Source organism: Leopardus geoffroyi, chromosome A2 (genome assembly GCF_018350155.1).
Source record: "Leopardus geoffroyi isolate Oge1 chromosome A2, O.geoffroyi_Oge1_pat1.0, whole genome shotgun sequence".
NCBI lineage: Eukaryota > Metazoa > Chordata > Mammalia > Carnivora > Felidae > Leopardus > Leopardus geoffroyi.
In genome coordinates this window covers 162582075-162721904 of record NC_059331.1, presented here as the reverse complement: position 1 = coordinate 162721904, position 139830 = coordinate 162582075, and the positions used below count along the sequence as shown (strand labels likewise).

The window sequence follows — 139830 nt, the reverse complement described above, 5'->3', positions numbered from 1 at the left end:
ACCCCACCTTAGTTCTCCCACAGAGGACCATCCCTTCCTATCCTGGGTGAGCTAAATTTAGCCAGGTGCTGGTCATGGGCGGTACCAAATGAAAATATAATATCGCTCACTGCTAAACCACTATCCTGCTCCCTGGTTCTTGCTCAAACATTTGATGGAAGAAACATTAACATAGATTTCTCATGGCAGGTGTTGACGCTAGACCTGTAGGAGATGCACAGAGGGGCCGGGTGCCCTTTGGCCATTCCCATGGAGATGGCTGGCCACCCTGGGTCCTGGAGCTCTCCCAAAGGGATCTGGAAACAGCAGCCCCACCTGCCACCCTGCCTGGCAGCGTGAGGAAGGACACCAACAGCAGACGAAGGTTGCTTTTCCATTACCATTTCCCCTAAATTCTGTCTCCATGATGGACGCTTGATCCAAACTTCTCTGTAGCTGTGCTTGCGCAACTGGGCAGGCTGGCTGGCGGGGAAGGGAAGGGTAGGATGATGGAGAACGTGCTGGGCATGGTGAAGGCTTGGGTCTGATCCCTCCTGTGCCTCTCGTAGGATTGGGGGCAGAGCATTCATTTTTCTGGGCCTCTGCTTTCTCGTTACAAGATCGTTGGTGTCGATGAGGGCTGAGGCGATTTCCATCACCAAAAACAATCCTAGCAAATACTTATCGGGTGCCTATGACATGTCAAGCACTACACTGGGCACTGGGAAACAATACTAAGCAAGACAGACAAACTTGCAGGAAATGTAAGAAATTCTAGGGTAGGGTGAGCCCAGAGGGCTTTGGGAGCATGTGGTGAGGGCATCCAAGACACCTGGGAAGGTCCAAAATCTAGCAACGGTCAAGGGAGGTTTGCAAGAGGAGGACACCTCTAACGCGAGGCCTGAAGAATGAGCACGAGTTGCCAGATGGAAAGATTGGGAGCGTGCGGTGCCAGAGAGTGGAAAGGGAAGCCCCAAAACAGTGCAGAGGAGCTGAGGAAAGGCAATGTTTCAGGAATAGAGGAAGAACTCAGCAGCTGAAGGTTGTCAAGAGATCAGGTAATAAGAACTTCCAAGTCCTCTGGATTTTGCAGCAAGGAAATGGGTTGGCAGGTGCTTCGGGGGCAGTTGGGACAGAATTCCCATTCCAATGGTGAATCACAAATGCACGGTCCCACAGAAGGTAGAAGAAAATGAGACCAAGATGCAGGTAAACGAGCGAGGTCAGCTAGAAGGCCTCTTTGACCTAAAGGCCAAGGACGGAGGACACAGGGGTTCTGAATGCAGCGAGTCTGACTTCTGTGGCAAGAACGAGTAAGTGATTCCAGGTGACTGTGACAGCCGTGTGGCCATAAATAGGAGCCGCTGAGTTTGGCCTGAGCAGCATTTTAAATGCTTGGAAATTTCACATGCAACTCTGGACTTCCGGGTTCTCTTGTGAAAAGTTGGAAGATCTGGAAACCGGTGGCCAGGGCTGAGCGGCAGATGGCCTCTTCAGACACAGGGATAGGGGGCGCAGCGTCCTGGGCCCTCGGCACGCCCATTGGCCTTGCTCTCTGGAGTTGCTTACCAGGCCTCTTAGGCACCGAACTTGGGATTCCCGCCAAAAAAGTCATCGCACAGACTTTTAAAATCAAACACATGAAAGAGACATTGATGTTGGTTATACCAATGTTTATATTCCTCTAAACATTCCGGAATTCTTGTGTAAGAACAGCTTTTAGATCCTGCGGCATATTTGGCGAGACCTACCATGTGCCAGACATTTACAGGACTTCTCGTTCTCTCGAATCTTCTTGACAAGGTGTATTTTTGTCCTTCGAGTTTGTTTGCAAATAGTCAAGTCACGTAGGGTCAGGCCCGGTGGTAATCAAGACAGATGGTGCTAGAAAATGCTATGTGTCTGCAATGAAGGACTGGGGTTCCTGATGGCTATTCCCCAGGGAGGAGTTCAGGGTCAAACAGTGGCAGTCTCACCAAAACCAATATATACCCCCCACGCCACCCCCGGTGTAAGCCAGCCCAAGTATGACTCTCAGTAAAGCAGCAACCTTTTTACCTTAGAACCACTTCCCAGTATGTGAAAAACAGCACAAATGTACCGTTTCTAGATAGAGAACAAAATGTTTTATTAAGTAATTGAAATTTATTTATTTTCCCCAATCTCGTTCCCAAGATCAACAGTAGCCAGTGGGTATAGAGTACCCCGTCTTTGCTCCCTGGTACGAACCAGCCACAGAGGAACGCGGTGGGGTTTCACCAGCCACATGTCCATCAGGAACTTACGATGAGGTTGGATGTGACAGATGAATGTCAAAGAAATGGTATATAAGTGCTGAATGGCTCTGTGGCTCTGAAGACCAGAGAATACAGCGTGGAAGATGGGGGCCTGAACACAGAGCTGAGCAGAGGTGGGGTCTGGATGTGTGGACTGAGAAGGCAAGGACGGAGGGAGGGAGAGGACAGGGAGAGGACAGGGAGAGGACAGGGAGAGGATGGCTCCAACCCCACCTTCTTCCCACACGCCTCTCTCCCTCGCCCCTCGAAGCCCTGTGGGGTCCCCAGATCCTACATCTCTCACAGCCCGTCTCCCTCCCTTCCTTCCAAACCCCGATCCTTACATGAAATTTACCACTACACGAAACTTACCATTTTAACCATTTTAAAGTACACACTTCAGTAGCATTAAATACATGCGCAATGTTATGTAAACATCACGGCTATTTCCAGAACCTTTTCATCCCAGACAGAAACTCTGTCCCAATCTTTTTTATGTGATGGCCCATGTAAATAAGGTGACTCTTAGGGTCAGTGAGAGAGCAGTACAGGGCTGCGGTGTAGCTGGGCGGGGAGGGGGGAGGCTCTAGAGCCCCACCCACTGTCCTGGTAGCCAGGAGAATGAGCTCCACATCCCTGTAACTGCCAACAGGTTAGAAAACTCTTCCAGCCCACAGATCCGAGTTCTTGCATGTGAGGGAGATGGGGTCCAAATTCACTTACCACCAAAGTGATGAATATCCAGCAAGTTTCCCTGAATTGTAATAGTTCACGGAGATAACAAACACCCTGGAGACCTGAACCCCACCAGGCATCCACCTAGTTTTTCCTGATGGCCTAGACTTTGAGTCCTCAGGCCTCCGTATCCCACCTATGCCCCTTCTCAAATGGATGGGCTGGGGACAGCTATCTTTTTTTTTTTTTTAAATGTTTTTAAATTTATTTTTGAGACAGAGAGAGACAGAGTGTGAGCAGGGGAGGAGCAGAGAGAGAGCGAGACACAGAATCCAAAGCAGGCTCCAGGCTCCGAGCTGTCAGCACAGAGCCCGACGCTGGGCTCGAACTCACAAACCGCGAGATTATGACCTGAGCCGAAGTCGGACGCTTAACTGACTGAGCCACCCAGGCGCCCCGGGGACAGCTGTCTTATTGCTATCATTTTCTAGGATTTTGGTTGGCCATCACCACTCAGGTGATCTGTACATATAAGAGCAAGGGACTCAGTCCTGATTGACAAACACTTCCCCCTCCTCTAGGCCCTTTTCCCGGGCTCCCACCTCCCTCCAACCCCAATCTCCTAACTTCCAACTGATCTCACTGGGAGATCCTAGGTGGAACCCAGCCCCAGGGCCATTCTGGTGATGACCACAGCACTGGGGGAGGCGGAGAAAGACGAAGAACTATGCTGGCCACCTGTATCGGAGCACAGTAGTGAACAGAAGACAGTGCATCTTGCCTGCTGGGGACCTCACGGCCATCCCCCACCGCTCCAGCGCTCCTTCCAGCATGAACACCAATGAATGGGCACCCAGCACACCCACGCACTCCACTCCTGTGTTGTTGCTGCTTTTCGCTTTGAGCAGGAGGGGAGAGGGATCAGTAAGGGGCCAGCCTCGTGTGTTTCAGACAAACACATGGCCAGTGTACTTTGTACAGACTGTTCCCGTTTTCTTTCCAGGCGACAGACACCATGCTTGGGAAACTAAATTGGTGGTAAAGAGGGTGTTTGGCAGCAATGAAAGGAACAAAATGAAGGGGGTAAATTTATGAGATACGTTAAAGACAAAGAAATGTCTGTGTGGCTCGACCTCCTGTTTCTCCCCCTCCCGATCGGTAGGGCTGGACAAGAACTGCTGGTCAGAGCGACCTGCCAGACATCTCTGTGAGTCTCAAGTCAGAAAGATTCTATGTGTCCGCCCCCCACCCCCCCCAGGCCTGGTCCACTCAGCAGACAGGGACACTCCAGCATTTTAATCTTCCACCCGTAAAGACTGGCTAAGCTTTGGGGCGCCTGGGTGGCTCAGTTAGTTGAGCATCTGACTCTTGATTTCGGCTCAGGCCACGATCCCAGGGTCGTGGGATCAGGCCCCACATCAGGCTCTGTGCTGAGTGTGGAGCTTGCTTAAGATTCTCTCTGTCTCTCTCTGCCTCTTTCCCCAGCTTGCTCTCTCTCTAAAATAAAAATTAAATTAAATTAAAAAAAAAAAAAAGAGACTGGCGGAGCTTTAACATCTTTGCAGCCTTCTGCAAACATTATAGGGAATTAAGTGAAAGATCTTGCCCTTGTGGCATTTAGAATCCATATAGAAGACAAGCACCAGGGGCCCTGCAGTCTCCAAAGAAATAAAAGCCAAGGTCTGGGCTCATACACCTAAGCTTTAGGGAGAGAAAGTTTGAGTTTTATGAAACACCCAGACCATCCCATGTGATAGTATATGGCCCACTGTGGGCACGGGGGGAGTCCAGACAAGAGGAGGCTTCAGGCCAGAACATCAGAGAGGGCTTGGTAAGTAGGAGGGTCCTGAGTGAGTCTTGAAGGATGCTAGAATTGGAGCAAAGAGGAGGTGGGAGAATCCAGAACAACACAAGAGAGCGGGTAATTAAGGGCTGACCTGTGCAACCGGGCGCGGTGCCACAGGAGGTCAGGCATTTGTGGCACTGAGTTTGCAAGGAGAACGGGCTGTCTAGCTCTGTGTGTGCAAAGCAAATACTCCTCTCCAGTTCCCCCTGCTGGTGAGGCATGGAATAATCAGGACTCTTTCCTTCCCCTAGCACTTCACAGAGCTGGCTGCCACACCCCACCTCCCGGTGTCAGCCACTCCAAAGAAACTACTGAGGGAAGGGGCAGGCAGTGTGAGAAGGGTTTGCCATTGCTACCGCTAGTAATAATGGCAGCTAATATTTACCTAACACAGCCAATCTTCACAATAACTACCATTATTATCCCCACTTTACAGATGAGGAAGCTGAAGCACAGAGCAATTAAGTCATTTGAATGAGGTTGTTCATTCATTCAACAAACGTGCATTGTCTGGCACTGTTAGATGCTGGGAATAATAATCGTCATAAACTAAAATATCTTGGACACTTACTTCGCGCTAAGTACTCTACAGCACTCTACAAGTGCTGCTCCCCTCTTCTCACTGCCACCCTAGGAGTGAGCATCACCGTCCTTGGTTAAGTTTTTCTGACGAGGTAAAACAGGCTCAGAGAGTCTAAGTAATCTGCATACAATTACACAGCAATGCATGATGAAAGCAACCCAGTGGTTTGGTTCCAGAACCTGTGCTTTAAAAAAAAAAAAAAAAAAAAAAGATTTTTTTTGAGGAGGGTAGAGGTAGGGTAGTCGTCCAAAGTCAGGGTCGATCCCCTTTGAAGTTTCTGAGGGAGAATGTGTTCCAGGCCTCTCTCCCAGATTCCATTGTTACTGGCAGTCCTCACTGGCTGTTCCTTGACTTTGTGAAAATGAATAGAAATATATTCAAAATGGAGCGGGGGGCACCTGGGTGGGTCAGTGGGCTAAGCATCCAACTTGGACGTGGTAGTGATCTCACAGTTGGTGAGTTCCAGCCCCGCCTCGGGCACTCTGCTCTCAGTGCAGAGCCTGCTTCGGATCTTCTGTCTCCTGCTCGCTGCCCCCCTGCGCCCCCCCCCCCCCCCCCCCCGCGCAGGCACTTTCTCTCTCTCTCTCTCTCTCTCTCTCTCTCAAAAATAAAAATAAAACATTTTTTTTTTAATGAAGGTGGAGGGGCGCCTGGGTGTCTTAGTCGGTAGGGCGTCCGACTTTGGCTCAGGTCACGATCTCACGGTCCCTGAGTTTGAGCCCTGCGTCGGGCTCTGGGCTGATGGCCCAGAGCCTGGAGCCTGTTTCCGATTCTGTGTCTCCCTCTCTCTCTGCTCCTCCCCCGTTCATGCTCTGTCTCTCTCTGTCTCAAAAATAAATAAACTTTAAAAAAAATAAAATAAAATAAAATGAAGGTGGAAAGCCATGATGGGATGGCTCTCACACCGCTACCACACGTGGGAGCTTACATAGAGCACCAGCAGGAAGGAAGATTTCCTCTCTGCCTGGCAACCATGGAACCTGCCCTCACTTGCAGCCAATGAGAGGTCAGCACTTCAATCAGCTCAGCCAATGAGAGGCTGCCACCTCTCCGAGATCCCATTTTCCTCCGATGAAATTTTTGTTCAAAACACTCTCCTCCCCAATCCTTCCTTTCCTCTATAAAAGGATGGTCTCCTTTGCTCTCCCAACTTGCCTATGGTTCCCCTTCGTTTGTGCGTTCCGAGTTGCAATTCCTGTGCTATTCCCAAATGAACTCATTTGCTACTGGAAACCCTCTGTTGTTTTAACTTCTGAAGTTAACAACTTGCAGACGCATCACTCCAGTCCCCTCCTCCTCCTCCTCCTCTTCCTCCTCCTCCTCCTCTTCCTCCTCCTCCTCCTCCTCCCCCCTTCCTCCTCCTCACGTGCTCTTCTCTGTGTGTCTGTCTCTGTGTCTCTTCTTATAAGGATCCAGTCATATTGGATTAGCCCACCCTGATGACCTCATTTTAACTTGATGACAGCTTCAAAGAGTCCATTTCCAAATAGGGTCACCGTCATAGGGACAGAGGGTTTGGCCTTCAACCTATGTCTTTAGGGGACACGTTTCAACTCAGAACAGAGCTTCACTGAGATACCGTGTCACAGCTGCAGGAAGAGAGAGGGAAATGCAGGTTCCTAGCGTTGGGCGAAGACTGTGGTGGGGACGGGCCAGCTCGGTCCACCAGGGGAGGGCTGCGGGGGGCGCAGTTCTGATGGGGCGCCGGCAGCAGCGGACCTGGGCTCCCCAGCGGCTGGCATGCCCCAGAGCTTTTGCACTTCCACTGTGATGGGCTGGAAACCTTTGGAGATGGATCAATGCACTCAAAGAAGCTAAAAGATAATACTTTGGCTTTGTGTTCCTTTATTGTAGAAGTGACTTTTAAATTTGTATGTTCTTACTTCTATAGCAGTACAATAGCTTTGACATGACCACAAACACACGAAAAAGCACAGCTGACTCTGAGGTGACTGTAGGAGCAACAGAGAACGGAGAAATCCACCATCAAAGATGACTGCTTTGTACAGCGTTTCTGTGACCCGTGCGTGTAAACCGCGCATGCGCACGCACCTGCCTGCTCGGGGGCTTATTTGTTTTTTGTTTTTTGTTTTTTTTTTTTTTTTTCAACGTTTATTTATTTTTGGGACAGAGAGAGACAGAGCATGAACGGGGGAGGGGCAGAGAGAGAGGGAGACACAGAATCGGAAACAGGCTCCAGGCTCTGAGCCATCAGGCCAGAGCCCGACGCGGGGCTCGAACTCACGGACCGTGAGATCGTGACCTGGCTGAAGTCGGACGCTCAACCGACTGCGCCACCCAGGCGCCCCTCGGGGGCTTATTTGTGATGAGACGGAGGGGAGGAGCCACGCGGGGGAGATGCTGCCCCCAGGGGTGAGTGGGTTTGGAAGGGGACTGGTGGGGCCTGGTGGGGGCTGGCTGGGGCAGAGCTGGGGAGGGCTTCTGGCCTGCATCTTGAGGGAGAGTTGACAGCCTAAAGTGGGGTGGGATGGGGGTGCGGGTGTGTGGGGGGTGGGGAGAGTGAGGTCAGAGGACAGGTTGGTCTCCAATAGCGAAAGTTGTTTTTCCTACCCCTGGTTACTCCAGAATCTTCCTTGGCTTGTGGAACCAAGCCTATGGTCACAACATGGCAGACGCCGTCTGGGAGGAAAGTGAATCCAAGGGCTGGGGGGGGAGGGAGACCCCCGTCCCCCTGCCCAGCATGGGAGAAACAACCACTCTTCAATCCCTATTGATCCTTGGAGTTTCTTACACTTCACACTCGGAGGCGATCACTCTGTTGTAAATAGGTGACATCTTTGGAGAGCTTTTATCTGGGGTAAGGTTGGCACGTGCCGGGCCGTGGCCTTAGAGATTCGAGAAAACAGCCACTGGGGAGGAGGGGGGCACCAGGGGTCCTCGAGAAAAAGCATGGCTGTCACGGCCTGACGGAAAGCTTTTAGGAAACAGACTTTTCCCAGCCACCCAACAGAGGACAGAGCTTTAGGCTGGGATTAGGTCAGCCTCAGGGCAGGGGCATTCTTGGTCAATACGAGGACGTGGACTTATGTCACGGGCTTATGTAACATCATTATGTAACATCATTAGGAGCATTGCAAATTGGATTCTCCTTCGGGCTCTCCAGAAGCCAGACCCTGGGCTCTCCTCCAGCCCATCAAGGCAGTTGCTGCTTAGCCCAGAGCCCCCTTTCCCTCGCTGGGATTTCTCCTCTCAAGGTGGCCCTGGAGGGCTGTATGGGGTCCCTCGGTGACCACCATTGTGCTGTGGCTTCTTCCCAGAAGGCCCTGAGTTTCAAAGGGTTGAGGCTCACTCTTTCCCAGTAGGCGGGGCCATGGGGATCCTTTCCCAAGAAACGATGGGCCTCAAATCCATTAACACACTTGTACCTGCTGATGCACATTCCCCCTGCTGTCCACGGTCCTCACCGCGCTGTCCACACAAGTCCCCTGACAGATCTTCCTCTTGTCTCCAAGCATGCCAAGGCCTTTCCGCCTCCCCCGCTTGCCGCCCTTGGTTTTCCCATCTTGAAGTGACCACCCACCCTGACTTCCTTTGTAAGCCCCGTTGGAGGCCCCTGGGTGGCCTGTCCTGAAGGCCCAGCCACAGGGCTGTCCTTTTTTAAAGGCCTGGACACCTGCTGTTTGCCATTGTATCAGATGCTATTTCCACAGGGTTGTTTCCGTATACTCTATACGGTACTCCGTGCTTATCGTGACCTCGGCTCTTGGTGAATCCCCCAAAGTCCTCTTTGATAGGGAGTTATTATCCTCATTTCACAGGTAAGGAAACAGATTCAGAATGGTTCAGCCACTATGGGTGTGAGGGCCTTGTCTCCCCCAGCCACCAGGGAGTGGCTCCAGGGCACTGTTTCGTCATCTGGATTCCTGGGACCTGAGGCGTTTGCTCGACTACAAGCTTGTTGAACTGGGTAGTGGGAAGAAAAAAGCCTTTGGAAGGCCCGCCTATCTCAAAATCTCTGCCCTGCTAGGGAGCCTTGCGCCCAGAGTCCGGCTTTTCAGAGTGAAAGCTTTGGGCTAAGTTGTGGTAACCGCCAAAGCACAAATCCTGGAGAATGAATAAATATTCAGCAATCTACTCTTTCCCCTCGGCTGCCGGAATGCTTAAAACTAAATGTACTGGGGCGCCTGGGTGGCTTGGTCGGTTAAGCGTCCGACTTCGGCTCAGGTCATGATCTCACGGTCCGTGAGTTCGAGCCCCGCGTCGGGCTCTGTGCTGACAGCTCAGAGCCTGGAGCCTGTTTCAGATTCTGGGTCTCCCTCTCTCTCTGCCCCTCCCCTGTTCATGCTCTGTCTCTCTCTGTCTCAAAAATAAATAAACGTTAAAGATTAAAAAAAAAAAATTTGTTAAAAAAAAAAAACAAACAAAAAACTAAATGTACTGCTCGGATGCACTGTCCAACCCTGACGTCTGGTGTATTTCAGATACTTTACATCTCTCCCAATTTAGCAGCCTTATTGTAATGTACCATCTTTATTGGGGTTCTTCAAGACTCTCTCCACATGCGTTACTAGATGAGAAGCCAGCCATAGAGGCTGAGATGAGCAGAGGACCACACTTGGGGAGGGTACATGAAGGGAAAGCAAGAACCCTGGTGTTGGGGAGGGATGGGGAATTCTCTAGACCAGAGGTCCCCGACCTTCTGTGGACCACCAAGCACATTGTTAGGATGTTTCAAGCTTTCCTCAGAAAAGTGTCAGAGACACGATAGTTTGCATGTCCTTTCAGAGGGAACATAGACACCAGCACAAGCCCGCCCATGGCCCTCATGGTCCCTGAAGCTGGCTCGAGAACTTCTGCTCTCTGTTCAATTGTAACCCCTCATCCTGCACATGTGAGGACAAGAGCTGGAGGAGAGAGCCCCCCCACCCCCCGCCAGGACTGAGGGGTGGGAGGAAAGGAAAGATGGAATCCAAGGGTCTGCCAGGGTGGTCCCTGCCTTCAGATGTCCTTGTGACACCTGGGCTGCCCCTACCACAAGAGGAGCCCGGAGGCAACTTGGGAACCATTGCGGGGCCAGAGGAAACACCCCGGCTCTGCAACCCCCTTCCTGTTGGGCAGGCTTGTGAAGGGGGGTATTCAAACCCACGACTAAGGGGGCTGAGGGGCTGGGACCAGATCAAGGCTCATAATTAGCCGAAGGACCCCTCCCACCCCCACCCTGCCTCCAAACCCAGACGGAAGCGCACCCTCCTGGCGAGGTCTGGAGGCCGGGTGCACCGCAGGACGACTACCAGGGTTGGACCCAGGAAGCTTGGGGCGCCCGGCAGTCACACATTCATGAGGAGCACCCCCCCCCCGCCACCTCCTACCTCCTCCCCACACCCCTCCCCCAGTCCGCGTGGAACAGTCTGATTAGGAGCTCTTCACTCCACAGCCGCCCTCCCCAAGGCCTCTTCCGGCTCTGCCTGCTTTGTTTCAGGAGGCAAACAAAGCGATGAGGGTGTGTCCCACTTGTCTTTCCAGTCCGGACACAGGCCTCGCCTGTCCTCCTGGGGCCGGGGCTGGTCTTTTGAGCTTTCAAGAGCCCAGTGGGGAGATGCCTGGACAACCATTGCTGAGCGGGACAAGGAAGCGGGCCAGAAACTCGAATGATCCATTTGCCGTCGAGTGGGTACTTACGCACCTGAGAACACCTGGGGGAAAACATTGAGGCCCTGTCCGGTATCACCGTGAGAATCTGCCTTCTGCAAACGCAAGTGGCCAATGAAATGAGGTGCGCTGGGTAGGTGGTAAGCAAGAGGCAAGCAAGACATTCTTTTTTCTTCCATCATCACATTCGAATGCATTCTGTCGGATCCGTCTTTCCGGCCGTGCCAGGTTTTACACTGTTGTGCAACAGATCACTCCAAAACGCACTGGCTGGGAGAACCAGCGCTGATTTGCTCACAGCTCTGTGGGTTGCCGCTCTGGATGGGTCTTCGGCCGGTCTCACCCAGGGGTCACGCCCTTGCAGTCACCCTGTGACTTTGGGGCTCGACGGGGCCCGAATGGTCCCCACTGGCCCCATTCACGTGTCTGGGGGTTGGGCCTGCCACCAGGTAGGCCTCTCCTGGTCCAGGAAGCTGCCCCGGGCTTCCTAACGTGGCAACTTTGTATTTCGAGGGGGCGGGGGCAGAACCTGTAAGAACTGGCTCCAGAACATGTCCAGTGTCATTTCTGGCACGTTCTCTTGACCAAATCAAGTCACAAGCCCAGCCCCAGTTCAAGAGGCGGGAAGTCGCCCCAGAGGGGACAGCAGCAAAGTCACGTGGCAGAGCAGGAAGGGCTGCGGCCATCCTTGTGGCCAGTCTAGCGCACCTCTCCTGGACCGTGTAGCAGGTGCGTCCCCCTATGTCTCCCGTGTTTGGATAGTCCCATTTTCAGTCATTAAACAGTCTGGCCTGATCTAACCCCTCCCGGTCAAGGCTGGCCGTGTCTCCGGTAGACTGACCAATGGCTGTCCACCTTGACCTTCCCTCCTCCTCAGTTGCCCCCCGCCAGAAGGTGGCAGTGGGGAAGGGGAGGGTGGAAAGGACGCTGTCATCTGGCACAGTGTCCTCTGAGGGGCAGGATGCTGCTGGAATGCTGACTTTTTCTCTCACGGGTGCTTGCCGAGCTCCTCCAAGTCACTCGCTCCCCGAGGGGACCATGGCAGGCTGTGCTGTTGCCCCCCGAGGGCAGTGCACTCTCTGAACCTCTGCGTGGCAGCTTTCTGCCAGGTAACTCACCAGACAGGTGGTCTTCTCGCTCCCGCTTCTCTGTATCTGTCCCTTCCTTCTTCTCGACGGTCCGGCATTCCTGCCTCTTCATTCTCATGGCATGGTGAAAGCGGCCTGCCCACGGCTTCCACCTGGAAGTGTGGTTACCAGTGTGGTTAAACGCCCCGCTGACCTTCTCACTCCCACATTCCTGGAAGAGAACATCGGCTAAGCGAAAGTCATGTTTATCCCAGCTTTGATCAGCTATGACTGGGGGGGGGATGGGATCGCATGAATCTTAACGAGTAATACTGAATGCTCAGTGGCCAGCACATAGTAAGCACTTAAGAAACATGAGCTACTGGGGGGCCTGGGTGGCTCAGTCGGTTAAGCATCCGACTTCAGCTCAGGTCATGATCTCACGGTTTGTGGGTTCGAGACCCGCGTCGCGCTCTGTGCAGACAGCTCAGAGCCTGGAGCCTGCTTCGGATTCTGTGTCTCCTTCTCTCTCTCTGCCCCTCCCCTGCTCATGCTCTGTCTCTCTTGCTCTCAAAAATAAATAAAGGTAAGAAGACAGTTAAAAAAAAAAAAAAAAGAAACGTGAGATACTGTGAGCTATTTCTGTTTCTTCTTTATACTTTTGCCTTTTCCGTATCTTCTCTAAAGACATGTTTTAAATGATCAGAATGAAGATTCATACACGAAAAGAAGAGGAAGCTGGCATACATAGGTGTATTTGTGATCTGTCGCCGTATGACAGAGAACCATGCACACAGGGGGCGTTGAACAACACACATTATCTGACAGTGTCTATGGGTCGGAAGTCCAGGCACAGACAGCCCGGCTGGGTCATCTGCTCAGCGTCCCTAGGGTGCGGTGATCAGGGTGTCAACCCAGCTGCTTTCTCTTCTGAGGCTCAACTGGGAAGAGTCCGGACCGGATCACTCAGGCTGGCAGATACATTTCCTGTGGCTGCAAAACCAGGGGCTGCGGCTCCCTGCTGCGTGTTGTTTGGAGGTCACCCCAGACCCAAGGTCACCTGTAGTTCTTCCTCAGGTAGCTACGTCCACACGAGCTTCTCAACACGGTGCTTACTTCAGCGGGCCGGCCGAGGGAGTTTCTGCCGGTACAACGGAGACCATGCCAGTGACATCCATGACCTTTCCCATATTCCACTGGTCAGAAGCCAAGTTACAGGTCCTGCCCACACTCAGAGGAAGGGATCATGCCAAGGACTAAACACCAAGAGGTGGGATCATGGGGGCACCTTGGAGTCTGTCCTCCGTGGTCAGTTTACTGGTACTGAGATCAATGCCAGAGTTCTTTTTTTTTTTTTTTTTTTAATGTTTATTTTTGAGAGAGAGAGAGACAGAGTGTGAGCAGGGGAGGGACAGAGAGAGGGAGACACAGACTCCGAAGCGGGCTCCAGGCTCCGAGCCGTCAGTACAGAGCCCGACGCGGGGCTCGAACTCACGAACCATGAGATCATGACCTGAGCTGAAGTCGGATGCTTAACCAACTGGGCCAAACTCATAACTTCTTAATCTAAAATAGAGATCCTCTGGGGCTAGGGGTCTGGGCTTTACAGGGGTCTCACTTAGGGTGCAGGAGCTGGCTGTGGTAGATGGAGCTTGGGCATGCTGGGAGCAGTGAGGGCCACTTGAGTAAACAAGGTGACAGTGCTCCCAGGGGGCAGCCTGGGGAAAAGACAGAATACGACCATAGCACCTGAGAGAGAAAGATAGTGTGTGAGTGTGAGTGCATGTTGGATTATGTGTGAGCGAGTGTGTGGGTGTGCCTGTGTTTCTGAGTGTGCGTGTGTGTGTGTGTGTGTGTGTGTCAGTAAGTCCGGAAGGATAGATCCCCCAGCTAGTCTGAGACTGAGGTGGACAGATCAGAAGTGGCCGCTTTGCTTGGTTTTTTATTTTTTTTAATTTTTTTTTAACGTTTATTTATTTTTGAGACAGAGAGAGACAAAGCATGCATGGGGGAGGGTCAGAGAGAGGGAGACACAGAATCCGAAACAGGCTCCAGGCTCTGAGCTGTCAGCACAGAGCCCGATGCGGGGCTTGAACCCACGGACCACGAGATCATGACCTGAGCCGAAGTCGGGTGCCCAGCCGACTGAGCCACCCAGGCGCCCCTTTGCTTGGTTTTTTAGACACGGATTTTTTTGTTGTTTGTCTCAACCACTAACTCATAGATGCCACCTTTAGTGTTGCCGAGCAGAGGAAAAGCCTCCTTACATGCGTGTTCCAGAATATTCTCTTCCCCTTACCGGGACGGCTCTATAAACAGAAGTCACAGCCAAGGGGGAGAACCCCAAAGTGAAGAACCATGGGAATGAAACAATAAGGTAGCAGGACTGAGAAGGAGTGGGTGGATTTTGGAGAAAAGTTGTCCCTGAGAAATATGTACCGGGGGTGGGGGGAGCGGGGTGCAAGGGGCACGCGAAGGCAGGTCACGCAGTCCAAGGTTCAAGTTCACGTACCCTCTAAGCACTTTGACGCTATGGTTCCTTTCTGATTAGGCTGCATCTCTCTCTCTCAGGTGGTAGTGACAACATAAAGTCTAATCCCCACGGCAGACCTACTGTCCAATGTGTGTGTCAAATGCAGTAGCATTGGGAGAGCTTTGGTTCAGCGACCTCAGAGACGGGTGTCCCCTTCCCTCAGGCCCCAGAAAGGCGAGGACTTAGCTCCCTCTGAGAAGGCAGGGGGGAAGGCGCCGATTCCTGGGGCCTGTCCAGGACCACTGGCGCACGTGGAGTGGGTGTGCAGGGTAACTGCCCTTTGCACGGGGCTGTCGCATTATCCCGAGGTGCAGTCGGGTTTGAGAACCCTGGACGAGTGACCTCTGAAATGCTGTCGAACCCTGAGTCCCCCCTTTCCCTGCTGAGAGATTCCTGTTAATTCGTCCAAAGCGTCCCTCTTCCAGTTTCAAGGTGGGCGTGAAAGGGGGGGCCAGGGGCGGCCCCTTCCAAACCCTAACACGCACGGAGCACTCAGCCCGTGTTGGACACCACGTGCGCGCCATGGGGTCCTCCTGTGACGCGCAGCAGAGTCTGGGGGGGGGGGGGGGGGACCTGCCGCTGCTCTGACAGAAGAGAGACCCAGGGGCACCGGGGCGGCTCTGTCGGTTAAGCTTCGGGCTTCGGCTCAGGTCATGATCTCGCGGTCTGTGAGTTCCAGCCCCGCGTCGGGCTCTGTGCTGATGGCTGGGAGCCTGGAGCTCGCTTCGGATTCTGCGTCTCCCTCTCTCTCTCTGCCCCTCCCCGCTTGCGCGCTCCCCTCTCTCTCAAAAATAAGTAAACATTAAAAAATTAAAAATAAAAATAAAAAAGGAGACGAGGAAACCAGGACCCGGAGAGATTGAACAAGTCGCCCGAGTAAGCAGGGACTGACTGGGGGAGGTCGGCGGGTCGGGTCTCCCGGCTCCAAGCCTGTCTACACCCTGTCTTCGTCTGCAAGAGGGGGAGACTGGCGATGCCAAAGCACCCAGCGCCTAGGCCGGTCGTGAGAGCTTTGAGGGGATCAACACACCCAGAAGCCTCGCCGGGCACGTGGTCAGCCCTGTGTAACGTCAACTCTTATCCGGTTAGCGCGAGCGTCTCCTGTTTGGGGGGAGTGGCACAAGGGGCCCTGTTCGTGTTTTCTATCCTCTCCAAAATTTAAATTCCACCCCCTGTGAGTCATCTTAGGCTGCCAAACAAAATACCGTGGACCGGCCGCTCAAACAGCGGACACGTATTTCTCCCAGTTTTGGACACTGGGAGTCCGAGGTCAAGGTGCCGGTGGCCTGGTTCCTGGGAGGCCTCTCTTCCCGGCTCGCGGTCTTGCCATGTTCTCACATGCGGAGGGAGCAAGCTTTCTGATGCCTTTGTTTTTGTTTTTGTTTTTGTTTTTTAAATAAGGGCACCCTCGTGACCTCCTGTGGCCTCGATTACTTATTCCAAATACAGTCACACTGGGGACTAGGGCTTCTTCAACATGTGAACTGGTGGGGGACACGGGTCGGCCCCCAGCTGGCCCTTTTAGGCTTTCCTCTGTAGAATGGGAGCTGTCTCTCTTTACACCTTCCCAGAGCTGTCCTCCCTCGCGCAGGACTCCCAGCCATGAATACACATTAGATTACGTGACTTGAGTAAAAAAGTGCTCAAAGGTGTTGTTTGAGGCTCCCGTCCTGCCCTGAGGCTGGCTTTGGGCACAGAGGCTGCCATGTGTCCAACTCACCCCACGTGACTGAGGAAGGCCGACTGAGGGGGTCAGGAGGGCTCAGGGAAGACAGTGCCCCTCTTAAGTGACATTGCACAGCACACGGCGTCAGTAACATGAGAGCCAGTAGCAAAGTCACCTCAATCTCCAACAGGGGTCCACGGCCACCTCCTTGCGGGGCCACCGCAGGGCCCCTCGTGAGGGATGCGCCTGTAGGGGAGCCCCTCCCCTGGGCTGCACGCATCTCCCCCTTCCTGAGGGCCAGGCCTTGGATGAAGGCTCAGGACTCCTCACTGGCCCTTCTGCGGGGCTCTCCGTTCTCTTCCCCAGGGCCCGGGAGGAGACCCGATGTCCCACGTCGTGTCTGGCTCCTCTGCCACGTTCCCCCAGCCAGCAGGCCGAGGAGGCCTTTGCAAGCTGGAAACCATCATTCTTGGCAGATGCCTCGCCTTCCCTCATGGCCCCCCCACTCCTGGAGACCCCAGAGCACCGACAGCGTTGCTGAGCTTTGTTTGCTCGGTAGAGGCGCCACAAAGTACGAAATCGGGGCACACGGGAAGGGCGTGCTGCAGGCATGGGAAAGGGGGTGGCGCGGGCACGCCAGGGGGCTTCTCTGTCTCTCTCTCCGGATATTTACATATCTTAGTACAAAACTTCACCATTTTACACGGATCTTTGAGCCGCACACTAATAGTAAGGTGTCCTGGGGTACAGATTCATCGCCCAGGTGACAAAGTCTCCAAGTCTCACCTCACAGACAGCCGATTCGTTACAGCTGACCCCTGAATAAGGTGGGGGTCGAGGCGCTGATATCCTGCACAGCCGCAAGTCCGCATGTAACGTGGCTCCCCCAAAACACAAGAATAGCCCACCGCTGACCAGAAGCCTTACTGACAACGCAGAGTCACATAACGCATATTTTGAAGGTTGTACGTATTATGTACCGTATTCTTACCATAAGCAAGTGAAAGAAAAGAAAATGTTATTAAGGAAACCATAAAAGAAAATACATTCAGAGTACTGTAGTGCATTTATCGGAAAAAAAACAAAAACAAACCCACGTTGGGGCGCCTGGGTGGCTCAGTCGGTTAAGCGTCTGACTTGGGCTCAGGTCATGATCTCATGGCTTGTGGGTTTGGGCCCCGTGTCGGGCTCTGGGCCGACAGCTCAGAGCTTGGAGCCTGCTTCCCATTCTGTGTCTCCCTCTCTCTCTCGGCCTCTTCCCGCTCACGCGGTCTCTCTGTCTCAAAAATAAACATTAAAAACATTTTTTTAAACCCTCATGTAAGTGGGCCACACAGTTCAGACGTGTGTTGTTTGAGGGCCAACCAAAGGGAAGAGGCATCTTCACAGGGAAGAGATCTAGTGGGCTCGGCCATAACCAAGGGATCACATGTATCATCGTCACCGTCACGGAACAGGCTGACAATCTGCACTTCTTGACACGAAATAACGGGAAGCATCCCGCATCACCTATGTGTAGACTGGCTCAGAATGTTGAACCTGAACCCCGTCACGAAGAAACAATTAGGCAAACCCGGATACTGCGACGTTGTGCAAGGCAGACTCTCTGACCCATTCAGAAACGTCAATGTCACGGAAGAAAAGAGTAAGGGGAAAGTTCTTGATGAGAAGAGACAGGCCAATTAAATGCAATGCATGATTCTCAGTTGATTCTGGGACAAAAAGAAATTGTAAAATCATTCTGGGGACAACTGGGGCAATCTGAATATAGACTATGCATTGTATAATGATGTCAGTGCATCGATGTTCAGTTTCTTGGGGGGGCTGCTTAGTGGTAGTATGGTTATTGCAGGAGATTGTTCCTCTTAGGATGTACACGATGGAACATTTTGGAGTGAAACATCATGACGTCTGAAATATACCTACCAATGGTTCAGCCAAAAAGAAAAAAATATCTACATATCTATGGAGAGAAAAAGAGACAGACGGAGACACAGAGGGAGATAATGCAACTGTGGCTAAGAATTAACAACCGGTGAATTCTGGGTGAAGCGTATATGGACATTCATTGTACCCGTCTTTCACATTTTCTGTACGGTTGAAATTAAAGGGGAAAATGTCAGTTCCACTCCGTGATCTATATTTGTAAAGCCGATACAGCTATGTGCTGTTAATGTTAAAGAAAGTGTGCTTTTAGAAACAATTGGACTCTCCCTGCCCAGATCCCTAAGACGCACGCATTCGGTGATCCTATTTCGAGAGATTTCAAAACAGGAAAAAAGCCAGGAGCGCAAAGATGTTCCCTGCAAGCCAACCATCAAGATGTCTAAATAAATGAAGGCGCCTCAGTTGCCGGGAAGACTGTCCCCTGATAGAAATATAATGTGAACCGCTAGGGTCACGTGGAAACGCTGAGGCGACACTAACGAAAGGGGGCAGCAGAGAGCAGCAGTCGCGGGCGGACCCGCGTTGCCGGCGCTCCACTCCCTCCCTCCGAGGTTTGTGATTTAGGACAAGCTACGGAACCCGCTCTGAAGCTCGGAGCTTGAACCTATAAAATGGGGATAACAAACCTTACCTTTTAAGGATTAAACGCCTTGCAAGCCCTTAGCACCACCGTTCCTGGAGATGGGGAGCGCTTACTGTATGTGAGCCGTCACTATTCAGAAGGGGCTTTTCTCACTTCTGACTGCAGGAATCTCAGCGCATGTCCCCAACTATGACCTTTGCTGATAAAGTGGCCTTCGTCAAAACGTGAACATCGGGGACGGATACTTCTGCAGGGGAGCAGCAAGGCACTTGCGTGGGCCCAGGCTGCCCAGGGAGCAGCGGAAAAGTCCAGCCGGTCTGGAACAGAGGTCTGTGGGCAAGCGCAGTGCCCTGAGTGTCCAGTGCCCTGAGTGTCCAGCTGGCCGCGGCCGCTCACGGGAGGCTCTGGATGCCGGCTCACCGCCTAGCACCTGGTTCTGTGCTCTCTTGGGGAGTCTCTGAAGGAGCTGCCACCCCGCCTCCCCCCAGCAGGGTGGCAGCAGGAACCGGGAACACGCAGGATGGCCTCCTGGGTAGGACAGTGGACGCTCCAAAGAGGCCCTTAGAGTTGCTTTTAGGAGCCAAGGGGCCAATCTCCAGTGCTCACCTTTCCTTTCGGGGCCTGCTGTTGAGTGCTCGTCCAGCTGTGAGTGCTCGTCCTTCCCTGCAGGTGACACCGAGGCCCGGGAACCGAGGCCCCTTCGGTCGTCCAGATCCCAGCTGGACCCTAGGAGGCCCGAATTGCCGGGATGCCCCTTCCGGCCGCCCTGCCTGGGTCTGACGGAGCCAGCGGTCCCCTGTGGTTTGATGAACAGTGAAAGGCATCCCAGACTGGAAGAGCTTTCTTTTCTGCTCGCAACCGCCTGAAAGTCAGTAGGTGATAGATTGATGATGACAGGTAGATAGGTGGACAGATAGCAATGCTGGGCCCCACTTCAGACCAGTAGAACTAGAAGGCGTGTAAGTGGGCTCCCACCAGATTGCTTTAAACCTTTCCCAAGTGACCCCAATGTTCACACAGGGATGAGGACAGCTGTTCTAGGGTCTTGCCCTCCATCACCTTAGAGGCCACGTCCAGATCACCACCATGCCGGAAACGTTTTACAGACTGACAGTGGAGAGCTGGCGTGTCTCAGTACCCGCTGGTGGCCGCAGAGTCTCTAGGACTAGGAGGGAGTATCTCTAACTTCTTTCCCGTAGGGAGGCATGACCGTGATCTCGTGGGTTCAAGCCCCGCGTCAGGCTCTGTGCTGACAGTTCGGAACCTGGAGCCTGCCTCGGGTTCTGTGTCTCCCTCGCTCTCTGCCCCTCTCCCTCTCACACTCTGTCTCTCTCTCAAAAATAAATAAATAAATTTCCTTTCTCATCCTAGTTTATTTATAGATGTTGGCTCTTATCAAATGATCTTTCTGCCGCTATAGAGGTGACCGCATGACGTTTTCCTTTATTATTGTGAGTTACCACTAGCGATTTTCAAATGGTAAGACCATCTGCGAATCTCTGTGACAAACCCTACGGGTCATGATATTTTATTCTTTTTATAATTTGCTAGTTTGATAAACTTTTTTTTTTTTTTGAATTTTTGCTTCTATGTACACTTCTCTAGGTTAGCTTGTGATTTTCTCTCGTACTGGGCTCAAGTTTTGGTTTCAAGATTGTTAGTCTCATAAAAGGAGGCAAAAAGCGTGTTCTCTGGAATATTCTGTGTGGCAGTGGACTTGTTTGCACTTAGGTCGGCCAGGAGCCACCTGCCGGCCTACTTCTCATGGTGGGGGGCAGGCAGAACTAGATTCTTCTCTGTCTCCCCCCGCCCCCCGCCCTCGCCAGGTCCCTGGAATCCCTGAGTTCAAAAAGTCCCCTCAGTTCCTTTTGCCAGAGACCACGTTTCCCCGTGCAGTGGGCAAAGGAGACACACACATGCTGAAGTGCACACAGATTTTTCACCAAAGCAGTGATCCTAGGTTTTTGGGGAAACAACTGCAGAAGGGTTTTGCGCTCGCGGGGCGGCGGACCTGTGGGATGAACACACAAATCAGGCAGCTTCCTATCATTCATTTTATTACTCATTTTCCACATTCTTAAAAAAAAAAAAGAAGAAGAAACTTGGGGCGCCTGGGTGGCTCAGTCGGTCGGGCGTCCGACTTCAGCTCAGGTCATGATCTCGAGGCTCGTGAGTTCAAGCCCCGCGTCGGGCTCTGGGATGACGGCTCGGAGCCTGGAGCCTGTTTCAGATTCTGTCTCTCTCTGCACCCTCTCCCACTCACACACTGTCTCTTTCTCTCAAATATAAATAAACATTAAAAAAAAAAAATTAAGGGGCGCCTGGGTGGCGCAGTCGGTTAAGCGTCCGACTTCAGCCAGGTCACGATCTCGCGGTCCGTGAGTTCGAGCCCCGCGTCGGGCTCTGGGCTGATGGCTCAGAGCCTGGAGCCTGTTTCCGATTCTGTGTCTCCCTCTCTCTCTGCCCCTCCCCCGTTCATGCTCTGTCTCTCTCTGTCCCAAAAATAAATAAACGTTGAAAAAAAAAAAATTAAAAAAAAAAATTAAAAAGCCTTGAACTTCCTGTATGGTTGGATTGGATCTGGACCGCGGAGACTGGGCTGGCCCTGAGCATCCTTGTCTGCAGCGCAGGTGAAGGCTGGAACGTGTCCCCCTGCGGTGGAGGGTGCGGGCACCGCCAGGGTGCAGTGCTCTTGCAGGCTCCGCCAAGGACAGGCAGTGCAAATGCAGGTCATTCACGACCTCTGAGCTTGTCTGTTCCTTCGTGCCTGCTACACAGGGTCTGTGTGACGGCTGACACTGGTAGAGTCCACAAAACAAAACCTTAAAACGCCGTACAGAGGTGGGTGCAGACCACCTCCAGGCCGCCGCCGAGAAGGGGGCCAGGGGACTGGAGGCCGGTGGGCAGGACAGAGGGAGGGCCGAGCAGGGGAGCACAGAACTCTCCTCCTCCTGACCGCACCCCCCGACCCTCTCCCCTCATCCCTGTCCTACCGTTTCCATCGGCTCTGAGCCGTGCCCCGCATTGCCCACTGCAGCCCGAAAAAGACTCATCTTCCTGAGGTCTTTGAGTGGAAAGCCTAGAACTTTGCCGTTCCGTGTTCTCTTACCAAGTATGGCTACATGTGAAGAGACTGCCTACTCCAAGCATCCTATTTACATGATCTTACAGACGTTGGCTTCTGAGACAGTCACCTTGGGACTCATTCCCGTCCTGAAAACATTTAACGCTTCCCTGCCTCCCCGCCCGACCCCACCCCACCCCACCAGGGTGTCTGTCAGCCCCAGGCCCTCCCCCTTCGGTCCCACATCAGCAGCCTGCTGCGTCTGTAGGGGCAGCCAAGGGAACAGGCCAGGCCCCGTGTGTGTCCCCAGCGACCCTGACCAGGCACGAGGCATTGCTTGTGCCACCATCGAGCGCCTTGGTCCTGGCAGCAGAGCGAACCATGCCAGGCCACGCTTGGCGGCCCTTCCTGGGCATCAAGTATACACACACGGTTCCCGAAAATTCTTCACCATCTAGTAAGGACTAAAGTGGGAACATAAGGCTAGGGCAAAAGATCTGACCCTGGGGAAGGACAGGAGGCAGGTGACAGGCAAGCCTCCCAGTATACAACCGAGTGCCACCTGAGGAGGGGGGCCCAGAGCAGGAGCTCTCTTCTCCCAACACAAATTCGAGAAGACTCAGTCCGTCATACGTGTTATGGTTTGAACTGTGCCCCCCAAATTGGTGTTGATGTCTTAACTCCCAATACCTAAGAACGTGACCTTATTTGGAGATGGGGTTTTAAAGAGGTGATCAAGCCACAGTGAGGGCACTTGGGTGGCCTGGTCCTGCGCAGCTGCCCCCTCACACGAAGGGGAAATCTGGAGATCTGTGCCCAGGGAGAAAGCCACGTGAACATGAAGATGACCACGGACAGGCCAGGAGAGAGCCCCGAGGCCGACCCTCCCTGCTGCCTCGGTGCCTCGGCCACACCCCGACCTTGGACTCTGGCCTCCACACTCTCAGGGTAAACGTTTGCCGTTTGAGCTGCCTGGTGAACAGGAGCCACTCTTCAAAGGAGTCGTGTGCGAATTCCATCCTGCAGCTGACTTTCCCAGCCTTCTGGGAGATTGCCGACTTCTCTGGAAGCGTGGAGAGGCAGGGGCTGAGCCGACTGGGTACTCGTGCTGGTACCATAACCGATGGCAGGAGCCGAGGGCCTTTCCCTCAGCACCCCACTTCTCTAACGTCAGACTCCACACGGGCAAATCCAGCTGAAACAGTGGGGCTTCTCTCCAAAGGAAACCGATGCCCCTATTTACCAGGAAAGCAAGAGCCAAGCCCTGCTTCGTGCCGAGATCAGGAAGGGCAGGTGCCAGGAAGAGGGGCTCTCGTGGTCCCGCTGCAGCTGCTCAGCCGCCCCGGGCAGGCGCGCCTCCCACCTGCGTGCCAGGACAGATCCAGCGGGTAGGACAAGACGGGGAAGCAACATCTGAATGAACCTGAGCCAAGGAGGCCAGGGGCGCGGCTGAAAACGCACCCCAGACAGCGGCCTCCCCGAGCAAGCAGCATCCCGGAGTCGAGGGCGGTGGGGTCAAGGGCCGAGCCCAGCCCCTTCACGGCCCAGAGGCGGGGAAGGCTGGGCTGGAGCAGGATGAGGGGGCGGGACGGCACCTGGGGGAAGCGGCCAGGGTCGAGCTGCCTTCGGCAGGGCTGAGCTGATGAAGAAGGTGGCTAGGGGCCCCCCACCTCAGGGCCCTACACCCCCCACCCCACAGTTCCTCCCCGAGGGCCCTCTGGACCCCCACCATCAGGCTGCCGGGGTCCTTGGGCCGGCCCCGGGTCCCAGAAGGCAGGGCTGCCACACACGGCGGCTCGGTGTCCACACTGGCGGTAGGACAAGCCACCTGCGGGGGTCCGGCGGGAGGCACTGAGGAGCTGGGGGCACTCTGCGGCCCCCCGGCGTGTCCGAGGGGGGCATGCGCGGTCACCACGGTGTGGCAGCTGCATGCTGAGGACAGGGGCTGCTGGGAAGGGCTGCAGTCGGGGCCAGAAGGTTCTGCTGTGGGGGTGTCTGGAGGCAGCTGAGGAACCGGGCGGAATCTTCTGCAGGAGAGGCCAGAGGCGTCACCAGCCCTGCAGCCTTCCACCTGGCCACGCAGGATCTTTGGTTTCGGCCTGGCGGGGCCCTTCTGTCTCCCGTAGGGCAGGTGTCTGTGAGCAGGGCCACTGGCCCAGCGAGGTCCCCGGGAGAGGGCCCACGGCCAGGAAGCCTGGCACTTTGGCCCAGGGCCCCGAGGGCGCCTCCCTAGCCGATCCACCTGTGTCCTCATAGTGGCTACTTCCTGAGACAGGCCCGCCAGGGCGGTGGCCAGCCGATCCAGCTTCTCCGAGAGGGCGGCACCGAGGCCGCGGAGCTCCTGCTGCAGAGAACTTCCGCAGGGGCACGGCTGTGGGGGCGTCTGCGGCAAAGCCGGAGGGATGGCGGCCACAGGGGGTGGCTCAGGCAGGCCTCTGGGAAGTGGCTTGCCCTGGGTCCTGGCTAAAACCAGAGCAGGGACAGAGAGTTCTCAGGCTGTCAGAACCTTTCTCTCCCCCCAGGGGGCCCCATCAGCTGCCCTATCTGGCATCTTCCCCATCCGCTAAGGCCTGGCTTTAGATGGGACAGAAGTGACTCAGGCTTGAGAATATCAATGCCAGTGCTCATGACATCAAAGATAGCACATCTCCTGGCCGCTCCCCAAATTCACGTACCGGACAAACTACAGACTGGGTCTCCAGCTTTCTTAGGACAGCGGCCTTCCCACCTAGGAAAAGGTTCTTCGTGCCCCATTTGAGAGCAAATGACACCCCAGACCACCTAAACCTGCCCTAGCGCATCAGTGGGCAGGGCCGAGAGAAACCTCAGCAGACAGCATGAGGCCAAGGCCATGGACGGCATCTGGGAGAGGGGCCCAGGAGGACCAGACCAGCCTGGGGCGTGGACGCCTCTAGGGGCGTGGCCAGGGGACCGCGGCAGTACCCGGTGCTGTCGGGTCTCAGCACATGCACCCTGGCCTTCACCATCCCCATTCAGAAGTCAGAGTCATAGGACTTGAGATCTCAAATTACTTAAAAAAAAAAAAAAAAAAATCAGCTAATCCTTCACCCGAAGGCCCCTTGGAACCGGTTTCCACCCCAGGCAAACCTGCTAAGAAAACCCTGTTACCGCCCCAGACTGGTGGGGCAGACGTGCTTTCCTCCACTTATCTGCATCCCAGCCCAGCTCTGCCCAGCAGAGCAACTCCCAGCTCCAAACAGAGGCGGAAGTGACTTGTGGGCTGCCTGGTCAGGTTCTTCTGGAAGGATTTAAGCTGAGGGCTGCCAATGCACAGGCAGGCTTCTAACTTCTGTCCGAGACAGAGGCCATGGGCCTGGCAACCTTAGGCCAGCTCAGTGCTCTTAAAACAGCTGCGCCTCCAGGGGCACCTGGGTGGCTCAGTCGGTTAAGGTTAAGCGTCCGACTTCGGCTCAGGTCATGATCTCCCGGTTCTCGGGTTCAATCCCCGCGTCGGGCTCTGTGCTGACAGCTCAGAACCCAGAGCCTGCTTCGGATTCTGTCTCCCTCTCTCTCTGCCCCTACCCCACTTGTGCTCTGTCTCTCTCTCAAAAATAAATAAACATTTAAAAGACAAAACAAAACCGCTGTGCCTCCAGAGGGGCAGAGCCCACGAGCCTGCGATGGAGCCCCCATCGAGTTGCTGGTGAGAGAGTCTCGGCACATACACTGCAGTGAGGACGCGCGCCAGGCCCTCCCTCACGTGCCTCTAACACGTACAGGGAGGAGTTTCCCCAAGGTCAGGTGTGATGCAGAACCACATCTCTTGGGATGCCCTTGGCCAGATGACTCTGCATTACTGGGCCTCAGTTTCCACGTCTCTCTGTAAAAGTCTCTTCAAACTCCAAGCTTTGACTCTCGGCATTATTTACTCTGGTCTCCTTGCCTCTAAAAAGTATCTGAGTGCTTTTATGAAAGAGCCAGCTATTTCTGTTAGAGAACACTGAAGTGAAATAAGCACCCTGGAGATCAAGGTGAGCCTCTTCCTGCCTATGACCCAAAGAGCCTGGAAGGGCGCTGCGAGAGAGCGTTTCCCAAGCTCCTGGCCGGCCCGCCCCGCGGGAAGGAGCTGAGCGGCAGGGAAGGCGGGTGGCCACTGCAGATGCGGACCCCCTGCCCACCCCTGCCTGCAGGACTCCTGATGCCTTGAGGGGACAGGGAAGCCACCAGTTCACCTGCAACACTTGGTCTTCCATTTGCAGGCCCCAGGCCCCTGGATTCGTCACTGACCCTGGGCTTCCAAGACAGGGGCCCATGGGCCGATCCAAGGGGCTGGCAGGGCCCCGGCCCGGGCCTTTTCTCCAGCTGAGGGGCAGGGCAGGGGTTCACAGCGGCCCCTGTAGAGAGAGCACAGAGCACCTGGGGTGTGGACATATATCATTTTGCAGGAGCCGTCTGGCACGTGGATATTTGGCCCTGGCCCAAAAGCCTAAAAGCCACTGAGCTTGCAACTTTCAAACAATGTTAAATGAGATGCAAGATGGACACACAAGGCCTGTCAGGGAGTCCGGCTCTGCTGAATGGCCCGCTGGGGCACGTGTGATGAGGGCAGACTGGATCAGTTCTGGAGTCTTCTGCAGCCAGGACCTGGCGTCTCCAGCTCTACCACGAGGGAGAGGCCGGAGAGGGCAGATGGAGAGGGCGGTGACTGGCAAGCCCCCTTCCCCCTTCCCGCCCCCTCCAGGAACACGCTGGGGACGCCTTGTGGGCCACAGGAAGCCAGCCCGTGCCCAGGCCCACACTGCTGTTCCCCACTAGGCCCACTGAGCAGTGGGGAATGCGGGTACAGCCTGGCCGGGAGCCAAGGACCGTGTAGAGCCTCTGGCCCGAGTTGGGGGCGGAGGGGGGGGTGGAGTAGAGCTCCCTTCCCTGACTGCTCACCCCACCCCTACCTCCTCCGCCGCTGCTGCCCAGGGGGCCAGGCCGGCCCGGGATTTCCGAGTACACTTCTCTCCAGGGCAACTGGCACCTGCCTCCCGTCTTCTCTTCGGCTCTGCCTGCTGGGGGCAAACACCGGGTCGGGCTTGGACAGAGAGGCGAGGCTGCCCGCAATGGCACACAGCTTTTCCAGCCTTCTTGACGGCACAACCTCAAAGTCCTCCCGGGGGGGAAGAGTCTGACTGTTGACACTGTTTTTGTTTATTATCAAATTTCCCAGTGTACATGACGATCATCATCATACGTGCACACACATATACGGACATGCAGCCCAAGTGCCTGACCCCTGACCTTAAGCGTCCAATCGCCGAGCCGTCCATTCAGAAAACATCCATCTCAGAGAAACACACTGCCCTCTGCACGACACGGCAACTGGCAATCCCGCCCGACCCACGAATGCCCGTCTTTCAGAGGGCCCAGGGTGACTTAGGTTTAGGTAACTGGCCACTTGAGTGTCCCTGCTTCTCCCTTCCTGTGCCCTAATTCCCGCTCCGATGCTTTAAATTCCCCAGTGAAGAGTGAACCGGACAAAGCCTGATGCCCCGCCCTTGAGCCGAATAAAGGCAGAGCCCCAGGTCGGCACACTGTTCTCCTTTCCCTCTCTACCTGCGGCCACACTGTGCGCCCCTCAGGCCTACTGTGCACCCTGCAGGGCCCGTGAGTAATAGATCCCGTCCCTCCAAGTTCCCTGATGGTTTTTGCTGACATGCATCCTATGACAGAAGAACCACAGGGGACAGGCCCGTTGGGTAAACATCCGTGGGGCTGGCTGCCTATGAGTCGGGGCTGGGTGGGCGCCTCAGGCTTCCTTGCTGAGAGCGGCACCGCGGGTAGGCTCGGACCAACACAGCAGTAATGTGTACATAGAGACGTTATCAGTGCGTATACTGTGTATGTATTACACGTATGGAATGTATACGGACTAAGTTCACTGCCAGGCTTCCTAATTAAACACACTCGTTTAACAATCCTAGGCCCTGGGCCCTCCCTCCTCTCTCAGACGCAGCTCAGCTGACGGGGAACTCAAGCATGACAAAAGTAGAGAACTTCCTGGTAAGAGTCAGGCAATATGGGGATCCAGGCCCCTCTCAGGAGACCCCAGGCTCACCTGCATGGAGGCCGTAGGGGGCCCCGGGCTCTGCTCTCCGTGGGCCTTCACCCAGGCTGCCGCCTGTAGGGGCGCCGCCGGGGCGTGGGGACAGGGGGCCAGGACCCCTGCAGCTCGGAAGGCGGTCCCTCTCTGGCAACACAACCAAAGCAGGGGTCAGGGCGGAGGCTGTGCCCGCTGGGCCTGGCTCCCTGGCCTCTCCTTGTCCCCCCCACCAAGCTCACCCTGTGGAAGCAGCTGCCACAGCTCTTCTCCCTCCGAGCTGCTGAGGCTGGAGCTGGAGCCGGAGCCAGGGCTGGGGCTGAGGCCCGGGCTGGAGCCGGAGCCGGAGCCGGGGCCTGCCAAGCAGGCAAAGTGCAAGGGCCTCCCGGGCAAGATCCCCTTCAGGGAGTTCTCCAGGCAATGGAGTGGGGAGGGCTTCGTGGCTGCCCCTGGGCCATGACAACAAAAGAACACTCAGGAGGACCCTCTACCTTAGCGAACAGGCTAAGTCCCCCTCCAGCTCAGCTGACGGCCCCACACGAGCGCGGGTAGACGCTGAACAGCTCCCACTCCTGCTGGCAGGCGGACAGAAGCGAGGCCGAGCCTGGCCGGGCTGCCCCAGAAAGCCAGCGGGGGACCTTCCCGGAGTCTCACGTCCCTGCTTCCAGCCAGGCCTGCACCTACCTGCACCCCACTCAGGACCAGCGGTCCAGAGCAGAGACTCAGTTATGTCCCCAGGAACCTCACCCCCCACCCCAAGCCAGTTCTTTTCTGCTGGGAATATTTAGAAATACCACACTGAGCCAAACAAGTCAGACCCTGCCAGCCCACTCTGGCCGGGCTCGGAGGGAACACTGCTGTAAGTGCAAAGGAGCAGCGGCACCAGAGGAGGGAGACCCGCCCCCCTTGGCCCCAGGCAATCTCTGCAATAAAGGAAATGACCAGTCCTCTCCCAGAGAAACCCAATGGCTGCATAAAAACCATTCTCCTGCCTTCCTTTCAGCGACCTGGGTCACAGTCTTCTTTCAGCACACCTCGGATGCTCCAGCCAACAGCTGGAGGGAGGTTGGGGAAGGCCCACCTGCTCTAGCACGCAGCTTGTGGGGTGGAGCACGCGGCCGGGGCAGTGGCGGGAGATGGAAGGAACAGAGGAGAGGGAAGGGGAAATCTAGTCCCTCGTGGAGGATTTTATCTGGAGGGAAGGGCTGCCACTAAACACAGAGGGAGATGTCAGCTCACCATCTTGGAGCCACCGCCACGGTCCCGGCCTGGTGGCCCCGTGGTCTTTGAGTCCTCGCTGGTAACAGATGGGGACGCTGCTAGAGGTCAGCGCCTGTGGGCTGGCCAGCCGGAAGCTCCTGGTGGGTGTTTCCCCCTGACTCTGTCCCAGATGGGCTGGCTCACAGGCCTCACCCCTCAGCCCTGTTTCAATGAGAAGCCAAAGGGCCTGTCAGCCCCATGGGGCGTTGAGACAAAGAAGTTACTGGACAGAGAATAGTTTCTGCCGCCGTTGGCTTCTCGGGTACACGAGCTCCAGGTGTGGGACACACACCAGGCCTCCAGATGCTCCCAGGAGCCGCCCAAACCTTCCAGGACCTCTTCATCCCCAGACCCAGCCACCTGGACTCCTGAGGGCCCCACAGCTCAGCGAGTGTTCTGGACAGCTGAAGGCGGGCAGGGCCGGCACAGCCAGGATGGAAAGAGCAGGCCTGGACCCAGAGTAGCGCGTGGTGGGGCTGGGTATCCCGCCCTGACTGCGCCCACACTCAGATCCTGGCAGCGCTATTTGGCTTTCTGGCCTCACAGAAGCCCCCGCCAGGGCCATCCCCAGAGCATCTTGTCTCGGGGCTGGAAGTGGGCCTGCCGGCCGCGTGGGGACGCAGGGCGGGGGTTGGCAGTGTGTGAGTCGCCTTGCCCTGCTCTCAGACACCAGGGTGGCCATGCTTTACCTTCCTTGTCTGCCGTCCAGTTCTTGGGCTCCGCTCTCTGTGGCCCCCTGTCCCCCGCTGAGGACCAGGACGAGGCTGACTGTGGCCTGGGCACAGGTATCTCTCTGAGACAGTTCTCCAGGCCCTGGAGCGGGGAGCTTCCCACTGGGCTTCCTGCGAAAACCCAACATTTGCAATCCTGGATGGTCAGAGCTCAGTCTCTGTGAACCCCGGGAGCCTGGCTATGCCCTTGTGTGCGGGGCAGCTGGGGCCCCGGGGAGGCGGCACGGAGCGCTGGACCGGTCGCGCCAGGCACCTGGTCCCAAACACGTGTCAGTCCCAGCTCTGGGCCGGCCTGCTTGGGCTGGCCCTGGAAGAGGCCAAGCTGTCTGAGCCGGAAGATGAGCCACAGGCACAGGCCAGGCTCCCTCACAACACCCTGCTCCACCCTGGCAAGGGAGGCCATCATGCTGCTTCGCCCACAGACAGCCGTGAGGACCGAACGCCATGAGGCCCCCTCCACTACGCGGAGGAAAACGCGTGCCCTCGCCTCCGGACATGACGCAGCAGGTTGACAAGGCCAACACCAGTGCAGTCACAACTTGGGAAAAAACTCAAATACATCGCAAATAACGCATTTGCGTTGGAAGGAAGTGGATGGGCCAAAAGTCCAGAAAAGGAAAGGCCCTTATCTACGGGAGCTGCCGCCATGGCCACGCTCTTTCCTGAAGGCGTCTGCAGACACTGGGCCAGGCCAGGCACAAAGAAAGAGAGGGTACCAGAGCTCTGGGCCGCCGTGTGGTGCTGGAACAGCAAAGTTCAACAACAGCAGCTCCGAATGCGGTTCTCCTGAGTTCCAGAGCCACAGAGGGAGCTGCAGAGCTGGGCTGGGAGCTTCCAAAAGGCAGCACGGCCTCTCCTGCAGTTTCGGTTTCTTAGAAAACAAGGTGCCCCGAGAGAGGCTGCCCAAACAAGCAACGCGCCAAGCCCTGTGACCGACACTGTCCGGTGGTTCAGAGGAACAGGGTGCGGCTAGTGTCCAAGAAACATGCAGAGAAAGTTCAGGAAGGTGCCAAAGGCAAACGGTAAAACAAAAAATGAGGCGGGGGAGCTGTGTAGAGCGGGCTACCACCTGTGTGAGGGAACAAGCAGCTTGGCCACGCACGGGACGCCCCGGAAGGGGAGAACTCACAGCAGTGGTGACCCGGGAGGGTGGGGGGTGGGGAGGCATCATCTCTCCTACACAACCTGTTTTAGCTTTTGAACGAAAACCCTGTGATTACCTATTAAAAACTAAAAGTTGGGGCGCCTGGGTGGCTCAGTCGGTTAAGCGTCCGGCTTCGGCTCAGGTCATGATCTCAGTTTGTGAGTTCAAGCCCCACGTCGGGCTCTGTGCTGACAGCTCGGAGCCTGGAGCCTGCTTTGGATTCTGTGTCTCCCTCTCTCTTTCTCTGCCCCTCCTCTACTCACACTCTGTCTCTCTCTCTCAAAACTAAATAAACATTTAAAAAATAAAATAAATAAATAAATATAAAATAAAATCAATAAAAAATAAAAACTAAACGTTAAAAAGAGAAGTTGGCTGCATTTGGGGAGGAAAAAGCCCCCACACCAGCAGCTGACCGTGGCAGGATGCAGGAATCTGGGCTGCCGTGGACACTGGAGCCCCCAGTGGTGATCTGCGGGCCCCAGCTAGCCTGGCCCAGAGTCCTGGGGCAGCTCTAGGCTTTCCACAGACAACACATGAGGTGAGCAAAGGGGGACCGAGTGCGGACAGGGCAGTGCTTGGACTATTCAAGTGGGTATAAAGGCCAAGAGGGGACCCCACAGAGTCCTGCAAGGTTCCAAAGAGGTGTGACAGCTCACAGTGGATGCCTCCCCGTGCGGGGACCTAGGACAGACACAGGTCACCACAGAAACTCCTTAAGGTGGTTTTACATGAACCTGAACCTCTGAACTTTTTTTTCCTAAGTCAGAGGTCAGTTTGATATCATAGGCATTTCTTTGTGGCTGGGACAAGGGAGAATTTGACACTAAAGGAGACCCTTTTCTATTTTTTAAGAGACCTTAGATATCGTCCTGCCCCTTCTGAGCCTAGTCGTTAAAATGGATACTCCCCTCCCCACCCCTCAACCCCCCATCCCCCATTCTCCTCCTCCCACCCTGTAATAAGTCCTGGGTTTGCTCCTGCCTCAACATCCCCAGCTCTGCTCCAGACACTGGGTAGGGCGGTCGGACTTGGCCGGGTCAGACGATGTGGGCAGGGGAAGAGCCCACCCTTTCCCAGGACTGACGGCCGCAGGCCCGGCGGCTCACCTTTTCCAGGCTGACGCCCCTGGCTGCCCCCTGGGCTCTGGAAATCCAGGTCCCCATCGGTGCTGCTGGATGAGGAGAAGCTGGTAGGGGTGCTGTGGGGACCTGAGGGGAGGGCAGGGCTGCCTCTCACATAGCCCTGCAGACTCAGAGCCAGAAGAGGCCCCATAGCCACCTCTGCAGGAAACAGCACAGCTGACATCATGAGAAAGCCACTGGGCATGAGGTCCCCGGGGCCCTGGGTGGGCACCAGGAGACCTACCCCACAGGATCTCCCAGTAGGCTGGGGGCTCACGGCTCTGGTTAAAAAACCCATGGGAACCCAACTGTTGGTCTCCTGGGACTAGAAGGTAAGCCAGAGCTCTCAGAGGAGGCAGTGTGCAGGAAGAGTTGAACTGGTTTCCCCCACATTCAGGAAGTGCTTGGGGGCAGGCATCAGTAAGGGAGCTAGAGAAGGGCATGCACCTCATGGCCCAGGATGAGGAGTGGGGGACCTAACGACGTCCTCAGTGTCCCCCTATGCCATGCGCAGGGACAAATGCCACCCTGTGCCCAGGGCCCCGTCTACCTTCACTGTGTGATCTTCGGGGCTGCAGCTCGGGCCTCTGAGACCCGGGATCTCCCGGCTGAGGGCTCCGGAACCCAGAGGTGGCCGGCGGCTGGGGAGGTAACGACCCACTCAGGGGAATGCCCTTCAGACAGGCCTCCAGGGCTTCCAGGGGCGAGCTCGAGGCACTGCCGGCTGGGACAGGGGAGACGGCCCTATCACCATCTCGGGCACACTCCCCTGGCCCGGCCCCAGGCTGGCTGCCCCAACCTGCCTTCTGCAGGGGTGACAAGTCCTGCACCAGGCATGGGGGCCTGCCAGGCAGGACACCCTGCGGGGGACTTTGATTTGTTCTCTGTTCCTACACGGGAAGGACACAATCTGTACCCCAGGCCCAGGGGTGGGGTGGAGAGACCCGCTAGTACATAGGGGCCAGCTTCCTGGCAGGCAGGGAACCTCTGCAAAACGAAAGTCCTAACAACGGAAGGCTCCTTACAACGGGAAGGCTCCAGGGCGGGCGCCCGGATTGAGAAGGATGTGGGTTAAGAGAGGGGAGTCACTGCCAGAGAAGGACGGCGTGGTCCCTCCTTCCTCCCCGGTGGCCTGGACCTGCTCCCTCTTCTGTGGGTGGGCAGAACCTTGTTGGTGGGGCTGAGAATCCCACTGGAGAGGATTCGAGCAGATGCCCCCAGGCCTCACCTTGAGCTACGGGGCCCCAGCTGGGCACCTGGACCCCTCTGGTGTCTCCACTGCTCCCCTGGCTGCTGGTGGCAGAGGGGCTGTGGGTCCACTTGCCGGGCTGACAGGACGCAGGCACTGGGGGGCTCTGGGCCCGGCTGTCCTCTGTCTTCACCACAGGGGGCACGCCGCCAGCTCCTGGACCAGGGCCGGGAGGAGGGGTCTGGGGGGGCCTGGGCCCTGTGGGAAGCCCGCACGAGGCCCCTGTAGGGGTGGGACGGGGCTCCCGAGGCCCCTGGCCTCTACAGCAGTCTCTGGCTCCAAAGCGGTCACTGTTCACGGACTGACACGCGCTGACTCGCGCTCCCATCCTGCCCCTGGCCCCTCTGGGGTGCCGCCTCCAGGGGGTTCTACTGAGGAAAGCCACATCAGCCTCCTCCGGCGGCACCAAATCAGGTCTTTACTCCAAGGCCAGCAAGCCCGTCTCAATTCGACTTTCCCAATAGTCTGAGAAGCTCCTGAGTACCAGTGAGCTACAGTGAGTGGAAACGCTACCCCAGCCCACGCGAACACGAGGGCAACGCCCAATTCAAAACTATGCCCCAAGTGTCTACGGGGAGCCAGAGCCGTGTCTTCTGTTCTCAGCCTCCTACCCCTCCCTATGCCCCCTTCCTCCCTTCTGGAGCTTTCAGCCCTACTCTCACAGCCACGCTGGATGGTGATCACGGACCGATGAAGTGCCTCTGACCTGCCGAGCCGACATGACAGGGATCGCCCCCAACGTGCGGTGACCCCCACCTACATGCAGAGGCCGGGGCCTGAGGGCCTGGCTGTGGAACCCTGCTCGGAGTGGGGAAAGGAAATGGACGGCGTCCTGGGGCCCTCCCTGCCCGGCCAGTGGCCTTTACCTCCCGAACTCCTCCTGTAGGCCCCTGGATCCTCCTGCACGCCGGAGGAGCTGGGACGCCCGTGCGGGGTCTCGGGGATCTCCTTCAGGCAGTTCAGCAGACCCTGGAGGGGACAGTCCCCGGAAGCTGCCTCTGACTTCACTACAGGAAAAAGGAACATACTTTCACCCTGGGCCCGGTCACGACGCACAGCCAAAAGCAGCCGACCCAGGTAAGCCGTTAAAAGGGTTCAGGGCCAGGAATCTAGAGATGTGGGTGTTCTCGCGGCTCATTCAGATTTGCACAGGCCGCCATCAGCTCGGTAGCTCGGTGCTCGGTGCTCGGTTTAAAAACGCCTGCCTTCACGCCTCCCTGAACTGGCCGGCTGGAGGGAGGGAAGACGCACGGGCGCGGCACGGAGGCAGGGCACGCGGCGTCACCGCAGGTAGCGGCGGCAGGAAGCGAGCTGACAGGCTGCGACCTGCACGTGGCTCCCTGGGCCCCGAGCCGAGCTGGCATCTCCGGACCCAGCTTCTCACAAGCAAACACCAGTCCGTCACCATACCGGGGCCTCACAACAGCCCCCGAAGGAGGGGACGGTTGTCCCCTTTTACAGATGGGGAAGCCGAGGCTCAAGGGCTTCAGGGGCCGGGCACAGTCTTCACAGCCACCAGGCGTCAGACGCCGGGCCGGCGCTCCCGCCCCCGCCACACCGCCCAATCCCCCAAGCCCCTCCAAACACGCACTTAGTGTCAATGTGAAGTGACAGCCACGGCTCCTCCTCAGGGGTCCCGTATTAAGACGGGTGAAAAAACACACACGGATCTAGGGCCGAGTCTGTTTTTGAGTTTCTGCCTACAAGCTGACCAAATGCCGTTCTCCCAAGAAAGCCGCCTGGCTCCAGAACGAGGACACTGAGGACACTGGAGCAGCCACGTTGGGAACAATCCTTTGGGAAGACATTGCTACTCGGAGAAAGAGCTACCGAAAGGCAATTCGGGGGCTTCCGAAACCTTGACCTGAGGAGACAGGTCCCCGGGGGACTCACCTCCCCAGGGCGGGCTCCCAGGCCCCAGCTCTGCTCTGGTTAGCTGAGAGGTGTCCCGGCCGGGGACAGGAGGCAGTGAGCGTGGGGACACCTCAGGGTGCTGGGGCCCAGGCACAAGGATCTCCTTCAGGCAGTTGATAAGGCCTTGCAAGGGGCTGCTCCCAGGAGAGATTCCCACGGCACCTACAAGACCAGCCAAGGTCAGTGCAGCTCTGATGGTGGCCTTCAGAAGGTCTGTGAGAGCAGGGACAACACCTGCTGTGTAGGGTGGTCAGGGGGCTGAGATGAGAAAGCCACCTGACACGCGTGTGTGAGCCAAACGTGCCTCCATTGCCCTTCCCCACTCAGCTCCGGGGCAGACCCCACTCTCTGCAAAGCCAGCCTCTCACCTGTCCCCATGGGCCCTCTCTCCTGTTTCCGGTGACCCTTCTTCCTGCTGGGGCTACAGGTGGGAGGGCTGGGCTCCCCACCTGGGGCTTCGGAGCCTTCCTTCTCTGTAGATCTTGGTTTGTCAGCAGTGTCTGTAACAGGAGAGACAGAAAGGTCTTTCTAGCCCTGGCTCCTGGTCCTGAGGAACCGACCCAGATTGGTCCCCACAGAACAGACCTCTCAGCACCTCAAATCCCTGGGGAGCGGCCAAGCACTAGAAACTTGGATTTGCAGCAGGGCCAGCTCCTGCGTGCTTGTCCTAGGAGTCTGCCTCTGTTTCCTTCTGGTGTCATTGTAAGCACCAACACGGCTTCCCCTGAATAACCTGGAACCCCCCAATTCCAGCCTCTCACTTTGGCTCAGTAAGTCGCTCCAGCAGCCTTGACACGCAGGACACAATCTTGCCCTCCTGCTTCTCAAGTCTGAGCACATGGACGCCCAGAGCAAATCTGCCAGATGACACCTAAAGTCACAGGCTAAATGGGGTCTGCTTTTCAAGGGTGTCAATTTTAGTCCCTCTTCATTTAAAATACTTTAAAAACCAGCTATTCTGACAAATGCAAAATTGGCAAGAATTTTTGAAAATAGAATGAGACTCCAGAGGAATTCTAGTGGCTACCCTCACCCTCCTCTGCTCTCAGCGGGGGGAAGGTCTGAGACTCTGATCAGGTGCACACAGGTGTCCCCTTACCAATGGGCTTGCATGTTAGACACTGCCCTCAGCTGACTGCGCATGAGCACACAGAGCACCACAAGCAGGGCTGGGACAGAGGCTGCTCAGGGACTGAGAATCACACCTGCTCTTTGGTCTACAGATAGGGAACCTTGTCCCATTCTCTGGGGAGCCTGCCCCCTTTAACAACAAGGGAAATTGAGTCCTAGAGATAACAGAGGGCACAGAGTCCAGTCTCCCTGACTCCAGGGTCAGAGCCCTGCCCCTGCTGGGTCACACTCACTGATGGGGAGGGGACTGCCCTGTCCCCCGGCTCCAGGAAGGCCACTGGACGATGAGCTGCTGCTAGACGTGGTGGCCAGGCTGGGCCAGCCAGTAGACGCGTCTGGAAGGCAGCTGAGCAGGCCTCGGAGAGGGCAAGTCTCCACGGTCACAGCTGCTATTGGGGAGGAAGGACAGGACGCTGGAAGCCAGAATTTAAGCCCAGCAATGGGTAAAGTCCCTGACACTGTCCCATCCGGGCCCTTCCTTGCCATGTCCCAGTACCAAGGCAGTATCCTCTGCATTGTCATTCCTGGGCTCTGAAATACAGATTCCCAGCCACAGTCTTGTTCCCATAAGATCCTCCCACCCCATTTTCCGTTTCATTTACCATCCACCGAGCAGGCTCAAAGGCCAGCACTGGTGGGGACAGACTTCGAGAGAAGGTGCAGTCTGAGCTGACAGCACCGGTGAGCAGGGGGAGGGAGCAAGAGTCTGGGGAGGTGGGAAGAGCACGGGCTGGGGGTACCGAGCCCAGTCTGCGTGGCTTCCTCTTCCTCATCTACAGAACAGGGACTGGCCTCAGCTGCCACGCAGGGCACGACGCGACAGGGCCATGAGGTGTGGCTGAAGCCACGTAGAAACCACCATGAGAAGAGTCGGGAGCCACTGTCTCACCAACCACCCATGCCTTCAAGGGGGCGGACGTGCTCCCGGGGCTCGTGAGCCAGGGACTCCGCCTAGGGTCTGGCAGGGACTGGGCAGGCACACAGCTTGCAGCCTGAACTTCATCTTGTGGAACGCAGTGGCCGCTGTCCGACTTACCCTCGGGGCTGGCCCGCTCCCCGTCCAGGCCGGCTCCCCCGCTCTCGCTCTCGGGGTTGACCTCCCCAAACAGGAACTCTGGAATCTCCTTCACCAGCTGCACCAGGGCCGTGAGGTGCAGGCTGTGCGGGGGTGCTCCTCCTGCCAGAGAGGCCGCAGTGAACCCCCACACCCTCTGTCAGCTCCGCACTCACGCTTCTGTGCACGACATCAAACCACGTCTCATGTCACCCTCCTACCACGTGAGTAGCACGTGGAGTGACTTCTGTCCCAGAAGTAAAAGGATCTGCCCGGGCACAGCCAGGACTCGGGGCTGGGGACTCGAGGTACCGTCGCTCAGCACCTGGTACTTCTCGGAGGGGAGCGCCAAGGAGGGCTGCCTCCCCCGCCCCTCCCGGCAGCCAGGCCCTCTGCCCTTCTTGGCACCTGTAACCTCCCAGCCTCACCCAGGCTGGGCCCGTGGGCCGCGTCCACCATGTGAGGTCTGCAGATGTCAGCCCTGTGGCAGCACCCTCGGGAGCTGCAGGCTGGCTCTGCGTGGTTGGTGGTGGGAAGGGGGCTTGAGTAAGTCTCCAAGGGTGACCCTAGGTTTCTTCCTAGCCCTGCGTACAATGGGCAACTGTGTGCCAGGTTCCCGGCCCAGGGGGGGCAAAGCGTAAAAAGTCGCAGAGGGCTTTGGGCGTAGAGTGTGGCAAGGGCTGAGGTCATAGTGGTCCCTGAGGAGTAGAGCCAGGGGCTGAGGACCACCCAGTGGAAGGGACAAGAGTGAGTCCCCCTGGGCCCAGGGGGCCAGAACACCCAATGAGGCCTGACCCTCATCTGCCAGGATTACTCACCCAGGGGGCCTCCTCCCTGGGGAGGCTCCTGCCCCTCACCAGTGTAGCTCCTGCCTTCCATGGTTCCAGCAGGCTCCGTAGGAGACAGGAAGGCAGAGAGGGGGAGCAGCTCAGCTGTCCCTGGGAAAGAAAAGAGGGAGGGACAGCCCCCTGGGAATGGAAGCTGGCCTCCACCCAACTACACGCAATCACACAGCTGCTTACGTGAGTGTTCAGTGTGACCACCCAACCCCAAGAACCGCAAGGCCGTCGGGTGCTCAGAGACCAGCCTGCTCCGCTCCGGAGCACCGGCCAAATCTCACCCAGAAACAATGGCAAAGAAGACCAGCGAGGCCCCCAGCGAGGCCCGAGGCTCCCGGAACACCACTTCCAACTGTGTCCACTTAGTAGGTAAGACTAAGGCCCACCGGGCCCAGGGCGACTCAGGACATGGTGCTGGCCCGCTGGGGGAGCGGGCTCCTTACCCAGGGACAGCAGCGTCTCGTAGTTCTCCCGCATCACGTCCTGGTACAGCGCCCTCTGCCCCTCCCCCAGCAGCTGCCACTCGTCCTCTGAGAAGCGCACCGCCAGGTCCTGGAAGGCCACGGACACCTGTGGGCACAACCTCAGGGGAGCTGGTGGTTCCCGCCTGGCGACACCAGGGGTACAGCAGGAAGTGGGGAGCAAGGAGGGTGTGGCGGGGGGCTGGCACGTGGGGGCAGGTGAAGGGGTGATGGGCATCTGCTCAAGAGACAGGGATGGGGTTTGGACTGTGTGCACAAAGAGGGGGGCTGCAGCCCTGACCCCGGGCCCCTGCGAATGCGGCCCTATTTGGAAACAGGGTCCCTGCTGATGTGGCTAAGGTAAGGTCATACTAAGGTAGGGTGGGCCCTTAACCCAGTATGACCGACGTCCTCATAAAAAGGAGACACGGTCACACAGGGAGAAGGCCAGGTGACAACGGAGGCAGAGACTGAAGTGACGCAGCCCCAAGCCAAGGAAGGCCTGGAACCACCGGAAGCCGGGAGAGAGGAGGAGGATCCTCCCCTAGAGCCTTCGGAGGGGGGCACGGCCTTGCCCACACCCTGGTTTGAGTCCCGTCGCCTCCAGCACAGTGAGAGAATTCACTTGCTGGGTAAGCTGGTTTGTAATCCTTTGTTACAGGTTCCCAGAGGAGCTGGTACAATCCGTGGCCCTCAGCCTAGGCCTCAGAAAAGGTCAACTCCAGGCTGGGAAGTCCAGCCAGCCCTGAATTCACCATGTTAGAGAACCCCCGGAGGCAACAAGCAAGCTTCACCTTGGGTGTGCAAGGACCTGGGATCCTATCGCTACGGCATATAAAAAAGTTGACACATAAAACGGATAGTAAGGACGACAACGAACGAGACACTCCACGCTTTTTAGGGGGGAGGACCCAACAGTCAGGAATCAAGCAAGCAAAATGTTTACATTGCTCCTCCCTGTCCCACCCCAAGGAAGAGGGGGAAAGAGAAAACTTCAAACAGCTCGCAAGGCTAGAGGAGGCAGACCCTCCCACAGACAGATGGCTGGGTGCCTGTGAATGAAGAAAACCAGCGGCCGACGCACCTGTCCTGTATTCGTAGCCCCTGAACTTCAGACCCCAAATCTTACGGCCACAGTTCTTCTGCAGACCCTCTGGCCCGGCCAGGTAGAACTCTGGTTTCCAGCTGTTTTGCCAGAATCCAGGCCTGTGCTGGGCTGAGCCTGCCCTCACTTTCCTGGTCTCACCTGACCCTCAGGGCCCCAGCCAGCCACGGTGATTGCCATGGCCATGACCCATAGCATTCACCACCAAGCCCATGCAGCTCGTGGGCACTACACTCTAGCAGGAGATGATGCCACCCAAGCCCTTCCCGGCCACCGTCCAGGGCTCCCTGCTCCCACCTCCACACTCCCCCACTCTGTCCCCCTCCCTGACCTTTCGCTCTTTGGCCCTCTAGGCTTGGAGCCTGGTACACCGTTATCCGTTGTGCAGAGAAGGGCTCCGAAGAAACCTGGGACCACCCTTGGAGAGCATCCCCTGCTTTGTAAGATAAAAGAAACATTTTGTCCTGACTTCTTTAAAAATAATCATTAAGTGGGCTTTAAGATGGCTGTGAGACCCCAGATGACCAGCATCTGATAGGTATGAATTTTAAATTACAGCAAAACTTCACTTTCTGCAAATTAAGCAAACAGAACGTAAATTGTGGGAAGGGTCCTTCTGGTGTAGAAATAGATGCTCAACTATTTGTAAGAAAAAAACTAGTGAATAAAATGAAAACGCTTCCTAATCAAGCAAATAATCTACTGCCTTGTTTCGTCATCTCAAGTCAGCGACTTTAAAACCATCACTGCTACCAACTCTCAGCATTGTCACCCAGGGCTTCTGCTTCCCACTCTACCCGTCACCCTTTGACAGTGGGCACCACATGATCACAGCCACTGCCCTCCGCTCCTCTGCTGAAGGGGTCGGGACCCCATCCACACACACACGAGGCTTGAGGCAGCCTCCCCACTGACCACCTACCTGTCTTTGGTCCCAGAGGTTCCCATCTTCCCTCTACAGCCCACTAGGCCAGCCAGGAGTCTCTCTGGAACGAATCTCCACCTCTCTGGCCCACGTATGCTCACTCCCTTCCAGGAACGCGCTCAGACATCCTCAAAAACATCTTTCAGAGAGCCCCCCCCACTTCTTCCTGGCTTTTGGACATATACAATGTAGTCAATGGTAGGGTCTGTGCATAACAACTAGCAGAGCAGGCCTGAGGCCACCCTGCTTACAGGCTGGGCCTGGCCAGTGTTAGGGAACTTGGATTTCAGGAGGGTGGTTCACTGGGCCCAGACTGTTTGCACAGTGTGGTTCATGCTGATCGTTTACTTTCATTCCGGAACTCTGGGATTTTGGTCCATGTCAGGTGGAAGTGACTATGTGACCAGCCCCCAGTGAAAACCCTGGGCACGGAGTCTCTAGTGCGTCTTCCTGGTAGACAATATTTCTTTTCTTTTCTTCTTCTTCTTCTTCTTTTTTTTTTTTTTAAAGTAGGCTCCATGCCCAACATGGGGCTTGAACTCACGGCTCTGAGATTAAAAGTTGCATGCTCTACCCACTGAGTCCCCAGCCAGGGAGCGCAGGCCGCTCCCTTCCTTCCCAGAGCCCACAGCCCACTGCCTTGCTACACTCTCTCGTCCCTCTGCTCCTCCCGGCTACATCCTCTTCCTTCTCTCCCTCCTAGGCAAGGGGAACCCCATGACTGATGGCGCAGGGAGACCCCTTGGTCAGAAAGTTCTCATCTGCACAGTAGACCCAGAGCCTCAGACTTGCCCTTAACACGCCTGGTGTCAGAATGGTCACAAACACGGTCTTATTGACTGAACACACGTTTTTGCTTACACACTTTGATGACTACGTTTAAACGTATACAGATTCTGTTGTGATTATGTGTGTGTCCTTTAAAAGTAACATTGAAAAGGGGATGCGTGTCCTTTAAAAACAATACTGAAAAGGGGCGCCTGGATGGCTCAGTTGGTTGCATGTCCGACTCTTGATTTTGGCTCAGGTCATGATCTTACGGTTCGTGAGATCAAGCCCCACATCAGGCTCTGCACTGACAGCGTAGAGCCTGCTTGGGATTCTCTCTCTCCCTCTGTCTCTGCCCCTCCCCTGTTCATGCTCTCTCTCTTTCTCTCTCAAAACAAAGAAACAATAAAAACATTTTTAAAAATTTAAAAGTACCACTGAAAAAACTTCTTTTAAAATACTTGCAAAGACTACCATCTAATATGCTAAAGATACAACTACATAGGGTTCAGGGGAGTTTCCAACATTAAAAAAGAGGATCCCAGACCCAACAAGGTCGGAACTCCCTGTTAATTGCCCCATCCGCTCACTGCTACAGCTGAGGAAAGATGGGGAGGGGGCAGGGAAGGGCCACCAGGTCACAGTTATTTTGCTCTTTTATGCTAGCCATACAAATTTTTATTAAACTCTCACTCTGGCCAATATACCAGAGCAAAATAAGACATCCCCAGAACTTGGAAGCTGGTCAAACCAAGCCCGATGGGAGAGATTAGCCACCTGGAGGAGGCGGCTGAGCCACGGGGCAGACGTGAGTCGTTTGGGTGCGCTGAACACCATCAGGCTTCATGCCTGCAGGCTTTCACGCCCAACTGTAGGACTGGGACCTCTGAGCTGACACTCGGGTGCCCTTTCTGCTGGGCTTAGTTGTCACTATAACCAATAATATTAGTAAACCTTAAGAAAACAAGCATCAAATGGCTCTAATTTTTAAAAAGTTATTATTACCCAATAAAGTTTGCTGTGACGGATCCTCAGTACAAATAAAGGCTCCTGTGGCCACTGCTAAATGGCAGAAGAGTCCAAACGGCATTGTTCTGGCTGGAGCGGGGAATGTGGGAGTAAGGACTCAGGACAGCCGAAGGACAGTTCTCCTGGGGAGTTAGTTTATCCCAAGAGGTAGGCAGACAAGTTCTCTGTTTAACTAACTGAGTGAAAAATACTCTGTATCCTCAACTTCTCCCATCAGAAGCTTTTTATAACATGATGACTGAAAAAACAAAAGGGCTTTTGGGTTCAAATGATTTACTTCAGTTTGCTTATAATTAGGGCTGATTTCCCTGCCTCATTCTTGATTTACTGAATCAGGAGTCAGCCCAGAAATCTACATTTTCACACATCCCGTTATCCTGACACATTCTCAGCTTAGAATCAGAGGGCAGGGGAGCACTACAGTCCAGTCACAGGCTGGAGTCCTGCCCAGCCTTGCTGGAGATGAAAAGTATACGGGAGAACAGACCTCTGCAAACAGGCTCGGCCCCCCTTCTTCCTAGGAGCCAGCTCTCAAGTGGAGTGCATTTGTGAGCTAAAAATCACAGGTAACTGCTGTAGACCTTTTAGGAGCAGGGATCACGAAATGCCGATTTCCACCCCAAACAGGATGGCTCTTCAATTTCCACTTGAATGCCTTCAGTAATGGGTGGCTCACCACATTTTCAGCAGCTGGTCCTATCGCTGGCCCAATCTGGCAGTTCGGAAGTTCTGGACGCATAGACGAGGTACAGCACAGGAGTTGGGGCTGGACCCCGGGAGCCAGGCTGCCAGAATTCCACTCCCTGCTTTGCTTCATATTAGCTATGGCATCTTGCCAAGCTACTTAACCCACTTGGGCCTCTGTGAACTCATTTATAAAATCGGCCTACAGCCTAGGGATGTTGTGAAGACTAAATGAATTAATACAGGCAGTGCCTGGACCAAATGCTGGGACACAGTTAAGTGTTATGATTAGTACTGCAGCAGCCAAATCTGTCAGCCTGACGTCCAGTTACACAGAATGAACTCGTCCACACACACACTACTCCTGACCTCGAGTGCCTCTTTATCTCCTGGCTAAATATACCCAGCTCTTTTAGACATCTGGAAGGGATGGTTTCCAGGTCTCTCACCATCTCAGCCTCAAGACAAATTCTTCAGGACAAAGTTCTTATAAAATGGAAATGGGAACTGACTGCGGCCAGAGTAGGTGGTTCAATCAATGGCCTCCCTCTGCCCAGAAAAAGCGGAGGCACAGTGAGGAGCGTGTGTGTAAGGGATGCAAACACGTAAGGCACAAATGCTTGCCTCAGGAGACGGAAACACGCTGTTGGCTTGCAGTCTGGACCCGCTGTCCCCTGCGAGCCCTACCTCACCTCCTCTGTGACGCTCAGGCCTCCCCCCCTCAGCCGACAGGAGAAGAGTTTTCTGGATTGACCTAGGATTGTTGTAACTGTGCAGTCTCCTGGCTCACTGCCGCCATGCTGGTCCTCCTAAAACATTCCTTCTGCCCTGCCACTAGCCCAGCATGAAAACCACAGCTTCTGTGCCCATAGGGCCAGTCCATCTTTCCACAGTCCTTCCTGGCCTAGACCCCTTCTCCCAGAGTGCCTCAGGCTTGGGTTCCCAGATCGGACTCTGCACCCTGCTGCTCCCCACTTATGGGCTGTGCTCACACATCCCTAGGTATTTGGGAGACACATTGGACAGGAAGACAGGAGGCCTTTCCCATCACTATCCATCTGACGGTAATCTCCTGCTCCCCAAAGCCACTCTAGCCACCTCCTCTATGAAGCTACAGGGTGTGAGGACACGTCCTTCCTGGAACATCAGATCTGCAAAACTGGTGGTCTAAACCTCTCATTTTGTAGAAAAGGAAACTGCAGCATGAGGAGGGCCTAGCACAGGCCCAGGGGACATAATCTGAGCAAGGGTGCCCTTGGGCTGCTTAACTGCACAGCCAGAGCTTCAGGCAAGGCTGCCTCTGCTCCCGCAACTTTCACTTTTCCTGCCTTCTCCCAGGAGCTTGTGGGCCATTAATGACCGGAGGTTCTGGTACAGTGTGGGCTATGCCTGGCCACAGATGGCCCCAGTCACCATCTCAATCCCCACCCACCTCCAAACCATGGAGTCTACAATTGGTTGACGTTGGCCCAACCTCACAGACCACCAGAATTACAGAACTGGCTCCAGTCGCTCACCCAGGGGAACGTGCCACAATTCCCCATTAGGTATCATCACGTGTTCCCGGCACCTTCCCAGCCCCGCACGCAACTCGCCCCAACTGCCCAGGCTGACAGATGGGGCTCTTCCTCCAGCTCTCGAATCTACACACCTTACCTGGTGGATAAAACCTGGGGCCTTGTTTCACGCCCCCTCCCCCAAGGGTCCAGGATCCTACCAAGACTAAACGCATCAGATTTACTCATTCCCGAGGACTTCGTGCCCACAGCTGCCAGGATAACTAGCAATCAAAAGAGGCCACGCCGAGGGAGGGCGATGCGTAACCCAAAGGAACGAGTTTCCAAAGGTGGAGACAGGCTCCACGTACAGGGTACTGGGGGCCGAGGACTGGGAAGGGGTTGGGGTCGGCCGAGGGGCTAGACTTCTCGCCAGGAAATCCTGCCCCGCAGGCCCGCCTGGCCGAACACAGCCAGACCCCAAAGTTGGCGGGTCCCGGGGTCTTCGCCCCGCCCTACCACCGGACCGCACCACGCCGCGCGGAGCTGACCGGCCGAGTTGTCCGTCGATCCTTCTGTCCTCCTGGGTTCGCCTTACCTGGCGCGCCATTCCGGGACTCGACCTCCGCTCTCAGCTTCCGGCGCGGCCCGCGGCGCCCGCTCCCCGCCCGCGGACCGTGCCGCGACCCTCGGCGACAGCGGCGACCGAGGTCAACGCGGATGGAGGCGGGGCTGGGGGGTCTCGGGCAGTGGGCGAGAGGCGACGCTGGGGACGCCCCGGCCGCCCGGCGCCCCCCCACTCCCAGAGACGTGGTCCCACTTCCGCCCGGAGACCCCCGGCTTCGGCGGCCCGCTGGGCGCAGGCGCGAACTACCCTTCCCAGAGGGCGCCGCGGCACCCGCAGCGCGACAGAGTCGGGGGCGGCCTCCTTGAAGTCCCCTCCCCACCTGCTCGGCTCACTACCCCGGGAGGCTGCAGGGAGGGATTCCGCGCCGGGATCCGCCTGGTGGCCAGCCTCTGGGTGTGTCCGCACGCGGGAACGCATTCATCCATCATCCATCCGTCATCCACTCTTGCATCCAACATTTACTGAGCGCATCTTCCGTGCCAGGTGGGGATGCTCTGTTGAAAAGGGACCCGCCTCTCCCAGAGGTCACATCCCGTAAACCGACCGTTTCCGAGGCCACGGGGAGGTGTGGGGGGGAAGCGGACGCAGGGGTGAAGAGGGGGCTGCAGGCCGGACGGCGCGGGCCGCGCGGTCGGGGATGAGTCGGAGAGGCAGCCGGACCCCCGCGCATCCTCAGATCTGCCACCCCGCTCCCTCGCTCGCGGTAGCATTGAGCCGGGCCAGTGTGACCAATTACTGGCCTATTTGGTTGACTTAGGTGACCCCAGAAGTTTCTGGAACGTAGGAGGTCCTCAAATAAATGTGTGATGAGTGAATGAAGCATGGGCCCCACCATTCTGGTCAGGACGTGGTGGGCTGGGGGCAGGGGGAGGATCCCTGCTGAGCACAGGGAGCCTCATTCCGGCCCTGGGGGACCACTCCCTGTTAAAACAGCTCAGAGAAGGTGGGCATGTGGAGCTAAACCTGCTCTGGGAGACAGAGGCACGGGTCCAGCCAAGCGGAGAGGCCCACAGCCCCGGGGAACCGGCTTCCCCCGCTCCCATCCCCCACAGGCTCTTCCTCTGGAATATTTGGGGAAAGAGAATTTCTGGCCCAGCAGTCCCAGTGCTGGTCCCTGAAGCAGCTCTGGCCTGCCATAGGTCTCCGCTGGCCTTGCTGCTGGTCACCTCCAGGAACTCTGGGGTACAGTGTTGACATCCTTGGCCTGGCCTCTCAAGGAAAGGCCTCGAGGGGAGACCACTCTCAGTCACTGCCCAGCTTCATACCCAGGGCCAAGCCCGGCCTTCGTGCCTAAAGAATTGGCAACACGGACCGGTGAGTGTGTGCGTGTGTAATCCGCTGTGGGAGTGTTTGAAGATATCACAACGGTTTCACCGCGTGGAAAAGGAAAGCTTCAAGTTCAGCATCTGATCTCGGGATCCCTAAAGGTCGTAGCCCCTTGTGGTAAGCCCCTTGCCTGTGCCGTGTGCCGTGTGCCCGGTATTCGTGCTGAGGTAGGTTTCCTCCCAGTAGCCAGGGTGTCCCTTCTCCCAGTGCCTCCCCTCACCCCACCCTCAGTCTCTAAAATCCCTCAACTTAGAAAAAAGTAATTTCTCCACCCAAGACACACCTTTATTATAGCATGTACAGAGTCTTGGCATCTCTTTGACTCAACCGCCCCCTACCTGACCAGACTGAGACCCCCTTTGTAGACTCTGGGTCAGCAGTCGCTGAGATTTGCCAGCCTCCAGTCTGCTCAATGACCAGTTTGCCGAAACTCAATCTGCTGAGTGGCCAGCTCTCCCAGTGCTTGAGGAACCTCCTTCCTATCTCTTTTAGTTGTACTTCTGACCTTGTTCCTACATCCAGCCCTGCCTCTGTATCTGCATTGCAAAGTGATTGTGGAGAACTCTCCTGAATTCCATTGGAAGTGTGTGTTTGGCAGTTAGGCACAGAGACAGAGGCAGGAGTGTAGCTGGAACACATTTTTTAAAGATTCTCAATCATTCAGTTTGGTTTTCAGCAAATTGATATTCAGTGGTCTAGTTTCATCAGATTTGGCCTTTGGCTACCTGGCCATTGTGTGAATTGGCTTTTGGTGAATTAGCCAGCTGTAGTTCTCCCAAAACAAATTGGCCAGCTTCTTCCGAAAGATAAATGGTACTGTCCACTCCTCCATGTGAAAATGGCTGCAATTTAAAAATATTTTCTGGTTTTCATTATTTTCTTTTTCTATCCACGAGGTTATTGAATAGTACTTTTTAGTTTCCAAATGTATGGGTCCTTTTCAAAGTTTTCTTTTCCTTATTGAGTTTTACCTTGTACTAAGAGAATATAGTATGTGATGTTCTTTTTGTTTAGGATTTTCTGAGACTTGCTTTGTAGTCAAGGATGCAATAAATGTTTGAAACTGTTCTGTGTTTGTTTTGAAAGAGCGTGTATGTTCTAATGTTGGTTGTAGGATCTAGTTTGATCTGTTAAATCAAGCTTACTGATTGTGTTATTTGTGTTCTCTCCGTCTTACCATTTTTTGCTTCTCGATGTATCAGTTACTAAGAATGATGTATTAAAACCTATTTATGTTGTGCATTTGTCAGTTTCTCCCTGTATTTCTGATACTTTTTGCTTTATATATTTTGATACTGTGTATACAGTATAGAATTGTTTTTTCCTGGGACAGTCCATTTTATTATTATGAGGTAATACTCTTTGCCGTAATAGTACTTTTAATCTAGAATTCATTTCATTTGATAATGATATAGCAAAACTAACTTTATTCTGGATAGTATTTGTTTGATATATATTTTCCCATCCTTTTACTTTCAAGCTTTCTGTATATTTATGTTTCAGGTGGTGTCTTATAAGAGCATGTAGCTAGAGTTTGTTGTTGAATCCATAATGACAACCTCTATCTTAACTGGCAAGTAGTCCATTTGCATTTATTGTGATTAGTAATATATTTTGATTCATTTCTACCATCTTATTTTGTGCTTCCTATTTATTCTGATTTTTTTCTATGCCTTTCTTTCCATTCTTCTATTGGATTGATCACTTTTTCTTTATTCACCTTTGACGAATTCACCTCTTTCTATTAATTTGAAATTTATCTAATTTAGTCTTCTTTTTCTATACTTCTAGGGGTTACTCTAAATTTTTACACACACACCACCTGATCTGATACAGTCTCACGTTAATTAGCATTTCCACCCTCCTTTCACACAATGGAAGGACCTTAATATATTAATTCAATCACATCATTGCCCTTGTCTTCTGTGTAATTGTTCTCTTTAGTTCAGTCTTATTTTTAAGCACCCCCCCCCAATTCATTTTTCGTCTTGTTTAATCTGTGCTATTTAGATTTACCAGTGTGCTCACTGGTATCTTTGTTCACTATTTTTTCTTTTGCCTCTTTTTCCTTCCTTCTGGGTTCAGTGTTCTTCTTTCTGAGTTACAAGTTTTAAAGTTCTTTTGGGGCGCCTGGGTGGCTCAGTCGGTTAAGCGTCCGACTTCGGCTCAGGTCATGATCTCGCGGTCCATGAGTTCGAGCCCCGGGTCAGGCTCTGTGCTGATGGCTCAGAGCCTGGAGCCTGCTTCAGATTCTGTGTCTCCCTCTCTCTCTGACCCTCCCCCATTCATGCTCTGTCTCAAAAATAAACGTTAAAAAAAAATTAAAAATAAAAAAAAATAAAGTTCTTTCAGCAAGGAAATCTTAGAACTAAAAGCCTTCAGTTATATTTCTTCCACACCTGAATGATAGTTGAGCTGAGTAGAGAATTATAGTCTTTGACGTGTAAGATTTCATTCCATTGTTTTCAACCATCATTGTTTCCGTTGAAAAGTCTGCTGTCATTCTAATTATTATTCCTTTGTACATGATTTGTCTTTTCTCTTTGGCCACTTTTAAGATCATCCCTTTGTCTATGGTATTATGAAGTTTCACTGCAATGTGCCTGGGTGTGAATTTATCTTTTTCAGAACTCATTCCTAAATCTGAGGTCTTTGTACAAGTCTGGAAATTTCTCAGCTATCGTATTATTTAATATTGCTCTTCCTCCTTATAATTTATACTTGCAGAATTCATATTTGACATTTGTCTTTATTCTGCACCTCTCTTAACCCCTCTTTTTTGTTTTGCATTTTTTTAGAACTTTGTGCTTCACTCTTGGTAGTTTTTTAAGATTTATATTCTATTTCACTCACAAATCTCTCTTCTATCTAATCCACTATTATACTATTAATTTCAGTTATTGTATTTTTCATTTTATTTATTTATTTTAATTTTTTTTAAATGTTTATTTATTTTTGAGAGAGAACACAAGCAGGGAGAGGCAGAGAGAGAGAGAGGAGACATAGAATCTGAAGCAGGCTCTGGGCTTTGAGCTGTCAGCACAGAGCTCGATGTGGGGCTTGAACCCACAAACCATGAGATCATGACCTGAGCCGAAGTCGGATGCTTAACAAACTGAGCCACCCAGGTGCCCCTGTATTTTTCATTTTATATGAGTCTGCTTCATCTTTTTAAAAGTCACATATTCCTATATATTCAATTTCCTATGTCTTTAATAATTTTAACCATACTGAGGCATCTGGGTGGCTCAGTGGGTTGAGTGTCCGACTTCGGCTCAGGTCATGATCTCACCGTTCATGGGTTTGAGCCCTGTGTCGGGCTCTGGGCTGACAGCTCAGAGCCTGGAGCCTGCTTCAGATTCTGTGTCTCTGTCTCTCTCTGACTCTTCCCTGCTCGCTTGCTCTCTCTCAAAAATAAATAAACATTTAAAAACATAATAATAATTTTAACCATACTTACTTCATAGTATTTATATGATAATTCTCTTATCTGACATCCTTTATTTTGGCTGATGGCTTTCACTCATGGTTGGCTGATCCTCATATGTTTTATTATTTTGAGTTGTGAACCCGTTTTAAGCCAGATTTCATCCGTGGGAATTCTGTGGGGCCTGGTTTGCTGATGTGCCCTTCAGAGTTTGTGTTTGCTTCTTCTGGGTACCCCACAATCATTGTTAGCCTGGGCACATTTTTTCTGTTAACTTTTAGCTTGGGGAATTTCTCAACCCCGCAGGCAGTGTAAATTCAAAGTTCTAACAAGAATAGCTTTGTAGTTATGAATTTTCAGGGGAATTACCCCCTCCCCTCTGAAAAGACAAGGACCTCTTGTCTACTTGTGCTGGTGTTTTACTAGCCCGCCCTTTTACTAATGGTGCGACTCTGAGAGTCTGACTTTACATGGGGGAGGGGATTCCAAGTCTAGACCTAACCTTCTGGATCCACATGGCTGTTAAAACTCAACACCTAGGCCGTCTAACCACAGCCATGGGCATTCTTGGGGTCAGAACTTTAGTTCATCCCCCCACCCACCCCCAAGACACCCTTTGTTGTCATGACAGCTCAGTTTTACTTATGAAAGGATATTTGCTATATTTTATCTTGCATTTCTGGGTGCTTTGAGATAGGAGGAATTTTAGATGATCTCATCTAGCATATTTCTGGTATCAGAAATCCTTTTATGTTAAAACAGCACTCTCTTCAAAAAAATACAAAATAAAATAAAATAACCCTCTCCTCTGTTTAGCTTATTCTTGTTATTCACTTGACCGTTTCTTCATATGGCTGTTCTACTCACCACAGATGGTTCTTGCTCAGCTCTGTCTTCCCTGTGTCCGGCCTCGAGTAGGAATCAAATACGTCTTGAGCGAATGGATGATTCCATGGACGATCAGATGGATATCAGCCACTGCTCTGATGTCAGTCAGCATCGTGAGGATAGAGTAGAGGTCAAAGAGTCCATCGCTGCCTCTTTGGGGAAGACAGATTAGGGACAGTGGTGTGCTAGAGCCGATCTTGCTCCGGAGAGTCACTTGTTAGCACACCTTCCCAATTCCATGTTCAGTGATCTTACTTTTGTAGCTTGAAATTGGCCATGGTGAGATTATTTATACCGTGAAACTGGAAAACACTAAAAATCAGCCATGCTCTTCCCCTAAGAGCTGGTTGTTAAATATTTGCCAGCATACCACAGACTGGAGCAATGAAAACACGTAGACAAAATAATCCTAAGCCTATACGGAAAAAGACCCATGGTAAGTGAAACATGAAGTCAGAGTTGGAGGAATCTATCACTCTGGGGCTGTGGTGCTTGGTGACAAAGCTTTAAGTTATCCCTGACTTTTTTTTTCCTCCAGACTTGGAAAGTCTTAGTATCCTGAGGCTCCCTATTAGGGAATGGAGCTGAATCTTTAATAGCAGCTTCAAGGAACAAAAGTGAGGGCCGGCAGGGGGCACCTGGATTTGAACCAGGGACCTCTTGATCTGCAGTCAAATGCTCTACCCCTGAGCTATACCCCCTGATGTAGGCTGGGGCCTGAGTAATACCTTTTACCTGTGTAGCCACACCCAACACCCCTATAAATTTTCACTACAAACGTTCATTGGCTGGGCCTTCTGGAAGCTGCCAAGCCTTCGTCACTACAATTTTATCTCTCTGATGCAAAACAAGCAACAGTTTCCCCTCCCTATAGCTACCTCCCTGCTTTTTCTGGAAAAGCACTGACACCGACATTTATAGCTGGAAGGGGCCCCAGAGTCGCTAGTCTCTATGCCATTCACAGTGGGCATCTGATTACAGAGATTCAAGATTACTAGTCTTCCTACCACAGAAATCCCTTTATTAATAGGATCAGAAGCTGGATCCACTCTTCCTGACTTTGGGTTTAGAACCCTGGGTTCCACAGGCCATAGCATGCCCTTGGATTTTGTTCTAAGGAGGGCGGTAAGCTACTGAGCGGAGCAGGAAATGTGGTCTCACTCATGTTTGAAACCATCATCTGGGTGGAAATAGGAGGAGGGGAAGAACAGAAGGGGGAGACCTGTGAGGAGAGTATCAGGACGGGCCAGGTGGGAGCCGGACCCTGGGCCTTGACCGCAGGTCTCGGTGGGGGGGCCAAGAGAACCGCTCAGATGCAGACGCATCTGACAGCGGAGCCCACAGGTCTCGCTGCCGGCTTTGGAGGCAAAAGAAAGAGGCGACCCAACAGTGGCTGGCAGGTGTTTGGCCCTGGTTGCTGGGGGAAATCCTTGCACTTAGGTGGGCACCACGGATGGAGCAGGGAGCTGGTTAGGAGTGAGAACTCATCATTCGCTTCCCTCTGTGTTTGGTGCGAGAAGCCTGTTAGTTCTCTGCATGAGGGTATCAGGTGTGAGATGCTGGCTCTGGGAGGAGGCTGCAGGCTGGAGGGTCACCCATGGACTTTTCGTGTCCCTGTTTCTCCCCAGGGCTCATCTCCTTTCTCTGCCCGCTGTGGATGGTGGGGTTCCGCTCTAATACACACGCTCAGGTCTTGCCCAACTGACAAGCCCTTCCTTTGCCCTCGTGCTTAAATATTAGTTTACCTGGGTTCAGAATTCTAGGTTGGAGGTTGTTTTTCTTCATCTGTAAAAAATATTTATTTTATAATAGCATAAAATATCAATAAAGACAACTTTATTCAAGTATTCATCTCACCAAGGAGAAAAAAAAGTTTTAATTTCAAAATGCCATGGTTCAAGTGTCTACACAGCTAAAAGGTTATGCATATCAGTGCTTACTACTTTGGATTATAATTCTCAACTACAACTTATTTTTTTTTTAATAGCACTCACAGTAAAGGAAGGAACTCCATGATTTAGAAAATATACATTTCAAACAGTCCTTGATAATTATGACCATCCCGGGCTTAATCTGAAAATATTTATGTTTTTTAAATCCATAGACATTTAGCAATGCAAACAGTACATTTGGGGCTGTGGTGATTTGAGATATAGTTTGAGTTTTTTACTTTGGGGAGAGATGGGGGGGGAGGTCTACTAAAATCCAGATCTGCCCGTTAGACCTATTTAATTTTACTTTCTTTTACTTACGTATATATTTTCACTTGAATATACAGCTTTTTAAAATAAGAATGTTTTCCTGATTATAATAAGGCAATAAAGGCGGTATTAGAACCAAGGGACAAGATGGTTGAGTGATAACTGTTTTCGCACAGTAGAGGAAAATCAAACAAGAACCGAGCTCTGTGGGAAATGAAGGGGAAGCTTCATCACTCAGGGCATCACTCTGAACGATGAGGTTCTGCAGGCCCCCTGAGTGAAAGACAGTCGCAGTGTCCTGGAAGGTACCTGGGTATTGCAACAGGTTAAAAGATGTCAGTTAGAAGTCAACATTGTGTGTGGGGGTATAGCTCAGGGGTAGAGCATTTGACTGCAGATCAAGAGGTCCCCGGTTCAAATCCGGGTGCCCCCTGGAGGTTTTCTTTCCGCGTCATCCTGGGTCCCGGCAGTGGTTTCCCCCTACCTATTAATTAGGCGACCTTTTTAATTGGGCTGATTTCCTGTGGACGCCTCAGCAGACCGGAAATGGAAGCGAGAGGAAGGGCCGGAAAGGCCATCTCCTGCTTCGGGAAGTGGTTTGCTGCGGGGAAAATTGCATTGCCCGCCCAGAAACAGACCTTTTTGCCACGACCCTCTGGCCCACGTGTATGTCTGGTGATCTCAGGCACGGTTTCTCCTTCCGAGTGAGTAAGCAGGCAGGAGGCCGGGGGCACACACAGAAGCCGCAGCCGCGAGACATCACAGGCCTCGGAGCCGGGACTCTGATGCGGGAGGCCTGGGCAGGGCCCATCGGGAAAACCTGGCACCCTTCTGCCCTTCCCCCTATCTCCTCCAACCCCACCCGCTCTAGATGATCTGACGGACGCGCGTGGGGCAAGACTACGCTGGATGATTTTTAAAGGGCCTTTCGCCTAAATGTGTATGATTCTCAAAGCCGGTGCCCTGGGCAGGGGCCTGAGAAGCTGCCAGGTGCAGAGGGAGGCCTGGCAGGAAAGGGGCCCCTCCGCCATGCAGCAGACCCCCCCCCCCGTTCCCCGGGCTTGAGGCGAGCCCACGGAAGACGTGGGCGACTTGCTATGCTAAGAGCTCTGGATACTGATTGCGGGGCGGGGGCAAGGCGCCCTGGCTCCTCGGTGGGTCCTTTGAACACAGATCACGTGGTCTCTGATTCGCAATCCAGAGAGTCCCCACCTGCTGTCATTAAAAATATGTATGTTGCAGACCTTATTTCTTAGAGCAGTTTCCGGTTTACAGAAAAACTGGGCGGAAAGTACAGAGAGTTCTCCTATACCCCCTCGCCTTACCCCCCCCCCCCGCCCCAGTTTCCACGTCATTCACACCTTGCACTAGTGTGGTACATTTGTTAAAATTGGTGAATGCGTATTGATACGTTATCAATACCCTGTAATTTACAGTAAGACTCCTACAGTTTTATGGGTTTTGACCAACGCAGAATGCCACGTATCCACAATTACTAGCATCATGAAAGATAGTTCCACTGTTCTAAAAAATCCCCCCTGCTATACCTATTCATCCCTCCCCTCCCGGCAATCCCTGGCAACCACCTATGTTCTTACTGTCCATAGTTTTGCCTTTCCCAGAGTGTCATACAGTTGGAAGCATACTGTATATAGCCTTTTCAGGTCAGCGTCTTTCACTTAGCTATAGTCACTTAAGGTCCTTCCATGTCTTTTTGTGGCTTGACAGCTCATTTCTTTTTTTTTTTTTTTTCAACGTTTATTTATTTTTGGGACAGAGAGAGACAGAGCATGAACAGGGGAGGGGCAGAGAGAGAGGGAGACACAGAATCGGAAACAGGCTCCAGGCTCTGAGCCATCAGCCCAGAGCCTGATGCGGGGCTCGAACTCACGGACCGCGAGATCGTGACCTGGCTGAAGTCGGACGCTTAACCGACTGCGCCACCCAGGCGCCCCTTTTAAATTTTTTTTTTTCAACGTTTTATTTATTTTTGGGACAGAGAGAGACAGAGCATGAACGGGGGAGGGGCAGAGAGAGAGGGAGACACAGAATCGGAAACAGGCTCCAGGCTCTGAGCCATCAGCCCAGAGCCTGACGCGGGGCTCGAACTCACAGACCGCGAGATCGTGACCTGGCTGAAGTCGGACGCTCAACCGACTGCGCCACCCAGGCGCCCCTCATTTCTTTTTTAATCACTGAATAATATTCCATGGTATGGGCTTGCTGTCGTTTCTATTTAGACTTGGTGTTGGCATTCCCAATAACTGCATCTTCCAGCAAGAAGAGGAGAGAGAAATTAAGAGTACACATACCTTGATGAGCACCAAGTATTGTATAGAATTGTTGAATCACTACACAGGACACCCGAAACTAACATGACACTGTATGTTAACTACACTAGAATTAAAAAAAAAAGGGGGGGGGAAGAGAGGAGCAGCAGGTCAGGCCTTTGCTAGAAAGCTTCCCCCAGTCTCTGGTAGCACTACACAATTTTCTCCATTCCTCATCCTGCCATTGATTCAGTCTCACTGATGATACTTGTGGTATGTATTTGTAACTATCTTACACCCTCACCGTTTGAAATTCCTTTCCATTTGGGGGGGATCCAGAGCTGTGCATGGCTGGTGGAAACCAGGATGTAACTACACTACAAAAGGCAAAAGTACCAGACTTTGCCCTCCCACAAACCCCAGCAGGGCTTAGCCGATCCCATGCACGTGATGGAAACTTGGAACATGGAATGAGGTACACACAAGCAGGAAGAGTCTGGAATTTACTCCAGGGGGGCCACTGCTCTGGCATTGGCAGTGGGGCTGATGGCTGCAGCTGGTGCACAGTGGGGGCATTATCAGCCCCCTAACCAGGATGCTGTTTGGAGGTAAATGATCCTGACCCCCCCCCCCCCGGCTGTCCTTTAATTCTGCCCATTTTCTGAGCGTAGATCTCTAGGTTTCCTTTAGTGGTCTGAGATTTTTGTCATTGTGCCAGTAATTTCCTTGTTTGTTTCATTTAGCCATTATCAGTTTCTGTTTTTGAGACAGAACGCTGGCAGTGCGAAAATTGAGACCAGAGTTCGGTGCAGGAGGTGAAGGGGACATGACATTGGTCATCTGGTCTTGTTGGGGCTAAAAGCAGTGAACATCTGGCTAGTTATTCACAAATTGGGACCCGGCAGTCATTGACACACACTGACAAAGCAGGCAAGTTGAATATTGCCAGTGTCACGTGGAAGGAAGTGCATGATGAGAGCCAGGCCTTGATGTGCTAAGAACACCAGGGGACACCATACAGTAAAGTGGCTAATTCTAGGGGCGCCTGGGGGGGGGGGCTCAGTCGGTTGAGCATCTGACTTCGGCTCAGGTCATGATCTCGCGGTCCGTGAGTTCGAGCCCCGCGTCGGGCTCTGTGCTGACAGCTCGGAGCCTGGAGCCTGCTGCGGATTCTGGGTCTCCCTCTCTCTCTGCCCCTCCCCCGCTCATGCTCTGTCTCGCGCTCTCTCTCTCTGTCAAAAATAAATAAAACAGTAAGAAAATATATATTAAAGTGGCTAATTCTATTGGCATTGGGACTCAGAGAAATAAAATGCAGGTCAAATGTGTAAACCCTCTACCCAGCACCAAGCACAGAGAGTCTGATCTCTTACCCCTAAATAACTGAAAAAGCCTCCAGCCAAAAGTAGGGTTTGATCCTGTGGGTTACTGACTTATAATGTCAGTTAAATTAACAGTATCTTTGTCACATGCATGAAAGATAGGACACGAATCAGAAAAGAGTGGGATCTTCACATCCATCCTGGGCTTATTCAACGGCCTCAGAAACAAAGGCCAGAACTTCGGGCAGGGAGGCTAGGAACCGGCTCTGCCTAATGGATTTCGCCTCACCGGGGAACGTGGCCACCCCAGGGAAGGGTGCCCAGCTTTCCAATCACCTCCCTTAATAAAAAGATGGTGTTTTATAGGGCGGGCAAACAGCCAGCAACATGATAACAGGTTGATTATGTTAGAAACATCCCGGATGGGGCGCTGCTTTGTTCTCCCTGGAATACTTATTTCGAATTTACATTCTATTTTTGAAGTGAAACATGTTACCCGCGTAACGCAGTAATGATCCAAATAAGCTGCACAGGAATGAGACAAGAATCTCCCCTCTTACCGCATTTTCCATTGCATAGCTTGGTATCCTCTGTGGTCTCTGAAAAGTGAATCTCACTGGTCTCTGATGCCCTGTAATAGAACATAGGTTACTGTGCTGGTGCCTTTTAGGAAGGACTGGTGTGTGTCCTCCCTATGTGAGTGAGGGTCGGCCGTGGGGAGGGAGTGGGGGTGGGGGCGTGGGTACATGCAGGGCCTGGGCTCTGCTGCCCGTGGGGCAGAAGAAAGAGCCATCTCTGACCATAAACCAGGGATCCTTGCGCCAGGGCTGTGGGTCTCCAAATAGCAGCCTTTATGCCTCTCGCTAGCTTCCTCTGTTGTGCTGCCGGAAGGATTCAGGGGCTCCTGCCTCTCTAGTGCCCAACCAAGCCGCTGGGAGACTGCCTCAGGAGGGGATTGGGCTGGGGAGACGGGGGAAGATGTGAAGGAAAACGGGCGAGAGAGCAAGCAAGGGTGAGGCTGGGGAGGATGGGGCAGAGCAGGTGTAGCTGAGGGAGGAGGGAAGAAAGGAAGGATGGGGGGTGCTGGGGTCCACAGAAACCTGGTGCCTCCTGCAGTTCAGGTGTGGCTGTGGTGGAAAAGTGCTAGGAGACAAGCGAAGGGTCTCCGGGGAATCGGAAAGGCGGTGTTATGGCTGCATAGCCGTCTTTAGTGAGTTGCGGTGCACCTGCCGGTTTCACAGGCCGACCAGGAATGGACAGAACTTACAGTGCCCTGTGGAATGTTTCGTGCGGCGTCACAGGTGAAATAATGTAAAGAGGACCTCAGCCCACGCAAGGGGGTATAGCTCAGGGGTAGAGCATTTGACTGCAGATCAAGAGGTCCCCGGTTCAAATCCGGGTGCCCCCTGCTGGAGCTTTGCTTTATTGCCTCTCGTAGAGGAGTGGCTTCCCAGCTACCACATTCTATACCATGTCATCAGTTGCCCTCCCCACCTCTTTTCCCCAGACCCTGGTGTTTTTTTCAGGTGTCCTTTCTCCCTTGACATACTGAAGTATGGTAGGCTCCTGGTGCCAAACTTCTGAGGGGCAGAGGCCAGCCAGGTGGCCGGCGCCGGCAGGTGCACACACGGAGTTGGGAGGGCCCAGGGTGATGGTCACCGGCCCAGCTGGGGCTATCGGGTCCACCGCGGGACTTCATTCCCCGGGTGCGTGCCTGGGTCCTCACGCTCCCACACCACTGACCAACCCTGCAGCAGAGACCAAGGGGAAGGAAAAGCAAAAAAAACGAAAAACGAAACAAAACAAAACAAAACAACACGTAGCAGGAAAGAGGGAGACAAGCCCCTTTTCTCCTGCAACATCCCTCCGGCGCCCTCTACTGACAGCTCTTAGCATTGTGCTCGCTTAAGGAGAAAGGCGTAGGGAAGCCAGTCTGTTATTGCAGGGCAGGTATGGAAGCATGAATTTGGACCCAGGAGTCAAAAAATTGATAACTGGCACATCGTGTGAGTGCCAACAGGATGTTAGCAGGTGTATGCAGGCGGGGGCTTGAGATCATCCTGCAAATTTGAGTGTGCCCTCTGGCATTTCTGCCATTACTGTGAGATGTGTTTATCCTGTGAGCTGCTGCCCCTTCAGCCTGGGCCCCAGAAAGAACACGCGTGGTCCAACCTTAAGCGCAACTCACCTAGAAAGGCCAACGCCCTCTGGACCCACGGCTTGAAGCGGGCTTACCCAGCCAAGCCCAGCCTCTATCAATTGATTCTCATTCAATAGGCTGACCCATGAACATGAGAATAAATGCTTATTGCCGTGTGTCAATGCTTTGGGGCGTTTTTGCAACACTCTTATGAATACGACTGGAAAATACTAAAATTGACATACAGAAGGGGCCTCCTGCTATAACAAAAGCCTAAAGTACATGACATGTCTTCATGATGAAGCATGGGGAATTAGTGGGAAGTTACTGGGGTAACTATTATTGAGGGCAGGGAAAACGGGCTCATGATAACCTGGAAGGCAGAAAATGTATTTGAACTTGTAGTGTTAGGGGTAGGATATTACGAAGAAAAACACTGAATGCATGAGCTGTTTTGTTACAGGCTGTTTTTGATAAGGTACTGCAAAAAAAAGATTTGAGTTCAGAAGACAACTTACTGGTTTGCAGTCAGAATTTAGAGGCAATCTAGATAGCTCAGAATTGCATAGTGAGAAAAATAAAACCATCCCGTCCAAAACAAAGGCGAGGCTGTTATTACATCACTTTAGCCAAAAGGCCAAATCCAGAGCCTTCCAGTAAGACATAGCCCCAAACCAAATCAAGCTTAATGTGCTCATAGCTTAGATGTACTTCATTAAGAGCACTGAAGAATTAAGCCGATACTAAGTATATCCTCTCAGCTGGACAAAAGTATTCCTAGAAAGACTAAGGATGCGCCCAAGTACTTATAATTGAGCTGGAGGGAGAACATACATCAAAGAGAATTGTGATCATGGCTTTTGGCATGTGGAGTCAAATACATAGAAAACCCACACATTTCTTGAGAGAGCTGTATTGGCGAAAACATTACCAGCCTGGACAAAAAAGTTACCAAGACTGGAGAATAAAAGGGCCTGGGCTTCCAGCATTCCATAGGGAGAAGCAAACTGAGAAGAATGCCTAGCCACAACAAAGGACATGTTTTCCAATGATCTCTCCAGAAATTTCAGAGAAGGAGGAAGGAAAAAGGGAAGACGTCTTAGAGGGTGGGCCCATGAGTCATGCAGAACAGTGGGCAGGGAGCTCTCCCTAGGTAGCAGAACCAGAGCCGACTCAAAGAATATTCCCTACTGCTGGAATGCATATGTTGTGTGCCACTGGGTTTTGGGGTGGTTTGTTATACAATATTATTGTAAAAAGGCTGGCAAATACTGAATTTGGTATCTAGAAGGAGGCTCTGTCTGTAACAAAAGGCAAAAGGGGGGCGTGGCCACTTATGCCTAGCATTTCAATGTCTATGACCGTGTGTGTTTCCCGTTGTGATCAGTCATTGCATGTAAACATTTACTGCCGTAAGTCTGTTCCTCCACCATCGCTGGACTTTGGGTGTATGAGTGGTAGATAATTTGTTTCTTAAGCTTAAAGGTCTCTGGATCGAGAGAAGCCTCATCTGGATCTAACGTATATCATAGGATCCTGGACTTCGTCTGACTGAATGAGGCTTTGGGGGCTTTGGGATGAGGCTGAGTACCTTATGCACGTGGGAGAGATTTAAGTAATTATGACCAAGAGGGCAGACGACGGTAGATTAAAATGTTGGCCCCAGTTCTGCCCTTGTTCTATGTGTGCCCTTTGTTTGCCACAAGACTTTTCACATCCTCCCATTAGAAGTGGAACAGGTTTGGGGTGGCTCCGTCAGTTAAGCGTCGACTCCTGATTTTGGCTCAGGTCATGGTCTCACAGTCGTGAGATCGAGCCCTCCATTAGTCTGAGCATGGGGCTTGCTTGAGATTCTCTCCCTCCCTGTCCCTCTCCCTCTACCCCTCCCCTGCTTGCACGTACATTCTCTCTCTAAAAGAAAAAAAAAAAGATAGATTTCCCTGCCCTTGATTTAAGGGTAGGTCCTAAGACTTGCTTTCACCGATGGGATATTAGCACGTGTGATACTAACAGAGGCTTGAAATCTGCTTGCGTGCTTGGGCTTGACCTTTTTGCATTTCTGCCACTGCCATGAGAAAATTTTCCCTGCTGGCTATGACCTTCCAACCTGGACCCAGGAAGAAACAGACTTGGAGCAGACCTGTGCCCAACTCACATAAAGAAACGAAGCACAGGAAAAAAAAAGAAAAGAAAAAAGAAAGAAAGAAACCAAGCACAGAGGGACCTCCAGCTTGAAGCAGGGCCACCAGGTCAAGCTCAGACTAGATCTACTGGTTGTCCTCCATGTTGCTGACCCTATGAACATGAAAAGAAATGCTTATTGTTGCATACATCTGAATTTGGGGATGGTTTGTTATGAAGCGTTATTATGGACATAACAGGCCTGATTCCTACACTTCCTCTCCCTTCTCCCCACCCCCCAGGTACTGAGCAAGGGGTGAGGAGGAGATTGCAGTTTATGGGAGGAATTCAGATTGTGGCTTCAAAATGGAAAAGTGCTATTTGACCAGCCAGAAGCCCTGGGTGGTGGTGGGGGTGGGTGGGGGGGAAGGAAGGGTGAACTCCTGGCCAGAGGGTGGTCTCCAGTCAGTTTCTAGTGGGCTTGCCAGTTTCATTGGCTGACCAAGAGTGAATAGAATGTACAGTACACTGTGGAATGCTTGGGCGTGGTGTCACAGGTTAACTATGCTAATGAGGAACAGGACCACAGTAAGGGGGTATAGCTCAGGGGCAGAGCATTTGACTGCAGATCAAGAGGTCCCCGGTTCAAATCCGGGTGCCCCCTGTAGGTGGCTTTCCTTATTGACAAATAAGTGACCTAAGTTAGGGTCCTGCTTATTGGAAAGTCCTCTCCATTGCCACCTTCCTTTTCTCAGGTGACTTCTGGGATGCGGCACATGTCATGGAGCTGTTATGAATGACGTATGTGTGACAGAAGGTCCTAAGTTCCTCTTCAAACTTTACCTTATGATCACAGGTTACCCAGCCTGCCTGCACGCACTTAGGGACCTTAGTTGAAAAAAAAACAAACAAACAAAAAAAAACAACAACAGATGAGCCCTAGGAATTATGATTTAGTTGGACAGAGGAGGTACCTGGGAACTTTTGCTTTGGGAAGGCACACATCCCACCACTCCACCACCACCCCCCCCCTGCTAACTTCAATTGTAACATCCAGTGGTTCTAAGTAAGTATTTTGGAACATATAACACTATGTAATGTTAAACAACGTTCCAGTGGTGAACATCAACGGGCTGTAGGCATGGAGAGCGGCCAGGTGTGCAGAGGGGAGAGAGTGCAGGAAAGGCAGGGAAGGTGTGGGCATGCTAGGGTGGTGACAGATTGTAGTGGCACCATACTGCTAGGTGTGGTGACTGCCCATAACTGATAACTCTGCTTTAATGTCTTCTTAATGTTTATTTATTTTTAAGGGGTGGGGGGCAGTGCGAGCAGGGGAGGGGCAGAGAGAGAGAGGGAGACGCACACACACACAGAGCAAGCTGGGGAAGGGCAGAGAGAGAGGCAGACACAGAATCCAAAGCAGGCTCCGGGCTCTGAGCTGTCAGCACAGAGCCCGACGCGGGGCTCGAACTCACAAACCGTGAGGTCATGACCTGAGCCGAAGTCAGCTACTTGACCGACTGAGCCTCCCAGGTGCCCCTCGACTCTGCTTTAAAGTTCAGAATCGAAACACACTTATTAGGCGAGACTGGTTGTTTCTGAATGAAGCGTTTGATTGACAATCTAGAGGTCCCTGGTTCCAATTCAGGTGTGTTGTTTTTCTTTTTCCCTCCCAACTTTAGAACCTTCTTTCCATCTTTTGAGGATGTCCAATTATGGGAGCCCTGGTGGAAGAAATGTCTCCTCTTGCAGCTGCAGAGGCCAAAAATAAAGGCGATTTTCTCCCTTTCTCCCTTTCTCCCTTTCTCCCAGCACTGCTGGCCAAACAGGTGCTCCTGACTCACACTACACTCGGAATGAGTGACACAAATCCCAGGGTTGGCAGTGCCCGAGGGCCTGGCTGGCTGAGTCCCCTCGGGTCGCCCCTGCCTTGCGTGAACCTGCGCCTCCAGCCTTCCCTTCAGCGCTGCAGGCTCCCTGCCACACAGACAGTGGTCATCTCATCTTTCGCCACAGGCAGAACCAGTTTCTGTTTCTGGAACCACGTGCCTAGGCCGATACGACATTTGGGGTCTTTTGCCGCTGGCAAAAGACCTTCACGAAAGTGGGGTGGCTGTAGAATTGCTTTTCTGTCCTACTTGACGTTGAAGGAGGTGGAAGTCCGGTTGATTCGGCAGGGCTGAAAATCTGAGAGCCCACGGGCTGTCAGCGGGAAGTGAGCTGATGAACTGATCACATCCATGTGATCAATTGGCCAATGGGTTGGAGGAAGCTTATTCATCGGGCAGGCATCTGATGGCTGTTTACGGCTGGCGTGCATTCCGATTGGTCAGTGTCTATGCTGTGAGCCGTGGTTAAGGGTTCAGAGTTCCACTCGTTCTTAGAATAGAGATCCCGCCGAAGGACAGAACCTTTAGGGACCACGTGTTGGGATAGAACAGGAGAAAGGGCCAAGCCAAGGCTGACGGGCTCGGGAAGCTCAAAGTCGTACAGTGGAAAGCTCAGATGTGTGTGTTCTCTTCTCCGGACACAGATGGAGACGGCGGACTTCCCAATAACCCCAGCCCAACACTCAGCTCGTCTGCTCAATGACTGACGTGCTGAAAACCAAAGGCAAGCTCGTCAAATTTCTATCCTATTGGGTTCATAGTTTCACCCGCCTCTTGTATGAATCATTTCACAGGATGTCAGGGCCCCTCCTCCAATTCAAAAAGCAACTGGTGGAGAACCGGGGTGGCTCGGTCGGTTAAGCGTCCGACTTCGGCTCAGGTCATGATCTCGGGGATCTTGGGTCCGAGCCCTGCACGGAGTCTGCTTCAGATCCTCTGTCTCCCTCTCTCCCTGCCCCTCCCCCCCTCAAAAATAAATAAACATTAAAAAAAAGCAAGTTGCTACATCTTGCTTTCATTTTAGCCTTTATTGGGACTGTTCCTATTACCCAGGTAATGGTGTGAGGAATGACAAAATACTTAGACACAAAGGGTCTCCCTGAATAGTCAGGTAGAACATGGGGGATGGTTCCTAGTTGCCAAGTTCTGCCTACATGTACATATGGTTCTATATTGTGTTTGTATTTTATAATCCCCAAAGCTTTTCTCTAATATTTAACTCGTGTGCACATGTATGCATGTGTGCGCACACACACACACACACACACACACACACACACACACAGTGACATCTCCCATTTGAATGTATGTGATGGCCTTTCTGCTTTTTATCCAATAATGAGTAGAGCTTTGCAATAAGGGAAACAGCCTTGTTACTTAATTCAAAGGGATATTTAGCAGACGCCTCAGCAAAAGATAAAGAACAGGAAAACACTGAACTCCTAAGATTGCTGCTGTAATCTCTGAGGCTGATGTGGTCATGCCTTTCCCAAGCCTGATTTTCTGCTTCCTAGCCATTCTGTGATGTATTTCCAATAGTTCTTTTATATTTTTTTAAAGTTTATTTATTCATTTTGAGAGAAAGAGCATGTGAGCTGGGGAGGGGCAGAGAAAGAAGGAGAGAGAATCCCAAGCAGGCTCTGCATTGTCAGCACAGAGCCCGACGCAGGGCTGAGACCCACGATATCAACTGATACACCTGCCTTCACTGTCTTTTTCTTTTCTAGCAATTGGAATGCACCATGATGACATCCTTGGACTGACCCAGTGGATGAGGAACAGAAGCTTTGTAAGAAAAATCCATCTGGGTGTGCAGCAATGCAAAAACTCTTCCAAAAAATAAGACCAACGGAGCCACCAAAATGAGGTCAGAGATCTGAATCTGGATGTCCCTGTGCTATGAGACCACTAGCCTGGATACTGGGTTCTTGGCACAACATCATCAGGAAGGGAGCAGGTGGGATCGGGGCAGTTGGGACCTGTCTCCACCCACCCATTTCGAATCTTTTTGGAATCAGTCTCTTTTCAGACAGAAGCATCTCCTGTTTAAGTGACACAGACCATTGGAATTGTTGCACTTTTTTTTTAAAGTTTTATTTTATTTTGAGAGAGAGTGTGAGTGGGGGAGGGGCAGAGAGGAAGGGGGAGAGAGAGGATCCCAAGCAGGCTCCGCACTGTCCGTGCAGTGTCGATGTGGGGCTTGAACTTCACTGTGAGATCATGACCTGAGCCAAAATCAGGAGTCGGATGATTAACAGGCCGAGACACCCAGGTGCCCCAAGTTGTTGCTTTTTATTAAAGCAAAACTAACTTGAGTGGAGAAAAGCAAATAGGTCATTTCAGAGATGTTTATAATTTGCATATCGTTTTCTTACAAAGATGAAGCTATTCTATGATGGTTTTTTTTTTTTTAACGTTTATTTATTTATTTATTTATTTATTTATTTATTTATTTATTTTGGGACAGAGAGAGACAGAGCATGAACGGGGGAGGGGCAGAGAGAGAGGGAGACACAGAATCGGAAACAGGCTCCAGGCTCCGAGCCATCAGCCCAGAGCCTGACGCGGGGCTCGAACTCCCGGACCGCGAGATCGTGACCTGGCTGAAGTCGGACGCTTAACCGACTGTGCCACCCAGGCGCCCCTTCTATGATGTTTTTAACATCAAAAGGAATAGATGACTTTTTCACACCAATAAAAAAAAAGCTTTTAGGACACCTTTCTTAGTGGATACAGAGCATTCTTCTGTATGGCGGCTGCTACCACTCTTGACTTAGCCTACACTCCTTTGTTGGTCCCCCACACGGTTTCTAACCTCCCCTCGTACAGACAGATCTGCAAAGCGTCCTGTTGAAGATGCATGTCTGCTTTTCATCTAGTTTGGCCTCCATATGCTATGCCAATTTGGATGATTGTCCCTTCTCTGCATCCTGGGGATCTCTGTGGCCTTTGGGCCTCGTAGTGGTAACTTCCAGGGGAGAGGTCCAAGGAGGAAGGGACCGCTGGTCCCAGTCTAGGAGATAGTAAAGGCCTGAGTTTGGTGCCCAGAGACTCCTTGTACCTGGTCCCAAGTCATCCGGCTGTGCTGGGCTGATGGTTTGGGGCCAGCATGGCACCGTGACCTCCCCAGTAAGGCCATCTCCCTTTAAGGCCAAGGAGTAAGGAACGAAAAGAGTGGGGGGAGCAGAGAAAGCAATGTAGGACAGCTCAGAGGAGCCCATGCTGCAGGGGGTCAGAGTGGGACTGGGGGCAGCGGACTGGGGAAGTGAAACCTGAGCGCGAGGGAAGGAAAGAGGGAAGATTCCAGCTCTAAGCAATGATTAGTGCCCCACACGGGGACTGGGGAGGAGGCCGCAGCGCTCTGGGCAGGGAAGATTTCTAGAAGTTTCTAGAGAAGGACAGCATACGTCCAAAGTCAGACAGAGGTCTGTCTGGATGAGGTCGGGCAGTCAGCTCCCACTAGTTCGCTAGGGATGAGAAGTGAGAGTGCGTGGTAGCTCCTTGGGCACAACCACACAGGTGACGTGGTGTCACCAGGAACCCCAGTTCAGGGGCAGAGCCTCTGACTTTGTGTCGGGGAGTCCCTGGTTCCAGTCAGTGCGTCACCTGTTGGCATTTCTTTTTGCTCTGACCTCCTGTTTGCCATCACGCGGTCCTGTGTCTGTGCTCCGGTGACCACAAATATCTCATTCTCGCCTCACCGCTTTCCACGCACTGCACGCTTATTTCTGCTGCCTGACCCACGGAACGATGCAACAGACAGAGAATAAGGGAGAAAAAGAAGATGCGAAGGGGGTAGCTCAGTCTCCTGCCCAGTTTAGTGCAAAGAGGCCCCCTAATCATAAACGTGGATCTAGTGGTAATTTGGTCATTAAACCCAGTGAGTTTGGTTGGGGCGTGATTTGAATTCCAAACTTTTTTTTTTTTTTTTTTTTTTCCAGATCTATCCCGTGAGGGGCACAACAGCTCCCAAATCATCAGGAGCTTGTTAGAAGCTCATGTTGTCCCTCGTCCCCTTCCCAGAGAGTCTGGCTTAGGGGTTCTCAGGTGGGGCCCAAGCCCTGCCTCCCCTCCCCTCCCCTCCCCTCCTCTCTGTCTGTTGAGCAGCTAGTTCTGTATCCCGCTCTTGCGGATGAGTCTGAAGAATGTTCCAGCTGCAAACCTCAATGTGGTCAATGCCAGTGCCTACAGCCAGGGGCTGAGGGAAGGAGGAGGTTGTAAGTGGAGGTAAGGGGCAGGGGTGGGCGTAGTGGGTAGGGCATGTTTGCAGGGGTGTTAGGATAGCAGAGAGCCACCAAGAATACATCTCGAGTCAGAGGCAGTCGGGGCGTGGCTATGAAGGATTAAAGAGTTTATTAGACACCTATAAGCAGGTGGGGGTATAGCTCAGGGGTAGAGCATTTGACTGCAGATCAAGAGGTCCCTGGTTCAAATCCGGGTGCCCCCTTATTATGGCTGCTTTTGCCCCCCCTACAACAGCTGTTGTGTCCCCCACTTGGAAACCCCTCTGAGGAGGGAAAAGACGGATCCCGACCCTTCGGTTTCACCTCCTGTGTTTCTCCAACACTCAAGTGGGCTCCACCACCCAAGCCTCTCTGGTGGCTTCAGGTGGGTATTTGTGTTATTCTTTGACTGCCCAGCACCCGAACCCCCACCCGAAACAGTGAGTCTTGGGGGAAAGCATAGCTTTGCAACCTGCTCCACCAAACCAACGTGCCAAATACTGCCCGGGCCTAGGACCCGGCTCAGACCTTACCAGCTGAATTCCACTGCGGGATACAGAGCTCTGGCCGCCTTGGCAGGGCTGGCGGGTCCTTCAGCACCCACTGGGGATACAGTGGCTTCTGCCCCCGCATGGTGCTCTGCTGTGCCCTTGGCTGTGATTTTGGCCACTGGGGTCCCTTTGAGCCTGGCTCTCCCACCCTCCCTCCGGGGCCTTGGGCTCCTCCCAGCCTGCCAGTGACCGTCTAGTCTATTTCCACCAGACAGAAGCAGGTTCTGGGTTCGCGTCTGTGTGCATGACTAGCTGAGAAATGGGTACAGGGAGTCATTTGCAAGGAAGGGATCCTTGGAGAAATGGGGGGCTGGGGGCGGACGTGGGACTGGGGAGCTAACTGCCAGGCCTAGTTGTGCTGAAGTCAGTAAAAGTCCAGTCGGCCCCTCCTGGTAGGAGTATAGCAGGCCAGGGTCCACAGAGGCGAAACAGCTAAATAAATTGTTGCCTGGGGCCAACCGAACCAAAGAGCCCGCTGAGAGCGAGAGACGTGGTGGCTGATTCTAACATACTGGGAACGCCTGGATCCGAGGTCCAGCTTCTTCGTTCCGGGCTCAGAAGGCCACACGGGGTCTCCAGTGGCCGCGCTGAGAAAATCTAAGACACCACATGACCCAGCGGAACACCGGAGGCAGACTTTGATCCTGAGGTCGCCAAATTCCCTTGAAGCCAGAGCTTCCCTGGTCTCCTGCGTGAAAGTTGGGGCATTTGTTCAGGGGAGAACGGTGCTTCCAAAACCGTACGGGGGATTTCTGAGACGATGGGGAGGAACCGGCACCAGAAGCCAACTCCAGAAGCCACCAGTCGCCATGGATGTCGTCTTAAACCAGGACTGATAGGATTGCTTGCAGAGGGTCCAGTGCCCCGGCCCCCACCTGCCAAGTGCAGAAGCTGCCGCTCGCTGCTGGTAACAGAGAACGCCCAGGGGGTCTTTCGGGCCCATCAGAATCTTTGTGCGTCTGGTTTGGAATCCACATGGCCTGTGGCCCCAGGAGGGGACAGTGTGGGGTCCCCTGCAGGGGGGAGGTGGGTGTGGTCTGACTGTCCCGGGGCAGTAGCCCTGCCAGCAAAGTGAGAGTCCCCGTGCCCATGCAGAAGGCTTTTGGGCTTTGGTACCCCGAACAGGCATCCCTGCCCCCTCCGGGTGTGCTGAGCCCCAGATGTGAGGCCTTCTGAGGCAGATGGGGCTGCTCACAGGGAAGGTGACTTCAGCCTTCCTGGCCAAATGCCTCCCCTAGACTCAGCCCAAGGATTTGGCCTTGGGATGAAGAAGAAGTGTCTTGAACAGGAGAGGCTGGTGGGGGAGGGGGGGGTCTGGGGGGCAAGAATAAATGAGCCCAGGAGGAGGTGCAGTGAGGAGGGAAGGTCGGGGGGAACACCAAAGCATACCAGCTAGAGACAGAAGTGGGGGCGGGACAGAGGGGGCTTCTGGGCACTCAAATGAGGGGTCAGTGGGAAACAGGGGCGAGCTGATGGCCAGGAGAGGGTGAGTCAGCCAGGACACGGGGCAGATGGGAATAAACAGCAACTACCGGGTATTGGGAGGTCCCAACCAGGAAACAATTTGAAGTGAGCTCCTGGCTCAGGGGAAAAGATCCGACTGCGGGTCAAGAGATCCCTGGGTCAGATTTCCAGGCCGCCGTGAGCTTATCTCATTTAGTACCGGATGGGGGGGGGTTGGTGGACATGATCTGGGTCATTATGTGGCGTCATGTCTGGCACCAGGTTTGGGAAGTGGAAAGAGCCCAAGACCAGCCGTGTGAGATCTGGCCCCAACCCTATTATTAATCAGGTGTGTGCGCTTGGGAACGTCTCTTAATTATGGCCTCTTTTCAAGCCTGTAACACAGGGCACCGAACTAAATTGGTGGTTTCCAATTCTGACTTTCCACCGGGATCATCCCATGGGCTTGTTAAAAATAGAGTCCGTTGGCCCCACGCCCAACTATTCCGATCCAGGCAGTCTGATCCGGAGCCTGTGAGCTGTATTTCCGAGAAAGGACACACCCCGCTGCCCTTACCCCCTCACACACCAGGGGCTGTGATGGGCAGTCCCCCCGGGGACCCTTGGCCTTAGAGGAGCCCGGAGCCCTCCAGTGACACAGCCCTGCTTTGACCCAGATGTCCTTGGCCATGGGTGGCTGGTGTGGGCAGGGGATTGTGCAGAAGGAGGGCAGGAATGCCTTCCACCTGCAGTAGAGGTCCGACTAGACATGAGGCGTATGTCAGTGTCTGAAGGAGTCGTGGGGTTCACGTTGGAGGCCAGAAGTCTCCCTGTCACAGTGAGGTGAGCTTTTAAGGACAGGTGCACCTTACCCGTTCTTGTCCTTACTGATTTGGGGAATGGGGTTTGAGCTTCCTTTCCCTCACTGGAGCCCGTGACTCTACACTGAGGAGAGAGAGAAAAGAGGCAGGGAAGGCCAGTCCTCTGTCATCTTCTATACTAACTCCTTGGAGTCAGTCCTCCAGAGCCAACCGAAATTCTGCTCCTCTTCAGGGGGTGGGTCTGAGTCTGGAGCCGGCCCCAGGGGGAGCTCCAAGACCTGGGGGCTAGAGCCTCAGACCCTGCAGAGGGTTTGATCTGCTTCATCTTTCTTTGCCGGGTGTTCTGGCCAAGGAGGACCAGGCGATACAGGACCCACTTGTGATTAAAAGCTAGTAAAGGAAGGGGGCACCGGATTTGAACCGGGGACCTCTTGATCTGCAGTCAAATGCTCTACCCCTGAGCTATACCCCCTTAACTGGCATGGTGATGTATTATTAACACCTTGTACCTGTGTCAATACACCGGGGTTCAGTTTTGCTGGCGGGGCTGTCCTAGCCAACTCTGCTCCTCTCAGCTCTGGCCTCCCTCCCGCAGGAAACCAGCCCGTCCTCTTCGTGTACCTCTTCTGTGTGCACCTGGCTGTGGGCGCCCGGTAGCCTCGTTGACCCTTACAGGTGGACAGACCCTTAAAATCATGCAGGAAACTCCCTCCCACTGTTCCCCATCCACTGCATGTCAGGCACACTGGGACGGTGACATACCTGTGACCAGGTGACAGCGCCTTCCCCTGTGCCGAGAGAAGGTTCAGAGCCCACGGCCGAAGGTTATTTAATTACACGGAAGAACATCCACGAGAATTTGCCAAATGGAAAGGCAGGTTGCAAAACAGTGTGTCTGCATAAAATTACACATGATCTCAGCTTTTTCTTTTTTTTTTTTCTGTGCTTTTATTTATCTTTCAAGCTTTCCATATCGAGCATGTGGCCTTTAAAAAAAAAAAGTTACTTAGGAAAGATTATACGCTAGGAGACTCCCGCTCCTAGGGATTTCTTCCTCTAATAGTCCCATGAGTACACAAAGGCACACATATCTGGAGATTCATCGCAGCATTTCCTTTTTTTGTATTAGCAATAAACTGGAAACCACCTAAATATCCATGGACGGGGATTAGGTTACAAACATGGTGTCACAGGATGGGCTGTGATGCGACAGAAAATGATGAAATAAGCCCAGAGCGCTATCTATGCGAGGACTCATGAGCAAGATCATGAAGGCCAAAAAGGAAAATGGGCGGCATATGATGCGAGATCCTTTGGGCTTTTAAAAAGATACTATAGGGGCGCCTGGGTGGCGCAGTCGGTTAAGCGTCCGACTTCAGCCAGGTCACGATCTCGCGGTCCGTGAGTTCGAGCCCCGCGTCGGGCTCTGGGCTGATGGCTCAGAGCCTGGAGCCTGTTTCCGATTCTGTGTCTCCCTCTCTCTCTGCCCCTCCCCCGTTCATGCTCTGTCTCTCTCTGTCCCAAAAATAAATAAACGTTGAAAAAAAAAAAAAAAAGATACTATATAGGGGCGCCTGGGTGGCTCAGTCAGTTAAGAGTTCGGCTCAGGTCATGATCTCGCGGTTTGTGAGTTCGAGCCCCGTGTCGGGCTCTGCCACAGCTCAGAGCCTGGATCCTGCTTTGGATTCTGTGTCTCCCTCTCTGTCTCTGCCTCTCCCCTGCTCATGCTCTGTCTGTCTCATAAATAAATAAAACATTAAAAATTTTTAAAAGATACTATATATACATATCATTAGATGATAAGAAAGATTACACATACATACGAAGGTATTTATGTGTAAACATATATTAAATTTTTATATATAAAATACATAATGTATAGTTAATATATATTTAATATGTTTAAATATAAAATTTTCTATTTTAAATATTTTATGTTATATACATTTGTTATATATACTTTGTTATATATATATTTGTTATATACATTTGTTATATATATTTTGTTATATATATTTGTTATATACATTTGTTATATATATTTTATTATGTATTGGACATTAATATTTTATGTGATATACATATAATGTATATATATTTAAAAAAAATTTTTTTTAACGTTTATTTATTTTTGAGACAGAGGCAGAGCATGAACAGGGGAGGGGCAGAGAGAGAGGGAGACACAGAATCCGAAACAGGCTCCAGGCTCTGACCTGTCAGCACAGAGCCCGACGCGGGGCTCGAACTCCCGGACCGCGAGATCATGACCTGAGCCGAAGTCGGACGCCCGACCGACCAAGCCACCCAGGCGCCCCGTATTTTTTTAATTTTTAAAATGTTTTTTATTTATTTTTGAGAGAGAGAGAGAGAGTGTCAGCGGGTGGTGGGCAGAGAGAGGGAGACACAGAATCCGAAGCAGGCTCCAGGCTCCGAGCTCTTAGCACAGGGCCCGACATGAGGCTCGAACCCACAAACCGGGAGATCAGGACCTGAGCTGCAGTCGGATGCTCGACAGACTGAGCCACCCAGGCACCCCTAAAATGTATATATTATATATAACATATATATAATATATATAATCTCCTCTGGAAGGAAATAAACCAAAGAGCTATTGCCAGCGAGTGGGTGAGGGATTCTTCAATTTTCCAATTTTCGCGTGTAATAACCCAATGTCGGCACAGTCCCACCTTCCGGGTACTGACCGAGTGGTTACAAGTAACCCAGAGAAAGCACCGCAGACGTTCCTTCCTCCCCCCAGCTCTGCAGCTGCACTCATCCTGATTCCTCCCTCTTCCCTGGGCCCCTCCTGGTTTGCCCTTCAGCCACCACCTCTGCTGTGGTTGTGCAGGCATTTCTTGTTTCTGCCAGTCTCCAGCCCCCTCCCCTCCCCTCCCCTCCGGCGCCGTCACTCTGGTTTCACGCACAGGTTGTCCACTGTCCACCCAGCTAGGATCCAAGATGTCCTTGGTTGGTCTGAAGGCAAAGGGCCCGCCCGCTGCCTTCTTGAGACCTCCGGCACCTGCCCGCCTCTCAGCCACACGCCACGCTCTTCCACGCCTGCCTTCCCGCCCCGACCTCTCAGCCTCCGGAGTGGCCTCTCAGACTTCAGGCTCTGGTGCCCAGGGTACAGGGAGGGCACGCTCGAAGGGCATAGAAACCGTGTAGGAGGTCACCTCCCAGGTCAGCTGAGACTCGCGATAAAGTCGAAGGGTGACGATGACATTTCCAAAGGGAGAGAAAGGTTTTGATATTCACACTTGGAGAGGGGTGCCTGGGTGGCTCGGTTGGTTAGGTGTCTGACTTCGGCTCAGGTCACGATCTCATGGTTCGTGCATTCGGGGCCCACGTCGGGCTCTGCGCTGACAGCTCGGAGCCTGCAGCCTGCTTCAGATTCTGTCTCCGGCTCTCTCTGCCCCTCCCCGGCCTGTGCTCTGTCTCTAAAATAAACATTAAAAAAAAAAAACTTTTATATTCACACTTGGAGCAAGACAGCGGAGGAAGGGATAGGCCCCAGCCAGTGATGGGGACCGTACACAGGGCCTTGTATGTAGGCCTCTTTCCCTTAAGAGGGAGATGGCTCCATGAGGGGCACTAGGAAGCCCTCCGGAGGGACAAGGAGAGGCCGGTGCGGCTTCTGCCCAATTCCGTGGGCCCCCAGGAGGGGAGGAGGAAATGGAAGGCCTCTCTGCCTGCTATGGACCTACTGAGCCCCGGCACCAGGGAGGCCCGTCCTCTTGCTCTGCGCTTGGGACTGCACTGGCCCTTTAGGGGCCTCCAGCATGTTACTTGGCCTCCCTTACCTCCAAGGGAGGCTGGGATGCGTAGTTTTTCTTCTGTGAAGCCACGCGACAAGAAGGAGGCTACAAAGGACACTGGGTAGGGGTGGGGATACTGGCACTCTGCCTCACCCAGGCCTCTCTGCCACCGCAGTGGGGTGGACTCTGTGAACACATTAGAGCTAAGCCCGAGCCCTAGAAGGATCGTTATGTGGCGTTGACGTTACTGAGGCTGAAGGCCGAGGGAGCCAAGGCAAATACAAGTGTCAGCCTGGTTCTAAAATCCTCCACTAAGCTTGGGGCATCCCAAGAAGGGGACCCAGAAGGGCAATGCAGGGCAGAAGGCGCTCCCTCCAGTTGGAGGGTTGAAGGCGGAGGTGCAAGGAACCCTGAAAAGGGAGGGGGAGTCTCCTGGGGAGAGGGCGAGGAGGAAGAAAGGGCCCCACTGAGCCACCAGGCTAGGACGATGGGACCGCAGGACCAGAAGTCGTAATGGGGTGACAGATGGAGGCTGTCATCAAAGGGGCCATTTTCTTTCTATTTTTTTTAACGTTTATTTATTTTTTGAGAGAGAGGGAGAGTGAACGGGGAGAGGCAGAGAGAAAAGGAGACAGCATCTGAAGCTCTGGGGGGGGGGGTTCAAAGCGCGAACCCTGAGATTGTGACCCCAGGCACCCCCAGAGAGGTCATCTTCAAGATCAGGAGGTGTCGTGGGAGGGCAGGGACAAGAAAGCGACAAGCCGCCAGGCCCTCAGCCAAAGTTCCAAGTGTTTATGAAACAGGGGGAAAAAAGTACTAATTAAGAAATTCGAGTCTCTCGCCAACAAAAAGGAAAGAGCTTTAATGAAAGAGAAACTCTGAAGCACATCACTGAAGATAAAAAGAGGTTTTGTCTTTTTTTTCAGGCACTTATGTTGTGTGCTGATAACGGAAGACAAAGAAAATTCGCAACCCGGGGTGTCAGACAGAGAGCTTTTCGCTGGCTTGTCAAGTTAGACAAAGTCTGACCGCGCTGTCAGAAATGTGGCCGTTTCTCTGCCGCATTTTCCTGCCGTCCAGTGTAAAGAGATTGAGGCTTTCTTGCTGTCAACTAATTTATTGTGAGAACCTGTTTTTAGCCCATCTAAAGCATAGAGTTTTGTTGTTGATACAGGCCTAGAGGATCGTGAAGTGTCTTTTAGGGAGTCGGGAGAAAGGTCGTCGAAGATGATTGGTATGGGGCCCCTGGGTGGCTCAGTCGGTTAAGCGTCTGACTTCAGCTCAGGGTGTGATCTCACAGGCTGTGAGTTCGAGCCCCGCGTCGGGCTCTGTGCTGACAGCTCGGAGCCAGGAGCCTGCTTCGGATTCTGCGTGTGTGTCTCTCTCTCTGCCCCTCCCCACTCGCACTCTGCCTCTCTCTCTCTCTCAGAAGTAAACAAACATCAAAAAATATATATTAAAAAAAAAAGATGATTGCTGTAAGGGATCATAGAAATCATGACAGATTTCCAAATTCCATGCGGGGATCTCGGGACTCATGGCAAATTCTGGGATTGTCTACCAAAATGCTCAGCGGCTTGTCCTCCAGACCACAGAAAGCCATTACATTCTTCAGTTTTGAGACGGGTGATACATAATTCACCGGTCCCTCATGCAGAAGTTTACTTTGAAGGCTTGAGGAGGACATACCATTGGCTTTAATGGTTCCTCAAGCTAACCGTGCACTTGGACAGGTAGAGAATTCATCCTCTACAAACTCTCTCGGCCCCAGGAGAGCCTGCTGTCTGAGCCACAGATCCTGGTGCTTTGGCTTGGAAAGAGAAGGCCACTCCCCCCTCCCGTGCACAGAGATTGCCCGGATTAAAAAGGGGGAGGACTGAGGAAACGGAGGCAGAGACAGTTAACATCTCTGGAAGACACCGTCAACGTCGCCTTCCGATGATGTATACTTAGGGCTGAATGGGAGGAGGTCCAGAACACAAGGTGCTGGGCACACAGAGCGGGGATGAGGCAGCCTGGGTCTAAGAAGCTTCCTGGAAGGTAACTAAGGCTGGTTCTCAACTCTGAGGAGCTCTCACCCTAACTGGGCTCCACCCCAGATACTCTGATTTCATTGCTCTGGGGTGAGGCCTGGAAAATGGCACTTTTATAGACTCCTCAGTGATTCCCAGTTCTATTTTGAGGTAAGAACCCCCAACTTTGGTATGAAGCTTCACCAGTTTGCTGGTTCCAGGGAAGAAAAACAACTTTCCGTTGACATCTAATAAGGAAGAGGAAGTTAAAAAAAAAAAAAAAAATGCAGCACCAATATAAATTAGGAATAAATAAGGGGGCACCCAGATTTGAACTGGGGACCTCTTGATCTGCAGTCAAATGCTCTACCCCTGAGCTATACCCCCTTCTGTTGTGGCCTGGCTTAATTAATATTCTTCATCTGGACAGCCACACCCAGACTCCCCGTAAAGCGATGAGCAGCCGGGACAGACCGCTCTCTCCGTCAAAAATAAATAAACATAAAAAAAAAAAAAAAAGAAGTAGGTGGCCGAGTGGAGTTAGGAATCCCCCAAAGCATGAACACACCGACCATCTCCCCCTATTATTGGCATGTCCCCCTTGTACCCACCAGCCTTTCCCTTGGAGCCCTGGAGATCTCCTCTCCTGGCTGGAAGGCTGTAGAAACTCTTACTTCTACACCGATTTCTTTCTTTCTTTTTTTTAAGTTTATTTATTTATTTTGAGAGAGCCAGCACTAGCAGGAGAGGGGCAGAGAGAAAGGGAGAGAGAGAGAGAATCCCAAGCTGTCAGCGAGGAGCCTGACACGGGGCTCGACGAACCATGAGATCACACCCTGAGCCGAGATCGGGGTGAGCTCTTAAAGGAGCGAGTGATTCAAGACAAGAGGCAGGGCAACCCTGAGCCCCTGGCTGGCTGACCTGGCTTGGGCCCTGAGTGTGCCCTCCTCAGGCGGTGGGGGAAATGACACGCAGTTGTTTTAATTCAAGGTGGACTCGGTGTGCATGGGGCCCCGGGCTCCTAGGCCAATGAAAATCCTCCCCGAAGCGACGCAGCAGGAAACAAGCCTCCAAGAGCCCCCCTGGGTAGGTTTTAACAAATCTAAGTGTGAAAGAAGCAGTGTGGCAGAGAAGCCAACGGCACAGACTCTGAGGGCAGATAAGCCTGGGTCCAAGTCCTGCCCCAGCTCGGAGACCCTCGGCCGGCTGCTCCCCTTCTTTACGCCCTCCTCCGCGTAAGCTGTGAAATGATAATAGCATGGACTTGATGCCTTGGCACGTTGATTAGATGAGTTAATCCACATACAGTACTTGAACCAGGACGGGCCCGTAGAAAGCCCTATGTCACTCTGCAGAACAAAATTTAAAACATCCTAGGGAACTAGCCAACATTCATGAGAGTCACCAGAGATAGTAAACATTGGAACTTGACCTGCAAAGACTCCACCTCTGAGGTTATTTGCACAAATCAAAGGGTATCTTAAGAGGGAGAAAGGAAAACTAAATTGAGGAGCAAAAGACGGAGAAACGCTCGCATGCATTTGAAAAGCTAATCAAATAAGACGTTCTAGGAGCGAAAGATGTAATTAACTTGTTTTTATTTACTTTCTAGCGAAGTATCATCTACACGAAACACACAGATCTGAAACGTACAGCCCAGTGAATTGTTACACAGACACACACCCAGGGAACCACACCCAAATCGAGACACAGAAGATTTCTAAAACCCCTTGGGGTTCGTGCCCTTGGACCCCCTTCCCAATCGCTCCCTCTCCCCAAGGATAACCACCATTCTATGGCCATGGATCAGTTTGCCCGTTCTTGGGTTTATTCTTTCGAGTCTGGCTTCTTGCACCCAACCTCATGTTTCTGAGATTCATTCGTGTTTGTCCACTATGACCCTTCATCAGTTACATGGATACATGTATATCACGTATTTACAAGGAATTTTGGAGGGACCATGCAAGAGCGGAAGTTTGGGTGAAGGAAATGACCTTGTTGGAAGACAGGAGAGTGAGAGTGAATAGCTTTATCGCTTACTGTGTAGGAAGTTGGTATGCTATACCACGTCTATCAGCTAAAATCTTGTATTTTTCCACGGACCCAGCTCAGTCCTGCTAACCTCACTAACTCTATTTGTGTCAGCTATATTTTTCTTGAAACTTTTCCATGCCATCTAAATATTATACTTTATTGGCACCAAGCCACTCATAAGATAGGCTTATGATCTTTTTTCTTAATCTTATGATCTTTTTCATGTCTTTGGAAATTGTAATAATGTATCCTTTCAAATATCTCTTCTACAGATTATTAGTGTTTTCTCTTTTTCCTTTGTCAGTCTCGTCTGGGTTATCATGTTTATTATTTGTTTCAAAGAACAACATTTGCTCTATTGGTTCTATCTCTTGTATATTTGTTTTCTACTTAATCAATTTATGCTTTCATTAATTAACCTTTATTACTCCTTTATTTTTCCTTTGGATTTACATACTGTCCCTTTATACCTTTTTGGGGGTAGATGCAGAGTTAGCTAATTTTCACCTTTTCTCTTCATAATGCTGTGGACACAGGAAGGCTTTAAATTGCCCCGTACATGCCTGCTATGGTTACGACTGACAAGTTTCAATATCTAGTATTTTCATCATCACATAGTGCACCTATTTTCTAACTTCTAATTCAATTGCAATTTCCGTTTTGACCCCTGGATTATTGAGAAGTATTAGAAAATTAGGAAATTTCCAAGATGGGGATTTTCTATTTGTTGGGTTTTCTTATTCTTCGTTGTTATTGGATTTTAACTTTATTTTGGTCAGAAGACATACTCTTTGTGATTTAAATACTTTGGAATTTGTTGAGAGTTGCTTTGTGCTCAGAATATGGTCAATTTTTGTGAATGTTCCATGAGTGACTGGGGGGAAAATGCCCATTCTATAATCCTTGAGTAGAAAGTTCTTTATGTGTTAATTAGGTCATGTCTGTTAATCACGTTGTTCAAATCTTTCATATCCTTCTTTTTTTCTTAATGTTTATTTATTTTTGAGAGAGAGAGAGAGAGAGACAGAGTGTGAGCAGGGGAGGAGCAGAGAGGGAGACATAGAATCTGAAGCAGGCTCCAGGCCGTGAGCCATCAGCACAGAGCCAGATGCAGGGCTTGAACTCATGAGCCGTGAGATCATGACCTGAGCTGCCATAGGATGCTTAACCAACTGAGCCACCCAGGTGCCCCACATATCTTTCTGATTTTATACCCACTTGTCCTAGCAATTCACAAAAGAGGGTTTTAAAGATCTCTCACACGATCAGAAGGTTGTCCATTTCTCCTTTTTAATCTGTTCATTTTTGCTTAAATACGTTTTGAGGCCTTGTTATTAGGTGCATCAAATTTAGCATTGTTGTACCTAACTGGTGAATTGAACTTTTCATCAATCCAAAATGACTGTCTTTATCTCTGGTAATGATTTTTGCCTCAGAAATGATTTCGTCTGATATTAATATGGCAACACAATATATAGTCGTCATAGTTACATCTTTTTCTGTCAATTTATTTTCAATGTATTTATATCCTTACGTTTTCTGTCTATCTCTTGTGAACAGCCTATAGTTTTTTTTTTAATCCAGTTACATTCTTTGTGGTTTTCCTGTGGCATTTTATACATTTATATTTAACGTTAATACTGATAATATTTTGGCTTAAATTGTCTATCTTCTGGGGCGCCTGGGTGGCTTAGTCGGTTAAGCGTCCGACTCTTGGTTTTGGCTCAGGTCATGATCTCACAGCTTCGTGGGTTCAAGCCCCGTTTCGGACTCTGTGCTGTGAGCCCGGAGCCTGCTTGGAATTATGTCTCCCTCTCTCTCTGCTCCTTCCCCACTTGTGCTGTCTCTGTCTCTAAATAAAATAAATAAATAAATAAGTAAATAAGTAAATATCTTCTTTGTCCTGCAAGTTCTAGGTTCTTTTTCTCTCCTTTATCGTCTTCTTTTGGCAACTATAAGAAGAGACCCTGGGAGTTGAGAGATGAGATCCTTGCATCCTGGAACAGAACTGGTAAAAAAAAAAAAAATCCCTAAGAGTCCATGGAGCTAACAGATTTCTTTTGCAGATGGGATCACTCAAAAGACGGTCAGCATGTGGCTGACAGACACTGGGACCGGGATCTACGCAAGGCACCAAGCAACCTTGGCTACTACTGAGAGTGACCTAAGACTCCTTGGGTTGGCATGTGCACAGAATAAAAACCAGGGAGCTAGAGAAGGAAATCACTAGCACTTTTCCTGTGCTGACCCGGGTGGGGACAAGTGTATTTAGCGGACAGCAATTTTCTCAGTGTCCGCAAAATGTTGACTTCACAGAGGTCCGGAACGCGATCACAGCTCCGATAAAACGACACCCCTCCCCGCAGCAGACTCTCCACCTCCTTTGTTCAGATTGCGGACTCAGCAGGGATAGGCTTCCCTCCCCCTCTTCCGTCCCCAGACTCCAGCACAAGACGCTGCCTCTGCTTAACAGACAGAATCGAAGCCTCTAGACCACAGCTCCCTGGTTTCCCTCCATACCTCAGAGACCCCTCTCTTCAGCTATCCTACGCCCTCTCCCGTGGGTGCCTGGGTGTCTCAGCCTCGTCCAATTCTTGGTTTCGGCTCAGGTCATGACCTCACGGTCCGTGAGTTCGGGCCCCGCGTCAGGCTCTGGGCTAACAGCGCGGAGCCCGCTCGGGCTTCTGTCTCTAGTACACTGGACAGCGGACGGAGAGGTCTCTGGGTCACATTTCCATGCCCGCTACTCACTCGCAATTTTATTCACGGGACTGTTGTTAAACATCAAGATCCCCCACCCTCGGTAAGTGGCTGAGTGCGGGCCAGGAACCTTCTGGACCAAAGCATGTTCCAGCTCTGAGTCCCTTGCGCGACTCAGGAGCCCACGGCACTGTCAGCACCAGGGGGCTTTTTCTCCCAATCTCACGGGTCTCCCAGGGGGCAGGGGGTCTGTCTGAGACGCCAGCCTTTATTCCCACACACTACTGGACTCGGAAGGCCTCAAGGAGACAGTCGATCACTTGGCCTTGGAAATGGGAGAAAAAATCAGCAAAAAGAGAGAAAGTCAGGCCAAGGGGATCACCGGACGTGTGGTATGGGTTGACTGGGTGTGTGTAAGGCTCAGCAGAGGGAGCATGGCCTTGAACCGCAGCTGTGTGAAGCCAAGACCCAGAGCAGGACCCACTGAGCCCTGCAGGCTCCCCGACCTGGTGTCTCTCCCCAAACGCACCAGGCCCCTCCAGCGACTGTTCCTGCCGACCCCACAGCCCTTGGCAACTCAGGACCCAGGACGCAGCGAGGAGAGAGTCGGCTTTGCTTCCTTGGTTTTCACCAGGCGCCAGATTACCCTTTCTCTCCATCAAAACTGCAGAGCCCCGCCTCCCTGGCCACTTGGATTCAAGGGGAACAAGCAAGTTCAGGTGGCAACCACGCTGCCATTCAACGCGCTTCTGTTCCCTTCATGTTTAAAGGAAGCTGCCGAGGGTGGTCTTTGTCCCTCTCTGGCCCGGGAGTCCACGGACAGAAATGGCCTGTTGGTTCAAACCGTCTGCGCTCAACAGAGATTCAGGGGCTTTACTCCGTAAATTGGGCTTTGTGGGAACAATTCTTCAGAAAGAAATTCAAGTAGCATGAGAAGCCCCATGAACTCCTTCCTCGTCGGGAATCTGCTGATACCAGTCACAGCATCTCGGCCACAGGGAACGGAGACACAAGGACCCCCCTAGCCACTGGTGGCCTGGTTTTATAACTTCTCCAGAGGACGTTGGTCCTGAGGTTTCAACATCCACTAAGACCAAAGTTATTGCCTTTAGCAGACATTCTCCAAAATAGTCCAATAATAAAAAGACTTGGGCGCCTGGGTGGCTGCGTCGGTTAAGCGTCCAACTGCGTCCTGGGTCCTGAGTTGCCAAGGTCGTGATCTCGCGGTTGGTGGGTTCGAGCCCCGCCGGGCTCTGTGCTGCCGACTCGGAGCCCGGAGCCTGCTTCGGATTCTGTGTCTCGCTCTCTCTCTTCCCCTCCCCCACTCACGCTCTGTCTCTCTCTGTCTCTCTCTCTCTCTCTGTGTCAAAAATAAATAAACATTAAAAAAATAATAAAAAGACTTGCTATCGTTTACCTTAAAGCATTAACTGCTTTAAATTCTCTTTCTCTCTCTCTCTCTCTCTCTCTCTCTCTCACACACACACACACACACACACACACAAACCCTATGAGGTGGTACTATTATTATCCCCCATTTTGTAGATGGAAAATCTGAGACATAAAACAGTGAAGCAACTTATCCGGGGCAACACCCCTACCTCACCACAGCCACTCTCAGGATCAAACCAGACATCCCACGGGAGCTCCTGAGGTCTCCCTGTTGTTGCTACATGTATTCAAGAAACAACTTGTCCTCCCACCATCAGAGCACAGCAAAGTGCTTGGCACCTGCCAATAGTTGATGTTCAATGAGTCCATGAGTGTAACTGGACAGTTTGTGCACAACCTCCTCTGGTACCTTTCTTCTTAACTGGCAGTGCAGGATGGTAAGTGGGTGGGGGGGGTGGGGGGCGGGGAAGGACCACCCAAACTTGCACATAAATAAGGGGGCACCCGGATTTGAACCAGGGACCTCTTGATCTGCAGTCAAATGCTCTACCCCTGAGCTATACCCCCACGCTATAGATGCTACATAATTAACACCTTTCAGCTGTTTGGTAACACTCAGCTCTGCAAAATGAAGTCACGGCCCCCCTCCAGGAAGGACTTTCTGGAAGTTGCCAGACCTGGTTCACGGTAAGACATCCTCCCTCAGCTCTGCAGCTTTCCAAGCCTCAGTCCCTGGAGGGGTCATTAGAGAGGAAAAAAAGGAGGGAAGCCTCCTGAGGAACTCCCAAACTCCCAACCCATTTCTTTTTTGCTTTAGCCCAAGAGCTGGCCAGCTGTCTCCAAAACTACCCACCTATCGGGGCTCCCAGCCCCTCGCCTTTCTCCCTTCACTGAAGACAGAGATGGACTCTAATCCAGTGTTGCAGAGCTCTGTTAGTTGGGATTTACAGCAGCGACACTGCAGAATTCCTGTCTCCCTTGTTTGAGTAGCTAAGCCAGACGTTAGTAGACCCACAAGGTTGAAACAAGGGTGTGAGTGAGCCTTGGTGTGAGAGAAACCAGGTCCCTGGAGGAAATGCCCATCCTACCTGGAGAGAACCCGGATGCTATGATTCGTCTCTAGGTCTCACCACAGGTCCACTGTGCCAAACTGGTTTAGGTGGGAAGGAGGGCTGAGAGTGATAATTTAAGGTTACCATCTAGGGTCTGTTCCCGGGAAGTCTGCTGTATCTACTCTGGTCTGCCTTGGAAAAGCCAAGCAGAATTCCACATGAGTCCCTGCCCTCTCTTTGATGACCCTTTAAGAGTTGAAGAAATGAGATGTATACAGAAGGTGGGGGGGGGGGAGGGGGAAGGCTAGATGCCAAGAGGAGGAGGGATACCCAGGGTATTAGCGTGGGCAATCCACCCAGATTGCCATTGTGCGATGGCTTCCAATTTTAGGAAGGATCGTAATTAGCATGGATGAAACGAAATCAGAATATTGGCAACAGCTGCGAATAGGAAAACCAATAGAGCAGGGGGCACCCGGATTTGAACCGGGGACCTCTTGATCTGCAGTCAAATGCTCTACCCCTGAGCTATACCCCCTTGCTTGGTATAGGTGTCTAATAAGTACCTTTCATGTTCATAGTCACACCCATTACTCCTATAACACATTGGGAGTTTCTACTTGTCTCTAGAGAGCTGATAAAACCAGCAATTTATCCCTTCGCAAACTCATCCCAGAGAGGTCCCCCCCCTCCAGTCCTCAGAGGCCCCAGCCTTACCTCTTCCTATGCCTGCATCTCCCCATTTTCTTCAGTCTGTGGTGACAGCAGCAGCAGCAGGAAGGAGCATTGACTTTAACTACTAGAAGGACCTTTAGGATTTGCTTGTCTGTTTTTCTCTCATTCTACACCACAAAATGACAACTTGAAGAGATCCTGCCTAACCTCTTTGGAGACAGATGCATTACTTATAGCTGAAGATGTCTTTCCAGTGTGTGCATCTATTCATTAACCTTGGAGGGTGGTGGTGGGAGCAGCTGCGGAAATTAGTGAAATTTCCAGTCCCTGACCTGGATCAGGGAGTTGTCCTAGAAGCATCATGGAGACAGGGAGACATGAGGACTACACAGGGCCTCTGGATTCCAGCCAGGGAACTCTTGAGCGAGAGCGAAAGGCTCTATCCTGAACTACACCTCCACCCACAGGACATGGAGGTTTTTAATATATTTTTTTGTTTTTATTGAAGTATCTTGTGCAATCATTTTTAAAAGTCAAATACTGTTTTTCAAGCTTATCACAAAAACCTCAATCCTCTGTATCTCCCTCCTGCTACCCAGAGGCAATCATTCTCCACACTTTTGTCTGTTTCTTTTAGTATATTTGCCACCACGATTTCAAATAATATAAATATCTGATAATATGTAATATCTAACTTAACCAAGTCTGGACATCAACTGTCTTACTTTTATGATGAGGATGAGAACTTATATGCCTTCTTCCCTTCTCAGTTTTCTATTATATCTTGACTTTTGGTTAAATAATTTTCTATGTTCCTATGTTTAATATTTTCATTGTTATCAGTTAATAGTGTTCATAGTGCTAAGTAGAACTAAGAATTCTGGTGGAACTTTTTGTTTTTCCTGAAGTTAGTGATAGCCTTATGTTTCAGCTGCTTAGTTTTCTTTGAATTTCTAAGATTTTCCACAAGCTTTAATCATGCCAAAAAGTGCCTTTCAAAACAATTTTCCACTTATAAAAGCTATCAGATAATTAACATTTCCTCTTCTTGTTTTCCAGTAGCCATCCATCTTCCTGATCCTTCTGGTTGCCCTGGAAAGCCTGCTACACACTCACGAGAACATTCTTTCCACCTCTCTCTCCGTTTGGGAGTCCTGCTTTCCTGGATTCTGAGTCTTGAATGGTTTCTTAATTTACTCACTTAGCTTGTCAGAGGACCTCCTCCAACTACCACAAAATCAGGGTAGGTAAATTTTTAAAGAACTCACACGTCTGCAAATGTCTGTAATTCTACCCACAGACTTGATTAGCAGTCTGGATGGACAAATCATAGTCCCTCATATCGTGAAGGATTTTTCCTATGGTGTTCTAGCATCTAGTATTGCTACTGAAAAAATTAAATACATCATAATTCCCTTTCCTTTGTGTATCACCTATTGTTTCACTCTTTGAACTTTTAAGAGCTTCCATTTAGTCCTGGTGTCCTATAATTACACCATAATGCATCTGGTGAGGATCATTGTTCTAGGGGCTTGGAGGGTCTTTTCTAATGGAAACCCATGCCCTTTCATCATGGGCAATTTTCTTGTATAATGTTCCCTCCATCATTTTCTCTTTCTGGAACTTTTACTAGTTGGTTTTTGCACCCCCTGGTGTCAACTTCTAACTTTTTTACTTTTAATCTCTATTATTATCTATTCTTTTATCTTTTTGTTTGTTTTACTTGGAAACCACCTCAATGTTATTTTTCAAACGATTGAACTTTTTATTTCTTTTGATTTCTAAGAGCCTTTTCTTGTTCTGTAACTGATTCTTTTTTATAGAGCATCCTCTTCCTGTTTCACAGATGGAATATATTTTTCGTATCTCTCTCAGGATCTTATTCAGCTTAGCTTTTCTCCACTCCTGGCCAATAAACAGGGAACCCAGTGACCTGTGGTTCTGCCCACACAGGGATAATAACCAATCGGATTATCTCTCTTCAAGATGCTTAACACAACAGACACAGAGAAGGGAAGGGGAACTGAATGCAGAGGAGAAAGTCCAACAGACAAACACAAATGGACCATAAAGTCTATAAGCATGTTGAAATAATTGGTGAACAGAAACTGTGAATGAGGTTGTATAGATGTTCAGTCAGGAGTGATATCAGGTAGATCTCCTTGGAGAAACGGTGTCTTAGGCCTGAGTCCTAAAGCTTTCTTAATGATGTCAGAAACCATCCCAGACTCCACAGGCCTGTTGTCTGACTACTCCTGGATCCCCATGGAAGTGCACGTCTCCCATTCTGTTCTTACCACAAGCCCCGTGCCTCTGATGAAGCCTGAGAGGCTCCACTCTTTGTAACCCAGGAGTGGAGGCTGGCTGGTTGCTCAGATGGGGCCTCCCAGGCAGGGTCTCAGCACAACCACCATGGTAAGGCCTTATCTCTCTGCAGTGTTTGATTTTTTACCCCCAAACCACAATTTTTTAAGGTTTATTTATTTGTTTTGAAAGAGAGAGAGAGAGAACTCATGTGCTAGCGTACAAACAAGTGGGGGAGGAGCAGAGAGAGAAAGAGAATCCCAAGCAGAGAGAGAAAGAGAGAGAGCTCTGTCACCACAGAGCCCAACGAGGGACCCAAACCAGCAAGCCATGAGATCACGACCTGAACCAAAATCAAGAGTCAGACACTCAACCGACTGAGCCACCCAGGCGCCCCCAACCCCACCAAAAAACAATTAAAAAAAAAAAAAAAAGGAAATTACTTCACCACCAAAGATATTACCAATTATAGGACTGTGCACACTCACTAATCGGGGCTCCCCCTTCCCACATCAAGACAGTCAGGAGTCTGTGGCGACACTGCTGATAGAGTGAAGGGGGCTGGTTGCCTCTGGGAGACTTTCCCCGAGCAGGGCAAGAGCCTCGTAACTTCTGCCTGACACGCAGCGCAGTCCCCTCTACGGGGCCCGTCTTGGTCCCACTGATATGGAAAAACACAAGCAGTCACTGTGCCTTTCCCCTTTTCAGTGTTTCTGGCCAACCACTGCATCAGGTCACAGTTCCCAGGGGTCATACCTAGTCCTAAGCATTCTGCTACCATCTTGACTCGACAGAGGCACTTCCTAAGTCCCCGTCAGCGCACACGCACAAACCACCTCTTGTCCTGGATGCCTTCTGCAGAGGGACCGCCCTCCAGATTCTCAGAGGGGAAGCTTACTCCCAAATGACAGTAACTTCCCAGATACCAGAGAAGCCAAAAGGAACTCGGAGGAAGGGATTCTAGCTTCTCCGTCCCCACTCCCTCCTGGCCGACGGGGATATCAGGACTGAGGAGGGCCTGCTGAAGTCCAGGCCTGGGGACTGGGGTCCGGGGGCAAGACCAGGGGCCCGGTGGGGTCCCAAGAGGTCCGCTTCAAACTCAAGTGCCCCTTAGGCAGCCTTGCTTAACATCCACACAGACGGTTCTGAACCTCTCATTCATTTGCACCTGCTAAGTCCTGAGTCTGTAAAGTCCACAAATAAAAACCACACAGGTTGGACCCTTGACAAAGCCCTCTTTGGCCTCAGACAGATGAACTCCTCATGCCAAACTCCCTCCTGGCCCCACTCCTGGGCCCTCATCCCAAACCATCTCTCGTTATAAAGTCCTGATGAACGCAGCTTCCCAGAGACTCCCGGCTTACCTCGAAAAGGAAGACTCCCGGCTTACCTCCCTGAGCTCCCAGGAAATCAAGTTGATTAAATAATACCAGCCAGGGCCCCTCCAGAGGAGAAAGGGCAGAGTGGTCTGGGGCGCCATGCAGTGTCTTTTCCACAAGAGCACAGTGACCTGACCTCAGCGAGAGATGAAGGTTGACGCAGGGAGCAAAGGGGACAAAGAAAAGTCTGGAAGGCTGAGAAAGGATGAAGGGTTTTTGGTGGACTGAACCCAAATTCCGAGCCCTGAATATAAAGGCCTTCAGTCTCTGGCCTCTGCGCCCCTCGGGGCTCCCCCAACCCACTCCCTATGGGGGCACTTAGGTCACCTCCGGAGGCACTTCATGGCCTACCTCTGCTTATGCTCTTTCTCCCAGATTGCCCCTGCCCGCAGCTCCGCAAAAGCCTAGGAGGCTTCCTGGAGGAGGCAGCAGCTTCCTTCCACCCTCTTCAAAACATGCAAAGAAACTGCCTCGCCCCTTACAACATGGTGATATTTGTCTCGTAGGCTAATATTTTATGCGAGTGAGCAGATTGCACCTACGCTTGTATTATTATTGACTACTACTGTTCCCTTGTTCTGGGGGGGGGGGGAGGGGGGAGGCGGGCATCACCTTGTGATCAGGATGCGGGTATATTGACCTGAAAGACCAACGCCCTCCGGGGACAACTGGTCCGCCATCTGGATGCCGGCACAGAGCACAACTGAGCACTAATTAGAACAGAACCACTGCCTTCCCAGCCTCTCTCCAAAATGCCAGCGGCCGGCATGAAAGAACTCCCTAGACCAGGTCACCTTGGACACCTTCCTGAGAAAACATGTTGCAGCTTCCTCATCCCCGTGGGCCCTGCCTGTCTCTGCTGCTCAGATGGAAAGCAGATGTCCCATAGGGCATTGCCAGTGTCCCCGTGCAAGGCAGGCGACCGGGGTCCCTGTGTGATGGCGGGGGGCAGGGAAGTAGCCCCCGGGGGGCACAGGGTCTCCGGCCTGGCGTGGCCCGCGGCCCCTCGGTGCATTCTGTGCTCTGTGCACATCCTGCAGAGGCAGCCCCGGGGCGGAGCGACAGGAGCCCTGGGGGTCCGCTGCGGTCACAGCCCCGGTGCTCGGTAGGGGTGGGGTACACACGAGAGGAGTCAAAGCTCCATTGTCCCCCCACAGTGGAGGTGGCCACGTGTGGCGGGAGTGGGACTACTCACAGGATGGGTGACGTCTGCAAGGCTCGAGGGGTAAGTGTTAACAGGGGGCCCGAATCAGCCCTGGAGAAGTTCCCCTGCAGCTGGCAAAGATCTAAACCGTCCGGGCTCCCTCCTCTCCTTGCAGGAAGACTCAGCTCCGCAGGACCCAGAGGCGGAAAGGCAGTCCTTCCATCAGTAGAACACGGAGGGGAGGCTTGAACGAGAGACCCCTTGATCTGCAAGGAGACCCCTGCCTTCGCTCGTGCCCCCACTTGTTCGAGCAGGCTCCTAAGCACCTGTTTGCTTTCCGTCAGCCCACGAGAACAGCTCCACTGCGGGCTGGACGCATTCCTGCCCGCCTTGTCCTTCCCCGGCCCCAGCTTCCTTCCACCCAGCAGACCTGCAACATCTCCTCGCCCCACTTCATGACCGAGACATCCAGAGCCGCTCATGTCAGCCTAGAAAGGCCCTGAGCATGCTCCAGAACAGCAGTTGCTAAATGCGGCAGCCCAGGAGAATCGTCTGGTGTTTCTGTGATGTGGGTGGATGGACACAAAGAAGCGTGCTATTGAGAAATGAAGTTCCTCGGGGCCTCAGTAAATCGGAATCTCTGGACTGGGGGCCTGGGGAGTGAGTGCGTGTGTGTGTGTGTGTGTGTGTGTGTGTGTGTGTAACCACTTTCCCCAGTAATTGTGCTCAGACACAGCTTCGGGTCCACATATCACCTTCACAACCCAACACGGTCATGGATTGGACCACGTTTCTGGTTCTGGGACTTGCACAGGTCAAAGCTTTCCCAAAGGACCACACCCCTCAATCTACCAAAGAAGCACCACCCTGATGGTGCCATTCGGTGTAGATACTAAAACTCGAGTCAGGGGGCACCCGGATTTGAACCGGGGACCTCTTGATCTGCAGTCAAATGCTCTACCCCTGAGCTATACCCCCTGGTTTCTTAGGTGCCTAATGAATACCTTTTCACCTGTGTTGCAACACCCACCTCCTCTGCGCACTGGAATGCCCATTAATTTTTAGAAAGTTCTGGAAACATGGAAAGTTTCCCTTCAGGAAATGAGCGCCTTTTGGCCCTGCTCTTCCACATAGATGCCCCCTAACTCTGGCTCCCAGAAACTTCTTTGCTCACAATCTTGCGGTCGTATTTTCTCAGCACCACTTTGAAGGCACTGCTTGAGAACGCATTGCTAAGAGCTGGACCGCTTGTGCCTTCCTTGCTGTCCTCAGCAAGCTCCATGACTTGCGACGCGCCCTCTGCACCCTCCCTTCCCACCCTTATCCCCCCACACGGCCGAGGGATCCCAGGCTTTGTTGCCCATCTCTCTGCTCTGTCCTTCTTCCATGGCTACCTCCGGCTTTTGGCAGGGTCCTGACTAAACCCAGACGAGTTACTGGAATTACTTAGCCAGAGAGGTCACAACCCCCAGCCTGGGGCCCAAGAAGCTGCCCCAACGGTCCCAGGGGCCCTCACACCAGAAGGTCAGCCCAGCTGGAGCAGCAGGGACGGTGGCCGAGACCCAGGACCAGAGATGCCTCTTGCGGGAGAAACTCCTGCCCTGAGGCACAGCACTGCAGCCCTAGGAAGTGAACCTGGCCCCTGGCCAACACACCACCGAGATCAAAAGGCCATTGATCCCCCAAGTGTAGAGAAAAGACACCTGCCCAAAGGGATACGAGAGGAGTGAAAGAGCCTGTCGTGTCTGCATGAGGGACACCAGCGCTCCGAGCGCGCAGGGACTTGCTATGGAAAACCCCTTCCTGGTCCCTGCAATCTATTTCAGGGACTAATGTTTATTTCACAGGTAGTGAGCCCTCCTTGTTGGGGAAAAAATAAAAAAGCAATGTCTCTGCATCTTTCGACAGCGGCCACAACATTAAGCATAGAAGTTAGTAAGCAATAAACGCGACGGCTGGAGGGAGAGATAGCGAAATTGACAACGGCGTCGAAGTCTGGAGCAAATACAGATTTTCTGAGGCGCCACCAGCCAAACGCTGTTGGTGTTTTGGTGTCGGTTCCTTCAAACTTGACCACCACCTCCTTCCCCTGAGTTTGGACTCTCCTCTATTGGCAGAGATGGGCAGTTCACGGCCACGTGATGGCCCTTACCCTCCACAAATCATGATACTCGATGGTGCGATGTTGAAAGCCTTCTCTTGAGAACTGGAAACAAGGCAAGGATTGTACCTAAAACCAGAGATGGTGTAATAAGACGGAAAAAAAAGGGGGTGGGGTGGGGTGGGGGGAGGAATGGAATGGAAGAAACAAAACACCCATTATTCATTTATTCATGGATACTCTGATTATCTTCATAGAAAATAAGCTACAAGTGATTTGAATTACCAAGCTTAATAAACTTCGAGATAAAAAATGAAATTATTTAAAACCAAATCTACTTCTATACACCCGTCATGAAGAATTAGAAATAAAACATTTGAAAAGATGTTATTTAAAATAGTAACAAAGGGGCGCCTGGGGGACTCAGTCCCTTAAGCGTCCGACTCTTGATTTCTGCTCAGGTCACGATCTCTCGGTTCGTGAGTTCGAGCCCTGAGTCGGGCTCTGTTTCCGACAGTGTGGACCCTCTTGGGATTCTCTCTCCCTCTCTCTCTCTGCCCCTCCCTGCTTGCACACTTCGCGTTTTCTAGCACGTTACCAAAATGGCGTTACACTTTGTGTGCTCTTTCTCGTCTGGCTTCCTTCGCTCGGCGGAAATGTTTTCCCCTGGTCTGGACATCTGTGTTCTTTCCAGTGTTTGGCTATCACCACGCTTCTGTGAACAGTCACGCACGAATCTTTGGCTACGTACTTTCATTTCTCTCTGGTAAATACCTGCCAGTGGGGTGACTGGATCAAAACGGTTGCGGCATTTTACATTCTGGCCAAGAGCGTTCGCGTCCCGGCTAGCAGCTGCGGCGCTCCGCATCCTTGTGGACGCTTGGTGTGGTCAGCCGTCCTGAGGTTGGCTGTTCTAACGGGTGTGCAACTGTCTCAGGCGGTTTTCATAGCACTGTGGCTTGGGTTTGCATTTCTGCAATGACTAGAAATATCGCACGCCTTGACATGCGCTTGATATCGCTGGAACCACTCTCCCAGCATCATTTCCTGGTATAGGTTCAAGGTAGAGTTGGCCGAAAGAACTATTGAGTGGTATTTGGGAGGCGGAAGTGAAGCGGCAGCCGTGACCGTCTGAAAGTCGTGGTGACATACAGACACCAGATATCAGCAGATCCCAACTCACCTGGGCTCTCCCCTGTTGTGTCCAGGCTTCCTTCCCAACTGCCAGCCCCATCCATCACCAGTAGCCCCAGGGCCTTCACCAGCACTTGCCTGAGGACCTACAGAAGTGGTAATTTTCCACCAGGTTTTCCCCAGCCCCTTCCTGGCGCCATCCCGGTGGCTGGATGTGCTCCGCTTCCCAGATTCCCCTTCATCTCTGTTTCCACCTTGCCACGCCTTAGGAAGGCTCCAAAGTGACGGTTCTTTGGTCCTCCAACTCCCTCTCCTGGACCGTTCCTTCCACCGGCTCATCACAGAATTGTGCAAGGTCTTCTGTCCATAACAATTCCCTTCTTCAAAAATACTCGCGGTGATTCCGCTGCTCCGATTGAGTACTGACCGGCACGTCTCAGTGGGTTTCTCTTTTTAAAACGTTTTCATTCATGTATGAAACATACAAACATGCGCAGATCGTCAGCGTTCATCTTTCTGAGTGACAAAAAATGAATACGCCTGTTGCAACCCTGCATCCAGAGTCTGAGAAATAGAACAGTATTCAGAGGTGGATGGAAATGAGATGCCAGGAGTAATATAGGAATAGCTCTTCCCTGAGTGTGCATGTTCGTATTGCCTCAACTTTTGAATTACTTTACTGTTTTACATTTCAAAAAACAAAAAAAAAAAAAACCTGCAACAAGTATGAGGAGATAAATCTAAAGACAAATGTAAACAAAACCCCAAACCCTAATGGTGTAGCATATCGGTCACATGGCCCCAAAGAAGAAAACATTCTCAGTGCTATATATTCTAAGGGGGAGAAAAAAAAAGAGACATTGAACCACGTGAGACGTTGAACTGCACTTGTTTGGGTACAAGTTACAAAACGTATTTTTGAGCAAATGAGTAACTATATTGGTATGCGGAGGAACCAGAGGTCTAATTGTGGGGGACAGGGGACATTACTATGGGATGGAGGAAGGCAAGGAAGAACCATCGAGAGGGATTGGGATTGTAAGCAGCAGTGTGAATACACACACTGACGCACACACACACGTGCACACACATTTCCTAACGCTGCCCTCTCAAAGGGGCTAGAAACAACGACTCAGTTCCAATGAGCACTCCTAATGCTCGTATCATGGTTATTAAACACCCTCAAAGGGAACCAGGAACCCTTGGAGAAATGGCTGATTCCAGGGCTGGGCAGGAAACCCAAGAGGTGAACTACGTAGCATGTTGTTCCGGAAGGTGAGAGAGCGCTCAAAAACTGGTGAGTACGTGTGGACAGAACAGAGGGCTAGCTTGAAGAGGCTCGGCGTTAGCTCAAGTGGGGACAATTTGAGAACCAAAAGAGATAAAGATAGGACTATGTTATAGCTCATTATTAAAGAATCCATGAATCCACGTTAATACCGTTTTTTACATTTTATTTTTTTTTCGACGTTTATTTATTTTTGGGACAGAGAGAGACAGAGCATGAACGGGGGAGGGGCAGAGAGAGAGGGAGACACAGAATCGGAAACAGGCTCCAGGCTCCGAGCCATCAACCCAGAGCCCGACGCGGGGCTCGAACTCACGGACCGCGAGATCGTGACCTGGCTGAAGTCGGACGCTTAACCGACTGCGCCACCCAGGGGCCCCTGGTTTTTTACATTTTAGATGGGGAAAGGAAAACAGCTTTTTACCAAAAGAAGCCAACTAATACAAGTAAAAGGACTGATAGAAATATAAAATCACCATTTTATAACCATCAGGGTAACAACCGAGTTAAGTAAGAATCACTAATGGCTGCTAAGCATGCAAGGTGAAAATTGTTGGGGAACAGGATATAGAAAAATCTGTCCACCATCGTTTTAACTGAATAATCAAATTCAACCTCATCATATGAATTTTAGGATTGCTTGTTCTAGTTTCGAGAAGAATGCTGGTGCAATTTTGATTGGGATTGCATTGAATGTGTAGATAGCTTTGGGTAGTATTGACATTTTGACAATATTTATATTCAGCCTCATCAATAGTGGAGTAAAGTGACATCACCCTTGAGGTAATGCATGGATATAAGATAAACATATATAACATAAACATAATATAAATATAAATATAATAGGGGGCGCCTGGGTGGCTCAGTTGGTTAAGCATCCGACTTTAGCTCAGGTCATAATCTCAACATTCATGGGTTCGAGCCCTGCGTCGGGCTCTGTGCTGACGTCTCAAAGCCTGGAGCCTGCTTCAGATTCTGTGTCCCCCTCTCTCTCTGCCCCTCCCCTACTCACGCTCTGTCTCTCTCTGTCTCTCAAAAATAAATAAAACTTAAAAAAATAATAAATATAAATATAATATAACATAAAACCTGAGAAGGACTCAATATCACCTATGTAGTCATTTTATCAAAATACTGAACTTTAAATGATGAGGAAACAATCAGATAAATCCTTCTCTCCGAAAGTAACCCACTGTTCTAACTTTTTAACACATTTTTGGCCTGTGAACTTCACATACTCTTGCCCCCAGTGTTACATTGGTGAGATCCAGCCATGCTGTCCTATGTGTGTTGACCTCCGGGACGGTTCTGTCCATCACCCAGCTTGGACGCTTCAAAACTGTCCATTACCTGAAAGAAAATAGAAGAGTGGAGAACTATTCTGGGTTAAAGCAATCTAAAACCACGTGACAACCATATGCAGTGCATGAAACTTGACTGGACCTTATGTTGGAAATAAAAGACAACTATCAGTGACTTTATTGGGACAATTGAGAAATCTAGACTATGGATTGCCTAACAAATTATTGGATCACATCGTTGATAAGCCTCCTGAGGGTGTTGTGATTATGCAGACTGCCTTTCTTCTCAGAAAATCCATGTTGAAATATTTAAGGGTGCCAGGATGTCTTTGATGAACTTTCTAATGAATCAGAAAAACCTCTCACACATACACAGAAAGAAAAAGAGCGTGGGCACGAGAGCAAAGGTGGCAAAATGTTAACGATTGGTGACCCAGGCAGAGCATTAACATTTTCATTATCGTGGTGCCTGGGCGGCTCAGTCGGTGAAGCATCTGACTCTTGATTTTGGCTCATGAGGGTCAGGATCTTGCGGTTCATGCATCCGAACCCCGCATCGGGCTCTGTGCTGACAGTGCAGAGCCTGCTTGGGATTCTCTCTCTCCCTCCCTCCCTCTCTCTCTCTCTCTGTCCCTCCCTCACTCGTGCGTTCTCTCTCCCACTCTCTCCAAAATAAATAAACTTAAATTTTTAAAAAAATTTTTCATTGTATTATTTTTATAACTTGCCTATAGCTTTGATTCGTTCTTTGTCTCTTGATCACTCTTGCTAATGGCTTATCGATTTTGTTAGTTTTTTCACGGATCAACTTGGCTTTGTGGATCTTGTCTGTGAACATTTGTTTTGCGTTCTTATCTTTAGGAATTCATTTTTTTACATTTGGGGGGTTTAACTTATTGTCCTTTTTCTAATTTCTTGAAATGGTTACTTAGAGTATTGATTTCCCAGCCTTGCTTCTTTTAAGGATTTCAATTTCTAACTCGGTGTGATTTGAGCTGTAAACTACAAACTTTGCCTATGTTCTATTTTCATAATCATCCACTTCGAAATCTTTTCTGGTTTCTCTCTCTTTTTTTTTTTTCTTCTTTATTCATTTTATTTTTTATTTTTTAAAATTTACATCCAAATTAGTTAGCATCTAGTGCAACAATGGTTTCAGGAGTAGATTCCTTAGTGCCCCTTACCCATTTAGCCCATCCCGCCTCCCACAACCCCTCCAGCAACCCTCAGTTTGTTCTCCATATTTATGAGGCTCTTCTGTTTTGTCCCCCTCCCTGTTTTTATATTATTTTTGTTTCCCTTCCTTTATGTTCATCTGTTTTGTCTCTTAAAGTCCTCACATGAGTGAAGTCATATGATATTTGTCTTTCTCCAACTAATTTCACTTAGCATAATACCCTCCAGTTCCACCCACGAATCTTTTCTGATTTCTATGTGTTATTTAGAAGCGTGTTGTCTAGGGGCGCCCGGGTGGCTCAGTCGGTTGAGCGTCCGACTTTAGCTCAGGTCATGATCCCACAGCTCGTGAGTTTGAGCCCCACGTTGGACCCTGTGCTGACAGCTCGGAGCCTGGAGCCTGCTTTGGATTCTGTGTTTCCCCCTCTCTCTCTCTCTGCCCCTCCCCAGCTTGCACTCTGTCTCTGTCTCTGTCTCTCTCTCTCTCTCTCTTCTCTCTCAAAAAATAAACATTAAAAAAAATCAGAGGCACATTGTCTAATTTTCCATCCCCCCCCGTGCTTCAGACATTCTAGTTCCTGTCTAGAATGTTCCTCGCCCCACCTTGTCGGCCTAGCAAACTCCTATCGACCCTTCGCTATTGCTTCAGGAAGCCTTCCCTGTCCCCCAGGCAAGAGGTAGCACTCCTTTATTCTGCTGGGTTTTGTTTCCATACCGATCCCGCTGTCATTGGTGACGTGCATGTCCGACTCTCGCTGGACCGGAGCTCCTTTTAGGCAAAGACATCTTTCACTCCTGTGCCAAACCCTGAGCAGTTTTTGTTGAACAAATGCACTTGTGTGCCTGTTTTCCTAGGACAGTTTTAATTTCAGATATTCCCTTTTATCCATAGGAATCTATAAATTGTCCCAGATTTTTCGACGTCTAGGGCCTGAATCACACCTCCCAGGCTCCCTCTTAGCACCAAAAGGAACGTGAAAGTCTTTTGTTATACGAAAAGCCCTGGGGCTAGGAAATATGGTCTCCTTGATTATATAGTCTTCATGCCCAACACCAGGCTAAGGACCTGCAAGGTACCCAGTATGGACTTGTCGGCTAATGTCTACTGATTGGGCTTTGTCCCTGGCCAAGCTGGAAATAACTCAGTGCCCCTATAAAATATTCCTCATGTCAGCTGACTCGCCTTTGATGTGACAGGGTCCCCCCTCCCCAAGCCCCGAAAGCCATTAGGCAGTGTTGTATTCGTTACGAGGTCATCCAAAATTGATGACTCAATGGCCAGCCTTATAAAACTTCAAAATCTCTCATAAAAATGAGTCAGAATCTAGTAATAAGCTTGTTTCTATTATAATTAATAATGTCACTGCTGGGGTGGGCCGTGTTCTGCACAGTAAGTGTTCTTTAATGTACATGGTGAGAAATCTAATGTTCGTAACTATTTTCAAAAGCCGTGGGGAACGTAGTTTTGGGGAAATTCAATAACTTTAGTTACTGAATTTTTTAAGTAAGTCTAAAAGCCAACTCTGATGCCTGTTTCATATAAGTCTGGATTTTTCCATATTTGGAGTTTGCTTAAAATAAGCAAACATTCTTTTGCTGTACCCTCCTCACCTTTACCAGCTTCAGGTGACTTGACTTCTGCCCCGGGAGAGGCCAGGCCCAGAGCCTTTCCCTTTGTTGAGGAAGCCTGGAATGTCTTCGGGTTCAAGACTTCATTCTTGAGGCTCAAAGCTCTGACCCCATGGAAGACGCAGGGGCCCTGGGATGATGGGTCGCTCTCTAAGCCGTCATCGGCCACTGGCACCCTCAGCGTAGGCAAGTTTTACATTAGCATATGAGAATAACTGAGGCCACAGAAGTTTCTAGAAAGCATGAAGGGCAATCATGGAGGCCAGGGCACTGAATCTTCCTCCACACAGTTGCCACACGCCCACCTTACCCCAGCTCTCGAAAGCCTCCTCAGGAGCTAACCTCCAGGTTGGCTGAGGGTGACGTCATCACGGTTGAAACAGCAACACCAGAGGCCCTGATGCTAGCTCTCTCGAACTGAGGCACGGACCTTCCCACCGCCGCAAAAGAGAGGCCCCATTGAGGGGCAATGTTCTCTGGGGGAGCCCTTCCTTCGTCCCCTCTTTTCCTTGGGTGGGAGAAAGGCTTGAGCGAGAAGTCAAGCTTGAACAGACCCCACTTGGGGCCCAGGATGCCTATCCCCGTGCCTGGCCAACTTTCACCCCCAACTCTCGGTATCAATGAGGATAGACTAGGTCAAGCTGTGCTAGCACTCAACGCCCAAATTGTGGGACTTATTCCACCAAAGGTTTGTTTTATGCTCCCGGGACTTGTGTACCTGTCAATGTCTCCTAGTCAATGTCTCCTCCCTCCAGGATGCAGGCTAATATTACAGCCACTCTCTCAAATCTCGCTGATCGCCGGAGTGGAGGGAAGGGAATCTTCGGAAAGCCCCAACTTATAATTAAATGTTCGGCCCAGAAATGACAACTCACTGGCCAGACCCAACCAGAAGAGGCCAGGAAACGCAATCCAGCTACGTCCCTCTGGGAAGCCAACTGGAAATATTTGGGGAACAATATTTGGTGATGACTGCCACAACCTCTTTCAGAGGCCTGGGACTGACTTTTAGGCCGTGTGCCTGGTCCCAAGGGAAAACCTTAGGCCTAAGGGTGCAGCTGGAAAAAGGGAGATCCATGCACACTGTTTGTTGTACTTGACCCGGCACAGGAAGTACAACAGGGCCTTCTGGGTGAGTAGCCCTTGCATCTGAACCGTCTGGACCACGTGCTTCAGGCCTCCCCCATCGCCTGGGCTGGCGTATGGTCTCATGTTCACCAGTCTCCCCCCTCCTGCTGGGCGAGCTGCAGATGATCAACGACTACCCCAACCGTGGATTTTTCTGGAAGCATGGAGGTGATGGGAGCGTGGTGATGGGTAATGGACCAGCAGAGAGTGATGAGCTCATGAGACCCTAGCTCATCACACCCGCATGAAAAGATCAGTCAACGTTAATACCAAGCGATGACCTTATGTTCTGTAAACCTACACTCTAGCAAGCATAGTAGAGGACCCCAGAGGCATAAGAAATAGCCCTTGCTCGCAAGAAGCTTATAATCTATGAGGCAAGTTAGGACGCTATTACCTTGTGTCAGACTTTTTCTCTAACGGCAAATGAATGGTACCAATATTAAGTTAGCAGCTTGGCCAAGGCAGAATTCACTGCAGATGTGACTGGAATGGAAAGGCTTTGTGGGAGAATTAGCCAGTCTGGGGCAGATGAGGGGCTTCACGTGGATAAAAGGGGAAGTGAGGAAAGGCACAGGCATGAAAATCCTCACGCCTGCTCTTTGCACATGTGTGAATAGACTGCACCATAAAGTTGGAAGTGGAGGGAGAGGTTACAGAAGGTCTTGAATATTAATCTAAGTGTGTGTGGGTGGGGGGGGGTCACTTTATACTTTTTGCAAGGAGAGGCTGGAGGGCCAGTGACCAGGGATACTTTGCAGTGGATTCTTTTTTTTTTTTTTTTAGTGGCCATGTACCTTCTCTCTCTCTCTCTCTCTCTCTCTCTCTCTCTCTCTCTCTCTCTTTAATGTTTATTTATGTATTTTGAAAGAGAGTGTGTTTGTGCACATGAGCAGGGGAGGGGCACAGAAAGAGGGGGAGACAGAATCCCAAGCAAGTTGGCTGTTGGAGCAGAGCCGGACGTGGGGCTTGACCCCAAAACCTGTGAGATCATACATGACCTGAGCCGAAATCCAGAGTTGGAAGCTTAACCGACTGAGCCACCCAGGCGCCCCCACAATGGATTCTTATCTTAGGCAGAAGGTTGGGCCAGTCAATGATTTCCTAAACTTGGCTGCACATCAGAACCCCAGCCCCACCCCTCCCTACACCCACCCCTTACTATAAGCTTACTATATGTTAAAAATAGATCTTCCTTTCTAAAAGTCGCCCCCGCAATACTCAGGACCTACCCCCAGAGATTTTTCTTCAGTGGATCTGGGACGGGATCCAGAAATCCGTACCCTTCACAAGCTTTCACGCAGTGACAGCTCGTCTGAGAATCCACTGTGATGGGCAGTTTCTACCTAGAAGTGGCACACATCAAAAGTTGAATTTTTTTTATTTTTTATGTTAAAAAGATTTTCTCTTAATTTTTAATGGGCATTTATTTTTGAGAGAGAGAGGGAGACACAGAACCCGAGGCAGGCTCCAGGCTCCAGGCTCCGGGCTGTCCGCACAGAGCCCGATGCGGGGCTCGAACCCACGAACCGTGAGATCATGACCCGAGCTGAAGCCAGATGCCCAGCCGACTGAGCCCCCCAGGCACCCCTGGGGAGTTGAATTTTTAAAATCACATTCCTGAAAACTAGTTCCTGGTCCTGGTCCTTTTGTTTCTGTTGTAGGTGCACACTCCCCTCCCCCTGCCCCCCCCCCCAGCACCTCCACGCTCTCCCGGAATTTCTGTTCACGTAAACTACACATCCAGTTGGCCGCCACCTCTCACTGCGTATCATTGCCAGCCCTCTCGGTTGCTCCTTCCTTTCTGTTCCCGCTCCTGCGACACTTGGCCAGACATTTCCTCGCCTCACACTCGGACCCCACAGTACCTTCTTCCCAGGCTCATCTCTCACCCCCTCGACCCCTCCCTGTACACACCACCATCGGGTAAGCCTCCCGGTCGGCATGGCACCTGGCTTATTCCCTGCTCAGCCACAGTCACCGAATCCAGCCCCCCAGCCTGCGGAAAGTTGGTAAAGCTTGTCACAGCACGGCTCAGCCTGTCTTCCCTCGTGGCTTCAAGTCTTGGCAAACCGGATCGCGTTCCTTCTCAATGTGCCCTGTGCCTTCCTACCCCCCTGTTTTTCTAGGCTGTTCCCTAGCTAACCCTTCTACGATCACCCTCTGGTCTGCAATGCCCTCTGCTTATTAAAAATGTTGCCCATCCTTCAAGATCCAGTTCAGATTTGATCTACTTTATAGGGTCTGCCCTGTTTGAAAAAAGAGAAAACCATATATGTGTATAACACCCCCCCCCACACACACACACACACACTTATCTGCCAGTCTTCAGAAATACCAAGATGGATGAGTCCAACCCCCTGTTGGGAGCCTTGGCTTTCAACTCTGCTCAGAAGGGGCGCTCTCTATTGGAAGTAAGAACCAAGCGAGTCAGATCTGCTGTCCTGGGAAGAATTCATCCGAGAGACACCCAGGCTGCACCCAGTCCCACACTGCTCACATCCTCTGTGAGGCGAGTAATATATTTCCTCCTGGAAGAGCTGGGACCCCGAGGGGCCATATCACCATGGAGGTGACACCTCTGTTTCCTTGAGAAGGAAGAAGCCCCCACCCCTTCTCCAAGCTAATCCGGGAACTGGCCAACCCGTGGTCTCATGACAACATGAGCAAGCTCTCTCACACAGCCCAGCACATAGGTCACAGTGAGAGCAGACACAGTGGTCTTCAGTTGGGTGGAAGGAAATTGGCATGAAAGGAAAGCCAGACCCAGGAAAGTTACAGAACAGCCCGGTCCAATCTCCTCATTGTCCGTCTGAGAGGCTGGCTGTCTTGCCTGAAGATCTGTGCCAGCTAATGGCATGACTTTCCCGTCTCTGGCTCCCACTTCCCCCCGCCTCTCGTAATACTCCAGGGTTCACGTCCCAACCTACACCACGGGCTTGGGCATGTTCCCATGGCTGGTTTTTTGTTTGTTTAATGTCTATTTTTATTTTTGAGAGAGACAGAGAGGGAGAGAATGAGTGGGGGAGGGGCACAGAGAGAGGGGAACAGAGGATCCAAAGGTGGGGGGGGGGGCTCCATGCTGAACCTGATGCAGGGCTCGAACTCACAAACCATGAGAGCATGACCTGAGCCGAAGTCCGATGCTCAACCGACAGGGCCACTCAGGTGCCCCTGTTTTGTTTTTTTGTTTTTTAATCAAGGACTTTACCATGAAACTAACAAACCTTAAGATTCAGATCACCTGCCTTGCACCAGCTCTGTACCTATTTTTTTTTTTTTTTTTTTTTTAGAGAGAGAGGATGAGCAGGCAAGGGGCGGAGAGAGAGAGAAGGAGAGAGAATCCCAAGCAGACTCCAAACTGTCAGCACAGAGCCTGATGCAGGGCTCGATCTCACGAACCCGTGAGATCATGACCTAAGCCAAAATCAAGAGTTGGATGCTTAACCGACTGAGCCACCCAGGCGCCCCCCTGTACCTACTTTTAAATTTGCAATTTTGTGAAGTTTTTTTCTTAATAATATTCCCGGAATCATTCAAGATTCAAGCCCATAAAACATGGGCCCACCCTGGCAGAGGGAATGTTATTTGGGAGGGGAAGAAATCATGTGGAAGCAAAGCTAGAGGGAAAAAATATATATATATATAGGAAAAGGACCACTGGAAGGTTCAGGAACATTCTCCTACAGTCAGTGGATCGACTACACCCTTTCAGGGATTTACTCCAAAAGGCCAAAGGGTGGCAGGGGCTCCAAGCTGGAGAACCCCTATCCTTCCCCCACCCCATCCCTACATGCGAGAAACAACCTTCAAGAGCTTGGGGCATCCTAAAAGAGCTGGGCTGGCAACGTGAAAAAAGAAATCAGGCTCTGGGAGCAGACTCCTGAGGAAAGCGTCCCCCCACCCCCACTCCCGGAGAGATTCCATTTCTACACATGAAGAATGCATCTGGGATGACCCCATTCTGTACCATCCGCGGGGGCTGCTGGGGAGAAAGCAAAGGGCATATGAAGACCCCTGCAGGCTAGACCCCAAAGCCCAGAAGTCTGGACCGCGTGGGGCACAGGTTCCCTCTTCAGGAAGAGTCCCGCTTAGAGGGAATTCTGAAAGGAAATGCATCTTTGCGGCCACATGGGGGCCCCATTCAAAGGCTCCGTCCATTCCCCCCGCCCGGCCTGGGTTTGCCTCTTAAGGAGTTTTTCCATTTATTTATTTATTTAATTTTTGCCTCCTTTTTTGTTTAAAACTTCTATTCTCGTTACTACAAAATAAAAACATAAATTGAAAAAAAAAAAAGTTAGACAATGTGCAAAACCGGCCTGTGGTCTCGCTGTTAGAGAAAAACCGCTTAGACTGTTGATATACATGCTTCCAGACTCCTGCGTGTGTTTTTTCTTTTACACAAAACTGAGATCATTCTGGACAGACTTCTCCTCTTAAAATACCGCGAACATCTTCCCACACCAAGTTCTTCACCAAAATAATTATAAATATGGCATTGTGTTCATTCCATTTAGAAATATTTGTTATAAATAATAAGCACACAACAGAAAGTTCTAAGTGGCTCCCTACCGGGATTTACCGAACTATTTTCCTGTTGTTGGAAGGATTTATTCCATTTCAAACCAAGACAGACGTGAGCTACAGCTGTCCAAATAAATAAATACATAAAAAACCCAAATCGTCTGGCAAGACCTAGAGCAGCAGAGGCGACGTGGCGGATGCCCTGTGGGACAAGGCACGGTCTCCTGAAGCTCGAAGGGAGAGCGGCCCTGTAGCCGCGGTCACCCGGCCGGCCGGGCTGGTGTCTGGAGCCGGAGTTTCCTTTTAGTGAGCGAGTCCCTCGGGGTACGTGGGGTCCAGGGCGTGAGGCTCTCAGCAGGATGCAGGTCCGGCTCGGGGTTCAGGCGGTGACTCAACGCGCGCCCCGCCGTAGGCCAATGGGTCTGTGGGTTCTGGAGGCCAGTGGGTCGCGGGAGGGGAGTCAGGGGCCAGTGGGTCGGGCAACGTTGGTGGGTAGGGGGGCTAGGGGGCCGGGGGGTCGGGAGACCTGTGGGTCGGGCAGCGTCAGTGGCCGGGTGGTTCAGGGGGTCCGGAGGCTGGTCCGTGGGTCGGACAGCGTCGGTGGGCGGGTGGATAGGGGGGTCGGAAGGTCGGGGGGGGGTCAGGAGGCCCGTGGGTCGGCGGGCCGGCGGACCGGTGGATCGGAAGGTCTGGGAGTCGGGAGCGGGGGGCGGGGGCGGGGGGGGGATTCGGGGGTCGGGAGGCCGGTATGTCGGAGGTCAGTGGATCCGGGATAGGGCGGTCGGAGAGTCGGGAGGCCGGTGGGTCGGGGGCTCGGGGGCTCGGGGAGTCGGGGAGGCGCGAGGCCGGTGGGGCGGGGGGTCTGGGGCTCTAGGGGCCCGCGGGCGGGTGGACCGGTGGGTGGGTGGGTCCGCTGGCGGCGGGGAGGGGCGGGGAGGGGCGGGGCGGGGCGGGGCGGGCGCCGCGCCTGCCGTTCGCCTCTCTGGGCTGCAGGTGGGGCTGTGCGGCCGCGCTGCCTCCAGGAAGCCTCACGGGCCTGCGCCGGCTCCCAGGATGCAGTGTGGACCGGCCGGGCGCTGACGGCGGCGGCGCGTCTGCGGGCGGAGCGGCGCGGGCCGGCCAGCGAGGAGCGCGGCGACGCGGGCGGAGAAGGCAGGGCAGGGCCGGGCGGGCGCCGCCTGCGGAGAGGCCGGGGGCCGGCCTGCGTGGAGCCGCGCGCGGCGGCGGCGGCGGCGGCGGCGGCGACTTCCTCCGGGCCGGGCCGGACAGCGCACGGCCATGGCCGAGGCGGCCGCGGCTCCGGTAAGGGCGGCCCGCGCGCACCGACGCGCGGACTCGGGGCCCGGGCCCAGCACACGGCGCCGCAGGCCCTGGGGAGGGGCTCCGTGGGCCGGGCCGGGCCTCCGTGCCTGGGCTCCGGCGAGCGGGGCGCGGGGTCCGCCGGGGCCTACGGCGCCCGCCGGCCGGGCCCCCCCATTCGCGGCCGAGCCTGAGCAGGGCGGAACCGACCGTCCCCGCAGCGGAGGCCGCCGCACGCCGAGTTCCTGCAGCCCTCCGCGGCTTCCTGCCCCCGCCCCATCCGCCGGCCCCTCCATCTCCGCGCCCCCCACCCCGCGGCTCCTTTCTCTCCCCACCGCTCTGCCTCGGCGCTCCCTACCCCCCAGCTCCCCCCAGCGGCCTGGTGGCACCTGGGAGGCGTCCGAAGCGGCTTGGATGGCGCGCACACCGAGTGCCCGGCTCCATCGAGGTCGGGGCGGAAGACAGCTGCTCCCTCTCGTAGAAGCAGGCAGGCACCAGCCCTGTTAGGCATTATTTTGTCCTCACAACAAACCTGTGGGGTAGGTGCTCGTTCTGTCATACAAAAGAAAAACCCGAGGCCTGGAGAAGTTAACTTGCCTGGGATCGCACAGCTAGAAAGTGTGTGAAAAGACACAGTTGCTCCGTTTTCGGGGCCGCATTGTGTTTTGGGGGAAGCAGACAGGTACACTGGTGTTAAGGATGCAAAACAGAAAGAGGTGAGTGGTTCCTGCATTGAAGTAGAAAGGGGCTGTGGGAGTGCAGGGGAAGGAGAGGGAGGGACTGGCACCCCTCCCTGGCTTGTGCTTCTGTGATTTGAGCTGGGCTTTTAGGGAAGGCTAGGATTTCATCAGGCTGGGCGGACCAGTGGAGCTTTCCAGGTCGGGAGGTGGGCTGGAGCACAGAGAGAAAGCGGTGGGGGGGGGGGGGGGGGGGGGGGCATGTTCAAGGACCAGAAGGCAGCCCCCTGCACCAGAAGACGGTTTTGGTAGGGAGGCAGTGGGAGAGAAGGCTGCAGGAAGGGTTGGAAGGGGTTTTGATGCCTGGATTTCATCATATGGGTGGGAATTCCTTGAAGGATTTGGAGTTCTCTTACCATCCGCTCCCCTGAAGCATGGACTTTCCGCTTCCCTGGCAGGAGTCTGAGGACAGCCCCATATTATCCACCCACCATTCAGTAAGGAGCTGGGCCTGAGCACAAACAGTCACCACCTCCCACTAAATAGTCTGAAGCCCTTCTACGGGGCTCCCTGCCCCATTAAAATGTAAGAAAACTGTGCCTTGCTGGTCGTAAAGTAGTTTACGCAGATGTCCTTTTCCTGCAACGCAAAGATTGGGATAATGGCAGTCAAGTGCACTGAGATGCCGAGTAGGATTTCAGGAGCTGGGGAGCCAGGTGATGAAGTGAGTGGATGCTTCCGGAGCAAACTCTTGGGAGGCTGGGGTCAGATGGCGGTGGTTGATAGGAAAGGACACGTGGGCAAGGGAAGGGATGGTCGCCGTCATGGAGGGTGGCCCCAGGTGCCAGCCCAGTTCAGCCCCTGTAGCCTCGAGGCAGAAACACCTACCCCTTGAGAGCTAGAGTCCCGCCCACATCCAGCTTCCCTCCAATGGTTCTCTGCCTCTCCAGCTCCTCCCCATCCTCTGAGACCCAGGTGAAGCCCTTCTTCAGGTCAGAGGTCATCGGGTATGGCCTCCTAACAGCCACAGAAGCACTGAGGGTGCTTGACAGTCCCCCCCCCCAACGCCGCCCCCATCACTGGTCACACTCTCCTCCTCTCCCTATTATCTGAAGCGTCCACCCATGTTGTGTTCAGTGACTTTCTCCAAAGGAGCCCTCACTCGTTCCTACTAGGCACCGACCATTTGTTGAGGACTGGTTTCCAGAACGTTGTAAGGAGCCGTCCGTCCTCAGGCACCGCCAGAAGGAGGCACAAATATCTAAACCTCCTCCCTGACCAGCCGGTCCCACCTTCAGATGTGGGTCAGTCAGGTGGTTCAGCCCGTACCCAAAGCAAAATGAGCCCTTTCCTCAGGGTCCCCAGCTGCCAATCAGGTCATTCAGGCTCCCATGCGAACTTTCCAGCAACAGGCAAGTCACTGCTTGGGGCAAGCCTTATGACGGTTATCGTATGTAAAAGTCTAACCTCATGGCATGTTTTTACGTTCTTCCCCAATCTGTCAGGTGTGTCATTGATTCTGGGGTGGCTACAAAAATGTCTGAGACTAATTCTCCCTTTGGGAGGGGCTGGATACCACGAGTGACAAAATCAGACTCTCCAGGGACCCAGGGGACCTGGGTTGCTTTTGACCCCTTTTGACCCCTTGACCCACCAATGCCACCTGTGTCAAAGAGTCTAACTCTTGGCTGGTGGAGATTTGCAGTAACGGCGGTTTTTATTAGTTTAAGGAGGAGCAGTTGGGGAGGGGACAAAATCAGATTGCACTGGAGGGAGAGGAATTAGCTGTTTGATTTTTATGTTTATTAGAGTGAGACACAAGGGGCGCCTGGGTGGCTCAGTCAGTTAAGTGTCCGACTTCGGTTCAGGTCACGATCTCCCAGCTGGTGGGTTCGAGCCCCGCGTCGGGCTCCGTGCTGACAGCTCAGAGCCTGGAGCCTGCCTTGGATTCTGTGTTTCCCTCTGTCTCTGTCCCTCCCCCACTTGTGCTCTGACTCTCTCAAAAATAAACAAACATTAAAAAAAATTAAAAAAAAAAAAAAAGAGAGACACGAGATACTTAAAAAAAAAAAAAAAAAAGGCAGTTGAGCAATGCTCATGTTTGTGCCGGTTCAGTGAACCAGCTGTTTTTTGTTTGTGTGCATGTGTGTGTGTGTGTGTGTGTGTGTGTGTTGCTAGGTCATCATCAGTAGACAGTTCCTGTGCGATTACGATGGGAAGTGCAGGCTGGGCTCTAGTAAATCTGCAGTTTACTATTTATGCGCTGAAATGAGCCAGCAGGGCTAAGTCACTGTTTATTAGCAGAACTGCACTGAGCGCCTTCCAGAGAGCCCCCGCAGGCAGATGCAGATTAATGGGCAGGGCGGTGAACGCTGGGATCCGGGTGTGCAAGGTGTGCTACAGAGGCCTGGAGGGAAGGCGCCAGCCCAAACAGCCGTGGTGTCTGAGTCCCCCAGAGGGGCCGATCACCAGGCCACGATCTGGCGTGTGGCACAGGGCGTCCCCGCTTTCCCTTTGTGCTCCGCACACACCCCCCCACCCCCACCCCCGGCCCAGCCCCCCCACCCCTAGCAGAGATGGGCTCAAGGCACGCGGTGGACGGCACGGATGATGGTGGACTTCTCCTTGTTTCCGAAAGATTTCTCCGTGGACAATGGCAGCCACAATTCAGGCCATGGAGAGGAAGATCGAGTCGCAGGCTGCCCGCCTGCTGTCCCTCGAAGGTCGAACTGGGATGGCCGAGAAGAAGCTGGCGGACTGCGAGAAGACGGCCGTGGAGTTCGGGAACCAGCTGGAGGGCAAGTGGGCCGTGCTGGGGACCCTGCTGCAGGAGTACGGGCTGCTGCAGAGGCGGCTGGAGAACATGGAGAACCTGCTGAGAAACAGGAACTTCTGGATCCTGCGGCTGCCCCCGGGCAGCAAGGGGGAGGCCCCCAAGGTACCCCTCGGGCACTGGGGGTGGGACAGCGCGCGGGGCCGTGCCCGTAAGCGTGTGGGTGAGCGCACGTGGTGCTTGTGGTTCCAGGTGCCCGTGACCTTTGATGACGTGGCCGTGTATTTCTCTGAGCAGGAGTGGGGCAAGCTGGACGAGTGGCAGAAGGAGCTCTACAAGCACGTGATGCGGGGCAACTACGAGACGCTGGTGTCCCTGGGTAAGGCGCGATGCTCAGTTTTCTGCTAAATGTGATTTTCAGTGTCCCCAAACCTCTCTCCTCGTGCTGGCGGGCTTCGCCACAAGGGTGCGTAAATCACTAGAAGCTTTGATCATGCCGGGCATTACCTCCTCTCACCTTAGAGGAGCACCGGGTGACTGAGTGGAAAGCTTCCTCTAGCTGGTGAAGTTCACGAGTGGCCGGACAGAGAGGCGTGGTGGTGTTTCTCTTAAGCAGGCATGGAGCATGGACTTCTCTGTCCTGCTGAGACGGAGTGTAAAACCTCTGACCGTTCTCGGGTCCAGGAAGGAATCGATCCACTTTCTTTTAGCCTTCTCTTACTGGGGCGTGTGGCCTTGATGGTGACACTCCTCCAGTTTAGTGGACAATACGGGCAGACCATGCTTCTCCTCTGCCCCCACAGACTCCCAGGGCCCCTGTCACTCTCCACATGGGGTAACCCCAAGAGGCTGTTTCTTCCTGGGCTTCTTTCCTCTTGGGATGGTTTCTGCGTGACCCAGACCTGAAGGCAATAAGGCACGCTCAGTGCGGATGGGAACAGGCGCAAGTGTGACGTTAGATTTTAGCTTGAAGGGAGGCGACTGGGTGGTTCAGCGAGCGTCTGACTTCGGCTCTGGTCACGATCTCACGGTTCGTGGGTTCGAGGCCCGCATCGGGCTCTGTGCTGATAGCTCAGATTCTGGAGCCTGCTTCGGATTCTGTGTCTCCTCTCTCTGCCTCTCTCTCTCTCTCTCTCTCTCTCTCTCTCTGTCTCTCTCAAAAAATGAATAAACGTTACAAAAAAATTTTTTTAATTAAAATAAAATAAAAATGTCTCCCAGACTGCCAGAGACAAAATTGCCCATGGTTGAGAACCAGGACTCTTTACTAATCTAGAAATTTCGTTTCTTGGCCATTCTTGGATTCCCAGGCTGCCTGTCCCCAGCTCTGAATGGAACCACGTGGCAAAAGCTAACCTTCCTATCTTTCCTCAGACTACGCCATCTCCAAGCCTGAGGTCCTCTCCCAGACCGAACAGGGGAAGGAGCCGTGCAGCTGGCGTCGCACCGCCCCGAAGGTTCCAGATGTTCCTGTGGACCCGAGTCCAGGTGAGGGGCTGAGAGGCGGCCAGGGATGCCAGGCAATCAGGTGGGAACGGGAAAGTAGAGGGCCAGGGAGGGCACGACTTTCTTTCCAGGAAGAGCCAAGGAGAAACCTCAGCCTCGAATGTTTTAAATCTGTTTTTTAATAGTTGAGTTATGACCTACAGCCTGTTCAGCAAACACTCCAGGAATACTTCCCAGCGGGGAAATAGGCAGGAAACCTAGCTTTCCAGAAGACAGATAGAGCCAGGGCCCGGAATTAGGGGAAGAGGGAAGAAGTCACTGAGAGGGAAGGTAGGAGTGTGTCGAAGACAAAATTTCTTTCTCAGTTTTATGAAAAGCCAGCCTTACCCCCATCCAAGAGCCGATCTCATCGGCCGGTCACATGTTTCAACGTGATTAGAACCACAGATTTATTTAAGGTGAATCTGGACACCCTGGGTCACGGTCTCAGCTTTTCCTGGAGCTAGTCAGCACCTTTGAAAGTTAAAGAAAGGACAGGTGGATGCGTGAGAAGAGCCTGATCACCAGCGTGATGCCCCAGACAGGTGTAAGGGGTGACAGTCCCTCACTGACCGGGAGACCCCACCTGTGCAGGCTCGAGCCTGCTTTCTCCACAGAACCGCCTCGTCTGTCCCACCTGCCTCAGGATCCCCTGTGGTCCGAACCCCTACGTTACTGAAAAGCCTACCTGTGTTTAATCTGTGATTAATGAAATGTGTTTTCCCTGTTTGCTGATCCATTTCAATTAGAGGTTCGCCCAGCCAGAGCAGGCAGTGCGTAGAGGTGTCGGGAAAGCGTTCACCAGTTTAGTTCCCCAGACGGCCCCACGGACGGCCCCTGAGTCCTTGCTAGGTGCCAAGGGCAGAGCTGAAGTGGAGCACAGCGGCGCAACTGGGCAGGGCGCCATGTGGTTGGAGAAGAGGGATCGGACACCTGCCCGGCTTCCTAGCCTGCGGGGGAGGCCCACCGTGGGTTTGTTCATTTTCCTTATAACATCTACGCGGGGGCCTCTCTGGTTTCCACCCCGTCATTCATGAGAGGGAAGAGGGGCGCCGGAAATACCGTGGCTGCTGGCGGGACCCCGCGCTCCGCCCCAAGCTCGTCAGCAAGAACCCCGTTACCCCACCCGGGCCTCCACTCGCTCCTCACCCCCTCTGGGCTGGGCATGCCCTCGACAGACCTCGTCTCCGCTTCAGTTCCTAAATTCTCCCGCCCTGCTTCGTGGGGACTCCGTCCCCGGCAAGACCTCAGATCTTCACGCTCTTCCTGGAGCGTCCCCACCCATTCTTGCTCGGATGGCTTCCCCGGGCCCTGCATTCGCTGCTGCCCGCCCCTGCCCCACGTCCCGCTCAGCCCCGGCCCGGAAGGCACTGGTGTCCCTGCGCCTCCATGTTGCCTCTGTGCTGGTCTCCCCTCCTCCCTGCAAACCCCCACCTTTCAATCAGACGCCTCCCGTCTTCCTACCGCCTTCCGCGGACCTCATCTCCGCCCCTGCCAGCATTGCTAGCGATGGCACGACCCCAGGATGGCGCTCTGAGCACCGCAGCCTCTCTGTTCCTTTGCCCCCACCCTCCACTCGCTCTCCACCACCCACCCGGAGGTCCTGCCCCTGAGGCAGCCCTCCCATCTTCTTGACTTGAACCCGGCGCCCTAGTGCTCCTCCTGTCCTTGCAGATGGCTCTGCCCGGTACCCTGACCCCAGCATCTGGCCCTTCCACTGCCCAGCTAGTCCTCAGTTCCTCTTTGCCCAGCCCGGGCTCTGGTCCACTGGCGTCATCCCCCCGTCACGCCTCTTGATTGTTCACCTGGCAGAACTATAATCCTGGTTAGACCCATCTGCCTGTGGTGCACCTGTTCCCACGCAGCTGCATGTGGCTGCAGAAAACCCCATAAGCCTTCTCTTCCTCACCTGCAACCTGGGGCTTCAGCACTGCTCCGGGGTCGCACGGTGTCTCCTTGGTCCACTCAGTTGCCCAGAGGTTGGCAAACTGTGGCCTGCAGGCCGGATCACTCACCGTCTGTTCTTTTTTTGGCCCCCGGACTTAGAAGGATTTTCATGTTGAAAAAATACTGTTTGAAACAAAAAGAAACAAACTTCGTGGCCCTCCCGCCCCAGCAGCCTGTCTGCCTCACCTGTGCCCCGTTCTCTGTGTTCGCTGCTGTGGCCATCCCTCCCGCCAAAGGCCTGCCTCTGCTGGACGCTAGATCCAGTCTGGCCACCTCCCTCATCCTTCCCACCAGCATCTGTCTCTGCCCTCGGATGCCCGATTTGGAAACAGACCACTTTTGACCCCACAGCCCTGCCATCCCACTTCTGCCCTCCTCGTGTCACACTGCCCACAGTCGCTGTCCTCCAGCGCCCGCTTTCTCCCATTCCTCTTCCTGCTCTTGAAGCCCTTCCATCAACATTCCTGGCAAGGCCACCAGGGACCCTTGTGGCGTTACGGGTCTGGCCTTACCAGACCCATTTGGGACATTTGTCACCATTGATCACTCTCTTCCCAGATTCACTTCTTTGACAGGAAACCTTCCTGGTTTCCTCCTGCCTCACTTAACACCTTTCCTGTGCTATCCCTGGTGTTCTTTCCGACCTTGAACCGTTGGGGTGCCCTCCCACCTCCGCCCATGCCCCTGCTCTGCCATCCCAGCAGTGGCTGTGAGAGCTCCACGTGCCACCGGTGTGCCTCTTGCCTCGCCCCTCCCTCAATTCTGCACACCCCGCTGAGCCCCACCTCCCCCCCCCGCCCCCACCAGACACGTCTTCCTCTCCCCTGCCACAATAGACAGCTGTCCACCCTGCAGGTGCAGGCCAGGACCCAGGAGTCAGCCCAACGCTTTCTCACACCCACATCCATCGGGAAATCCTAGTAGCTGGCACCCCCCTCAGACTTGTGCAGAGTGCCATCCCGCCTCGCCTCTACCCTGAGGCCATCATCTCCTGCGGTCACCTTCCAACCAGCATACCTGCTCCTGCCTTAATCCCCCAGAGCAAGCCCTACACTCTTCTGTTCACAACCCCTTGCTGGCTTCCCACTGACTCAGAGACTCTGGCTCATTTCTCTATGTCCCGCTCCCTCTGTTCCAGCCACACCGTCCTCGCTTTCCCCCAACACCGCAGGCTGCTCCAGGCTCCAAGCCTTTGCACTTGCCAGGAATGCCCCTCGGATACTTCCCAGCTCCACCCTTTACCTCCTTTGGGTCTCTGCTCGTTGAAAATTGTGGCCCCTTCCCCCCCCCCCCCGAATTTCCAGTCTCCTTCTCCTGCTTTGGTTTGTTCCGTAGCAGATGGTGTCATCTATTATGTATATTTCTAGATTGTTATATATAGTTCATATTTACCGAATTGATGGAGATACAGATATTATATGTATTTCACATAGAGAGAGATTACGGATTTCATGTTTACAGATTTATGTATGGCCAGTAAATTCCACGAGGACAAGAACCTGTATGTCTTTTGTTCATATGATCATTACAGGCACCTAGAATACCGCCTAGCACAGAGTAGGAGTTCAACAGTTATTTGTTGAGTGTCTGTGGTGTTATGTAATTTAAAATATCTGCGTGTTAAAATATGTGTGTTAAATTCCTTGTTAGATTTCCTAGACTCACTCCTCCCTATGGTAACCAGTTGTCCTAAAGTTGGTGTTTATCCTTTCCATCCACATTTTGTGTTTTGTATTATTTTTTGTTTTTAATTTAAAGCCAAGCTAGTTAACATACAGTGTAATAATGATTTCAGGAATAGAATTTACTGATCCGTCACTTACATATAGCACCCAGTGCTCATCCTAACAAGGACCCTCCTTAATGCCCATCCCCCGTTTAGCCCATCCCCCCACCCACCTCCCCTCCAGCAACCCTCAGTTTGTTCTCCATATTTAAGAGTCTCTTATGGTTTGTCTCCCTCTCTGTTTTTATCTTATTTTTGCTTCCCTTCCCTTATGTTCCTCTGTTTTGTATCTTAAATTCCACATAAGAGTGAAATCATATGATATTTGTCTTTCTCTGACTTACTTCATTTGCATAATACATTCTAGGTCCATCCACATAGTTGCAAATGGCAAGATTTCATTCTTTTTGATTGCCGAGTAATACTCCATGTATGTATGTATGTATGTATGTATGCGTATATATATGTATATGTACATATATGTGTATATACGTGTACACACACACACACACACACCACATCTTCTTTATCCATTCATCCATCAGTGGACACTTGGGCTCTTTCCATACTTTGGCTATTGTCGATAGTGCTGCTATGAACATGGGGATGTATATGTCCCTTCGAAACAGCACACCTGTATGCCGTGGATAAATGCCTAGTAGTGCAATTGCTGGGTCGTAGGGTAGTTCTATTTTTAACTTTTTGAGGAACTTCCACACTGTTTTCCAGAGTGGCTGCACCAGCTCGCATTCCCACCAGCATTGTAAAAGGGTTCCTCTTTCTCTGTATCCTCGCCAACATCTGTTGTTGCCTGAGTTGTTAATGTCAGTCATTCTGACAGGTGAGAGGTGGTATCTCACCATGGTTTTGATTTGTATTTCCCTGATGATGAGTGATGTTGAGCATCTTTTCGTGTGTCTGTAAGCCATCTGGATGTCTTTGGAAAAGTGTCTACTCATGTCTTTTGCCCATCCATCCCACTTTAAAACTTTTATTTAAAACTACTATGTGTATATGTAGCCATAAACAATATACAATGTGGTTTTGCAGGTTTTGGAAAGTTATATCAATGTCATTATATTTATCACTCAATATTCGGTATTTCAGGTTTATCTCCACTGATGCATATAGATCAAGTCCATTCATTTTAACAGAGGCTTACTATCCCCAAAGCAACCGCATTACATTTATTATCCACTGGTCTGTTGATTTGCACTTCCGCTGTGTGTGATTTTTCCCTCTCACAAGTGGTGCTGCAGAGGGCAGTTTTACACCTGTCTCTCTGTGTCCATGAGCCGCAGACTCTCTGGGGAATAGCCCCGGAGAGGAACCCCTGCATCACAGGGCACACTTGTCTACACCTCTGCTGTTGCCGTGGTTACACCAGCGTGTCCCGCTCCCTTCAGCAGTTCTGAGTACCTGTTTTCGTACAGCTTTGCCCACTTTCGTCATTAGACTCTCGCCAGTCTGATGGAGGTTGAAATGAACGGCATCGTTTTCATTTGCGTTTCCCCAACTCTTAGGGAGATGGAGCCTCCTTTTCACGTTTATTTGGTTTCTTTGCAAATTGTCTTTTTCCGGTTTTCACTCTCTTATCGATTCAGACTTTACATAGGTTCTGGATACTAACCCTTTGTCTGTTATTTGCATTACAAAACATCTCCCAGTCTGTATCAGGTCTTCTAAGTTTGTAGTGCCTTGTATAGAAGTCTTGATTTTGGGTCGAATCAAACTTACCCATTTCTTCCTTTATGATCTGCTTTTTCTACCTTAAGATAGCCTTCCCTACCTCATTCCAGGTCAGAAGGACATTTGCCTCTACCTTCTTATAAAACTTTCAGAGTTTTGCTTTTCACATTTAAGTGTTTATCAAGAATTAATATACGTGTAGGTTGCAAGGGAGAATGAAAAATGTTTTTCCCCACAAGGGTATCTGATTTCCCAACAAAGTTTGCTGAGGATTCTTTCTTTTCTCCAATGATTTGTACTGCCAGTTTAGTCGTGAACCAGGTTCCCATACACACAGGCACATTTTCTGGGCTCTTTATTCTGTTTTTTGGGTCTTGGTCTCTACGCCAACACGCACTGTTTTAGCTTCATAATAAGCCCTCGTGCCTAGAAGACTAAGCCTTCCCTACTTGCTCTCCAGAACTTTCCATGGCTTTTGTTCTTCTTGGGCCTTTGTTCTCCTATATGAGTTTCAGAATCTTTATGTCAAGTTCTCAGAAAATCCGGCTGGCATTCTGATTGGAATTGCATTTACTGTATAATTTCATTTCTGGAGAATTACCCTTATTACAATATGAGCCCCTCTACCCATGGGAAGACTCGTTTAACGAAGGCTTCTGTGTGTGCTTGAAGAAGGCTTCAGTTTTCTCTGATCGTTGTGTCTATTGTGAATGGGGCTTTTACATTAATTACACTTTTGATTATATGAAATTTATTGTCAAATTAGTTTCCGGGGCGCCTGAGTGGCTCAGTAGGTTAAGTGTCCAATTTCGGCTTGGGTCATGATCTCACGGTTTGTGAGTTCGAGCCCCACGTCGGGCTCTATGCTGACAGCTCAGAGCCTGGAGCCTGTTTCAGATTCTGTGTCTCCCTCTCTCTCTGCCCCTCCCTTGCTCACGCTCTGTCTCTCTCTCTCAAGATTAAATAAACATTAAAAAAAAAAAAAATTTAAAAAAAAAAAAAAAATTAGTTTCCATACAACACCCAGTGCTCATCCCAAAAGATGCCCCTCTTCAATGCCCATCACCTCCCCTCCCCTCCCTACATTTTAAATAGTTATCACAGGTACACAGCTCTGCTGTTGACTTTCTTTAGTAAAAAACAACTTTTACTCAACTTTCTTCTTATTCTAATGATTTGCCAGTTTAGGTTCTCATGGTTTTTTGGTTTTGTTTTTTTTTTTTTGGTGTTTTTTTTTTTTTTTTTTTTTTTTTTAATGTAGGCAATTGTACCCTCCACAGATAACACAAAAGTTATCTCTTCTTTTTAAATTGTTGTAACTTTATTTTTCTCATCCAGCAGTTTGGCTAGGACATTGCCGAGCAGTTCCAGAGATAGCTGGCATCCTTATCTGTGAGGTGCTTCGAAGGTCTCAGCAGTTAAGGATGGTTTTTGCCATAGAATTTCGATAGTACTCTTATTATAAGTTTATAGAAGTTGCCTTCCACTTCTGGCTAAAGCTATTGTGAGCAAGTATTATGTTGTATCAAATGGGTTTTTTTTTTCTTTTTTAATATTGTTTTGTTTCTTTAAAACATTGTAACCGTGTACCATACATAACATTAGCAAATACATACAGAACAAAATCCGTGTGGCCCTTGGAGAATCATAGTAAACACCCATAGTCTCAATACCCAGCATCAGAAATAGAACACAGCCAGAACCTTCCATGGCCCCATTGTCATTCTCTGATCCCATCCCCCTCCCTTCCTTTTACAGATAAACAGAAAATTCAGAAGTAGATATGACCAGTCCCTTGGTTTTCTTTACATTTTTCATTCCTTATGTGTATATTCCTAAATGCCATTGTGAACCTTTTTTGAATGACACCACACCATCTCTAGTCTTCAAGTTGAACTTGGTACAGATCATACCATCTGTATCCTTTCGTTTGACCTTGATTCTGAGCGTCGTCCCTGCTGATGCGGTACAGCTGATGTCCGTTCCTTCTCACCACTTCGTGGGTTTCTCTCTTATGACTATGACACAGCGCATTTTCTCCTTCTGCTGTTGGGCGTTTGTCTTGTTTCTAACTTTTTTGCTTTTAGGAACAGTGATGTTGGGAACATCGTTACGCGTGCGCAAAACTCCCTCTAGGTGTAGACCCGGGCGTGGAACTGCCGGGGCCTAGGAAAGATGCATGTTCGACTTTTCCAGGTGACGTCTGAGTGTTCAAAGCGACACTGCCACCAGGCACCCGCCATCGGTGCCCAGACGTCCGCGGCACCTCATCCTCGCCAGCCCCGGAAATGCCTGCGTCCTCGCTTCTGCCCATCTGGTGGGAGTGAACCGGGTTAAAAGTCGTATTTTACCACGTGCATTTTCCTAATTAGTGAGATTGCACATCACGTCCCCCGCTTCCAGGCCACTTACCTTTCCTTTTCTGTGAAATGCCTGTTGAGTATGTCTGTTGTCCATTTCTCTTGTAAGTTGTTTTCCCTTTACTTACCGATCTGTAAGCGCTCCTTTCACGTTCTGAGTATTAATCTTCTTGTCAGGTATGTGTATTGCCGATACCTTCTCCGGTCACGGTATATTTTAAAGAACAGATGCTTTTGATTTTAATGTACCGGGATTTACTAGTTTTTACCTTTATGGTTTGTTCTTTTTATGTCGTAAACTAGTAGGAAATCTTTCCTACCTCGAGGTTGCGATACACCATCTCACATTTTCTTCTAAAGGTTCTGCCTTCCGCGTTCAAGCGCTGAGTCTGTCGGGGCTGGATTTCCCTGGCGGTGGGAGGCGGGAGCCTGGTCCCCCCACACCAGTGCTTCGGGTCTTCTCCTTTGTTCTTTGGGGTCAGCTTCTCAATTGCCTTCTAATAAGTTCTGTGAAAAATCCAGCTGGGATTGTGGTTGGAGTTGCACTCAGTCTGTTATGCCCGTTGGAGACAACGGACTCCTTTGCCGTTATTCGTGTTATTTGTGAATGCCTGAAGCCCCTCCGTTCAGCTCGTCTGTACTCTCTCATTGAAGTTTTAGAATCTTCCCCCCAAAAGATCTTGTTTTTGTTGTTATTAGGTATGTTACTAGGTTCCTGGTGTTTACTTTTATTCTTTCTTTTTTTTTTTTTTTTTTTTTTTTAGTTTTTTCCGTTGTATTTTTCTTAAGTTTTATTTATTTATTGTGAGAGAGAGAGAGAGAAAGAATGAGTTGGGGGGGTGGGGAAGGGAGCAGAGAGAGCGAGAGAGATGCAGAGAACAATGCAGGGCTCGAACCCACGAACTGTGAGATCGTGACCTGAGCTGAAATCAAGAGTCAGATGCTTAACCGACTGAGCCACCCAGGGGCACCTCTTTCGTTGTATTTTTTTTAAATCATTATTACCAGTGGTGCCTTTTGTTAACATGCTTCTTCTATCTGTTGCCGATGTATGCTAGGGGCTGCGGGGCAGGAAACACTCCTCTCCAGGCACTTTATCTCTCACAGGGGCTCAGTTATGTGACATCCCTCTCTGCCCCCAGGCATCCCCTCCAGGGGGCCCGCCAGGGACAGTCCTGTCTGTCTGTCCTCCTCCCCTGGGGCAGCTGGTCACCCACAGGGGACAGGTTCCTTCACTGCGGTCAGGTAGGGGACTTCCTGTCCCAGAGTCAGTACTAGGGACCCCTCTTGTACACGATGATCCTCAGCTATCATTATGTAATAAAAACAGTTGACCCTCACCAGACTTCCTCTTTTGTTTTATTTTCTCTGCTAAGATCCACGACAGGGAAGAAAAATGGTAGTTGATAGGCTCCCTTAAAGCCCTTTTGAGGGGCGCCTGGGTGGCTCAGTCGGTTAAGCGTCCGACTTCAGCTCAGGTCATGATCTCGCAGTCCGTGAGTTCGAGCCCCACGTCGGGCTCTGTGCTGACAGCTCAGAGCCTGGAGCCTGTTTCCGATTCTGTGTCTCCCTCTCTCTCTGACCCTCCCCCGTTCATGCTCTGTCTCTCTCTGTCTCAAAAATAAATAAACGTTAAAAAAATTAAAAAAACAAAAAACCCTTTTGGAAAGCGTACAAAAATACAGTTGTATTTCATTTACTGATATTTCCACCTAAAAACCTTGCTCACATTCTCATAATTCTAATAACATTGCTAATAATTGTCTGATGATTCTCAGATCTCCTGAAAAGATAATCCTATCATCTATGAGTAATAAGAATGTTTTGTCTCCTTTCAAATCTTTAGGGTTAATTTTTCTCTTGTCTTATTGTGCTGGTTGAAATAAAAGTGGCGATAGCAGGTATCCTTGGTTCATGATTTTAAAGAGAATGCTTATTAACTTTACATATTGAGTCTAACGTTTGTTAAAGGTTTTGTTTATCAGTACCCTTTATGAAGTTAAAGAAGTTTCCCGTATTTCCAATTGATGAGATATTTCTAATAAGGAAAGATGTTGAATTTTTATAGAATGCTATTCTGGTGTTTGTTGAGATGATTATGTGATTTTTCCTCCTTTAACCTGCTAATACGGCAAATTATGTGATTTTCTATTGTTGAATCAATCCTGTGATCTGAGAATGAACCTAACTTAGTCATGAACCTTTATATACGCTGCTGGATTCTGGATTTAGTATGCTAGTTGTTTAGGATTTTTGAATCTTTGTTCATGAGTGAAACTGCCCTATTTTACTTTTTCAGACTGTCTGGTTTTGATATAAGCTATGACGTATTCCCTCCGTTTTTATTTTCTCAGAGCGTTTGTGTAATATTGGAATTATCCGTTCCTTGAATGTTGAGTAGAGAATACCAGTGAGGCCATCTGGGCCTCAAGTGGTCTTTGTGGGGGGAGATGTTGGTCTACTGACTGAAGTTCTTTAATAGGGATAGAACTATTCAGGTTTTCTATCACTTTTTAGTCAGTTTTAGCAAATTCTAGTTTTTCTAAGCAATTTGTCCACCTCCCCAGAGTTTCCAAATGACTTGGAATAACATTCATAAAACCATCTTCTAATCTCTGCTGTGTTTATAATTCTGTTCTTTTTCCATTCTTCATGTCGGTTATCAGTGCTTTCTCCTTTTTTTTTTTTTTTTTAATTTTTTTTAACGTTTATTTATTTTTGAGACAGAGAGACACAGAGCATGAATGGGGGAGGGTCAGAGAGAGGGAGACACAGAATCTGAAACAGGCTCCCGGCTCTGAGCTGTCAGCACAGAGCCTGACTCGGGACCTGAACTCATGGACCACGAGATCATGACCTGAGCTGAAGTCGGCTGCTTAACCGACTGAGCCACCCAGGCGCCCCTCTCCTTTTTTTCTTGATAGATGTAACGGTTTAATAGTCTCTTCAAAGAACCAACTTTTGGCTCTCTGTATTCTACCTTTGTTTTCTCTTTTATTAATTCATGCTCTTGTATTGTTGCCTGTCTTCTACTTTTTATTTTATTTTTAATGTTTATCTATTTTGAGAGAGAGTGTGTGCACGAGTGGGGGAGGGTCAGAGAGAGAGAGAGAGAGAGAGAGAATCCCAAGCAGGCTCCACACAAACTGTGAGATCGTGACCTGAGCCAAAATCAAGAGCCAGACTCAACTGGCTGGGCCACCCAGGCATCCCTGTCTTCTAGTTCTTAAAGGGGTTTTTTTGTGCCTGTCATTTCTTTTCCAGCCTCTTGCCCTGACCCTTAATTTTCAACCCGTCTTCTCTTTTTAATATAAATATACAAGGTCATAAAATTCCCTCTAAGTACCATTGTAGATGCAACTCACATATTTTGATAAATTATATTTTCGTTAGCATTGGGTTCCAAATATCTTCTAATTTTCATTGTGATTTCTCCTTAGAGTCTTGAATTATTTAGAAAACATAGATTTTTTTTTTTATGTTTATTTTTGAGAGAGAGAGACAGAGTGTGAGTGGAGGAGGGGTAGAGAGAGAGAGGGAGACACAGAATCCGAAGCAGGCTCCAGGCTCTGAGCTGTCAGTCAGCACAGAGCCCAACGTGGAGCCCAAACCCACAAACTGTGAGATCATGATCTGAGCCAAAGTCAATCGCTTAACCTACTGAGCCCCCCAGGCGCCCCAGATATTTTTAAATTTTAGTAGGTATGGGGAGTTTGGGGGGTATATGTTATTGATTTCTAACTTAATGTTATAGTTACAAAATCAGTGTTTAAAAGATTAGTATTTTAAAAATTGACTAAAGTTTGCTTTATGGTCTAGACAGTGTTCATTTTTCCTTATTGCTCGGGGTGGCTTAAAAAACTTGTGTTTTCCTTGTCTTTAGATTCTACTATGTCCATTTGATCAGGTTTGTTAATAGTGTATTCGAATCCTATGACCTTGAGTCAGCTAGATTTATCAGTTATAGAAACAGGTATGTTGAAATACTCCACTGAGAAGTTGGGAGTTATTTCTTCTGGAGTTTTGCTGTATTATTTTAAAGCTAAGTTATTAGATTAAAAATGTAGAATTAGTTTTTCTTTCTGGCCAATATAACTTTGCACAGTGGTCCTTTTTTATTTCTGTGAATATTTCTCTTTTTAAATTCTATTTCGATGAGGCACCTGGGTGGCTCAGTTGGTTAAGCTTCCAACTTCGGCTCAGGTCATGATGTCACAGTTTGTGAGTTCGAGCCCCATGTCGGGCTCTGTGCTGACAGCTCAGAGTCTGGAGCCTGCTTCAGTTTCTGCATCTCCCTCTCTCTCTCTGACCCTCCCCTGCTTGTGCTCTGTCTCTGTGTCTCTCTCTCAAAAATAAATATTTAGGGGCGCCTGGGTGGCGCAGTCGGTTAAGCGTCCGACTTCAGCCAGGTCACGATCTCGCGGTCCGTGAGTTCGAGCCCCGCGTCGGGCTCTGGGCTGATGGCTCAGAGCCTGGAGCCTGCTTCCGATTCTGTGTCTCCCTCTCTCTCTGCCCCTCCCCCGTTCATGCTCTGTCTCTCTCTGTCCCAAAAATAAATAAAAAAACGTTGAAAAAAAAATAAATAAATAAAATAAATATTTAAAAAAAGTAAAAAAAAAAAAAAATTCTATTTTGGGACGTCTGGGTGGCTCAGTCGGTTAAGCCTCTGACTTTGGTGCAGGTCATGATCTCGTGGTTTGTGAGTTCAAGCCCCGCGTCGGGCTCTGTGCTGACAGCTCAGAGCCTGGAGCCTGCTTTGGATTCTGTGTCTCCTTCTCTCTCTGCCCTCCCCTTCTTGTTCTATCTCTCTCTCTCTCTCTCTCTCTTAAAAATAAACATTGAAAAAATTTTTTTTATTTTATTTCATCAGATATGGGATAACTGCATCATTTTAAAAATTTTCTTTATTCTGGCTTTGATTCTTTTACACTGCTTTCACAGCCTTCTGTTGTAGGCGTGTCTTTTGCAAACAGCATATAGTTAGGTTTCTTGTTCATTTTTAGTCCGATCATCTTTACCTTTTAAATGTCCGGCATGGTGGGCACTAGCCACATGTGGCTGTTGGTGACTTAAAAAGTACTATAAAGATGACATACATAAATGCTGAACATTTTGGATATATTGAGTTAAGTAAAATATATTGTTAAAATTAATTCCACCTGTTTCTTTTTATTTTACTATTTTTTTTTTTTAACATTTGTTTATTTTATTTTTGAGAGAGAGAGCACGAACTGGGGAGGCGCAGAGAGAGAAAGAGAGGTAGAATCCCAGGCAGGCTCCACACCACCAGCACAGAGCCTGACACGGGGCTTGAACCCAGAAACCGTGAGATCATGACCTAAGCTGAAGTCAGACACCCAACCGACTGAGGCACCCAGGCGCCCCTCCTGTAATCAGTTTTGATACTCTCATCAGATGCTCCCCTTTTTATTTTTCCGAATATATTAAGGTCCATATTCTGTATATGGTAATTCCAGTATTCTAACATCTCTGCAGGGCAGATCCTGCAGTGTGTGGTCTGCTGACCCACTGAGGCAGCTGCTTTTCTGGTTGAGGTGGCAATTTGTAGTTGTGAGCTCAGTAATGTCTGAGAACTGTGTTTATTTTTTTTGTCATGTTTAATTTTATTTATTTATTTTGAGAGAGACGGAGAGTGAGCTCGCATGCGTGGGCACAAGCCAGGGAGGAGCAGAGAGAGAGGGGGAGAGAGAGAGAATCCCAAGCAGGCTCCGCGCTGTCAGCACAGAGCCCGACAGGGGGCTCGATCTCAGGAACCGTTGAGATCATGACCTGAGCTGAAACCAAGAGTCAGATGCTTAACCGACTGAGCCACCCAGGCATCCCCTGAAAGATTTAAGATGTTTAAGATGCTGTCATCCTGAGACTCTCTGTCCACCTCTGCTGGTCCTTGGGGCCACCAAGACCTTGGCCTGGAGGTTTCCGGGCCACTCCGTGGTGTGACCTGGCACCAGTGACCCTCGGGCACAGGCTGTGCTGTGTCAACTCCCACGCTGATACTTAAGACACCATATCCTTCAGCTTCTTTTTTTCCGTAGTTCTTGGGAGTGAGTTCGGCCACGATTCTCGTGTTGTTTGGCCGCTCTCCTGGTTTGTAAGTTTATTTTTATAGGACCTCCTGTGGCCTGAGTTTATTTTCATAGAACCTCCTGTGGCCTGAGTTGTGGGGGGGTGTCCCCATGGGCAGGTCTGCATTGCCTGTGCTGGGCGGGGGGGGAGCCGCCTGGGCGCCGTGGTGGTCAGCCAGCGTTTCTGTGAATTTCTCAGCTTAGGGTCTCTGCACCACGTAGGTAGTATGAATTCGGTGTGGACATGGGGAAATTCCCGTTTCTTAGGGTGGCTGTCCCACCCGTGGCTCTAGACAGGTGGCGGCTTCCTTGTAGCGCCCTCAGGTGGATGGAGTTATTTCCAGCTCCCAGCTCACCGAAGGGACAGAGCCTCCTGGCTCCTGGCTTCACGCAGGCAGCTCAGCACTGTCTCGCCACACCTGGACATCAAAGCCCAGCCTCCAAGGCCTGTGTCCTGTTCCAACAACTCCCTGGGTCACCTGGCCTCTGTTCCAACTCTTGATTTGACTTTGCATTTGCTCTTTGATTCTTATATCTGGAATCTTTGTTTTATGCTCACTCATTATACATGTGCGGGGGGGGGGGGCGGAGGGGTAAGGTTTGGGGGGATACTCGGGCTTACATTTTATGTAACATTTCTGTGTTAAGAGTGAGGGCAGGACCTCCCCAGAGCAGCGCGGCCTTCCCCAGGGACCAAAGATCCAGCCCTAAGAACTCACGGTCGTATTCCTCACCCCTTCCCACCCTCCCCTGTGCTCACTACCGTGTGACCTCACGCTTTGCCCAGAAGGCCCCGCTGCCCCTGCTTGCTCTGGCCTTCCGTTCCCACCAGGCTCTTTTGCCATCTGAGCCTTGTAAGCGCCCGTGTCCATTTCCTTGGCTGGATGTGTGTCCCCCACCGGGGCCGAGGGGCCCTGATGCTGTGTGTTCATGCACTTTCCCTTTCTCAGGCTCGGGGCCCCCGGTTCCTGCCCCTGACCTCTTAATGCAGATCAAGCAGGAGGGCGAGCTCCAGCTCCAGGAGCAGCAGGCTCTGGGCGTAGAGGCCTGGGCAGCCGGACAGCCGGATATCGGGGAGGAGCCGTGGGGCCTCAGCCAGCTGGACTCCGGAGCAGGAGATGTCTCTACAGATGCCGCCTCTGGTGAGTGGCCGCAGCTAAAGCAGACACAGGGACAAGTGTGGGGGCTGACGGCAGGGTGTGGGAAAGGACCTGGAAGCACCGTGGAGCTGTGGCCTCCCAGATCTTGAACATCCGGTCTGACCCACTGGGGAGTTTTCCCCCCTGAAGGGAGGGGGCTGTGCCTAATGATACCTTGTGCCCCCCCCCCCCCCCCCCCGCCGGGTTTGGTGGTGCTCACGTCTCAGAGCTTCTCTGCCTGACCTCGGTCCACTGCACTCCTGTTTGCCTTGCCTTCGCCCCAGGGCAAATTGCCAGCTGCCTCGCATTACAGAGGCCTGCATGAAATAGGCAGTGACATCGAGCTTCCTGGTGCCTCAGAGAAGGGGGCCACAGAAAACCAGGTGCGGGAGAGGAGAGGTGGTTACGCTCCCGCAGAAAAGGCCCAGGTGGGATCTTAGAGTCTCACCTGCCCTTCCTTCCCCTAACCCCCGGGCTCTGATCTGTCCTCACTGCAGGCGTCCACTCCAACTTTTCCACCACGATCCCACCCACTTCCTGGCAGGCGGACCTCCCTCCCCATCACCCTTCTTCAGCATGCTCGGACGGGACACTGAAGCTCAACACAGCAGCCTCCACGGAAGGTATGGTGCAGCCGAGAGGGGGCGGGAAAGGCTCGAGTCTGCCTGCAAGGCTGCCTCGGCCCAGGGCCCTCGTTTTTACTGCCGAACTGCCCTGACCTCTCAGCCAACAGGCCTTTAGGTGTCACATGTGGCGTTGGGACTCTATAGTCTGTCCTTGATCTCCTTCCAAACTCTTAAGCTCGAACAGCCTTTCTTGAGAGCGTATGTGTTTCCGACTGTCCCTTTCACATATGGTCCTAACCAGTCAACCCTGCTAAAGCTGATCCCTTGAGAAGGACGTATCGCCTGTCCAGGCCCAGCCGTCCTGGCTCTCTGCTGGCGTGGGAAAAACCAAACCAGACCAGAGCCTCTTGTGACCCATCAACACTACCAAAGACAGGCGTCCGAAGGCCAGGATCAGGAAGAACAACTACCAAACTTATGGATTAGTTTTCCATTTACTTCTGTTTTGAAGGCCAGTTATCTGTTACTTTCCTCATTCCTGTCATATTTGTGCTAAAAGCCCAGGTCCCTGATATAAAACTTCAGGATGTGAGAGTCAAGTACATTTATATAAAATCAAACACAGTTTTCCTGTTTGGCTAATATTTTTCTCACTAGCCGGCGGGCCACATAGAATGCTTGCTGCATTCCAAACGTGCCCACCAGTGGTCAGCCTTAGGATGAACTCAGGAGTAGCCTTAATGACCAAAGCAAAAATGGACCCGGGTGAGAAAATGCGATGGTTGCTTTACCTGTGAAGGTCCTCGCCCAGGGTTTGGCCGCATGACTGCCGGTGGGGGGGGGCTCTGCCCAACGGGATCCTGAGGCTTGGGAGAGTAGGGCTCACGGTCATGGTGGAGCGGAGTAGCTGCCGAACAGCCAGACGGAAGGATCGGCTCCTCCCTTAAGCAGGTACGGGAGGCGACAATACCGGGTCCTTCTGCCTTTCTCAGCAGATGTCAAAATTGTGATAAAAACAGAAGTCCAGGAAGAGGAGGTGGTGGCCACGCCAGTGCATCCTACCGACCTGGAGGCTCACGGGACCCTGTTTGGACCAGGCCAAGCCACAAGGTTTTTCCCTAGTCCCGTCCAGGAAGGAGCCTGGGAAAACCAGGGCGGCTCCTTCCCCAGCCAGGACCCTGTGCTGGGGCTGAGAGAGCCCGCCCGGCCTGAGCGGGACATGGGCGAGCTCAGCCCCGCGGTGGCCCAGGAGGAGACCCCGCCGGGGGACTGGCTCTTTGGGGGGGTCCGGTGGGGCTGGAATTTCCGGTGCAAGCCCCCCGTGGGCCTGAACCCGAGGACCGGGCCCGAGGGGGTGCCCTACACCTCCCCCGACAGCGGAGAGGCCGTGCTGGACCCCAGCCAGGCCCCGAGACCCTTCGGCGACCCCTGTAAATACCCCGGCCGGACCAAGGGCTTCGGCCACAAGCCGGGCCTGAAGAAGCACCCCGCCGCCCCGCCGGGAGGGCGGCCCTTCACCTGCGCCACGTGCGGGAAGAGCTTCCAGCTGCAGGTGAGCCTGAGCGCGCACCAGCGCAGCTGCGGGCCGCCCGAGGGGGCGCCGGGGGCGGCGGGCGGCGGCGCGCGGGACGGCAGCGCGCTGCGGTGCGGGGAGTGCGGCCGCTGCTTCACGCGCCCCGCGCACCTCATCCGCCACCGCATGCTGCACACGGGCGAGCGGCCGTTCCCCTGCACCGAGTGCGAGAAGCGCTTCACCGAGCGCTCCAAGCTCATCGACCACTACCGAACGCACACGGGCGTGCGGCCCTTCACCTGCACGGTCTGCGGCAAGAGCTTCATCCGCAAGGACCACCTGCGCAAGCACCAGCGCAACCACGCGGCGGGGGCCAAGGGCCCGGCCCGCGGCCAGCCCCTCCCGCCCCTCCCGGCCGGGCCCCCGGACCCCTTCAAGAGCCCGGCCTCCAAAGGACCCTTGGCCTCCACAGACCTAGTGACCGACTGGACTTGTGGCCTGAGCGTCCTGGGACCCAGCGACGGCGCGGACCTGTGACGCCCCCCGCCCTCCCCCGCCCGAGCTGGCGAGGGTGGGGGGGGCGCCCCGGTGTCCTGGCCCCGCTGCAGGCCGCGCGCCTAAGGAGAGCCCCACTCGGAGGCGGCAGGGCGGTGGTGGGAACGGAGCCCGGGGAAGCCGGTTTCCCAGCCGCTGAACTGATCGCTGGAGGGAGAGAAACTATCAAACGATCCGGCCTCCACCTCTAAACAAAGTAGAATTCTCTGATTGTGAAACTGAGCAGCATAGAATTTTAAGTAATTTAATTATGGAGACTTTTTTTTTTTTTTTTTTTTTTAATTCTTGACGAAAACGCTGGAAAATAGTCGTAGCATCAGTTTAAACTTTATAGTGTACTTTCGGTTTCCGGAGCGTGCGTTTGTGTGGGCTGTGACCGTACCAAGTCCGACAGTGAGTTGGCCGGCTGGGGACACCGGTGAGGAGGGTCCCGGACCTGCCCTGGCCCCGCTGACTCCTAGGGAGGGGCCGGTGGGGGTGGCGGCGCAGCAGAGTTGAGAAACCCCCGCCCCACCTGGCCACCAAGCTGGCCTGGCGGTGAGGCAGGTCTGGGCCTGGGGCTCCAAGCTCCTCCCATCACCCCTCCCCTCCAGGGTGTGGAACCCCCACCGCGTGTCAGAGTCAGCAGGGAGAAGGACGCGCCCACCGGCAGCCAGTCCCCTTCCCCAGCTTGCCCCTCCATCTGAAAAGTCCCCTCACCCAAAGTGCTGGCCCATTATGGGCCATCTGCCGCCCCTAACGGCAAGGGATCTGGGTGGTGTCACCCTGTTATGGGACTCAGGGCCTCATAAAGGAGAGCCACCTGAAAACACAGTGTTAGGGCTGCGCAGGGGAGGAGGCAGAGGTGGGCAGGCCCAACCTTTCACCCTCAGTTACCGGCGGAGCCAGGAACAAAGCCTGGCCTGCCGAACCCCACGAACCCCATGTGGGGCCGCTTTCCTCTCCAGCCAAATGCTTCTCTTTCCTTTGCTCTGTGTAGTGAGTGTTTCTTCGTTGTCAGAACGCTTTCACATCGCGTCTCATTTGATTACTGTGACCTTGTAAAGCACGCGGGACGAGTGTTGTTAGAGATGAGGAAGTAAACTCCTCCAAGGGCACCCCTCCCAGCCTCACGCGGGAGTGCGCGGCCGCGTGCCAGCAGTCGAGGAAGGCCATGGATTAGACAGGCTGGTCGCCCTGGAGCACCACCGGCTTGGGGGAAGGAAGGTACTCGCGGCTGCCCTCTTAAGATCTGTACCACCGCTGGCAGAGCAGAATCATTAGGCGTCAAGGTTCTGCTGGCCTGTCTGGAGTGTGCACCCATTCTCCCCAGGGGGCGGGCGGGTTGGGGGGGGGGGTGCTGGGTGGCAGGTCTGAGGCTGCGTGAGGGGCAAGTGCTTGTTCATTCCCCCTCTGACATCTTAGAGGTAGAATTAGAAACGGCCCAGGTTTCTTGATTCTGCCGCAATGCTGTCCCTACCACACAAGTGTCCATTCCTGTTTCGTTGGCACAGCCACTGGTCCCCTTGCCCCCAACGGGTAACCTGTTCCCCCCTGAGGAACCAGAGACCGTGGCTTCCTTTCAGTCCGCTTCCTCATGCGTCCTTTTGTTAGGCAATAGACTAGTTCGGAAAATTGTTTCTATGTACTGTATATTTTGTACCCGTTTACACTTCTAATATTGATATAACTGATATTTTGAAAAACGGATGAAGAGGAAACATCCTGTTAAAATAAAACCTAACCAGCACCAAGACGGCTTGGCGGGTTCCATTCTTAGACCTGTGTCTTGGGCACTGATGCCTCTAGACCCTCCTCCCACGGGAGCCGTGTGACCAGCTTCCTGGGCGCCCTCCTCCTACACGTGGTCACCTCGGACCCAGGGAGGCCGCCGTCCCTCAGAGCTAGGAGTGGAAGAACCCAGAGAAGTCTGACTCCATGGAAGGGAAACCATAACGTGCCCAGTCACTTTGCTTCAGAGTAGAGTCCTGCTTTGTGTCGTCCGCCTTGATGTAATGCGATGCGAGGTGCGTGAGACCGGGTTTGGGAGAAGAACTGCAGAGCATCAGAGAAAAGCGGATGCCGGGTGTTCTCTCCTCGCCTCGTGCCTCTGCGGAGCCCGCGGCTGCTGTGTTCCTGGTCCGGGGGTGGAGGCCGCCCGACAACCAGAGCCAACGGTTGTGAATGTTTTATCTCGTGTGTTCGGTCTTTTTCATCTTGATCTTTGTCTTTTTAAGAAAATGAAAACGTACAATAAAATCTGCGGAAACTTGCCACGAGGGCCTGGGAGTGGGACGGGGCGAAAGCGAGAGTGGGTGTCCCGTGGCGTCGAGGTGACGATGGCAGCGCGCTCCTCGCCGGCAGCCCTGCCCTCCCCCGCTGGACGTGGCCCCGGTGCTCGGAAATCAAGCAGGGACGCTCCCGGTGACTGCCGGGCTCACCGCACGGGGACATCCCCACACGCCCTCTTGCCACACGCCCTGTGCGCACGAATCCCGAGGACCCTGCCAAAGTCTCCAACCATTTAGTGGTCCACTCCAGGGCCGACTCCTGAGGCTCTCCGGGCAGAGCATGGGGGGAGGGGGGTGAAGTTCAGTATCCAAAGGGGCGCCCCCATCAGTAGTTAGGGAGACCAGGCCAGCCACGTGGGCGGGGGGCCCCACCACTGCTGGGAAGCATCAGCCTTAGGCCGGAGCACTGTGGTCCCTGTTCGCTGAGTGTCCTTTTGCTGCTATAACAAATGACCACAAACTTTGTGGCTTCAACCAGTACAGACCTATTTTATGCCTCTGGAGGTCAGAAGTCCAGAACCAGCCTTCCGGAGCTAAACTCGGTGTCAGCAGAGCTGCGTTCCTTCTGGAGTCCAGGAGAGAACCCACTGCCTCGCCTTTTCCAACTTCTAGAAGCCCCCTGCCTTTCTTGGTTCGTGGCCCCATCCTTCATCTTCAGTGGGGGTCACTCCAACCTCTGCTTCTATCATCCCATCTTTTTCCGGCTTTGACTCTCTTGCCTTCCTCTCAGAATCTTTTCTCTCTCTCTCTCTTTTTTTCTTTTGTAAAGTTTATCCATTTATTTTGAGAGAGAGAAAGAGCACAGGCCGGGGAGGAGCAGAGAGAGAGAGAATCCCAAGCAGGCTCTGTGCTGTCAGCGCAGAGCCCCACGCAGGGCTCGAACCCACAAACCAAACCGTGAGATGGCGACCTGAGGTGAAACCAAGAGTCTGACACCCTACGGATGGAGCCAATCTTGCAATTCCATCAGGCCCACCCAGCTAATCCAGAATAATCCCTTCGTCTGAAGATCCTGATTTAATCACGCCCTCAAAAGTCCCTTCTGCCACTTAAGGTAACATATCCACAGGTTCTAGGGATTAGGATGTGGACATCTCGGCGAGGGAAGCATTTTTGGCTTTACTACACTTGCCAAATCCCAGGGCAGTTCTCATCTCCTACCTGAGGCCAGGCCCCATCCTCCACGGACGCTCCCGTGTTCTGGCACCGAAATAACGTGCTTCAGCGACAACATTTGAGGCTCGTCGTGCCCAGCCACCCCTTCATCTCAGCCACCCACTGTTGCCCACAGAAGGGTACCCGTCTGCTGCCTGCCTCCTCCCGGCATCTTTCTTTACCCTCATCTTTCTACAACTTTGTTCTATTCCTGATGCGTCCAAAGATGGCCCCCATCCCTTCCGACTTCCTGTTGTAAAGTAGCAGTGCCACGTCTCTGTCGTGTTCCCGGGCAGACTGAAGTCAAAAAGGGTCAACTGTGCCTTAACCGGTCCAGCAGCGTCAAGATCTTTGAAGATCGTGCTGGGCCCTGTAGCTGTTCTTTTATGCCTCCGTTCTTGGGAAGATACCCACGCTCCTCCGAGGTTCCTGTCTCCTTCCCTCTTTCCTTTTCTCTGTCGTTTATCCGACTTCATTCCACACCATTGAAGGCTTGGCAGAGCCCCGGGCTCCCAGGGTGTAACTCCCACCCCGTCCCGCCCCGCTCCATCCCTCATTCTGGCCCAGGGTGACCTTTCTAACTAGGAAATCTGAGCATCCTCGCTCCCTGACTTAAAGGCCTCCTATGACTCCCATCACCTACTGCTGAAAATCCAAATTGCAGCCCCGCATGGCTGACCCCCCCCGCCCCCCCAGGAGGCGGCTCCTCCCCGTCCTCATCTCCTGTAACTGCTCTTGTGTCATCCTGCAGATGAACTGAACTGCCCATCTTCCCTGGGCACCACGCTGTTCCCACCGCATGCAATGTCCTCTTCTCCTTGCCCCTGCCCCCTCCCCCCCCACACACCCGGTACACTCCTTACCCCTCAGGTCATGGCTCAGCATCACCCAGCTGTCCCCGGTCTCTGCAGGTGGCACCGATGCCTCCCCTGTTTCCCACAGATGCTTGCTCAGTCTCCTTCTTTCCTCTTCTTAGACTGTCCCCTACTTCATACATAATGTGTGGCTGGAAATGTGTATAAGAGTGTACGTATCAAGATAAGGCGGTGCACTCACAAGTCATAAAGAAAGCTTTATTCCCCGACAGCTATAAGCAAAGTTCCTGATCTGACATAATTGTCAAGTTCCTTTTAGCCCCGAGTATTGTACAATTTACACATGATTATTTAAAAACGTTAAAAGCACACGGGGCGCCTGGGTGGCTCAGTCGGTTAAGCGTCCGACTTCGGCTCAGGTCGTGATCTTGCGGTTTGTGAGTTCGAGCCCCACGTCGGGCTCTGTGCTAACAGCTCAGAGCCCGGAGCCTGCTTCCGATTCTGGGTCTCCCTCTCTCTCTGCCCCTCCCCTGTTCACGCTCTCTCAACAATAAACGTTAAAAGCATTTTTTAAAAAAAGAAATAAAACATTAAAAGCACAATTTGGACATTAAATATACACACTGAAATAATTGGGCAAAAATTATTTTAAAAGTTGGGCAAAAAAGTAATAAATGCGAATATTTGGGGTTGTGTTACCTGGTATAAGGGGGCACCTGGGTGGCTCAGTTGGTTAAGCGTCCCAACTCTTGATTGCAGCTCAGGTCATGATCTCACGGTTTGTGAGTTCGAGCCCCATGTTGGGCTCTGCACTGACAGCACGGAACCTGCTTGGGTTTCTCTCTCTCCCTGCCCCTCCCCTGCTCATGCTCGCTCTCTCGCAAAATAAATAAACATTTTTTAAAAACCTGATATAAACATCTGGAAACTCCAGATGGGATATAATAAACATAATTTTAAATACAGAGCCTTGAAAGGAATAAAGGGAAATCCTAGTGTACCAGAAATGAAGACAAAACAACCCCGGCATTGTAAGCATGTGAATAGATGCTGCACCGAACAGGTGGGGGCAAGAAGGGTGGGGGCGCCTGGGTGGCTCAGTCGGTTGAGCATCCGACTTCGGCTCAGGTCATGATCTCACAGTCCGTGAGTTCGAGCCCCGCATTGGGCTCTGTGCTGACAGCTCAGAGCCTGGAGCCTGCTTCACATTCTGTGTTTCCCTCTCTCTCTGCCCCTTCCCTGCTCATGCTCTGTCTCTGTCTCAAAAATAAATAAACATTAAAAAAAAAATTTTTTTTTTTTAAAAAGAAGGGTGTACGGGCCTTGGGCCCAGGAAGGTCACGGTTAGAACCGACACCTCCTCCAGAGAAAGTCCCTTAAAGGCCCCATCTTCAGAAAATACATGGTTCAGAAAAAATGCAACCCAGCGCTAAAAGATGATATGTTAGTTGGGGCCTCAGGAAGTAGATGTCGAGACACAGTTTGAAGTGCAGGAGGTTTACTGGGGAATAGTGCCTATAAAAGGTAAAGGCAGGAGGGAGCAGGATCTTGCGGGCAAAGTCTCAGACCAGGACACAGACCCAACATCCATGAAAGGAAAGAGACGGGCAAGCAGGTTTGAGCGGCAGGAGCAGAACATACTGTAGTTCTGACAGAGATTCAGCCAAGCAGTCAAAGGCTTCTAGAGCAGATAGTTCCTGTTAGAGGAGGCCTGTGTTGAGCAGAAATGCCCAGGCCCTAAGACTCCCACCTGCTCACTCACTGGCTGGGGCTGCCCAAGGACAGTGTGGCCCTAGCTTGAAAGCCTGGGCATGCCCTGAAGGTGCTAATAACTGGAGGTGGCAGCTAAGTATACTTCTTGTAGCCGAATGGTAGATTCTTAAAGATCCGAGTGGCATAATTCCATGGCTGCCGCAGTGACAAAAAACTTATGTCTCAGGCTGGGCCCTGGAAGATGGTAGCGGTTGGGGTGATAGCTACCTTGAGAATCCAAAATGACAGCCAGTACCTCATGGAGGTTGGGATTCAATTTTATACTACCCATACGGCTGATCAGTTGACATAAAAGCCGGACCTAGGCCAACGATAGCGCTCGACAGTTTGGGCTGAAGGAAACCCCAAAAGAGGAGGAACTAGCTCACAATCCAGACCACAAGCCCGGCTCAATATAAGCTCACAATCGCAAATTGCAAACCCAGAAGGAAGAAGTCCACCATGAGCGAGACTGTAACAAGCAGCAGGATCAAAGTCCAAGAGCTTGAATTCATGTAAAGATCATCCAAAATAGAATGTCATAGCAATAGTTTTGTAAGGCATAAAACTAACAGAGGGCAGAAAGTGGAAGAAGCAGCCTGGGGAAAGCATGATCAACGGGGGAAAAAAGAACCATAGGAAAAATCAAGATACTATTAAAAAGAAAGTGAAATTTGAAAAACAACAAAATGTCTGGAAATAAAATAGCCACTGAAATTTTAAAAACTCAGTGGACAGGTTAAACACCAGATCTAGATACAGCTGGAAAGAATTAGTGAAATGAAATATAGATGAGAAAAATACTCAGAATGAAGGACAGAGAGAGAAAATCATGCACGGAAATAATATGTTTAAGAGCATAGACTAGAAACACCTACCATAATCTATCTAATCAGATATTCTCATCTACAAAGAGATAATTAAGAAATTAGGAGGAAGGACTCCTGGGTGGCTCAGTCGGTTGAGTGTTGGACTCTTGGTTTCAACTCAGGTCATGATCCCAAGGTCATGGGATTGAGCCCAGCATCAGGCTCTGCACTGAGTATGGAGCCTGCTTGGGATCGTCTCTCTCTCTCTCTCTCTCTCTCTCTCTCTCTCTCTCTCTGTCACTCTCTCTCTCCCTCCCTCCCTCCCTCCATCCAATCCCCTCTCCCTCTCTTTCTGTCCCTCTCCCCAACTCTCACTTTCTCATTCTCAAATTAAAAAAAAAAAAAACACACAAAAATAATGAAATTAAGAGGAAATAAATATTTTAAAAGAATGACAATCTTCAAGAATTGATGAAAGACAAATCCTCAAATTCAAGAGGCCCAAAGGTAAATCCACACATAGAAATATTGTGGTGAAACTAGAACCACCAAAACCAAAGGGAAAATCCTAAAAGCAGCCAGAGAAAAAGACAGATTAACATCAAAGGAAAAGGGTGTTCAACTAACCATAGACTCTTCTATGATAAAAATAAAGATCAGAAGACAATGAGTGAACACCTGCAATGTGGTGACAGGAAATAACCGCCAACCTAGATTTTTGTACCCTGCTCAATTATCACACACCAGCAATGCCAAATAAAGACTTTTTCAGAAAATAAAAACCATCACTTAAAAACTGCTGAAGACTGCTGTCCTTTGGGAAGAAGAAACTCGAACACAGGATGGAGGAGAAGGACATAAGGGGAATAATGAGAAAAAAAAAAACTAGTAAATATGGGTAAATAGTAACAGGTCGACTTTATAAAACAATAATAAAGATACATTTGGGAGATACAAAACAAAGTGGGATTAAAATACTAGACAGCATGTAGAAGGGTGGAGTATGATGTCAGTGAAAGCATCCTGTGGTCCTTGTGATTTCAAGAGAAGGGCAATTACATTTAGACTTTGTCAATCAATCATACACATTTAAATGTTCATCATAGCCCCTAAAAGAATAGAAGTAGAGTGGATCCTAGCAGAGGGAGGAAGAGTGTATTAGGAAAACTCGATTCATCTCTTAGAAGGTAGGAAAAGGGGGAAAGGAGCAAAGCTATGGTCAACCAAGATCACCAAATAAGAGGCTAGAAAAAAACCAAATATATCTATACTCGCTGTGAAGAGAAAACAAGCTCTTCAGTCGAAAGACACATTGTCAGATTGTACAACTATACAGAAATCCAGCTCTATGCTTTGAAGTTTTAGTGAGCAATATTCCTTGGGGCATGCACTTTCCTTCCTCCAACTACGGCCCCGTAGTGGTGTTATGTCAGCCCTTCTCTTCCTGGCTGTTCGGTACCATAATGACCTCTGCCAAAATTCCAAAATATTTCATCACTTTCCATTATCAGAAAAGTCTCATTCCAGCCTCAGTCTGAACCATATTTGAACTTGAGTGGCAAACTTGGTCAGAGCCTGTGTCCCCTCCACTCTGGTTTGGGCTGGATCTGTCTGGGGCACCAGGAGTTTGGGTGGAGAGAGCACAGAGTCTCTTCCTCAAATCCTTCCTCCTTTCTCTCGCCGATCCTTCCAGACTCCAGCTTAGGCCTTCGCAAAGCCTCACTTTGGCCAAAGCATGGAGTGAAAGATGCGAAGAAGGATGTGCTCATGTGAGTTGCCTTAGAAACTTCGTTCGGCTTGTTTTAACCTGGGACTGTAGGGCTTTACTGGTACGGTGGTTTCCAGGCGGGTGGGATGGGAGGTTGTCTTGGGGTGGTACTCAGCTTTACCCTGACTTCCTCTGACATGGAGAAGAATTCCTTGAGGGGTGGCAAGAAATATCTGCCCCTAACTCTTTCCAGGCGTAACCACCCATTATGTGGCCTGTGGAAATGTGCGTGCATCACAGGTTCCCCCCCCCCCAAATGCTGTGTAGGGGACACGTATCACGTACACTCCTCTTCTTCCCTGTCGTGGAAGAGGGAGCCTGGAAAGAGCAGCGAGCACAGTGCTGGGCTCCACAGAGACACTTTGAGCTCTCTCACAGGGAGAGGGAAGGATGGCTGAGAACTCCCTTCCCTCTAGGCCTCTTTTCATGTGTGTGTGGCGGGGGGTAGGCTCTGAGCTGGGGGTTGCCAGCAAGGCTCCGTAGGTGAGTGATTGTCCCACTGGCCACACAAAAGTAAATGGTGGGGTAGCTTATGCCTTTTGTCCTTGGCTCTGGGCCTTCGCCTCGATCCCCAGACAAGGACAAAATGACACTTGACATCTTGTCACACGATGTTTACAAAAGACGTACCTAAAAGTTAACAGCACGACACACAGCGAAAAGTAAAGAATTGGGGGCAGAAAATATATACTGGCAAACACTCACTGAAAGAAAATGGACCAGGAATACCTTTAGACGAAACAGATTTTAATGCCAAAAGCACTTCTAGGTAAAAAGGGTCACACATTATGAACAAAATAAAGTACAATGTACCTAATGGCATGGACTCAAAACTATAAAGCAAAAAGTGGCAGAATTCTGAGGACAAATTTGAAAAGAATCACAATGGGAGATTTCTATATAGCTCTCCATATTTGGTAAAACAAACAAAAATTAGTGAGAATATAGAATAGTTGAAAAGCATATTTAACTAATTCTATCCAAACAATTAGAGGTTTTATGTTCTTTTCAAGAACATGAAGTATTTACAAAAACTGGCTACAAAACAAATTGTGACAAATTCCAAATAACCAATTTTATTCAGACTCCTTTTTATAATCACAGTGTAATAAATTGGAAATAATAAAATGACATACAAAACATTTGTAAAAGAACCATCTAAGAAAAAAATAGCTTTTGCTCACATTTTAAGATTTAAAAAAAATTTTTTAATGTTTATCTATTTTTGAGAGTGGGGAGGGGCAGAGAGAGAGGGAGACACGGAATCCGAAGCAAGCTCCAGGCTCTCAGTTGTCAGCACAGAGCCCCATGTGGGGCTTGAACTTACAGTGAGATCATGACCTGAGCTGAAGTAGGGCACTTAACCAACTGAGCCACCCAAGCACCCCTTTAAGATTTTTTAATTTTTTAAATGTTTATTTATTTTTGGGAGAGAGAGAAAGACAGAGCACAAGTAGGGGAGGGGCAGAGAGAGAGGGACAGACAGAATCAGAAGCAGGATCCAAGCTGTCAGCACAGAGCCCGACACGGGGCTCGAACTCACAGACAGTGAAATCATGACCTGAGCCGAAGTCGGGCGCTTAACCGACTGAGCCACCCAGGCACCCCTTAAGATTTTATTTTTATTTATTTTTTTGTTTTAAATTTTTTTTTTCAACGTTTATTTATTTTTGGGACAGAGAGAGACAGAGCATGAACGGGGGAGGGGCAGAGAGAGAGGGAGACACAGAATCGGAAACAGGCTCCAGACTCTGAGCCATCAGCCCAGAGCCTGACGCGGGGCTCGAACTCACGGACCACGAGATCGTGACCTGGCTGAAGTCGGACGCTTAACCGACTGCGCCACCCAGGCGCCCCTAAGATTTTATTTTTAATGACATGGGGCTCAAACTCACAACCGCGAGATCAAGAGTTGCCCACTCTACCGACTGAGCCAGGCAGATGCCCCGTCTCACATTTTAATACTGTTTTACATGTTTGTTTTTTCGAACAATTCCTATTGTAAAAAGTTTATAACAAAAAATCGCAGCTGATTGCAGAATATTTATTTAATATTAATGTATCAAATATACAACTAGTACTCTTGAGGAGGAAAATATACCAAGACTGGGTACAGTTGTAAAAGTAGATTCATATAAAACATGTCAAATGGAAAGTATATTTTTATTTTTCCACTTTTCATATACACTAGAAGACAAAGAAAAATCTAATCAGTTCACTATTTGGGTGGATGAAGTCTTTCATTTTATTTTGGTAACAAGAAAATCCAAATTTAATGCTGAATATCTCATCTTACAGTCATCTGAAAAAGAAAGATAATACATTCATTAATCTAGGTGTTTCTTAGTGGGATATTAGCTGATTAGTTGACCTCTTGGCCCCATCAAAATTCTAGCTGGCTTAGTTGCAGAAATTCACAAGCTGATCCTAAAATTCAAATGGAGGGGTGCCTGGGTGGCTCCGCGGGTTGAGGGTCCGACTTCGGCTCAGGTCATGATCTTGCAGTTTGTGAGTTCGAGCCCCGCGTCGGGCTCTGTGCTGACAGCTCGGAGCCTGGAGCCTGCTTCGGATTCAGTGTCTCCCTCTCTCTCTGCCCCTCCCCCACTCGTGCAATGTCTTTCTCTACCTATCAAAAATAAATAAAATATAAAATAAATAAATAAATAAATAAATAAATAAATAAATAAATAAAATAAAATTCAAATGGAAGTTCAAGGCATCCCAAATGGCCCAAAACAATCTTGAAAAAGAAGAGCAAAGTGAGAGGGACTCACACTTCCTGATTATAACATCTGGAAACATAAAAAGTATGCTAACAATAGCACAAAGGGTAGTAGGTAACCTGTTGTAAGATTAACGAACCATAATAAAGTGGTATGACTCATGTGAAGTGAGTTGTTAAAAATTAAAAGTGTATATTTTATTTTTTTTATTTTGAGAGAGAGAGAGAGAGCGCGCGCATGAGCAAACGGGGGAGGGGCAGAGAGAGAGGGAGAGAGAGAATCCCAAGCGGATTTTGCCCTGTCAGTGCGAAGCCGGACTTGGGGCTTGATCTCACAAACCGTGAGATCATGACCTGAGCCAAAATCAAGGGCTGGCCGCTTAACCAACTGAGACACCCAGGCGCCCCAATGCTGTAGATTTTAAAACTTAGGGCAGCCTTTAAAAATGAGGTATAAATAACAAGTGTACAGTGAAAAATAGAATTACTTAAAAAATACTCTATCCAAAAGCAGGCAAAGAAAGAAAGAAAGAGGGAGAGAAAGTATTGAAAACCTGGAACACAAAGAAAACAACTAGCAAGGTGGCAGATTAAAATGCAGTCCTATCCGTCCGACTCTTGATCTCAGCTCAGGTCCCGATCTCACTGTTCTTGAGTCCAGCATCGGGCTCAATATTGACAGTGCAGGGCCCGCTTGGATTCCCTTTCTCTCTCCCTCTCTCTCTGCCCCTCCCCTGGTCAGTCTCTCCCTCAAAATAAATAAATAAACTTAAAAAAAAAAAAAAAAACTCAAACCCAGACATTAAAAAAAAAAACAAAAACTGTAAAAAATTGCAATCCTATCAGTAAGCACATTAAGTTCTGGTGACAAAGTTTATAGCCACCATATGTGTTCTAAAAACACCTATAAACCAATAAGAAAAAGAGTTCACAACAGACACACTGGCAAAGGCTAGGAAGAGGAAACTTGAAGTGCAAGAAACCAAATGTCTAGATGTTCAACCCTCTTAATAACCAGGGAAATGCAAACATCAATACAAGGTAAAATAATGACTACTAGTTTCAAACTCATCCTGCTGACGAAGTTCAAGGTCCAGTATCAGTAAGTGTCGGCAAGGCTCTGAAAACAGGACCCCGTGCACTGCTGGCGGCAGTGTCGCTGGGCACCATCTCACTGGTGAGCAATGTGGCGAACTTAGGGAAGAGGAAGGGCTCCTGTCACCCACTCTTCAGTGTCCCGGGGTCTCTCCGAGAGAAACTCCGATGGACACAGCGAGAGGTGAAAGCAGACGTTCCCGGCAGCAAGTTTGTTTTCATTGCTCGCGGGGGGGAGGGAAAGTACGCTGGAGTGTATTTATTCAATGAAATACTATATAGTGGTTAAAAGGAATGGACCAGATATTCTCGTTTCAACACGACTATATCTCAAAAACAATGATGCACTAAAAAAAAAAAAAAATAAAAAGCAAGTTGCAACCTGATATGGACTGAATTACATTCACATACACATTTAAAATACCAAAAAGCAGGGGTATGCGCTGTTTGCTGATGCATGGTAGGAAATGCATCAAGACATATAGGTGGGAGGTCCAACCTCTGCGAAGGGAAGGAAATAGATTCCGACAGAGGCACTGGCCTCATCCACATCCATAACTTTCCATTTTTACAGAGACATAGGAGCGGACAGCGCACTGAGTCCTGATCCTGTCGCCTTCCAAGGCAGCTCCACCCCTGGCCTCCCAGGGATCCCATTAGGTGAACAAAGATATTCTACTTTTCTTCCCCGCTTAAGTTCCAGTTGGGTTTTCGTCACTTGTAACCAGGAGGCCTGCCTATACTTTCTTGCTTTCTCCCCCCCCCCCCCCCCCCCAGTTCTTGCCACCTGGTAGGTATTCCATAAATATGCGGATAAGTGAACCTGTCCAGCAAAGGGAGTCGCCAACTCGCAGCTCTACCA

At 51.5% G+C, this 139830-nt stretch overlaps 3 protein-coding genes, 1 long non-coding RNA gene and 10 other non-coding genes across 30 annotated transcripts in view; 7 read left to right on the top strand and 7 right to left on the bottom strand.

The window, feature by feature from the left end:
• Positions 1-121, top strand: part of ZNF467 (zinc finger protein 467) — a 9120-nt gene extending 8999 nt beyond the window's left edge. For all 6 annotated transcript variants that reach the window (XM_045496083.1, XM_045496082.1, XM_045496081.1 and 3 more), the window contains one exon: positions 1-121. This exon is cut by the window's left edge and continues 1943 nt beyond it. The gene's annotated coding sequence lies outside the window, so the exon portion shown is untranslated.
• A 22326-nt stretch (positions 122-22447) lies between these two features.
• Positions 22448-45700, bottom strand: KRBA1 (KRAB-A domain containing 1). 8 transcript variants are annotated; one of them, XM_045496070.1, is made up of 18 exons: positions 45388-45700; positions 38765-38891; positions 38301-38420; positions 37465-37605; positions 36662-36817; positions 35666-35797; positions 35277-35459; positions 34250-34390; positions 33363-33581; positions 32685-32858; positions 32120-32293; positions 29825-29977; positions 29115-29297; positions 28118-28324; positions 27894-28025; positions 26740-26847; positions 26023-26184; positions 22448-24292 (listed from the first exon to the last, which is right to left on the bottom strand). In XM_045496070.1, the coding sequence occupies exons 1-18, from the start codon at positions 45397-45399 to the stop codon at positions 23367-23369; spliced, it is 3450 nt and encodes a 1149-aa protein (XP_045352026.1). In that variant the 5' UTR covers positions 45400-45700; the 3' UTR covers positions 22448-23366. The 8 variants fall into 8 exon arrangements, with proteins under 8 accessions (XP_045352026.1, XP_045352028.1, XP_045352030.1 ...); XM_045496072.1 differs by having other exon boundaries at positions 26740-26844; XM_045496074.1 differs by having other exon boundaries at positions 29115-29322; positions 32120-32184.
• A 4-nt stretch (positions 45701-45704) lies between these two features.
• LOC123607080 lies at positions 45705-74754 on the top strand. Of its 2 annotated transcripts, none has more exons than XR_006716637.1 (5): positions 45705-45900; positions 64729-64868; positions 67109-67228; positions 67481-67609; positions 74721-74754. It is a non-coding gene; the product is annotated as an uncharacterized LOC123607080 (long non-coding RNA). The 2 variants fall into 2 exon arrangements; XR_006716638.1 differs by lacking the exon at positions 45705-45900 and adding an exon at positions 55442-56137.
• On the bottom strand, positions 51688-51759 carry TRNAC-GCA. The gene has a single exon. It is a non-coding gene; the product is annotated as a tRNA-Cys (tRNA).
• On the top strand, positions 53621-53692 carry TRNAC-GCA. The gene has a single exon. It is a non-coding gene; the product is annotated as a tRNA-Cys (tRNA).
• On the top strand, positions 58188-58259 carry TRNAC-GCA. The gene has a single exon. It is a non-coding gene; the product is annotated as a tRNA-Cys (tRNA).
• Positions 61705-61776, top strand: TRNAC-GCA. Its single transcript has one exon. It is a non-coding gene; the product is annotated as a tRNA-Cys (tRNA).
• Positions 67377-67448, top strand: TRNAC-GCA. Its single transcript has one exon. It is a non-coding gene; the product is annotated as a tRNA-Cys (tRNA).
• TRNAC-GCA lies at positions 70441-70511 on the bottom strand. The gene has a single exon. It is a non-coding gene; the product is annotated as a tRNA-Cys (tRNA).
• A 1367-nt stretch (positions 74755-76121) lies between the features above and the next one.
• Positions 76122-76193, bottom strand: TRNAC-GCA. Its single transcript has one exon. It is a non-coding gene; the product is annotated as a tRNA-Cys (tRNA).
• Positions 76194-82427: 6234 nt separating this feature from the next.
• On the bottom strand, positions 82428-82499 carry TRNAC-GCA. The gene has a single exon. It is a non-coding gene; the product is annotated as a tRNA-Cys (tRNA).
• A 951-nt stretch (positions 82500-83450) lies between these two features.
• Positions 83451-83522, bottom strand: TRNAC-GCA. The gene has a single exon. It is a non-coding gene; the product is annotated as a tRNA-Cys (tRNA).
• Positions 83523-89392: 5870 nt separating this feature from the next.
• TRNAC-GCA lies at positions 89393-89464 on the bottom strand. The gene has a single exon. It is a non-coding gene; the product is annotated as a tRNA-Cys (tRNA).
• A 14290-nt stretch (positions 89465-103754) lies between these two features.
• On the top strand, positions 103755-128315 carry ZNF746 (zinc finger protein 746). 4 transcript variants are annotated; one of them, XM_045496066.1, is made up of 7 exons: positions 103755-104069; positions 107382-107681; positions 107769-107895; positions 108891-109004; positions 123760-123951; positions 124446-124571; positions 125507-128315. In XM_045496066.1, exons 1-7 carry the CDS (start codon positions 104046-104048, stop codon positions 126562-126564), a joined length of 1941 nt encoding a protein of 646 aa, XP_045352022.1. In that variant the 5' UTR covers positions 103755-104045; the 3' UTR covers positions 126565-128315. The 4 variants fall into 4 exon arrangements, with proteins under 4 accessions (XP_045352022.1, XP_045352023.1, XP_045352024.1 ...); XM_045496067.1 differs by having other exon boundaries at positions 103757-104069; positions 125510-128315; XM_045496068.1 differs by having other exon boundaries at positions 103758-104069; positions 107814-107895.
• Positions 128316-139830: the final 11515 nt, after the last annotated feature.

Bases quoted from the DNA above. Each gene is read 5' to 3' on its own strand.
- ZNF746 (XM_045496066.1), top strand. From the start codon at position 104,046: ATGGCCGAGGCGGCCGCGGCTCCG. The intron at 107,896-108,890 runs GTAAGGCGCGAT...ATCTTTCCTCAG, and splicing joins CGAGACGCTGGTGTCCCTGG to ACTACGCCATCTCCAAGCCT. The intron at 124,572-125,506 runs GTATGGTGCAGC...TGCCTTTCTCAG, and splicing joins CACAGCAGCCTCCACGGAAG to CAGATGTCAAAATTGTGATA.
- KRBA1 (XM_045496070.1), bottom strand. The intron at 28,026-28,117 runs GTGAGCTTGGTG...TTGTGTTGCCAG, and splicing joins GTGGCAGCTGCTTCCACAGG to AGAGGGACCGCCTTCCGAGC. The intron at 26,848-27,893 runs GTGAGCCTGGGG...GTTTGCCCCCAG, and splicing joins CCCCTACGGCCTCCATGCAG to CAGGCAGAGCCGAAGAGAAG.